The 112975-nt window shown below is 40.8% G+C and overlaps 5 protein-coding genes across 8 annotated transcripts; 3 read left to right on the forward strand and 2 right to left on the reverse strand.

The window, feature by feature from the left end:
- The first annotated feature begins 8878 nt into the window (after positions 1 to 8878).
- Positions 8879 to 34949, forward strand: C12H16orf87 (chromosome 12 C16orf87 homolog). 2 transcript variants are annotated; one of them, XM_068411171.1, is made up of 4 exons: positions 8879 to 9084; positions 13475 to 13571; positions 16216 to 16398; positions 34834 to 34949. In XM_068411171.1, the coding sequence occupies exons 1-4, from the start codon at positions 9019 to 9021 to the stop codon at positions 34947 to 34949; spliced, it is 462 nt and encodes a 153-aa protein (XP_068267272.1). In that variant the 5' UTR covers positions 8879 to 9018. The 2 variants fall into 2 exon arrangements, with proteins under 2 accessions (XP_068267272.1, XP_068267271.1); XM_068411170.1 differs by lacking the exon at positions 34834 to 34949 and adding an exon at positions 22329 to 22798 and having other exon boundaries at positions 8889 to 9084.
- Positions 34869 to 69646, forward strand: MYLK3 (myosin light chain kinase 3). 2 transcript variants are annotated; one of them, XM_068411167.1, is made up of 13 exons: positions 34869 to 34957; positions 51837 to 51927; positions 53301 to 53739; positions 55961 to 56532; positions 58365 to 58470; positions 59604 to 59697; positions 60018 to 60127; positions 61411 to 61552; positions 62603 to 62673; positions 64025 to 64153; positions 65238 to 65390; positions 67249 to 67381; positions 67885 to 69646. In XM_068411167.1, the coding sequence occupies exons 1-13, from the start codon at positions 34949 to 34951 to the stop codon at positions 67954 to 67956; spliced, it is 2121 nt and encodes a 706-aa protein (XP_068267268.1). In that variant the 5' UTR covers positions 34869 to 34948; the 3' UTR covers positions 67957 to 69646. The 2 variants fall into 2 exon arrangements, with proteins under 2 accessions (XP_068267268.1, XP_068267270.1); XM_068411169.1 differs by having other exon boundaries at positions 53535 to 53739.
- Positions 69647 to 70663: 1017 nt separating this feature from the next.
- Positions 70664 to 76615, reverse strand: ORC6 (origin recognition complex subunit 6). 2 transcript variants are annotated; one of them, XM_068411425.1, is made up of 8 exons: positions 76533 to 76615; positions 75718 to 75847; positions 74732 to 74895; positions 73541 to 73630; positions 73125 to 73237; positions 71755 to 71829; positions 71243 to 71356; positions 70664 to 70737 (listed from the first exon to the last, which is right to left on the reverse strand). In XM_068411425.1, exons 1-8 carry the CDS (start codon positions 76595 to 76597, stop codon positions 70679 to 70681), a joined length of 810 nt encoding a protein of 269 aa, XP_068267526.1. In that variant the 5' UTR covers positions 76598 to 76615; the 3' UTR covers positions 70664 to 70678. The 2 variants fall into 2 exon arrangements, with proteins under 2 accessions (XP_068267526.1, XP_068267525.1); XM_068411424.1 differs by having other exon boundaries at positions 70673 to 71356.
- A 144-nt stretch (positions 76616 to 76759) lies between these two features.
- VPS35 (VPS35 retromer complex component) lies at positions 76760 to 100888 on the forward strand. The gene is made up of 17 exons (XM_068411118.1): positions 76760 to 76837; positions 82734 to 82832; positions 84329 to 84425; positions 85185 to 85308; positions 86600 to 86782; positions 87101 to 87314; positions 88086 to 88169; positions 88625 to 88734; positions 91786 to 91882; positions 91971 to 92119; positions 92647 to 92854; positions 93377 to 93532; positions 95147 to 95269; positions 96241 to 96420; positions 97613 to 97852; positions 98576 to 98719; positions 99984 to 100888. The coding sequence occupies exons 1-17, from the start codon at positions 76835 to 76837 to the stop codon at positions 100161 to 100163; spliced, it is 2391 nt and encodes a 796-aa protein (XP_068267219.1). The 5' UTR covers positions 76760 to 76834; the 3' UTR covers positions 100164 to 100888.
- Positions 100889 to 103443: 2555 nt separating this feature from the next.
- On the reverse strand, positions 103444 to 107190 carry LOC137669490 (histamine H3 receptor-like). The gene is made up of 3 exons (XM_068411590.1): positions 106935 to 107190; positions 106690 to 106856; positions 103444 to 104331 (listed from the first exon to the last, which is right to left on the reverse strand). Exons 1-3 carry the CDS (start codon positions 107188 to 107190, stop codon positions 103444 to 103446), a joined length of 1311 nt encoding a protein of 436 aa, XP_068267691.1.
- Positions 107191 to 112975: the final 5785 nt, after the last annotated feature.

Raw genomic sequence — 112975 nt, forward strand, 5'->3', positions numbered from 1 at the left:
GCAGAAAACTCATTTGTTTTACTCAGGAATTAAATTTTGTGTATTTCCAGTCATTGTACTGATTGTACTGAAAGCTTTTTCTTGTTTACTGCTCGGCTTGTAAGGCTGAGTGGAGTGTGTCTGGCCCTGTTTATTCTCCCTCCAAAGTTCTGCTCACAAAATGACACAGTGGAGCACTATATGTTAGAAATTGAAGTTCCAAGAAGGTTGTTTTGTTTATTTGCAGCTTCAATAACTGTTTCAGGGCATTGCAGTCTTTATCTCCTTCAGACTGATTTTTTTTTCCGTATTTTAAACCTTTTTAACTTTTGAAATGTCAAGTTTTGCAGCCTGTGTATTTTGACACTTTTCTTTTAAAGTTGTCATCAGCCGTGTATCTGGAAAGCTGAGTGTTACCTAAATCTGGCTTTTTGACTGATAATTAACAAGCAGTGTCATAGTGCTTTTTTTCCAGGTTTGATAAAATGTAGTTCAGAAGAAAAGATTTCAAGCTGTGCTAAGACTTGTCAAGGTCAAATTCACCATAAAAACAAAACCAGAACTGATTTGGCAGTAAGCTTTAATCAGATCACCTGCAATGTTCAACTTATTTTAAATTCTAATATTTACATCCAGTGTATACAAGCAGACTTCCCAGACATCTTGATTTGAGTGTGAGTGTTTCAGGGTTCATTAGAAATCAAGGTTGAAATGCTACCCAGCCTATTAAAAATCGAAGTCCAATGGATTTGGAACCACTAATTTTGCGAGGGGAAGAACAGAAATTAACCTTTGCTCTTGGTCCACAAACTACTGTTCCACCCCCAATCCAGCCCCCAGAAAGAGCTGGCGTAGCAGAAAGTTTCCAGCCAGCACTGCCACAGTATCTCTGATGATCCCCCACGAGGGAAAGGTACAGGCTGCCTGACACCTCCATGTCTGCCTCTAGCTGACAGTCCAAGGAAGACCTCAGACCTTGTTTGCAAATTTTGTAATGCTGCTTGTTAGCACATAAGATAGCACAGCAGCATCGGAGTAAGGCTAACAATCTTAAAATGCATGTTGCACAAGCCAAAGCATATGTTTTTAGTAAAACATCTGAAGGAATATATGCAAACTTGAAATTCAATAGTCTGATTAATTTCCTAAGTTTAGAAATACACACGGGAAAAAAATAGGATGAGAAAAAGCTTTTCCATGTTTTATGTAATATGAACTGTTTGTGTTATAGAAAAAGTATCTGTTGCTTTAATTATGATAAATGTATCTCCAAATGTTATTTTAATACTGATACTTTCAGGAAAGCAAATAGCATGTGATAAACTTGCAATGTTGAGGCAAGGTTGTGCCTACCATCTTGCTTTTTGAAGTTAGCAGCAAAGCTCCTGACGGCTTCAGGAGAGTCAGCATTCCACTCCAATGTCAGCGTGGCTGTTTATGTGCATGCCACTTCGACTTGCTGTGGCTTGGCATATCTACATATAATATGAGGAAAAGAAAACTTACCTCATGAGCTGTGAAATTAGTTAATGAATGTTTGTAAAAATCTTGAGCAATGACCTATCAAGGATGAAGTATCTTTTTGTATTTACTTATGGAAATATTCCTTTTTCTCTCCCCACTGCCCCCTGAGTTGAATTGCAGATAGCATGCATATTTACAGGCTCATGCTATACCCTTCAGAGAAGACTTTAGCTTTTGCAGGTTGACCTGGGATATCAGTTGGCCTGATCAACAGGCAGTTTATGTATTCTATACAAATCATCTGAACACAAGTTTCAGACAAGCCAGACAAAGAAGGTGGCAAGTACTGCTTACCGAGGGCAGTTCCTTGGTCCCCACGTTGCATTCCATCTTTACTCATAAAGACATAGGATGATTTTCTTGCAGTCATAAGAAGCAAAAATAATGAATTTCATGTTGATGGTGAGGAGTTGGAGATACAGAACAAAAGGAAATGCATAAATACATAGAAAGGTAGATAGAGTTGGAGAAAAAACCTTGATAAACAGACTAACTGCTGCTGGCAGGCCTTCAGCAAGCTTTGTCATGAATAGTTGCGTGGTTTAAACCCCATGATTACAATAATGGCATGTGGTAACTGAGCATTAATTTTTCTTCTGCTGTTTCATTTAAATAAAGGCACTGGATAGAAAACTACTCTTAATAGCTTAAAATGGCAACATGTTATTTAGGAATCTTTGAGGGTGCCAAGTAAATGGAAACCACATTACAAAACTATGTTTTTTTAGGCAAAAAGAGCAAACCCTTTCTGTATTCTGTATTGTATAAGTATGGAGGATGGTTGTTTCCTGTGGAATACTGCTGATGGTAGCAGTTCAGATTATAAGGAGCATCTTCAGGGAAATTACTGTTCCTGCTGTTCTTAAAACTGAACACAAATCTTTAAGATCTGGTCCAAAGCTCAATGCAGTCAGTGGAAAAAGTGCCAGTTCAGTGACTTCATGTCTTAATGTTTACCAGCTCTCATTCTCTCATGATAAGCAAAAAAAAAAAAAAAAAAAAGCCTAACCCCCTACCCAAAAAACAAACTCAAAATGAAATGTGTAAAATAGTCTATTGAATTATCTTCATAAGAATTAATTGTAAAGGTTCTCTGTGCAAATAATGGAATTTTATTTTGTGAAGCATTTTTTATACACGCTACATTTAAAATAAAACTGCTCAGAAGGTTTTTGGTGAAAAGTGATGATTTTGTTGAAAACTGAACTGTCCTGACAACATGCGGATTTTAATAAAGTTTCCCTGATGTGTGAGAATAAAATGCTGGAAGCCCTTTTTAAGGAATGGTAGTTCCTACTGGCATTAAATAATTTAAATTGTTAATATTTTAATAAAAGCTTCTTTAAAAAATCTCATCTGAAGCTGACTTGCTTCACAAAGCAAATAAATCTTTCTTAAAAAACACTGTTGACCTGGGCCATAAGACTAATTTTGTAGGTTATGTAGATTTTTTTATGTAGGTTTTTAGCTTGACTAGAGAGGGATCATCCCACCCCTAGAGGGTTTCAGTGACATGTAGCTCATTGTTATAAATTATATGGACAAGGTCACTGTATTGGACATAATTTGCTTTAAGAATCAGGTAAAATCAAGCAGCTGAATGGAAAAGTTCAAGGATTTTTTTTCCCATTACTAATATAGCAACTTACTAAAATATAGGAGCTAGAAATTAAAATGTTTCTTTCTGATTACAAAAACAAGCACAGTAAAGGTATAGAAAAGATATGACTTCTTAAAAAAAGTAAAATGTTGTTTACTGAAGGGGGCTTCACTTTGATTAGACTCTATCGCCATGGATTGTGGTGGACAAGTGATGCTGACTTTCAGTCGCAGAGATGGGAAAGTGCTGCAGTGACTGTAAAGCAAGAGTGGGCCTTGATTACCTGGGAAGCTTGGTGATGCAGTAACGCTTTGAGCTGGCTCATAACTATGTCATAGTTGTCTGAAATAGCTAGCAGGTGCATTGTGTTGGCAGAAGCTGGCATACTTACACTGGTGGCATGGTCTTTTTTTTCAGGCAAGCTCTAATGTGCAAAACCTAAACTTGAGACAGGAAGTCAACCTGAATGTGGGCTTCCTGAAACCAAGAGACATCAATGCCTAACAACGTTTTGAAGAACAAAACGCTTTGTGATTGGGAAATGCTCAATATTTAGCTGTACTTGGAGAACAAAGCCAATATTTGTACCACTTAAATGTTGTTCTTGCCCAAGTTCAGAGTAATGGGATCTCGAAGGACTTGTTAGGCACAACTTTGATTTCTTAGGAAAGGACTCAGAGGGCACTCGGATTACAGCTACCCTGAAATCTGCTGATGAGAAGCATAGTAACAGTATTAACTATTGCAAACTGCTGTGATTACTGAAATTGCCAAAACCGGAATCATAGAAAATAGGATTAAAGCTTGTCTGCATAATGAACTGATTTTTATATAGTACTTTCCTCTTGCCAGTTGTATCCTGTAACATTACAACTTCAATTCATTCATGGTAACATTGCAAATATTATCATCTAGCTGTTCTTATTATTTGTAGTTTTCCTTTGATACATTCTGTTCTTGGTGTGAATACCCATGTATTTTAGATATAACTTAATAATTCTCTAAATAGTACTTTATCTGTGGAAAGAATAAAACCCCCACTGCATATAGCTGACTAATTAGGAGGTCGTTACTTAATCAGGATACATTTTATAACCTTTCTGGCAAAAGGTTGCATATCATTTTAGGAATTTTTCAATTTGCTGCATGTTGTCAGCTCTTAGGCAAGTCTGAGGCTGTCAGCCCTCACAGGAGGACTCACAAGGAACTCTGCTGCAGGAGAGCAGAATGCTTCCAAATTGTCTGTAGTGGTGAGCAGAAATGAAACATAGGAAGTGCTTCTCTCTCCAAATCTAATGTGGATTAGATATGTGAATTGTACCTACTTTGGGATTTTTTGTTTGTAAAATTATAGTTGCATGCCAAAATAGTGTGCAAGAAGCTGGTGTGGCAGGCATATACACTGCATTCCAGTAAAGGGGGGAGGAATCCTAAGATCTCAGACCATTCAGATCAGCTGGACTGTGGTGTGACAACAGCAAAGAAAAGAAGCCATAGGAACAGCCACTTAAAAAATCATGTGTAGCTTTTCATAAAGTAGAGAAATAGCACAACTTTCCTATTTTCTATTTTGAATTACTGTAAAGCATGTTTTAAATGAGGCTTGGTCTTGCAAAGTGCCACTCATTCATTGACTCTAAGAGAGGAGGTACCTGTACCCTAAAAAAGTATTTGTTGTTTTTTTTCTCATTGCTGGATTAAACCTCTAAAATGATGCAAAAAAAATAGTTTTGGACTTTCAGAACTCAAAATGAATGTGTTAATACATTAGAATAACAATAAAAATATATGTCTGCTTGGTAAATCTTAATAATCAGTTGTTTAGCTACAAATACTATCTTGTTTGCATTCAGTAAGGACAATATCTGTGTTTGTATTGGAATAGTTGAACAGCTGTCACTGACTAGTTTATTTGGTCTATAAAGAAAGGCAGGGTATTGTTAGATCTCTCTTAGTTCTCTTGTATATTCATTAACTTCTTTACTAGAGACTGTTACTATACACAGCAGAGCCCTCTGCTGTTATAAAGACCCTCTGAAATACCAAAAGAGTTTCTGTGTTTTGCTATGTCTGGACCTTCTCAGTTAAGACCAAAAAATAATCCAAAAGTAGTCTCAAGGTCCTGGTTGCATGGATTTGGTCTTGTTTCAGGAATGAATTCTGGATGTCCTGACTACATAGAACACATTTGTGCTTTTTGGCAACAGTTGCAGTTTATATAAAAAATAAACCTGTCTTGCCTTTGTGTATCTCTGGAGAAAGACTTCTGCTGGTAATGGGTTGCTATAGGCTGAAAACAATATGCAGAGAGAGAAGGGAAACAAAACCCACCCTCTGAGACATAACTTAAATACTAAGAAGAAAAGGAGAAGGGCAAATCAGCCAATTCAGTAACTCTGGACTCATGCAGAAACTACAGCACACACTTGGGGGAGCCCAAGATGCTCGCAAGTACGGAAGAGTATGTTCTCATGCCCTGCGTGGGAACTGGGCTCAAGACAGAGGCTCACGGAGGAGGAAGGACAGAAAAAAAATCAATAGGTTTTACTGTCACAGGAAAGGATATTGCAAATGATGTTTGATTCTTTATTCATCATACAATATCGGTAGTAAGGATGGAGAGGGCTGGCATGACAAACTGGGGATCTGAAGGATACTTTCTAGGGCATAAATGTAATTTACCTCTCAGAAATTCAGGCCTTGCTGAGACAGCAGAGGTCTAGTGCTTTTCCTGTTGCTTTGGGCCTGATAGTGGTATGGTAGTACGGTAGTAGCACACTGCTGTCAGACAGCACTGACTGTGGTCTTCAGGAAGAGAAATTTGTGTGTGAGACTGCAGTAAGGATGGTTTTACAGTTGAGGCATTGGGCATAGAGTCAGCAAAACTAGGTCTAACAAAACTGTATACCTGTATATCTTACATTTAGCTATAAGAGTCGAAGTTAATACTTACATATGCTCATTGTAACTTACAGCATCTGGATACTTACAGCATCTAGAAAACCCCTCAGAGTATATTCGTGTGGAGAAATGATAACCAGAGTTCAGTGATGTTCCCCCACTACCAATATTTAGGATTTAAAACACTTCTAATTACATTTTGACCATATGTACTTTATATTATTGGTTTATTTTTGTTTGCCTACAATTCATATATCCATTCCAGCATTGCTTTCATTCTGAGATAGTGTGCATGAAGCAAGCATTGCACTTAAAGTCTAACTACTATGTGTTCCAGTGGTGAAAATCTTAGTTGTAGAATAATTTAATAAGCATCCATCCTCTTTTGCTTTATGTGAGTAATTTAGAATCAAAATGTTGAAGTTATTTTTTTGTCTTTACTTTTTAACCCAGCAAAAATATAAAGCTATCTGGAGCAATTACCTCTACTGGCATTTGTTTTATCACCTGAAATCAAAATCCTTTGTGTTGCAATAATGTGAAAGCTTCCACTGCAGGCAGTTGTGACATGTAGGGCTTCCAGCAGAAAACAGGTAGAAAAACCATTTACCAAACAGATCCTTCTGGTCATTTTAATCTCACAACAATTTTACATTAAATCAATTCATTTAAGAAGAGTGCAAAACAACAAAAAAGAAATAGTACAGCTGGTCTATTACCAGAATAGATTTTTCAGTGTCTTTTATTAACTTGCGTATATTAGTGAATACACAAAGTTATAAATATTTATATGAAATACTTGTGAAATCAAGTACAGTGAAGTACAATGAGAAGTACAGTATTTGTACAAATAGGGATCATAATCTTCTTCACTTAGGGGCTGACTTCATGGATTCTCTGTCCATTAGATTTGTCCATTTTTACAGTCTGCATTTAAGGTATGCGCAGCAATCATGTTACTTAGAAATTTGGAATAAAAACATATTGCTTAGCTAGAGCATGTGTGGTCATTTATGAATCTGGAACTCCATTTTCAAGTTTCACAGAACCTGTAATAAATTAGCCTCAACAATTAAGCTGAATAAATCAAGCACTAGTGAGACTCCAGGCAAGATTACTTGGCAACTAGGATACTGTGAGCTGCCTGATCTGTAGGGAAGGTCAACAAGCCACAGGAGGATAAGACCACTGGGCCTTCAGCTCTAGGGAGAATTTTACTCTGTAAGAAACTATGACAAGTGCTAAGTCTTTTTCTGCCTGAAGGAAGAAGTGTCTTTTTAATTTGCCTGGCAGGGAAAAATTATTTGGGCTGTTCTGGCAGATGAATAAATACTCTCTCTAGATTCCTGTCTGCCAAGAACTGACCAAATGCATCAAAGTAACTCAGTATTGAGCTAGTAGATGGTATTAACATTTAAATAGCTGTAAAAGTCACTTTAAAAAAGTTTCCTCCAAACTGCTTTTAGGTTAATTTCACTGAAAGAGAAGTATAGACAAAAGTCTTATTAAAACTGCCTCTCCTCCAATGTTTTCTCAATACTTAGGTGCTGCAAACTGAGTTCAAGACTAAACTACAAACATAAAATAAAAATTCTGTCATATTGGGTGCAGAGCCAGCCTCACGGATGCACTCATTGCTACCCATGCGAAAGCATTACAGTTCCAGTACAGTTCTTTAATATTTGTTGGCAGCTGTACTTCAGGCTATTTTAAACAGTGATCTTCAAAAATAATTTTCTGTTGAGACTTTGCTGCCCTTTTCTCCTGCAAACATTTTATAGTACAAGAAAAAAGTAACCATCCACACTCCTGTCAATAGCAGTATTGTCATTATCACTTTCCTCTTTTTTTTTAACTCCAGAGGTAAATGATTCAGATATAAACATTTGGTAGGAATACAAAGCTTTTACGTGCTGATGTGAAGTTTCAGTCCAAGAGCTATAGTTTGACAGAATTTTGGAGTTGGAATGAGTATTTCCAGCTGCTGTATTTCTTTAAAAATGTATTTTACAAGAAACATAAAAGTGCCACTAGTTTACATTATGCTATTAATATTTTTAGGTGGAGGTGACAGGAAAATTAACACACTAATGTAAAAACATCAAATCTGCAAGCGTAACAACTTTGAGAGGCATGACTGAATACCCCAACTGTCGATCCACCAGGCTCCCAAAGATAAAGGAACAGCAGGTGATAACCCTCTCCCTCAACTGTAGTCTTTGCTTTTTCTGAATTGAGATGAAGACCAGAAAAACGGTATTTAACACTTCCTGACTGCGTGTGCGCTTCAGCCTAACTTCATCCTGCGAGTGCTGCTTATGGGAAGGCGATAAAGGAGCTGGCCTGTCACTTGCGACCTCGAATTAAACAGAAGCCCGTGGAAACATGAAACCCAAGAACCAGCCAGCTTCTGTGGAGCATCGCCCAGCTTTCGGCCGCGCCGCAGACGCCCGAGAGGGGCGATGGCGCCGGAGCCCCGGCAGCGCTCGGCGGCCCGAGGAGGTGACAGCGAGAGGTGAGGCTCGGGGCGGGCACCACAGCTCCGCGGTCCCCCGCCGCCGGCTCCCCCCGATCTCCCCCCAGCCCCGTGTCCCGGCCCCTGGCCCCTGGGACTGGTGACGGCCGGAGCCGTGACCGGCCCGCGTCAGCCCGCCCGTCACACGGCCCCCGACCCCTCCGCGCGCAGCCCCGCCGCTGCGGGGCCCGCAGCCAATCCGGCCGCGGAGCCGGCTCCTCGCGCACGCGCCCGCCCCAGCCCCAGCTCTGCCGTCGCCGCGGTGGGCAGGGCTTCTCCAGCAGCGGCGGCGCGGGGGAGCGGCTCTTTTGTCGGAGGGCCGCGCCGGCGGCGGGCGGGGCCCGCGGAGGCCGTGCTCGTTCCCACCCGCCCCTGCCGGCCGCGCGACCCCGGCTGGCGCCGCGCCCCTGCTCTCTCCTCCCGCCCTCCCTGGCTGCCGCGGGGCGGGGCGGCCGGCGCTCCGGCGGCGGCGGGAGCAGCAGCAGCAGCAGCAGCGAGCATGTCCTCGAGCAGGGCCAAGAAAGTGAAGATGGCCACCAAGTCCTGCCCGGAGTGCGACCAGCAGGTGAGGCGTCTGCCGGGCCCGCACGCTCGAGGGCCATCCCTGCCGGGGAAGCGGGATTAGTGGCCGCGGGGCTACAGCGGCGCCCCGTGAGCGGGAGGAGCCCTGGCCCCGCTGCCTCTGCCCATGCTGAGGTAGGGCGCAGAGCCCGCCCCGCCAGCCAGCGGCCCGCGGTCGGGGCTGGTTGGCCCTCACGGGCCGGCGGGCTGCCCTGGGGCGGTGGGGCTCGCCGGCCACCTCAGCGAGGACAGGTGCTGCTGGGGCTCTGGCTCAAGGGAGGGATGGGACCCGTGGGCGGTACCGGGGGAGGTGGGCTTCAGCCCCCGTCGGTGGGGTCCGAGCCCCGCGGCTGCGGTCGGTGGCGGGGCTGCGGGACCCGCTCCCTCAGCGCGGCTCTGGTGTTCACCGCCCTGAGCCTCGCTTCCTCCCTGGCAGCGCCTCGGGGACGAGCGCCGCTGCCGCCTCCGCGGTGGCTTGTCCTTACACGGCACGGTGGGTGTGCGCTGTCCCGCACCGACCCCTCGCCGAGCCGGGCGGGGCTCAGCGGCCGCTCGCAGCCGCCGTCCCGGTCCGGGGCGGCGGGCAGTGTGCCGTGCCCCGGCCCCGAGCGGCTCCCCGCCCCAGCATACACAGCCGGGCTTCCTGTTTTCTCTCCTCGCTGGGTCCGTTGTGGTTGCTGCTTGATACCCACCGCCGCGGATCGTGCGTTTGCAATAGCAGTGCGAGAAGCTGTCGGCTGAGCTGTTTGGTTGTGAGGGAGGAGGGGGGGAAACTAAACTGGCTCTGTGCCGCTGTGAAGCGATGTTTATATGAAGTAAATAACTGTTGCCTTTGCAATCTCTGCTTGGAATGTGGACTAAATATCGCGTTCCTCTTGTAGGGTAGTGTAATAGTTATAGTATGCTGAAGCGATGGTCAGAATTGTTTATGCACTAGTATTGTTTAGTAACTATGTAATTTATTAAAAATATAATCAACTCGGTAATTGATACAATGCAGTTTGTCCTTTGGGTGACTGATGCGCCTAAGGCTAGTCGGGAGAGCGTTCGATTGTGTTGTTTCTCATGCAGTAGTTTAGGAACAGCAAAATTGAGACCTTTGCTGCAATTTCTATCATGTAGTCCAAATGTATACGTGAACCGCTGCTTATGTTTCACTGCGGTTTTGTTATGTGTACAAAATGGAGTTGTTTACACTTAAACATTAGCAACAGCTGATTTGAACTGTTACTATATCACGAGCTTGTCCTCAATTATGCTTTTTACTGGTAATGATGTTACTATTAAAAATAGGCCAGTTTGTTACAGCAGTGCTCCTCTGCTGGAACAATAGCCCAGCGCTGCAGAAGGCTGCTGTGGGGCTCCGGGGAGGGGAGAGGCTTTTCCATGTAATCATGGGAAACACGTTTCTATTATTTGATCCTGAAACTTGACTGGTATATGCTATTGTAGTTATACTTGAAAAAAATCTCATGCCATTTTTCTTTACTTATAAAGATTTAAAAAAACCCTCATCTTACTTGTTCTGACTTGCATAGTTTTTGTAGTGCTTCTACTCATCCTGGAACAGTTTGGAATGTTAAGCTGGGGGGGCATCCTTTCATGTTTTAAGCAATAGAGGAACCCCTGCAGATGCTCACATGTTAAGCACGTTACTGAAGAGAAATTTTGAGAAAATTTTTTTCTGAGAAAATATTGTATGCCAATTTCTGGTTATTCAGTTGATGAAAGAAGAAATGAAAAGGAGTGAGAAATTGAATATGAGGGTGATGGTGGGGGTCTTTTTGGTTGTGTTTTTTTTAAATAAATGTAGTGAATGTCAAACCACCAACAATAGGAAGAACAAGTAAGCAAACATTATAGGCTTTTTAAGCTGATGCTGAAACTTTCACTTTGTTCTGCACTTTAAGACATGGTATGCATATGCCAACATAGATTTTCTGTTAGCAACTCTCCTGTGGCTAACATGGAATTAACGTGCATACGTGTCCTGCTCTGGCACAAGGATTGCTCGTAGGACCTTGTTTTCTGGTGCCAAATGTTTGAGAGAGGACAAGAAACTAAAATCTACAGTACAAGTTAGCCCTTTGCAGAGTGTGGGGAAGCTCTCTGTGACTCTTAAGTGGTTGCGTCCTGTACTAGCGCTTCTTAAGTTATTCCATAAACTAAGGGGTTTGCATTTGTTTCTGATTTCTTCACTGGAAGTGGCATGCATGGAAATATTTAGACAGCCACAAATATTGGAGCGCAATATTGAGTAACACTTTTTAGGCTTTTCAACTTTTTCTGTTGTAATTTAGATGATAAGTAATTGCCATTTAGACTTTTTTAAAATTAAAAAAGCTAAGGTTTTGGATGATATTTTCACAACCAAAGCACAGCCTCACTAAACTAGGGAGCCTGAAGTACTTGCAGTCAATCAGAAGAAATAATTATCACTTCTTAATTTAGCTTCAGGTACTTTCTTGTATGAGAAACTCAATTTCTTTTTTTCAGGAAAATGTTAAATGGGGTAAAATAGTGTTTATAGGACTATGTTGTTGTAATAATTATGTTACAGGATGTTATCAATGTAGGTCTTCAAAGGATAACTGATATCTTTCAGTGAATAAGCCCTTTCCCACCTAATCCCCCCCTCAAATGACACATACACCTACATGCCAAACCTGTAGCATGAGAACAATATTGCTCTGTTAACCACAGTAAAGTTCATTGAAAAATATCGGGTCTGCTTCAATCCCCTTCAGTGGTTTTCCCCACATTTTTGGGGGGCTGAGCCTGGAAACGTAATTATTGGAGAGACCAAGGGGTTAAAAAATGGGCTTAAATGGAACTCCTCTATCACCGTAACAATACAGACAAACTATCTGCTAGGTAGTGGGTTTTAGTACTCTTGGACTGACTTATGAACAAGGAGATATGTGTACACCCAAGTCTGCTAAATTTTGAACTTCGAGGTTCAATAAACCTTGGTTAGAATTGTTTTTATTATGCCAGTGTCTCCATAAAGGGAATTAAAAACTCTCCAGTTATATAAAACCTATATCGAAATTCTATCTGTAAGCTGTCCATAGGGTGAAGTACAGGAGTTAAGATGTGCTACAGAAAGCAAAATAATTTGTTTATTCTGAGTAGCAGTTAAGTTCCCCTTGACAAATTCATGTACTAATTTGGCAGTTTTTTCCTAGCCAGTAGAACATTGGAACTTGGTTCTTCTGCATGTCTGGTAAAACTGAGCAGGCAGTCATGGTTCTGTACTCCTGTTTGTTGCAGTGGACATCGGCAAACTTGTAGAGACCTGTCTTAAAGAAGTACATTTGAGAAATTACCTCCTGCTTTTTTTCTCCGCTGTTGTGCTTCAACATGACTTGACTTTAATGTGTGTTAATCTCTTCCAGATCTCTGTTTAAACTTGCTTTGATTTGTGTTTTCAGTCTTAAGCCTAATCAAAGCAATATTGTGTATTCCTTACTACTTCAAAAGATCTCGAAAGATCTTAGCTTTGAGTGAAGGTAATAAGGCTTGTAATTTATCAGCATCACTTTTTTTGTAATTGCTGAGAGTAAGATTTTTGTAATTTTTCATGTAAGTGTGACATTTCCAGATTTTCTCATCTTGTTTTAAATTGTGTTATGCTGGGGGAATGTGCTGCTCCTGACTGCTTAGCTGATGAGGAGCAGCACTACAGTCTCTCAAACTCTTCAGCCTGTGGTCAGCTTTTGACTGGCTGTGGTAGGTTATTTGCATTTTGAATTTACTAGGTTCTTCTGTAACCACCTGGCCTTGTCTACAACGGTGTTGTAGAATGAGGTACAGATGGATCCATTTTGCTTCCGGCTCTGTTGTGCCTCCTGTTTAAAGCTGCTCCTGCTCTCTAAAAGGAGTTGCTTTCAAATGCTTCTGAAAGTGAATGTATTCAGAATGTACTGACAGTTTTAACCCATACTTTGTCTTTAATATTTTTTTAAAGTAAATGAAGGAAGCAAAACTGGGAATGTGTGACTGATTTGACTGGGGATATTTGAGAGCTCTGAAGAGAAATTATATTTCTGTTCTAATTCACCCTTGCTATAGTGCTCTCCACTTTCCCCCACCCCCTTCCTGACAGTCTGGGGAAAAGGGTTTGTAGTACAAAGCGGTCACAACAGCTCTACATTTCAAGCTTGATTTGTACCAACTGCATAAAGAAAAGGCTTGGGTGATTCACACAGAACCTGGTTTTATTACATTTAAATACAATTGTATAATAGTACAGGCCATAGTTTGCAGTACAGATTGAATTTCAAGAGGTATCTCTGAGGTCAAAATGCAAGTTATTAGGTTTTTTTCTTCATTGGACAGGAATTTTGTCATAATTGGAAATGATCTGAAATATTTGTCTTTTGTTTTCCCAGGTTCCTGTTGCATGTAAATCATGTCCATGTGGCTACATATTTATTAGTCGAAAACTCTTGCATGCTAAACGTGCTGAGAGATCACCACCCATCACAGGTAATACTTAGAGATGGGAAGAAGGGGACAACAGTTCTTTCCCTTTATTTCTTGGAGGTAGACTTTTACTATGTTAATTTTTCTTGAATTTTGAGGGGGGAAAAGCTGGTCTTTTCAGTCTTACTTCCTTTGTACTTGTGACGTTGGCATTTATTCTGTGTATATTCTAGCTGCGCATATTGGTCATTATACAAAATAACTCCTTACAGAAAGCTTTCTGTTAATCCTATTTTGAAGCTAAATGTCCAGAGGTGCCAAAGGGATCAGGTTTCAGAGTACATGCTGATTGAAGATGGGTTTTCTGAAAGTAAAAATCCTCTTTGTTGTACTTATCCTGAGTTGTACTTATTCGTGAACACCTGAATTGCACTTCGTATAAAATTGGTCGTATGTTTAATCTAAAACCAGGTGGGTCTTGCACGTCTCGGCATGGTTAAATTAAAAAATAGTGTATTTTTTGTGTCTAACTTGTGTGTCTTTTGTTGTTGATGAGCACAGTAAGAAGTTGGTTGAATATGCATGATTAACATTCTCCTTGTGTTCTTCTAGTCCTGGCAGGAATTAGTCAGAACAAGCACCTGTCAGGGAAGATAGTGTTTTTGTTTTTGTTTTTAAAAAACCCACTATCTGATTTATAATGCCCACTTTTTAAAATTATCTCCCAGGCCTACAAAATGGAAACTAAGTATTTGATATTTTGTATCACTATTTTGAAGGATACTTCTAGTTTAACAGCTTGTGAGAATCATATGATGTTATGCTAGATAACTGAACTTTCAAGGTGGAAGAGGTTAAAACTTTCAAGGTGGAGGAGGTTAAGCAATGTCTGTGGTGCTGTTTGGAAATGTTCGTCAATTTTCTTTCCCCTTCCCCGATTGTCTTATTTGAAAGCTGATAAACTAATTACTAAATTAAGATGAAAGCCATAATCTGGTAGAGCAGAGTTCCTGTATAATTAAGCTTTGTACATAGGAAATGCACCAGGGGAGGAAGAATGCCATGGCCAAATATATGCTGGGGGCCACCCTGCTGGAAAGCAGCTTTGCAGGAAAGGATCTGGAGTCCTGGTGAACAGCAGATTGAACATGAGCCAGCACCGTGCAGCTGACGGTATTCTGGGCTGCATTAGGCAAAGTATTGCCAGCAGGTCAAGGGGATCCTTCCTCTCTACTCAGTGCTGGTGAGGCCACACCTGGAGTACTGTGTCAGGTTCTGAGCTCCCCAGCGCAAGAGGACATGGACATACTGGAGAGAGTCCAGTGAAGGGCCACAAAGATGATGAAGGGGACTGGAGCATCTCTTCTCTGAGGAAAGTCTGAGAGAGCTGGGACTGTTAAGCCTGGAGAAGAGAAGGCTCAGGAGAATCTTGTCAATGTATATAAATACCTGAAGGAAAGGTGTAAAGAAGATGGACAGGCTCTTTTCAGTGGTGCCCAGTGACAGGACAAGAGGCAATGGGTACAAAGTGAGACACAGGGTGTTGTGACGAACATCAGGAAACACGTTTTTACTGTGAGGGTGACCGAGCATAGCACAGGTTGCCCAGAGAGGTTGTGCAGTCTCCACCCTTGGAGATAGTCAAAAGCCATCTGGGTGTGGTCCTGGGCAGCTGGCTCTTCGTGGCCCTGCTTGAGCAGGGGGGTTGGACAGGTTGGTCTCCAGAGGTCCCTTGCTACTTCAACTGTTTTGTGATACTGTGAAATACAGCTTTTGCATTAACGTTAGTGACAAGTTACCTTGCTGTCCAGTTTGTACCCTGTGTCTATACAAGATTAATGGGACAACTGCAGCAAAAGGAAACCAGTTCCCCAGGAAGATGTAGTGGGAGATCGCGTATGTCTGTACTGTGCTCATAAGGTAACTGCAACTTCTTTTAGAAAACATTGTTCCAGTATTTTCAACAATATAGCTACTGCACAGTGGTGCTACAGCCTTGCAAATGTGCAGCTAGTCTGTGTTGAGTAGTGTGCTGTGGTGACTGTACTATTTTCAGTACCCAAGCTCGTTAGCCCATGCTTAACTTACAGGTAAAACTCATGTAAATACTCTTTTTTTGACTCTGGTGTGTAGGAAAGCAATACACCTGTTCAGCATTAAGTATTGGGAGGCCTTGTCATAGGCTAGACTTGGTGGGACATGTATGCTATGTAATGTGGCATTTACTGACGGCATTGTTGACTCAGCATCTCAGTTTGTGTGAGCAGGGGGAATGATTTCATTGTTAGTGTCAAAAGAAGATGAAGTACTTTGCTGTTTGCCTATATGATAAGCTGCTTTTTTTTGGCTAGTGGAAGCATGCAGTGGGCTGTCTTGATGGCTGTGATCTGTACATTTTTTTTCCATCTTATTATGGGAAACTGAACTTCTTGTGTACTGGTAAATGTCTCGTGTTGCAAAATGCATTTGAAGTAATTAAAGACTTGATCCTTATAATCAAGAAGTGAAGTGTCATTCTGGATCTGACACTTTAATTTCTGCATGGATTTTGTGCAGATGTAATTGTTTTTGTAAAGGTATAGACATCTGACCACTTTTGCTAAGAGATTTAAAGAAAAAAGGTGACTGGATGGGTAAGCACTGAGAGTAAATTAAGAAGAAAGGTGAAAGCAACCCTAGATCATACCATCTCTATTCGTTTGCACAGAAAACAAGAGTGAAGCCAAAAGGAGACGAACAGAGAGAGTTAAGCGAGAGAAGATAAATTCTGCGGTAAATAAAGACTTAGAAAACCGAAAAAGATCCCGGTCTAACAGCCATTCAGATCATAGCAGACGAGGAAGAGGAAGACCTAAGAGTGCCTCAGCCAAAAAGCATGAGGAAGAAAGAGGTATGAGAACTGGAGAAATATGTTCATTGGGTTTTCTTTTTGTATGAAGATTTGTTTAATCAATAAACCTTTATACCATTCAAACCATTTAAGTAACTAGACTAGTTCAGCCAGTACCCAATATCTTAATACAGGGAAGGGACTGTTTCACATCTGTAGAGACCTCTGGTTTTATGTTTCAGTGTCTCATTGGAACTAACTACAAAGAGCTAAGTCTGTATTTTTAGCCACCTGATCAAGTTTCAATGTGCAGGTTGAAAGCCATTGGACAGTAGTGCTTAGTAGGTTTTTTGGTTTGGTTTTGTTTATTCTTTTTGAGGTACCACTGCTTTATATCAGAAGGACAAACAATATAATGTTATCAGAGAGTGAGTGATTAGGATGACTGGATTGCTCAAAAAAGTTCCTTGAAACCTTTTTGAGGGCCAAAGTAAAAAGGGCATCTTGAGTCACTACTATGACCTGAATTTTTGTCCAATGTTTGTACAGAATAATACTCTAGAGGAAAGAATGCCTCCTTGCCTTATTAAGGTTCTTTGGTGACCTGCTGTTCTTAATCTTTGTACAGTAAAGAAACTGTTACACGCACTAATTTTGGAGCCCTTCAAGTATGTAACTGTCACTTAGGATTCCTATTTTTTTAAGAGCCTATTGACTCTGCATTTGCTGTCCGTGGTTTTGGAGATATTTATTTTAGGCATGAATAATTAATCCAAAACTTAGCATAGACTTAAAAAGGCTGGAAGGCAGATAGGAGAGGAAGAATAAGACTTGATATAAATATTCAGAAGATCTTGTTCTTAAAACTACTGAAACCATCAAGCATGTCTTGTGGCATAACTCAGAAATGCAATTGTTTTTTTTTCCTGCCACCTTGTTTGTTAACAAAAATGGGTGTTAATGCATGTTGCAAAGTGAGTTCCTTTAACTTCTAACTTTTCAAAACCAATTTTGTTGTCTCTGCTGTTTAATGTAAATCTGTTCATTCTTAGTTTCTTTTCTATAAGAACAAAGTATAAATTGGGATTTTGTTGTTGTTGTTTTAGTGCTTTGGCTGTGGAAAGAAGAGATGGAATTTGATTTCTGTATGTTTTTTGGATGGCAATTGCTTTACTGTAATAGGAATACACTTAAAATATCTAATCACTTCACTGTTGCATATGGCTTATTGATGTATGTAGCTTCACGGAATACAGAGCTTCCCTGTTTGTTATTGATCCAAGCTAGACTTTGTCTAGCACCTATAGGATCATTTATAGGTATTTTACTGCTAGTCTAGTTCACACACAGCTTTGGTTTGAAAATTCCTGCAAGCTTGTTGAGTTGCCCTATAAAAGTAAATCTTCTTTCCTGTCCTCTGAAAAAGAAGAAAGCAATCTAAGCAATCAGAAGAAGATATCCATTCTCTTGATGCATGTTTTATAGTCTCTGAAAAGAAAGAATTTGAAAGCATGAGGGATATTCAGAGAACATGTTTTCCTATCTAAAACTAGGCTGAATGTTTTTAGCCTCTTGCTGCTGCATACTCCAAAGCGTGACAATATGCCAGTGCTCTGAGGTAGAAAACTAGAAATATGGATGTAGTGAGATCTTCGCATAAGAGGGCATGTGCGGGGTGTTGTTTTCTTGGTGTTTGGTGTTGTGCTTTTTTAAAAGTTGAATCTCAGTTGAGAAGATTGCCTTCATCTTCTTGTCCTGTCCTACTATCCCCTTTACCTGGTACTGTGACTACTGCTACTGTTTCTTCCTCGACTTCTTTTGCAGAGCTGGTACAGAGCTTGGGTTCACACCCATTTGTAATTATCTTTGCTCCTCACCAGTGCAGCATACCTTATTGGTTAGGAATAAGTGGGTTTAGGATATGTTCTTACTTATTTCTGGTTATGTCAGACTGTAATGTGTGTAGACCATTGTGGTGATTATTGGGCAGATGTAAAAAACAAAAAGTTGATATATATATAGCTGTCACAGCTACAAAAATAAATTCAGCAGAGAACCCATAATTTTGTAAGTAGTTACTATAAAACAAGTTAACATTGACTTTTCCCTTTCTAAGTGGCTTATAAAATTGGCCTAACTACTATGTGTGGAGTAATTAGTGGGGAATTTTAGAAATATTCTTCCTTTACCAGACTTGCTCCGTAGTGTTTGTGTAAAAGCATATTAAGCAACTTTAATTCCTCTACTCCACTTAAGGTGATTTTTGTGTGACTCATTGCTAGTCCTTGTATCACTCTGCATAGTGTTGAAAGTCAGCTCTGGAGTGCAAAACGTTAGCTTAGTGTTAGACTTTCAGTGTATTATTTCTTTGCCTATTGTATGTTTCTAGGATATTTTGGGTACACATTAGTTGCCACTAGAGATTGTACTATTTTTCTTTCCCCAAAAAGACTTGAAAAGAGGCCACTGCTTGCAAAGCTGTTAAATATTTGGTGCCTCTTAGGCTTCTGTAATGCCTAATGCATTTGTAGGTAAAAAACAGGAGGACAGAGAACACCTGAAGTATAATAGTATGCAAGAGCAGATAATCTGTACATTTGAAGACCACCCAGATGTGAAAATTTTCTTCCTAAAGACACCCATGATCTGTAGCTTTGCTTCCTTGCTTGTATCGCGCTCTTTTCATACATAGCGTGCTTGTTCCCAGTTACGTCTGTGCCTTTGACTAGTTCTTTTGTATCTTTTGTGACTGGTTCACATTACTGCAGCAAATTGCTGCAGGATTCAACAGCAATTAAGAAGAACGGGAGAAGCAAAAGGGCTTTTTAAAATAAGCTATTTTTTCCTGCAGATTTAGTAAGAAAGAATGGAGGGGAGGAAAGAAGAAGCTGATGTAGATTGAGGGTATATGGCCGAGTGCTGGGACCCAGAGAATATTCCTATCACGTGTGTCAGAGCCATGTGATGACCCTGGAAAACAGGAACTTCTCACTGCAGGCTTGTCTTGTCAAAATTGTCACATAGTTTCTTTGTCAGAAATGCTACAGTGTATTTTGAAAATAGAAACTTCATAACAATGTGATTCTGATTTTTGTTTTGGTGGTGGTGGTACATTTTTTATTTTACTGTGTGGGACTGTGATACGCAGCTAGACAAGTTCTCAGGCTGCCTTGTGATCTACATAACAACCATGATTATATTAAAACAAACAAAAAAACCTTGGTATGCTGGAGGAAGTGGTATTAGTTATTCTGCTTCTGAAAGAGGTTACTCAATGAAGAGTGGCCTGGAGTCTTACTAACACGTACTTGATGCTTAACAAGGGTGAATATTTATAAAGATACATACATTTCAGTATCCTGATAAAACTTAAGCTGAATTAAATATCTTTTCCAGTAATTTCCAACTCTATTACTCATACGTTTGCTTGCCTAATGTGCACATTTGAAGTAGTTTACTATCTTGGATAGTGGATCTCAGAACTTTGGATTTTGAATCCATACAAAATCTGTGAGGGGGGAGGGTCTGTATTTGATATATACATAAATCACAATTATAAGGGCTGTGGGTGTAGTGGGTTGCAGGAGATCTGAGGGTGAGACACATGCTACAGAAAGACTGAATATTTTCACCTAAATAGCCCCTTAGTTGTGCATCAAAAGACTTGGTATTTTTAACATCTTACAAAAATGGTACTGTGATTCTGTAAGACAGTCTTTTGCTAATAATAGAGAAGTGAGTCAAAACTACTTTCAGATAAGACTGTGAAGTGGAAAGTTTTAATAGTGTCTGTAGAAACCTCGGTATCCTATGAGTAGCATACAATAAAATGTTAGGCAGGTGCAAGCTCTTCACCAGTTACTGACGAGAACTGGCATTCTCTTAAGAATGCAGAAAGCTTGCAAACCTGTGCTAATCCCTGATGCTGTTTAATATAAAGATTTCAGTTCTTTAAAGCTGAAGTCTCTCAGAGCAAGCCAGTACTTTGGAAGGACAAGGGGGAAGGGAAACTTGAGAAAGTTTTTTTTGCTAAGAAGTCTACAATCTGTTAACAGTAACCAGGGGCGAAAAAAAATAATTTGCTTGGTGCTAACATATTCAGGTGGTGGTTGGATTTGTTTGGATCGGGAAGTATGAAAAAAGGGGAGGGGTTTAGATATGAAAATAGAAACAGTTAATGTGGAGTAACCAGTGTGCGCAGTGTCTGTGCTCAGAACAACTCCCGGCATTGTTAATTTGTAAATGGTGGGAGGGAGGAAGTGGAGCAGCCCAGACTGAGCATACATATAGAAGCTGATTTGTCTTAAACTACAGGGTAGGACTTGCAGTGAAACTCAGTTTCTCAGCTTGCATTTCAAACTCAATACACTAGAGAATATTGTCTTGTGCAGCCAGGGAACAAGCAGAAATCATTTATATTCCACATATCAAACATTCTTTGATTTGTTTTACTTTGCAAAGGCAAGTTTCTTGTTTTCACACTAAAAACTAATGCATCTTTGTGTGTCCAGGCTCCTCACTAAGCAATTTTACTTGAAGGGAAAGGTGAGCTTATATGTGATTTAAATTGTCTCAGTCTTTAAGTAGAGGGTTTTGTTGCTTTGTGTCTCTATCAGTATTAAATCAGAACACAGTAGTAAAGGATTTTTCAGTTTCTCCCACTTAGCTGTTTAACACAAGCACTTGACTTCACAGGGAAGGTAGTCTGTTGGAATAGTGTCCATAGCTGCAACACAGACAATCCAGATGTGAAGCCAAATCTAAAAATGTTGTTAAGAATGTGGATCCATTGAAGGAATGACTGTGTGAATAGGTGGAGATGTGAGATGCTGGGATCTTTTTTCTACATGGCACTTTCCATTATTTTCCACTGCTGCTTTGACTTTCACCTGCCCATTGCTGAGGTGGGTGTTTTGATGGAGCTGTCTGCCAGTCTGGTGTGGTCAAAAACAGCGTGCACATGTGTATTAATGAGACAGAGGGGTCTGTCAAGTGAGGTTGTGTTGATTGTAAATTAGCCCAGGCCACTGTGGAACTTGGATTAGAGATGGAACTCCATTAGAGATGGAGTTCCACAGCTAGACACCATCCTTAAAGCTCTATATGTATTCCTTTCTTCTCTGTGTCTACAAGCTTGGTCTTTTGCTGACAAAGCTGTTTTTCGTTGAATTTTTTTTTTCCTTAATGAGTTGTGTCAGCTGCCTGTGGCTAGCTAAATTGGATTATAAATAGTCATGATCTGGAGTAAGTGGTATTTATGAAAGTACTATTCTATTAGTTTTGTCATATGCTATAGTGTAACTTAGTGTACTTGAGCACTGCAGTATGGAAACATCTTGATGGCTTGCTGTTGTGTATCTATAGGCTTGAAAGAAGCCAACATATCAGCAGAGGGAATTGAGAGGCTTTCCCTTGCTCACTGAGGTGTTAGCATTGTTTGATATCTGGGATAAGATTGAATGTCTGTAGTATAGAAAGTCCAGAAATGTTCATGGTGACAAATAGGGAACCTGACTTCTGCCATGTATCTGCTCTTTGGTCTTGGACACTGTAATTGAGCTCCAAGGTTTCTGTTACTTAAATGCAAAATAGGGGGACAAATGTTGTATTTAATGAGGATATGGCGAAACATCTTTGTTTTCTAGGATGGGAGGTTTTTATGTAAAAGCAAAAAATAAGTCCCCAAAACTGGAGGAACACTTGAATACTCTTTTGTGTCAGAAATTGATATAATGTGACTCATTCTTTCTTTGTCATTAAAGAACAGAAATTCAGTCATGCTTTTTGATGCCTAATTCTGTGACTCTTCTAGCACCTTTGTGTGCCTCCATTCCTTTCTCCTCTCTCTCAATCTGTCCCTGCATAGGAGCAGTCTAACTCATTTTCAGTTCCAGTACTCCATTCCACATAATTTATTAACTACTATGTAACGTGCATTAACTTTGGATAATGGAAAAAGCTTCTAATAGTGACTTTTTTTTCTTCTACAGAGAAACAAGAAAAAGAAGTTGACATGTATGCTAACCTTTCAGATGAAAAGGCCTTCGTATTTTCAGTGGCCTTGGCGGAAATAAACAGAAAAATTATCAATCAAAGACTTATTCTGTAACTTGTAAGCACAATCTGATGCATTTATATGCAGAATGGCTAGCATATTTCCAAGGTGTCGTGGACTCTCGGAAAGTGTGTTGTCTACACCAACAAGGACCATAGTATTGCCTGTTAAAATTCTGCTGCTGTTCTTGGAAGTCGAATTATGTCTCTACAAGTCAGAAAGAAAGTGTTCACAGGATTGTGCTATGAAAAAATCAGGAAGCAGATATGTTTTACACCTTGAAGACAAATGCTAGACAAATGCACAGAGAGACTGCACCCATTCCAGAGCACTTCTTTTAAATTTGCTGCCAGAAATGCAATATTTTAAATATTTTCAGAAATAAATGATTTTCCTTTAAAATTATATATTTCAGATTTTTCAGCTATATTGCAGTTTACATATGTACAGTTCACATAACTTTTTAATAAATTGATATTCCAATATTTTATTGAACTGGGAATGAAGTACATTTGTGGAACAGGGTGTGTTGGTTTTAATCCTCTTAGAAATCTGGTGTTCATCCTAGGGATGACTTTAGATTTGCCTTTTTTTAATAGGTGTGATATAAATCCAATAGGAAGAAAATTGAAGTGGTTTCGTTTTGAGGGATTATTCTGCTTGACAACTTCTTATTGTTTGTGAATTCTCTCTAGAAAATGATTCCCTGTTACATAGAGTTGTTTTTTTAAAAACCACATATACTTTTTGGGGTCAGACTCCTGAAGTTTGAGAGCTAAGTGCTTGTTTTGTAACCACTGTTTGCTGGGTGTCTTCCTTGTCCAGATGGTAAGTACTTCTCCCATATTCTTTCTTGGCCCATTGTTTAATGGAGAGAGAGAGAGAAGCAGGCATCAGAGATCTAAATCTGCAGCTAGTGTCTTCTTACTGGTATTACCAAAAGATGAGTATATGCTAGTTCCTTTTACTCTCATCAGCTTTTTTTGTCTGTTTTTTAAAAGTGTAATTCTTAGCAGTATTGTCTTCGGAGTGTTGACTGTAAATACGAAAGCAGAAGTGTACCTGAGTGTGCAAAAATGAGCTGTCTTTGTAGAAATAGGTTTGGGGAAAACATTGAACAAAGTTATCTTTGTTAAAGTGGTATAGTGCAATTTGAGCCAAAAGTCTTATGTTAGTAAATATATGGGGGTTTTGTCTTAGCAAAAAAAAAATATAGCTCAAGCCCTGTAAATTCCTGAGGGAGGAGGTGTAGGAGGCAATTGCATTCATAAAACCCAACATACTAGCTTTTTGTCACCTTTCATTCACTCTTTTCTAAGAAGGGAAATGCAACTAAATGTCTTGGTTTTTCTTCAGTATTACTCGTGCTTTTCAGTATCACATTACTTTAATAGTGAGAATTACCTAATGAGGTTCTGCTACAGAACTGATCTCTGTGTGGAAGCAGAGATATTTATTAATAAAGCTAGACTATCAAATACTGACTGTTTATTAGTTCCAGGAAGGTGCTTTGAGTTTTGAGTTAAGCCACAAGGAACTGATGAGATGCAAACTTTGTAAGCAGAAGCAGGCAACATGGGAAGTTATTTTTAATTCTTAACTCCTAAGGAGTAATTGGGGTCCTTTTTAACACTGGATGAGAGGGGTGGGTGTGGAAATGCACTTAAAACCACTAAACTACTTAAAAACTACATTTGTCTTTATTCCAGTAAATGAGGAATTGCGAACGCAAGACCTACTTCCCTACATCATATAGACTTCTGCTTTCCAGAACTGTAGTCTGTCACAGATACCAGTAGTAAGGACAGATGAATAACTCTTAAGGATAGAGCATATGTTTGCATGGTAAGTTACTAAAGTCAGAATGACAAAAGGGAAGTTCTAATTTTGAAAATTTAAGGTATGATCAGGCTTGTGTTGCTTCTGTTGCAAGAATGAGATCTACTGTGTTAAGAAGGGGCAAAAGCAACTACTAGTGCAGTCTGTTCAGCACTCTTAACCTGCGTTCCTACAGGTATCTATTGCTTTCTGCTCCTGTACATGCAATTAAAGTTATCTTCAGAGGACTGAAGTTAATGTTGTTAGATGTGATAAAATTTAACTTACAACTTTTACATTTAGATTGGCGCCTTCTCTGATAAGTACTGAAAAATATGTTCATACCTCTCAAAAGTGCAAGGCTGTTTTTTTCTCCTTAATTGGTAGAGACTCTCTGGAAACAGTGGTTGAGTTCTATTTCTGTACTTCTTCCCTTTGTCTTCCCCAGGTCTCTGCTGTCAGCTCTTTCCCACTTGTGGTCATGCTATTTTTCTTCCCCTGCTGGCTTCTAGTTTCTTCGAGAAAGCTATGATGGAAGCAGGTGGCCTTGAAAATGTCCTAGGGAGGGAGTGCCAGTGGATCTCGCAAAGCAAGAGTCCTGACTTTCTCTCCAACCAGAAACAAACCATTCTTTCCTATACAGACAGGACACTTTAGCATCTTCCAAAAGCCCTGGTAACTCTGTGGCTGTGGTATGCTAAGACATAGATTTCTTGGAACATATTCAGTGACTGAACTGGAAAGCATCTTCATTGTATGAAATAGGCATCAACATGATGGTATCCCAAGAGGTCTCTCTTTCTGTGTTAGAGGTGATCAGTGGATGAAACACTGTGGCAAATCATCGTAGATTATAGTTGTAAAATGTATTGCATCTTGGTCTATGAAACTAAAATAAAGGCAGTGACACCTAAATGATGCAAGTAAAATTCTATGTACTGCAGCTCTGACTTACTTGGAAACTGCGTAGTTTCTAAGAAGCAAGAATAAATATGTAACACTTCAGGAAGCTGCTTCTGCAAAATTTTTTTTTTTTTGTGACTCTCTAGTTCCAGTATAAGATTTTAGGCCCTGCCTTTGAATGTCTTTATGGTTCAGTCTAACTTAATTTGTTTCACTGCATTTTGTAGCATGAGACCTCACAGAAAAAAATAACCTTCTTTTAGAAAAGTAAATTAGGCTGCAGTTTTTTTTAATTAACTTGAAAGAAGACCAACTATATCACCACCACAAAAATAGCACTCTGCCTCTACATGTTGGCTTACCTGACTAGATAAACTTGATGTTGTGAACTGAATAGTTCAGGATTGTACTGGAGAACTGCCTGTTTATAAACCACCATCTAGCAAGCTCTGCTTTCTGCTGCTTCTTTTCCCTTTTTTTCTGAAGAACTATGTTTCCGGTGTCTATATATCTGTGTAATAGCATCTCAAACCATCAAGCAGGTTCACAGTTCAAATTCTGGCTTGAGATTTCTCTGCATTTACTCTATACTGCTACTAGATGGCAGCCTTATTCTAAAGACAGTTACTGTCTATTCAGGCATTCTTGCTGTTGTTACTAGGAAGAGCAGAGTATTCAGTTTTCAGTGAAAGTACACTGAAAGATTATTTTTCTTTAGAACATCACTCACTTGTATTTAACTTGGGAGCTTAAAATCCTGCTAATGGGTGTTACTGGCTATCTGCACTGAAAGTAGATGGCTTCATCAGTTGTGTGGGATGCTAGCTCTTGAGCTGTGAAAATTGGTAGAGGTGAATAATTTGTCAAGACCAAAGAACTCTGAACTTTCAATTGACAATTTAATAAAAAATGATTTAAGGAAACTCTTCTTCACCTCCCCTGGAAGTCCTATCTATGTAAGTTTTCTTTGGTCAGATTTTACAAACATCTCTAATTTTCCTGTTATTTCACTCTAATACTGTTATGATTGATTAAAAAAAGTTGAAAAGGGGGCAAGGTATTGGGGAATAGTTTGCAGATTATCATCACCCTGTGGCTGGGCAGCAGGATTTACAGAGAGGGAGACTAGAATTGAGATATTTGCTTCAAATATCCGGTCCTAAACAAGGTCTTTGGGTTGGTTTTACTTAGTGCTTTTAATTTTTTTTTTCCTAAGGTTTTTTTTTTTTAGAGTGAAACAGTGATTCAGGTAGGGTACTAGTAGCACGGTGTCTTCCTTGTATCTTGGGCTGTACTATCAAGGATACTTAGTATCTTATTGCCTAACAGGACATGGTGCTTGTCTTTTGTTCTTTAAGATACTGATAACCTTTCAGGTGTTGATAACCTGTGATTAAACAGTGTAACCAGAAAGCTGGATTAATCCACTGCTTAGTTTAAGCCTTTCTGAGTTGCTGTTCTCCAGAATACGATTCCTGTTCTCCAGAATACAATTCCTCTGCATGCGTGGACACGTGCAGATATTGCTGGTGTCCTGTTTTGTATCTCTAGGTGCATCTGTGCAAGTGTTTTTGTTTGGATTAGGAGTGTGTGTTTGAGGCAAATCTCATGATAGTCTCTACTTCAGCACTTATGTCTGCATCATGGAATGGTGTTGGGGAGCAGGAAGCAGATTCCTTTTACAAAAAATTGATCTTGAAGATGTCCTTCAACAGTTAGTGGGTGCTTGGTCTGCAGGGCCAGGTCTGCCTGTAGCAGATGTTGGGCTCTCTGCTAACTGTTTCACAGATTTCCTGTTGTGCCTCATTTCTTGCTTATTGTGAAAATACAGCAGAGCAAATGTTAACAAGTTTAACCAACACCTTCAGGTGAGTTGTTATCCTTCAAAGCATTAACAACATCATCAGTGTTTTGTAGTAGGCCTCCTACTTTTTTATTTCACTGTGAATTCTGACGAATATCCTCTAGCGAATCTAACTGTAGCATTTCAAGATGTTGCTTTCCCTAGTTGTTTGCCTACCCTTTTTGGAGGTTGCCACTTAGGCAGCAGTGATGGCAGGACAGCTCTCATAAGTAGTAGAATAATTTTTTTTCCCTCTCCTTTAGGCTGTCACTTTCAAAACTCACTAGTAATTATAGGAAGTCTGGCTGCCCTGAAGTTATATCTGATGAAGCAGTTTTTCTGTTGAGATCAAGATAATAAATTTTGCTGCCTTATGGTTGATCAGACACTGCAGAAATACACGGCATGATTTCAGTAGATACTGTGAATTCATAATTAACTGAAAGCATCTGTAAATTAATGTACTAGAGTGAGTTTTTTTCAACAGCTGCTAGCTGTTGAATGGGATGTGCAACCTAAGTAAAAGGCAAGAAATGGGTTAGACAGAAGGCAGTGGAAATGGATAAATCTGTGTATTTCTTTTTTTTCTCCAGAAGAAAACCCAAACCTGTTTTCACCGCAGTTGTTTAATTTCAAGCATGGTTCTCATGAATCATTTGGTGTCATCATGCAGCATGTCCCGCAGGAAAAAGTCAGGTACCCCTCCCTCATCTTCCCCCTATCCCCTACAAGCTGCTTCTTCGTGCTTCTTAGCTTTGTACGTAGAACCTGAACTCTATCTTATAAAAGTTGGTTTACTGCCTTTGGTCTCCACCTGTGCATTATTTCTCTCAGTCATAACTTAGTCTTTAATTTTATCATAATGGTTAAGAAATAAATACTATTTTTAATCATGGACAATGGTGAAGACCATAAAATGCTGTTAAAAACAGTGAGTGTTCCAGATACTAGGAGTACAAACATTAATAGTCTGGGAATTATCCATGTCTCGGTGGTTTTTGTTTTATCTTGGAATAAACAGCTTTTGAATACTTTATTGAAAATATCTCACTAATAAAGAAAAATCTTCAGATTGGGATCTGAGTTGCTTTATTTGGAGAAGTTGTGGAGCAGAATGTGTGCGTTTGTGTGTGCGTATGTGCACATGTGAGCACGCGTAATGATGAGATGTGTGGTTGGAGTCTGCTGTGTAGGTGGTCTGGGCCCCAGGTCCTGATGCTCAACAACAGCAAAGAAGCGTTTCATTTAAGGTCACTGAACCAGCTAGAGCAACTGGTGAACCAGGAGTTCTGGTTTTCAGTAAAATAAATAAATGATACTGAGTCCAAACACTGATTTTACTGGCACTGCATGGTAGTCTGCAATGTATTTGAAAGTAATGTTTATTGATGGAGTTTGCTTCTTTGGCAAATAAAATAATTCTGATGTATTAAAGGACATTTTTATTTAAGTAAAAGGATAGAGTTTATTAACAGCATAGTTCATGAATCTTTAGATCTAGTGTTGTCATAACATGCATAAGAGGTGCACTAGGTATTAAATCTGTCTTATGAAACTACACAGTGTGTCCTGAAGGTAGTACAGGTTTTGTCTTGAACACAAGACAGAAGTCAGAGAAAAGGCATGAGTGTAAAAGTCTTTAAAAGAATAACTGTTACTTTGCATGAGACTGTCAGCTGGAGGACTTCATTTAAACTATGAAATGTTGATGTGTAACTTCAAATGAATGAAGTTAGAAATGCAAGGCTCAATTTTTAAATTCACTAAGGAACCTATGTTACTGTAGAATGAGGGTTAAGGCATAATTGCTTTTTACTTCAGCTTTCTGAAACAGTGGAGGGTAATGATTGCCTCCTATCATCTTGAAAAAGTAACAAATCTCTCTGTTCTTTAAGACAGAGCAATTCCAAAGAAAGAAAAATAATACAGTAAGTTGAGATATGTAAGACATTGAGATATATTGAGTCTTGGCCAAGTACTGATTCGGAGCCTGATCCTGTTTTACTTCTTAATTCTGTAATTTTAAAACTTAAAAAATAATTGTACAATAAAATTCCCCACCAAACCGAGTGGAGAAATCCATCCTAGGACTTGAAGATGAGCGTTAGAATTTACTCTTAGGATTTTGTACAGCGACAGGTCTTGACATCCAATGGAAGGTTTTCAGGAAGGTACTTCTAAAACAAACTGTTTATTTAACTGAATGTTTAAAATGATGGAACGTCTTTCTAACACTTACATAGAGGAGCATTTTGAAAATAGTAGCTCAAGGCAGTGAATAGTGGGCTGAATGGAAATTGAGAAGGAAGCCTAATTTAGGTAAATGCTAATAGCTACATTCTGAAGAATAATCTGACTATCATGATAGGGAGGAAGTGTCCCACAGCGTGTAGGATTACTCATGAGTCTAGTCACTTCGCAGTGTGTTTTTCTTTCATTGTTGCTCAAGCCTGTTTTAAAAAGGTTTGAGAGTCTCATCCAAAATATTTAACTTACATTTCTTGGCACTGACCAAATTACGAACTTGGCAACTTGTATGATGTTGCTTACAACATTCACAGTGCTATCTACTGGCACACAGTTACTTAGCAACAGTGAAGCTCACGTTTACGTACAGCTCATGCGTATGCACCTAAATGTAGTTCTGGAAAAAAAAAGGTTAAAGGAGTACAGAGTTTGGAAGAGGAAACAGATACTTTAACTATTTTTACTGTTAAGCAATTTTGATTTTGAGACTGAGGGCAACAGTACATAGGCAAATGTCTTAAAATGTTTTGTCTTTTAAAATCTTTATTAGATTGTTAATGTATTACAAGAACTTGAAAACAAAATGAACAGAAACCTACTCCTACGAAATAGAGAAAGATCAAAAATAAAAATACAGCCAATGGAAGAGAGCAGGAGACACGTTCTATTTTGAATGCCTGCATTACAAATGCATTCCTGGGAAACAAGAAGATTAATTATTTGAACATGGGGAATGTGAGAAAGTCACAAAAAGTATATATAGATGTTTTGTGAGACTAACAAATGGGTTGAGATTATATTAGATTAATTGTATCCGAGATTGTTGTTTGCTGCTTGTCAATTTACTACTGCTGCTTTGCTGATCAAGCAAAGGGGTTTTTAACAGCTTGCACTCTTTATCACTGAAGTAATATTCAAAAGCACAATGACCCAAAAGGCAACTGGCAGACTGTTACTGGATGATGATTACATTAATCTCAATTTCTGGGATTTCAGGCATGCGATTCTCATTATTAGCCGGTGTTGTAATTGCAGTGGAGTTTCCTTATATAGCAAAGGGAAGAAGGTAATTGTGGCTCACTCCAGACATGAGAAGGAGGCAGGGACCAGAGTGACCAAGCTAGGAATGGTGAGGGTAGAAAAAAGAAAAGGTAGACCTAGCTAGAGAACAAAGAAGGGTATAATGACGAGGTTTAAAAATGTTAAGGCTGTTGGAAGAGAGACATGGAGACCTTCTGTAGGATACCACGGTGGTGAAAGCAATGCATCTGTTTCAGATTTCTGGAGATGTGAGGAGGAGCAGGGCAATTTGGAGAGCAAGGGAGAGGTGACTGTCTGCATTTGTAGGAGGAGTATGGATAGTGCTGCTCAAGCTGTTCTCAGAGTTGAGCAGTTCCTTTTTACCTAAAAATTCGGTGGTTTTAGAAATGAATTCTCTGGAGGCCATATTCCTTTTTTCTGTGTTGTTTGGGTTTCTCTGTCTGTATCCTTAGTTGTGAGTTTACTGGGCTTTTGTGGGAAACTGATTCAGATGTGATGTGGAAGATGAACGATGTTTCCAACCACTGCTGGGAATGGGATTGAGGGTATTAAGCCTTGCTTTTCAGAGCTGATACAAAATGAGGAAACATCTTGTAAAGAAGGTTTTTGAGGACTAGAATGAACCTAGTTAGAAGACACTGATTTAAAGAAAAAAAAAAAAAAGTCAGCAGTCCAGACTGCCAAAGTTAAAATACATCTAAAATACTTAGCTCTGATTTTCAAACTCAAATGTAAAGGATCCTATAAATCTGATTTCACCACATAACTTCATTGGACATATAATTTTGGTGCTGCATGTGTTCTTTATGGGGCTTACTGACAAAACTGATGTCAGAGATCAGAGATGATGGACAATTGAAATGAGAGGTGGTAATTAGCATATGCTTTGTGGCTGCCTCAGAGTGGGCAAGAGGGTAAGAGAATGTTGTGTCAGCCAATTCTTTATAAAAAGTACAGAATAGTGCTTGTGCAAAGTAGGAGCTTGATAAAATCTATCATCCAATGCAAGTGACAGCCTACTCATCCCATCTTAGTTTTGGGAAACAGGCTTGATCTCCACTTCTCACTAGTGTAGGTTTTTTTTTTTTGAAGGCAAGTGGACGAATGATGTGAAATTCTTTTGGTTTTAGGTTTTTGCAAACGGTTACTTCTCCACATTGAAAATGAACAGGTTGTTGAACAGTAAATCTGTGTTACAACAAATGCTTTGCAAAGGAGAATAAGGTAAAACTAGAACAATTCATCTTACGCTTCCCTTTTGCTGTTCATTCCTTCACTAGTGGAGACGAAGGGTGCAGGCACTGTCTGCCTCAGCATCCCAGACTTGTTTGTTGCTGCCTGTAGGGCTGACCTATGTAACAAGGCTCTGTGCAATACAGAAGGAAAAGATTACTACCCAAAGGTTCTCCCCCATCCTTACAGAGAAGGCTTGAATCTGTTCTCCTTTGGACCTTTTTTATGACCATCAAAGCCAGGTTTCCTATGTAATGAGGTATGCTTTGAATGCAAAATTATCCACCCATGCTTGCCAGGAGACAAAGTAGATAGAGTCACTTTGTCTCTTTTAATTTGTTTTTATGGTGATTGTAGCTATTTTCGAGATGTTCACTAGGTAAGTTGCCTTTTGTGAGTTTATTCAGCTGCAGATGTTATACCCACCTGCTTTGGCAGGTGGAACAAAAGCAGAATAATGAGAGCATGAAAATCTGCTGACAGTTGTGTTTGTGCTTAGCAGGCAGGATTTTTTGTAGTGCAGATCTTTGTGGGCTGAAGAAGTTAAAGCAGGGCTTGAGCTACTATTCTTTTAAACAAAAGCAGCCTGCCTAAAGCTATCTTTGCTAGTGTTTTCCTTCTGAAACAGTGAGAGTGAATACTGCAGGTTTAAAAGTGGAATATTATTTATGAGGCTTCTAGCCTTGGGGATGAGTCCTTGTGTAAATGGCATTTAAAATATGAAATGAATATTAATGAGGTGGGGAGGCTTTCAGACCTGGCCTTTAATACTAATCCATTGTGAGTGGAGCAGTGCTAGAAATGTGGTGATACTGGCACAGAGACAACCAGGAATTGACTGCTCTTAGAAAATGCCTCATCAGTCAAAGTCTTCACGGAGTACTGAATACTTGTCCTGATCAGATATGGAAGGGGACTTGAACATTTCTGGTATCAATACTCTCCCTGCTGATTCTGCGTGCATTTCCCTGGGAACACTCCTGTATGCTGGCATTCAGTTCTAGCTTGTTGCATGGATGGAAGCGTAATGAAAGGGTAAGTTATTGGTAGAGTTTGGAAATCCCTTTTGGAAGAGAACTGTGAACCTTCAATTAGATGTTTTGGGCATAGTCATGATGAGTTAAACTGGGTGGCATCAGTGTAGTAGCTCTCTGCCCCGATTATTAGTGTCAAAAAGGCTCTGAAATACTTAAGTAATTTAGTAACTATTAAGTGTGTGTGAAAGAAATGTGCCAAGGGACTAAGGGTTCTCCTTATTTATTTTGGGGAAGGAAGATACTCTGTGTTAACTGCCATGTTAACAGCTTCAGCTAAGGAATGTTATTTAGATTATAAATTCCCTGAAAATAGGATGTGTTTATAGAGCAGTGCACCTCCTCCTAATTCACAGAGGCTGATGCTGGGAGATGAGAGAGTTCACCTCAAAAATGCTGAGCCCCTTCATTTTACTCTGTAGTTAGTGCAGGAATTGGCATATCTCTCAAGAGCTGGCTGGGGAAGTTAGTAATAATTAATAGCCTCTTAACCTTTTTCCTTTTCTTGGTTTTCACTCCAAATGCACTGATCTAGCTGTTGGACACCTCTCGGTTTGAAAGAGGAGTTTTGGAGTCTAAATATAGCAGATTCAAAGAGTTACTCTAAAAGCTAAAGTACTAACCTTGATCTTGATTTCATTTGTTGGATGTTACTTGCATTATCTTTGGAAAAGCTTTGGATTTATTCTGTAAGTAAATGATATCTTGTGACGTCTACAAAGCCTATACTGGAATACCTATACTCAAAGTGAGTACTTTCCTTGTTTCTAGCTCTTAGTATTTTAGGGCAAGGCACCAAACTGTTTTTCCTTGTATGTAAAATCCAGTAGACTTTTCTGTAGTACTAAAGAAAATGTAGTCCTGTGTCCATTGCCTGTTTTCTATCCACAGCAATACATTTAACTTTGTGAAAAGTGGACTGCTTCCTTGTGGATTGGATGTTATATAGTCGCTACTGATTTGTTGCTTTTAATACTTTTCAGAAAACAGAGTCCAGAATTGGCATTGTAAGATCTGAAATGAAAATGGGGAAGAGAAAAGCTCCAAATTTATATTTTTCAGAAGCTAAAATGGAGAAAAAGCAAAGTCAGTGAAGCTCATCATCATAATAATTATATTCTTAGTATTAATTAATGAATATACTGCAGGAAGGTGTTGTTTTACACTACAGTTCTGTATTTAGATCTGCTAATGGAAGGTCCCAGGCTGAGCATTGCTTGTTCCGGACTGCTTGCCAAATTTCCTAAAGGATTCTCTTTGTCATGCAAGCTTTCCCCAGTGGCACGGCACTTACATGCTGTACATGCCTCTGCTGCCACATTAAGTAATAGCATCTCTTTATTAAGTCTGGAGTAACAACATGATTATTTGTGCTATTGGAATAAGTCACAAATGTATTAAAAATACTTTTTTTTTCCTCCCTTGGGTCTAGGGATCTCCTGACTCATCTATTAAGACCACATCTTTTGAATAGCTGTAGTATTTGTTGTTTTCTTATGATCTGGAATAGGAGTCTTTAATTCATGCAATCAGTTACATGTGAATAAAAAAACTTAAGGCCATGTTCAAGAGCTTGATGCGCATGTGGACAGTCTCCTCTCCCATTGAGAGTGGCTGGATAGAGTTCCTTGTGCAAATGCCAGGAATACTGCTGGAGGTGCTGCCACAAAGCCTGCAACGGTCTTACCCTGTCCAGGCAAAAGGGCTGAGCAGCAGTCTCACTGCTTACTGCTCAGAAGACACCGGTTTTTCTGTACCACTCTATAGAGCTAGCTGATGCATCTTAAATTTTGTGGGGCAGTTTTGACCTAGGATTTATGGGTTGGTTTTGCCTTTTAAAAGGGGGAATAGTAATAATAGATTCTAAAGCTCTGAAAATATTCTGTGAACTAGGAAGAATTTAATTCATTTTTACAGGTGGAAAAGACAAGGCACAGAGATTGAGTTAGAAGTTACGCAGGAGTCTGACAATTGAGACAGACTTCACATTTCTGGAGGTCTAAGTCCAGTGTCTCGGGCAGCCTCAGGTTGCCCATGTCCCTTTACCAGGATGTTAGACTATTAACATATAGTTCTCTTGGTAGAACTAGCTCACCTCTGTGAGCTGCAGTCAAATTGTCCTGTACCCCAGGCAACCCCTGGCCATTTCACTTGTTCATTGAATGGCCTGAAAAACATTCCCTGCCAGGCAGTAAAAAATACTTGCAGCGCAGCAAGCATGGCCATCTCCTCCCTGGCTTTGCCCCGTGAGAATTCCTCATTCACCTTAATACACTGGTTTTGTTTGTACTCACATTGGTTTTATTCTGTTTTTTTAACAGCATATTGGCTATCTTGCTGTGCAAACCCAAGTGGAAACGAAGCCCTTGTTTTTGCTGTGAGAGGGGTAACCAGATATATACCCACACCTCTGGACCTGACATCTCTTAGATCGTAATGATAAAGGTACAGTATCTTCATTTCTTGATTGATTATTTTAGGGGAGAGTGTACGTGCACTCATCCTATGGTAGAACACACTTCAATTTTGATTTAAGCAGTGAAGATGTGGCCCATGCTAAGCCCTGATACTGCTGTCTGAGATGCTTGTGGTCTGTTCAAAGGCCACTGGTCCATAGTGAGTAGCTGTCATTTTTTATACCCATGCCTGATGTGATTCAGGTTAATGTTAGATTACTTGTAGCTAGTAATCAAACAGAACTAATTCTACTGCAGCTTGTTGGCAGAGTGAGAAAGGAAGGCACAGCACAGATGAAAATTGAAAGTAGATTTGCTTGCTTCTGCTTCTCCAGAATTTACTTCTTAGGTCATCCAGCATCTTGGTATCTGTTGTCTTTGTATATTTGTACTCTGCTGACACAATCTTATAGGTAAGAACTCAGTAAAAAAAAAAAAGTGTGCTTTACACATTTTACACAGTGCAAAATAAAAAGGAATTCATTAGTTGAGGACCAAATGCGTGAGGAGGAACATCATTTGGATGCATTATGGATGCTTGTTAATCTGTGTAGGTAGAAAAAAAAAAAAAAGTATTCTAAATGTAGGGGTTCACAAATATGCCTATGTGCAGTTCATGGCAACATACACATGTGTGAGTAGTTTTGTTTGTAAGGAATTTTACAGACTGAAGTGAATGGCTCTGCGTGCATAGCATCAGACTGTAGAAACAATGCTTGAAGGTGTAAATAGGTGTGTGAATTCTGATGGAGGATGAATATTTGTCCTTTTTTGTCCATTTTTTTGTTCCCTCTGTTCCTATGTTATTGCTATTGGAAATAAAAGAAATGCCAATATGTATAATACGTTATGTTAAAGCAAATACTCCGCAGCAGTAATCAGTGTCACCGAAAAAGAACAGCAGTCAGATAAATGACAGTCTTGTCACTGCTTGGCTGAAGCAAACATGCTGTCCTTAAGTTACAGTTAAAGCAAAGTTAAACTGGGCAAAAATAAGCTAAGGAAAAGAGAAATGCGAAGAGGGGATTCTAGTGACTCAAGAGACTTGGCTGTCATCTTCTCTTGTTTCTGTGCCTTACAGTAGCTGTTATCAGTAATTCAGGAAGTGAGCTGCTGGGATACGGATAGAGCTTAGTCCTGCTGATAAGGAAGTGGAATGATTGAAATGCCTGGTGTAGTGTTAGATAAGAAGAAATGCCTAGTTTATCTCACAAGTAAAATTCTAGCAAAATCCAGGGAGGCTGTGCAGCATTATTCAGTAAAAGGCTTCAAGCTACCTGAGTGACCACCATACGAGCCAAACAGGATGGGAACTTTATATCAAGAATCTTCCCTGGACAGATCCCTTCGTTTGAGCATGGGAGGATTTTGTGTTTCTGATTACATAAAGAGATTTACGGTAAGGGACTCCTTAGTGTTTTATTGTGAGCCTAGTTTGAAAGCAAAAACTTTCTAGATGGCTCAGTATTGGTTTCTGTGCCTTTTGTGAAGTGTTATGTGTGTTTGACATTCTTGGCCAGGTTGTGCAGTCTGGCTTACAAAACACCTGCCGATGTCAAGGAGGTGTTTCTGAAATGAGTGCAGGCTCTGCCTTTGTAAATAAATTTATTTTTTGTGAGAGCCTTGGCACATTAAAACTTTTATTCTAAGTGGTATATTTGTAGTATAGATGCCACCCTGCCATTCAAATTATGTGGAGGTTGGTTGTTACAGCTTTTTGCTTTAGTTGTCATATGTTTGAGAGTTTTAAGACAATGAATCTGTTGGGCAGGCTCACACTGAGGCGATCTAATGAGGAGCCAAATCCTGTGCTGACTTCTGGTAAAAGCAATGCAATCAACTTGAACGCCAGGTGCTCAACACCTCAATTGTGTTCTCTGTGGCCGTTCTTAAAAGTTGTGAGATCAGAGCCCCAGTGTGCAAGGGTCTGAGGAAACAAAGTGAAAGAGATTCTGTCTGTGACAGCTTAACCACCGATCGACAAACCGCAAACCCTGCAAAAGGAGAGACATAGAGACGTCACTGGTGGAAGAGACAATAGGAATCTGCTTTTCTGCCATTATAAGCTATTCATCAAACTACACTGTTTTAGTGCTATCTGTGGAGTTAAGTTTCGGTTGCTACAGTGCTAGGAAGTCTAGGAAAATACTGTTTGTTTTCTTCAATTTGTTTGCATTTGCCTACTTTTTGAGTTGCTGAGAAGACCGTTACCGTCCAGACAGAAGCAGAAAATGGACTTAAGCAACCTTAGGAGAATGCCATGTACATATAATACAGTTCAAGTAATTAAAAAAAAAAAAAAAAAAAAAGTTGTAGGAGCTGCATTTTGAAGGAGAATGGATCAGATTGTTGTGGGGTTTTTTAGGACTGTTGTCTTTCAAAATTTTGAACAAAGGATTTCCTCCTGTATTTTGCTTAACGCTAGCTCTAATGGTCTTTCTTAAAGAGTTTATATTTGTAATCATTTAGTTCTTTAAAGAGCCAATGGAGTAAATGAACTAAATCAACAGTGATAAAGCAAATTCTGGCCCAGCTGAAGAAAATAAGATTTTTACTAATTTCAACAAGAAGTGTTGCAGTGGTTGCAGTGTGGAACCTCTTGTTTGCATGTTTGTTGACTGTAGTCTATTTCTGGCACAGTACTTGATGATCTGCCTGCTTGTACTCAAGGAAGTGGCTGGCTCAGCTGATCCTGGTGTTATGGAAGGACTCATAACACTAGGCAGCTCTGTAAGCAGTGGCCTGAGTGTGTTTACAGATTGCTTGGAAATTTGTGTTATTGCTCAGATGTACAGTGGAGGGTGTAGTCCATGCTGAAGCAGTAAGATGAGGCATTTTGTGTTTCCAAAATTAATCGGACTCTTTTGTTAGGAGAGGCAGTGATAGGAGTGTTCTAACATGTGCCTGAAGACCAAGTTACCTATACTTCCTTCAAACTTTTCCTTTCCATGGGATGAACAGCTTTGATGTTCAACTGCATCAATCCGTTTAACCTTGGTGGTGCTGCTGTCTTTCTTCTGCTGACTTGCTGGAGCGGACTCTTATTTTAGGACATGGCCACTTAATCTGAAGTCACCTACTCCTTCACAGAAGCTAATCTTGATGCTCCCCTCCTAACTCTTGTTTGTGGTAGGGGGTGTGCATTCCACACTCATTTTTTTGGGTAGCATTTTGCTGATTTTGCTACTCAAACTTATTTCTTCTGTGAGTCCTGTGTAGGGCTATCTGAAACTCCTCAGGTACTCTTGGTTCACATCTTGACCTTTGTGTATTTGTTTTTGAATGTCTTGCACTGCACAACAATTACCTTTGTTTTAATGTCTCTTTGAAGAGTTGTCTCCTGTTTTGTGTAGTTATTTGATGGTTGGATTACAGAGATGCTGGGATAGGTCTGATGGAGACCAGTCCTTGATACCTGCAGTTCAGGCTCCTGTTTACCTGGGGAGTCACTCCCCTACTCAGCAGACCAGATCTGGAATTCTAGGCTCTGGGGTAGTCTATGTACTACAGAGGCCTAAACTACAATCTTTGGGTGCAGAGTCTTGGCAGGCTACGTGCAGACTGCTATGGAGAGCTAGAAGAAAGGTGGACAGACTGAAAAAAAAAAATCAGTGGAAGTAGTAAGCCTTTTTGAAGGATTGGGACTTTTAGAAAAATACATGGTTGGAAAACTTCTGAGCATCTCAGTTGTTAACACTGTCTTCCCAGGCTTTGTAGGAACTCCAGAGGAAGATGCCATATGCTCCAATTTGAATTTTGCACCAGTGTATAGTGGTTTGCAGTCTAAATATATTCTATTGAGTATCCTTTCAGACAGTTCATATCCCAGAAACTAGAGTAGTAAACTATATATAGTCTCTGACATTACAAAACAGGTTTGTTTTCACCTTCTCCCATGGCTGAATTGAGATAGCAGAAGCTAGCAGGTCCTCTTGCTGTTGTCTTCTATATTTGTGGCCCACCTTTCACTCTCTCATTTGTGCCCTCGTTTTGGTGTCCAGGCTTGAGCAGTACATGTGCTTTCTGGCTCATCCAACTTATTTACACATGCCTCCAACTTCAGGTATGTACTGTCCAGAATGCTTCTGTAGAGACCTGATCCCTTCTAGCACTGTCACTGTATGCTTACTGGTATTGTGTGAGGCTGGGTAGAATTAAAAAGAAATGCCCTTTTTGTATAAAAAGCTCTGTTCTGGATATTTTCTTGGTGGGTTTCTGTTCCCAGTTTCAGCTGAAGTCCCCCAGAAGCCCAGTGTGGGGAGCTTCAGCTTCAGGGTCCTAGTTAATTCTCAGCACCTCTTTAGCAATTGGCACAGCTTTAATTTCATCTTCCTTGACCTCTCTTGCTATAAAAAGAAAATAGTTTGCTGCAAATTTGATGATTGACTGACCTTCTTGTTTCTGGATTGCTTTATACAGAATTATAAGTCTTAGGACCAGAAAACATTGGTACAAGTTATTAAATGGCTGACTGGATCACCCGGCTCTGCAAGACAGTTCTTACCATGGCTGTCAGTGATCGTTTGTCTTGGTAAGCCAGGTAGAAAGCTGTCAGTCATTGCTGTGGAGCATTGAGTTTGTTTCAGTGCACTTTCCACTGGGTTATGGTCAATGCAGAATTTCATAAGATCCACTCTTTGTTAGATTCAGTTTAAAGAAACTTTTGCAAAATCTTCATGTCCCTCCTTTTGTGGCTGAACAAGAGTCAGGGAGCTCTGTATTCCCCTATTTTCATGGACTGTATGTAGAGACTCTTGCTAGGTGTAACTTGCTGTCTCGGTGCTCACCTCTGCAGAGTATTACTGCAGTCTTTTCCAGCATCCTGCCCAGCATTTGAACTACTCTACTAATGTCTCACACTGAGAAGATCTTGATGTACTGTTACTAGATGTGTGGCTGGCACTGCTCTACTGCCCTTTAGTGACAGCTACTCCTGGTATCAACTAATATGAAATCCAAACCATTTATATCCTGGATCTTTTATCAACAGTGCTTTCCTCTGAGTGATTTTGCTTTAGGGTGCCAGCACTTGGTGCTGTTTTTTTAGTCTAATGCTGCTTATCAGTGTATCTGGGTTTACACAACAACTGTCTCTGCAATGCATCTGGAGATGAGTTTGTCACTGATCTAATAGCAGAATTGCAAAAATGATGGTTTAGTAGTTTTAATTCAGGAGCTTCTTACGAGTGCAGAGAACCTTGTATGTGGTTGCTTAAAATTAGTACTGTGGAGTCTGTTGGTTGTTGATTTAAGGTAGCAAGGTGGTTCAGAAGCAAAACTACCTGAATTCTGATAGAAGCACTAGGGGGAACTTATTGTTCTGGGAGTGAAAATGGATGCACCAAATATGCTGTGGATTTCTGTTTTTACTAGATATTTGTACTGAGATACCGACTTCAGATGGAAAAATGGATCACTGTGCTTATACTGTGATGCCCCCACATACTGGGGCCCTAATTCAAGGCTTCTAATTCACACCCAACTGTTCTTAAACTATCTGCTTTAGAGAGATAAACTTAAAAAAATTGTCTTCTCATTCCTTGTTCTGGAAAGTATGATGCCTGTTGCTAGCTGCTGTCTGCAATTCCACTGGCATGTGGTATAATTTTCTTTTGAACAATCTTTTCTGTAGCTGACATGCTTTTGTTTGTTTCCTCTATCTTTCTTCCAACTTGATGAAAGTCATTATAAATTCAGCTGGAGATCTTTTGCACATCTGAAATGGATGCAGCATTTTCTGTGTTTTTTTTTTTTCCAGATGTTTAAACATTCACCTAAAGGAGTGCAAGTAGCTTCTCTATGAGTATTTGATCGTTGAGAAGAGTTTGCAAAACCACCAGCTTTTGTCCCCAAACTCTCTTACTCTGAATCCTTTTTAAAGCAGAGTTTGTGTTCAGACTAAGCCCGAACTGATGAAGTTATTCCTGTGTTTGTGAATGACGTCAAAGCAAGATGTCAGAGACCTAAATCAGCAGGTGAATATAGCACATAACAGACTTCATTATAGGACAGATGACAATTTACTTGATCTAGAATTTCCTTAACATGGTATTCTAGTTATTAGTGGGGAATAGCAATGTCAAGGAGTGTTCTTACTTAAAAAAAATAAAAAATCCCCCCATTGTTAGGTTCTGTAAAGACCGCTATTAGCAGGGAGCACTGAGCACAGTACTTGGTGTTTGTTGTTCCACAATGGCAACTGTCAGATGGAAATGTGGGAGACAAAAAATCAATAACGGAGACTCCAGCTTGCACAAGGCCTGAAACGATGGCACTAACTGCTTTTGCAGGTGCTTGAGAAAAGTTTCCATAAGTGTGTGTCAGTAGCCAAGACACGCTCAAGTCCAGTCAAGTGGTTTGTGAGTGGCTGGAAGCTGCCCCTCGTGTGCCTATCCATGAACACTTCCTTCCTTAACTCCGGTGTGATCTGACACAATTTGAGGTGCTTGTGTGTTTTAGCTTTCAAACACTTAAACCAGTGCAATGTAAAATTGTGCTCGAGGTGATCATACTTCAGTCAGTAACTATGAAGGGCAGAAGGGTAGTTGGGGGAACAGTGTTCTTGCCTTTTAACTTTGGAAATATGAGGAGAGGAGCCAAGGAAATTCTTACTGAAATTGGCAGTCATGGTGTTTGAGAAAGGTGAAGTTGGAAACGATGGTTGAGAATTAGCAAGTTAGTACAGCTCTGTGTGTGCATTTTTGTGGTAATTTTTCAAACTTGAAGCTGAGGAGGTGTTCTGAAGTAGAAAGGGAACAGAGGACAACACAAAGCACAGTGCAATTTGATGATTTTCATCTTCTTGAACAAAAGCGTGTTGCTGGCAAAGCCAAGACTTTTCTGAGAGATTTGATTTGAAGCCAGTCAAATTTCAAGTCAGCTAGAACAATTGTGCTGGTTTCAGTGTGTTTTGGAGTGAACTCAGGATTATGTAAGGTTTTTTTCTGAGATGTTGACTGTCTAGAAATAACCCTTTCTTATGCAACAGACTGTTCCCTATTATATTTATACCGAGAGGCTTATCACATTGCTTCAGTGACAGGAATTTGCTTTTATTGGTTTTATTCCTATTGACATTACTGCACAGCCAAGGCTACTCTTCTACATTATGGTGGATCCCTACTGACTTACAATTACTTGTACCTGAGCAAACTGCCATAGACACAAGAGCTTTTGGCAGGTATAAAAGGTGCCTTAGGGTTCCCTGCTGAGCTCCTAGTAGTAGTGAGAAAACATCTTGCAAATGAGAGGCTTCTTGAATCAGAGGATAACTTTTGTGGCTCACTGTTAAAATCAGCAGGCTTTACAGGAACTGACTGCATTAGGAATTCAGGGAAAGCAGAACGAGCAATGTGACTTTTCTGTTCATTTTCCAGAGAAGAGCTCTCTGGAGGGTGTGGAGAAGTGGAAGGGTGAATCCTTACCACTACACCAAGGAAACATTACTGCTTACTACTCTTCTGGTCCAAGTGGGTAAAATAGTTTAGTAGCTGCTTGGGTTTTTTAAAAAAAAAAGAAAGAAAAAAGAAAAGTGTGAAAGAATGAAAATTTAAAGCAATGAGACAGCTTCTTAAAGTAGTTTCTGTGGGTAACAGATTTGGTGGTGAGAATAAGCTCTGGGATGAAGTGAGTGATTGTGGATGGGCAACAGGTGCTCTCTTTGCCTCCTGAGAGACAAAGTAACCTGGAGGAAGGACTTAAAGGTCCTTGTTAAGCCTTGTGGGCAAATGGTAAACAGTGTTATCTAGAAATCTCATCACTTTGATGTAAATGAAATGTCATAATTGATCTGTTCAGCTCTCTGCTGTCAGCTGCTCGACAGAGATGCATTACAATACTACACGTGGTCTCAGATTCATTAACCTGTCCTTGGCTGTGCCACTGCCTGGGAGCGTTATACTTAGACTTGGTTATTTGAAAAAGAACAAAATAGAAGTGGGGAAAGGAGTCAGGACTTGCAAGAGAGTGTTTCATAACCTACTGTGTTAACAGTTTTCTGTCATTAAATATATAGAAAAAGAAAAATAAAGAGTTTATATAGTGATTGTTAATATTTTGTTGATCTAGTACTACAGTAACGTTGTACTCTTGTGAGCTAGGCAATATTGAAATGTACCGTGCCAGGGTCACTTGGGGAGACTGATAGTGCTTTCTAGACTCTTTACTGTGCAGGTGGATTTCAACCAACTAGACAGACTTATCCAGACTGTATGGCATATCTTGCCCATGGAAGTTATTCCTCTAAATTACAGCCAATGCCCATTTCAGCGCTTGCTGTTTGTCATGACAAGTTGTCTCTTGCTGCACCATTACTCTGTGGACGTGATTTATTACCTTTCATGTGTCTAGGAAACATGCTGTTCATGAGAAATTACTTGCTGGTGTAGGGCTTAATTTTTCAAAAGTTTAGGTACCCTAAAAAAATGTAGTAACCCTTTCATTTACTGGGGGGAAAACTAAGAAGTGTATGTTAATGAGCTGCAGCAACTAGATGAGGATTAAGTAGATTTTCAGTGTAACTTGAAAAAGTTGACACTGGTTTCAAAATCTGTAAAGGAAATTTATTAGTATTTTTTTTTCCTGATTAGTGTTTATCAGAGGTAGCCAGATCGTTTTGAGCTTATCTGCTGTTTGGTTTTTTTCTTTTTGTAAGCTCCTGATGTTTTACCACATTGAATTCTTCATCTCCTTAGAACTCTGTTGCATTGAAACATTGCAAACTTCTCCCAAAGCCCCCAAGTTCTCTATAAAACTTTGGCTTTGTTTTGGTCTTTTAAAAGGTTATTTTTTTCATTTACCTACATATTTTCAGCCATCTCCAGTTTTACTATGTTGTTGGAAGCAATGCAATAATCTAATGAGATGATCTGTTTGAGCAGCTGGTTTTAACCTCTGTGACATTTCTTGTTTGGGATATAAGCCTCTGCTGTCACTTCAGTACATGCTGTAGATTTTTTTTATTTTTTTACTTTTTTTTCCCCTCTTCACTCATCTTTGTGTGTTTTCCTTCCTTTGGATTGGAGCTAGCAAGGAGGGATCATAACTGAATTGCCATATCATAGATTTTTTGTGTTGAATGTGACTTTTTCTCTTGTTTTCTGACATCTCTCTTTCACAACTGGGAGAGTGTGTGTGGGGTTGAAGCCAAAGAGGAATAAGCTGTCATGTCCCCCTTGAGAATACAAGTGTCTTTGGCATCGCATCTTCAGTTCAAGGTCACTTGCAGTTCTGGTTCTCCAGCATTTGTGTTCCTTTTCTCTGGCGCTTCTGAGATACTTGATAGCTTGGAGATATTTTACAGGTATACTAGAAATTCATTTCAGTTCAGCTCTTAGCGGAACGGAGGCAGTTGCCTACACACTCGAGATCACAGTGCTCGTTTTTTGTTACCTGGAAGAAGCAAGCAGAAATCCACAGGAGACCAATTATCATCAGAAACTTTATTCAAGTTACATCCAGACTATGATGGAGTCTTGGGGCTCACCAGTTTGTTTTGCCAATGACAATGCGGAGTGATTGAGCATAGCTCTGCAATCTACAGAGGTCCTGCAAGATTCACAGGTATTTGTTGCTTATACAACACTTCAAGTTCATCAGATGGAATTTGGAGAGTATTGAAGGTGAAGCAACGTGTGTTGCAGTATGTAAGTGCAAAATGCCAATATAAGCAATAACTCCTCACAAAGAAAAAGCGAGTTTAATAGGCTATAACATTTGTTACAGTAACTGTACTTTTTGGTGATGTTGAAGGATGGGTATACTATGATCTGTAGTATGGAGTCAGGCAATTTAGGGTTTTTCTCTTATTTTTTTTGGTAAGTATTGAAAGGCTTGAGACAGTCAGTGGAGCTGAATGTTCTCTTCAAGCTGCTCAAGCAAGATGCAAACATTGGGCACTAAATCAATGTTCTGAACAAAAATTGCCTTTTATTGTAATTCAAGACAAAAGGAATAAAAGATTTTTTTTGCCAGAATTTGAGCATATTATCATCCTGAAGACAAAACGATCAGTTAGATCCATTGGAGCCATTTTTTTCTTTTTGTGTGTTTACCAGAATTTTGAAAGAGGAGAGAGGGGAGAAGGAAATTAAAAGAAAAAAGAAAAGCTGACCTTAATAGCTTTGTGACAGATGTTTAAAACTTCTCACTATGGGCCAAATGATGTTTCCTTCTTCTCTATTTTGTAGTTGCTTATGGATGCACAGCATGATGTAAGTAGTGTTATAAGCGGAAGAGCTGTATCAGAGTAGGCAGGCAGCTTTGGCTGTATCTTCCCTGTATGTCCTTCAGACAACACTAGCAAGGAATATTTGCAGCGTGTAGCAAGAATTCTCCATAGTGCATTATCTTACACATCTCACAGCCCACTGTGTGAGTAGGTATTAGGTGGTGAAATGTGTTCTATATAGCTGGAATACACAGTGCATGTGGCTGAATCCGGAGGAGGAAGAGACAGTTTGTGCCCCTTGAATTGCAGTCAAGCAAGTCTGCTTGTGTAAACTAATATAAACTCAGAGATTTCTTTTTTGTTTTTTGTTTTTTTTTTTTAAGTCCCCTTTTTTGTTTTACACAGCATTTACTGTTGGAGTGCATTGTATGTGCGGAGGATTAAATAATGTTACATGAATAATAACAGCAGTAAATAACAATGGGGCAACATTAATGCTTTTGGCTCTCAATTGTTAAATAATTAAGAAGGCTCAAGATTTCAAAAGACTCCCATTTGCCCACAAACAAACACAGAGGCCAGTTGTGCACTTTTATTGTACTTGCATTGTTTCACGACCATGCATGCTGTGCCTGTAATAGCACACCGCTGGTGGCAACTTAAGTTCTAAGTACGCAACTGTGGATGACTTTCTGTGGCTAGGTTTCCTTACTGAAATATTTGCTGCAAGATGTCTCTAACTTTAAATATAACAATCAAATGACTCTACCTTTTTCTTTTTGTCCCTAAGAGGAAAACATTCAGCTGATGCTCTTGATTTTTAGTAAATATGTTGGCTGTTTTGGTTATTTGTCATCAAGCATGTTTGTAGGCTTGAAAGAATTAAATACTTAAAGGCATTCGGCTGAAAACTCTGATTCTTTAAATGCAGTAGTAGAGTTGCGAAGCTTTTACTGCCAATGTTTTATACTTTCAAGATAGAGCTGTATATTTTGCTGCATTGTATGCTTGATTATCAAAATAAGATTATATGAGGTATCATAAAACTTATGCCGTACTACCCCAGACCACTGTGAAAATACCAGTGACTTTAAAATATATTTTTGATCAGAAGTGACATGGCACGAAAAGCTGACTCCAGTCAGCTTTCACAGGCCAAGTTTTCATCTAAAGTAATTGCTTGGTATTCAAACTCTCCCTTGAAGGTGATGAACAGTCCAAGTATTAAAGCTTTTGGTATCTTTTGTAAAGCCAGTTATTGGCCTCTAAATGTCACAAAACCACCAGGATGGCTATAATTGTTTGGTGGCCTTGCTAGACATAACAAAATATATTTTTGTTGTAAAGGTAAAAAACTTTGTCTTACAGAAGTAGAAAAGACTTAACATCTTCTTGAGAGGGTAATTTTAATGCCAGTACTACTCTGTGGTGTGTAGAGGAGGGATTTTAATTTCTAGAACATCCTATCTCATACAGCAAATTCACTTTAAGATTTACACTTTATTCCCATATGCCCCTTCCAAAAAATGAGGAAGGGACTGGAGGCAAAGGGATGCTCAGTATCCCAAAGCTCATGGCATTGATGTGGTTCCATTGTTCTGTTGCACCAGGACTCCTGCGGCAGCAGGATTTCCCCACTGCTTTCTTCTCCTGCTCTATACGCACAGAGCAGCGATAAGGGACCTGGGAGAACTGGACGCAGTCGTTTAACACAATGTCATGTCTGGCATGGGACAAACTGCTTTCTCTCTTGATGCTGCAGTTCATCCTTTGTGGAAGAGGACTGACTTGTTCTGTGTTGTATTGCAAGGACACATTCATTAATGTTTCTAAAGAATTCAGAACTGTGGCAGTGGGGACCATGCAAGTATAAAGTGACTACCTTTTTGGTCTCTAGTGTCTGACGGTAGTTTTTGTAGTAGACATGCTGTGATTCAGAAGTGAAAGCAAATGCTTTAAATAAGATTTATGATTTAATAGTTCTGTTGCTAATAGTTGGACTAATTCTGCTATGCCTTTGTGAAGATTTTTTTTTTTTTTACTTGGTTCAGTTTCATAGCCTGGGAGAAGGATTTAATTTTAGAAGTTTCAGTTGACAAAGACATGCTGGTGCTAGATAGGTATTTCAGATCCTTGTCATTGTACTCTATTTTTAAATTCAAGTGCCAACCAACCTAAAGAGCATACCCTGTGTCTATGCTGGGTGCTCTGCATCTGTGCTACAAAGCTGAATTCTTCCAAGCCTTAGTACAAGGCCACCAAATTTACTTTTATATTTTTCCTATTTAATGAAGAGAAATGCTCTAGCAAGTTCTTTTCATTATCACAGAACTAAAACGTAGAAACAATCCTTCTCCCTCCAGAGGTCTGCTCAGGCATTGGCAATTGTTAAGATGCTTGCCTATCAACAGCCACTCGAGAAAGAATTTTAAATGGTTCTGTGACGTCAAGGAGGCCCAAGAAAATATAGTCTGGTGCCAAATTACCCCCATCATTGAAAGCACGCAGTAAGAAATAGATAACACGGAAATAAATCTTTTGTGCAGTAGCTATCTCATGATACGCTCCAGCGACTCCAATAAGTGAGGTTGTCTGGTATAGGAATAGCTAAAGAAGATGAACTTTCAGACCTTCATTTTCTAATTTATGATCAATGCATAGCCAGCCTAATCTATCTGACATCCTGCTGTCTGGACAGAATGTCTGCGGGTAGCTTGGACCTTGCAGAGGGAAATGCCCTGACCAAGTTACAGCCTACAAAAGTGAACAATTTAAGTATGATGGACAAAAAACTGAATCTCTTGAATGAAAAGATGGACAAACTGCTGCATTTCCAAGAAGATCTGACAGGCAAACTGCAGCGAGTTAACAAAGGCATTGATGATGTAGAAAAAGGCATTAACAAGCTAACAGTATCCCGAGTAGCTCCTGATGAGACAGATGCAATGAAAAAAGGCCTAAAGGTATCGGATGGTACTCACCAGACTGACATCCAGAGCATATGCTCAGAAGTGTTGAAATTGATGAAAGCTGCCCAGCTAGATGCCTCAAAGCATAAGGAGAGGCTGGCAAAGATAGAGAAAAGGGTTGATACACTGGATAAAGTTATTACATTTGTGGGAGAAGTATTAAAAAATTCTAAAGTAGTGGATTTTATTCTCAAAGGCATTGTGCCCTGGAAGAAGGGGAGTCTGCTGGAAGTCCTTGTTGAGGTTGGTTTTGCTTTACTATTCTTCATATTTTTCTTTATGACGTGGCAGGGCTTTAGGGTCTCCTGCTGATTTCTTGCATAACATATAATTCAGGTTTTCCTTTCAGTATTGCTGTTACAGGTTTCTGCTGTGACCTTTGAATTGCAAGCCTCTTGAGGCAGAGACCAAGGCTCAAAGCATGCCTTGCAGTCTTATGTCTGAGGTTCCCAAAGTGTGCCAGGCAATCCTCTAACAAGTGTGAGGAGCAGATACTACTGTTAAGGAAAATTCAGCTTCTACCAGTGCTCGAAGATCAGCAATGTCATTCAAATTAGCGAGTGAATTGAGGCCCCAGTGAAAAGTATGAGTAATGTACTGAAGGCATTTTTTAATTGCAAGAAGCTTCTGTTTTCTTGATTGAGCATGAATTCTGAACACAATGCCAGTTACTAAAACCTGTGCTGACTTATGGTCATATTACTGAGCAGATTGATATGTCCTTAGATGTCTAAGTTGTCTTCAGCTACATCTTTATGATGAACCTGTGACTTTATCAACTCCATTGACATGGTTCACTCCTCAAATCAAATAGCTCATGTGTTTGCAAGTTCCTAGACGTCAATTCTGATGCATTTCTTAATTGTTGAGAATGAGGGAGGAACAGGCAAGATGGGTATGTAGTTGATATGGTGATTTGGAATCAATTAACCTCAGTTTTGAAAGTTACAGGCATCTGGAATTAGTTTTAGCTAACAGTAGTTTTCAGTTTTCACTGTGGCTTGTATCCCACCGTGTGGGAAGAAGGAAGGGAAAACTGCAAGTGTTAGAATAGGTTTGTTCATTCCAAGAATCTCCTTGTATGTAGAGGTGTGATTACAGTAAGGAGAACTTGGGTCAAATGCAAATGTCCATTTGTATCTTAATCCAAATATTTTTCACCAAAACTGTAAAATGTTTTGGTCGAAGGTACACCTAAGCTTTTACAAGAACAGAGCAATGCTAGATGCTAGTGTACCTTTTCAGGCTTTCTGAGTGCTCTCCTGGTCTCCCTTTTCAAGTGCCAGAGGCTGACAAGTGAACTAGACTGTTAGGAGACAGAAGAATTTATAAAGTTTCCATTAGTGTTGAGAACAATAGATCATACATTAGGTATCAGTCTTTATTCTAGATAGAGATTAAGCTTGTATTTGCTTGCAGTTCCCATTTCAGGAACTGTAGAATTTTCAGTTCTACAGATTTTTGGAGAAATGGAAGTTTGATACGTTTTGGTTAAAGCTGCATTGTTACAAGTTACTGCCTGTGGTCACTGCAAAACGCCTGGAGACAGATAAAGTCCTTTGCAGGGTTTATACCTTGAACTGAACTGACAGTGCACAGTATGTCAGTGGCCAGCTGAAGATGAGTATAAAGATGATGAACTAATTTTGTTTCCAGATTGTCAGTTTCTAAGTGAGAAGAGCAGTAAGGAGGGATGTAAATAAAGGCAGGTGATGTGAGGGATACTGGAGGAATTGCTTCACATAGACTTATAGCATACTGTTGGGACTGGTTGTCAACTAGCTGCTATGCACTGCCTCCTCATCGGGGTTTGCAAAAGAGGAGACTGAAGGAGGCCAGAACTTCATCCAGGTTTTATGGATAGGCGGATAGAGACTGAGAGGTGAAATGACCTGCTCTTGGTGACCTGATGGACGAGGATGGGGCAGAGATCTCTGTCTCAGGCTCTAACCACTGCCTTGTTGTAGAACAGGCAACGTGTTTTGGGCAAGCAGAGAGTTTCATGACTAACCCCAGTTCTGCAATATGACCATCACTGTTCTCCTTTTTTCTTTCCGGTCATGAACAGTTTTTGTAATTGGAGCATAAGGTCAGTTATAAGACCTTAAGATATGCCTATACTTTGGTCACAGGCTGCTGAGTGATATTTGAACTAGGCTTGAATTAGGGAGGTAGCATATGTGCGTGACCTAGCTGGGGGAACGTGGAGCAAAACACAGTGAATTTAAAAACAAATTGAGTTGTGCTGAGCCATGTGCTAACTTTGGTCTAGTTTTTGCAGCCTGTTTTGTGATAGCAGCATAGACATGTCCAAAGAGCTCCACGGTTGCACACAAAAAGAATTTGCTACCAGCTTGTTTCTGTTTTCCAACCTTTGCTGTTTTGTAACAACGTGCTGCTTATCACAGAGCTGGCTTTAGCACAAGGTTACTCAGGATGGGGACGGGAGTAGGGAGGTCATGTTTTCATTTCTGGGTGAAGCTGTTTGATGGTACAACAGCGTTCCAGGGATGCCATGGGAATACTTGTGGAATAAGTTTTGTGGGGTTGGAGTCAAATTAATAGAAGACTATGAATTGAGCTTCACAGGATCCAAACCTCTAAACTCTTATTTAAAAAACAAACAGATGGAAAAACTCACCAGCAGTAAACCATCACTTATCCAAGGCTTTCTTTGCATGTAGGATTTTGCAAGAATAATGTTCCCCCTGGTCATTGTTGCAGGTTTGCTTAGAGCTGTAATAAAAATGGTAATGATTTTTTTTTACTATTTTTACTCTTTGGGTGTTTTGTTTTTTTGGGAAGGGAGGGTTGAGGGGGCTCTGTTGTGGCATCTATATGGTTGGAGCATGAAATCCTTAACCACTTTTACTAACAGATGAAGGGGCTGATTTACAGCAATCTTGTAATCAGAGTTATCTGCAGAAATATTTTAAATGTTGCTCATTTGCTTATACAAATAAGGATAGGAGGCTGCTTATATCAACCGAGAAATATGTTATGTCTTTTCCTATTTTTGTGTAATGCTTTTTGCTAAATATTAGTTACTTAGTTCTAATGTGATTTCAAATGTATTGTGTGAAGTGTTTAGTGGTGCTATTACAAAATATCCCTCCTCTGTGCTTTCTTAATTGGAGGAAGAAATCTGCCTAAAAATAAAAATCTGCTTCTGAAAGACCGTAAGTCTGTTTTTAACCACACCAAAGGTGACACGTGTAATGTCAAGTACATAGGCAAGAGTTACCATAAAGCTAGAGGCTCTTTTTTGGTATCACCTCTATCATAGCTCGAATCATGGATCTTTAGATGCCTTGAGACAAATATATTGACAATATCTTCAGAGATATAGCTTATCTTTCAGTCACCAGCCAAAAAGCAACAGAAATACAGTATAATTTCTTTTTCTAATCTCTCTCATGTTTCACATGTCATGGTTTTTAATCAGTATGAGTAAAGATGACAGGAGGCAAAATCTCTGACTGTCAAAATTTTGGAAAGCAATGAGCTAATATATTATTCTGTATCATCTTGTTTTAGAAGTATGTCTGTCTGCAGAAGTGGGGAGAGATTGGAAGAAGGGAGTAAACACAGCAGTAACTAAAAATTCAGAAGATCAGAGGTGTTGGTGTTCATTTTGCAGAGTCTGAATACCTACATAGTTAGAGTAACCTAGTGGGAAGGAAACACTCTTGGCTGTAACTGTTATTTTTGTGTACCCCTGTCATTTTTAGGCCAAAGATAAGCCTGAGGAGAGTGGTGCAAAACCTAAGCATGTGCTTAGTAACAGAGGAACCCAAACTGAAAGCAAGAAGCCTCTGGAAGGTATGTACCGCTCCAGGCATGCTGCAAGCTTTGACTCTAGAACGTGTTAGCAGACAAACTGGAAATTAATAGCCTGCTATTTCCCACTACCTGAATTACTCAAGTGTAACTGAGTAACTTTGTCCACCAGTACTGGAAAAATAGAGTTGTCCTCACCTCCTCCACAAGATGATCTGTCCCCTGGATCAAACCCCACAAAACGCTGGAAGGTTGAGAAACTAAAAGCAGCACATTTGGCTGCACGGTTTTTTTTTTGCTTTGGAATTACAGTGAACTGCCGGTGGCAGGGGTGTTGGAACTAGATCATCTTTAAGGTCCCTTCCAACCCAAACCATTCTATGATTCTATGATTCTGTGAATTAGGAGAGCAATACTTGTTCGGAGATGCCACGAAGGCAGTGGCAATATCACGTAACAAACCTAATAAATTCTTTTTGCTTTACTTATCTGAACCAGCCTTCCATCCTCCCCATCTCTGAAAAAGGGACATGTTGACATTGGGAATATCTTTTTTTGACCAGCAAGTTTCACTGCCATGTCAGGGCTAGGTTCCTATTTAGGATGCATCTGTCAGGGCATTGCCCTGTTGCATCCATTATTAATGCCTGTGGAGTTGCAACAGGGGTGAACGTGATGTTAAGCAAGCCCTGTCATGCTGTTGTCTTCGCAAATTGTCAGTGAATCCTTTAAATTATGGGTGATCCCCTTTTTAGCTTCATAATTTAGGAAGTGACAAAAATAAAGCAGGCGGTCACAATTCTGACTCAAAAGCTACACAGGGTTGTGAACTAACCTTGATTGCCTATACATGCTGAATCCTGAGAGAAGTTATCCTAGAAATTTCCACTGTTAATACTCACAACCATTGTCATGAGAAGGTGCTGAAGAACCTCCTTGTCCTTTTGTGGAAAATGGAAGAGGCACTGGCTCAAACCCCAGCATCCCTTGCAGTTGCTCAGTGCATCTCTGCCCCTCTAATCAGGTGGAGGGTGTATCAGGTTCAGGAGGGTCCTATATGGGTCTGCAGTGCCTGAACAACCTGTTATATTTGCCCACAGAGTGATTTCAGATTTTAGATGCAGTGAGCTTGACCCTTCCAGTTTTTTTGTTTGCTTTATGGAAACCCAAGTTCAATCCGTAACACCGCTGGAAAGACAGCAGAGCCGTTAAACCTCTGATTAAGCCATGAGCATTAATAATGGCTGTCTCAAGCCTGCTCGTGCAAGGATTTTAAACCTTGCGGAGGGTTTCTTGCTACCTTTTCAGATGTACGTAACTGCATAGGTTATTTTGAATGGTGGGTTACTTTATTCCCTCTCTGGTTTACTGTCACTTTTGTCAAGGATAGTTTATCAATGACTTATTTTATTCAGAGACAAAAAGTGGGAAAAAGCTGGATGAAAACAAGGGAGCATGTGAGAAGGTGAATGCTTCTAGTGCTGTAGCCCACAAGGCTGACTCCAAACCCCAAGTTAAAGAGAGGACAGCTCAGCAGCAAGCAGTAGAAGGTGCTGGCAAAACACACAGCTCTAAGAGCTGTCAACAGCAAAAGGACGTTGGTGTCAAAGCTTTGAATCACCACAACGGTCTTCCCTTCGTAATTCAAGATCATGTAGGCAACCAAAATGTTCCTGCTAAAGCGCACGATATGGACAGAGCCCCACGCCTAGATGAGTGCCAGAGGCAGCTTGTTCATCAGAAACTCAGAGTGAATGAAAACAAACCTCCATCGTTGACTGCGGCATCCCGGGAAGCTGTGCCCTCCACATCCCGGCCTATATCTGACACAGGGTGTGAAGTGACACATACCAGGTAATGGCCTTGTTGGTAGCTTTCTGTGTGATCTGAAACCATTTCATGTGTTAGAAGGGAAAAAAGGAAAGCCAGGTCATTAAAGGAGGCAGCTCCTGCTGAGGCATGATCCAGGGGAAAAACAGCCATGTAGGATAGGAGTGGTGAGACCTTATAAATGGTTAAGGCAAAAAACTCAAAGCAGCAAGGGCCCTGGGTAAAATTCTGTGAAGTCACGGCGTCAGGGGGCTAGATGTATGGGAGATTTTTTTACGATTGGGACTTCTGTGTATTAGAGATAGAAAGGTGACCGCCCTAGTATAGCTCAAGTAGTTGGACATTTATAAACCACTTGCTGCTTTCTAACTCCTCTGTTTCAATAACTGTGGTGGTGAAAGGAATTTGAGATGTTTACTTGTATATGACAAAATCAAACTACTAGTTTCATTTGCTGTCCTTGGTCTTTTTGTTGGGATTTTTTAATGCCTTGATCACCTAAAGATATGACCAGGTTGTTCATTTATCAGTCTCTATTGGCCTAATCTTTTCTTCATGTAGGTGTTTTGTAATATGTCTTTCATAATCCATTTCCTTTTGAATTATTTATTTAGGATTTGATTTTAATTCCATTTACTTAAATTAAAAAAAAAACACACAACAAAACCCAACAAAAACCCCTAGCAACCAAACCCCAACAGATGGAAATTCTGTGGCAAATTTAACTGCCGTGCCTTCTCTGTCTGGGCTGGTGGATATAAAGTTGTTTGTATGTGTGTATGGATGGGTGATAGGCACACTCACACATACATACATGCACACGTGTGTGTGTGTGTGTGTGTATATATATATATATATATATATGAACTTGGAGATGGGCAGCAGATTCTGAAGCAGCTGGTTGGTTTGGACAGGGGGGTGTCTGAGCCCCAAAGACTTTGGTTTGGGGAGGAGGGAGGCCAACAGATAACTGGAAGGCCGAACCTAGAGTAAACCCCAGGGAAAGCTGCAGCCTTCCTGGACAAGGTACCTATTACACTTCTGTGTGTGAAGTCACATGAGGGTGGTAAATGCCTCTCTAAAATGAATGCAACTTTTAATGAAGTCTGTAAGCCCACGCAGAAGCGTCAAAAGAACATTGTGTTCCCCTGCTTGGAGAAATGCCCAAGAGTCCTGCCGAGTTCAGGCTTGTCCAGATAGCAGTGGAAGTGTTTGCTCAGAGCTGTATTCAGCTGCTCTGATAGCTCACTTCGGTGCAGCTTAGATTCATAGCACAACACGAGGGTGTCAAAGGTGCTGAAAATAAGAATCTTCAGACTCCTGTTATGCAGCAGCAGAAATATTTTCTTTTACAGTATCCTTTGTAATAAGGTCGCTCCACTGAAAGACGCAATAACTTTTGTGAAAATTGGGTACGTTCTCTCCTAGATATCGGAAATTTGCTTTACTTGCTGTTGTATAAAATCTACTTTACAACTTCACAAGTTTCAATTCAGCTTCACTGAAATTAGACTCTGTGCTCGTGACAGTTGGAGCAGTAACAGTTGACTCAAAAATTACCACACGAATGTCTTTTATGGATTTTAAGAGCATAGAGAATTGGTTTTAACCCATATTCTTGTTAGACAACACGAGGAAAAAAATTTATTAAACTTTTCCAGTAGCCAGAATGCCAAGGAAAATAGTATTGATGGAATGAGAGAGTTGACAGAAGTTACATTTTTAACAGAAGGCTGTGGACAGAATGCTGTCCCATCAGAAGACACAAACACAGATGTTTGAGCGTGCAAGTCAGCCAGCTGGAAGAGGACTGGGATGGATGCAAACCTTTGGATTTGTAGAGCTGTATGAGCAGTCAGCCATTTAGATAATCAGCCTGTAATTTGTGAAGGCAATCACTACCCCATTTCTGCCCAGATGAGTGGTATTTTATTAGACCAACTGTAATAGTTGCAAAAAGTGAGTAAGCTTTCAAATGTGGCATTAACACTTTGCAGTGTGAGTCATTTTGTGTTCAGCAGAAGGCAGGCATATACACAGATTAGGACACAGAAAAAGCATCAGCACGCTTTTTTGGTGCTCTTCCCTTAGTGTTGTGAGTATTTCCTAAGAGGATTGATACGGTTAGTTTTCTTTAATACTGTAGAAATCTCTGATTTCAGAAGCTTATCGGTTTTTCTTCCCCCACAAAGTTACAAAGGCAAGGCTAGTCATCTGCATAAAATGTCAACTGTTTGCTCTGCAGGATATCCATTAACGTACATATGACTGAAATGAAAGAAAAGATTGAGATGACCAAGGAAGGAAACTTAAATGATCACAGAAGTAAAAGTCCCAAAGTAAAATCCCCGTCTTCCACACCAGCAGAAGTGAAAGGAGTTGAACAGCTGCCTGACAAACTAAAACTTCAACAGAGTCCTAAAAACACCCGCACTGAGACAAATCAAGAAGTGAAGGGGGACAATAAGCAAAATGAACTTGCACCTCAAACAGGGAAGCAACAGCCGTTACTGAGCAAGCCCAAACCAGGTAAAAAGGCTGAAGAGAAATCAGAATTAAAATACAAGCCTGTAACCTCACAGAATACCTCTGCAGAGGAGCCTACAAAAGGTCTGGGAGGAGAAGTGAAAATCCATCAAGAAACAGCAAAAGCAGAAGAATCCCCAATGGATCCCAGTTCTGAGAGGAGAGAATCTGAGTCTGCATCTTCAGGGGGAAGTGAAAATGATGCCCATCAGTGTATGGGAATGGCACCAGAGAAGGCTACGTCGTTGGAAGCTAGCAAAGAGCTTCCCACACAGGGCGAAATGATCATCGGTAAGTTGCTAACAGTTACTCTTGGAAACTTTACATTGAGATTTTTGTGCTACCTGTGTGTGCTATATACAATATACACTATATATAAAATATATACAATATATGCAATAATAGTTGGAGCAGTGCTTAGTAGACCACCTGTGTCTTACAGTTGAAGAGCATTTACCTAAATGCCATGCGTACCTTTGACTAGGTAAATAACAAGTGAATTAATGTCTATACAAATTCTTTTAATAGTAATTTTCCTTTTAAAATGTGTTTTGGGAAAAAAGTTCCTTTAAAATAAAATCGGGTGAAGTATATGTGTGATGAGAAGTATGAGTAATTTTGAAGAAATCCATTTTGTTTAGATTAAGCATTTATTCCTTAAGATGGAGTGTGCAAACCAGGTGTGCTTTAGCAGCTGTGGGAGAGCAGCAAAATATTGCAGGAAGAGTATATTGCTGTGGTGTTTGTTGTGTTATTTGCCATAGATCTCTTCTTGGTTACTGGGTGAACAGTTGATTGCGTCGTTTCAGGGAGTAATCTCTCCTGGCAGCATAGGTATGTGTGTGTCCCAGAATGTACATACATGGGTAGATGTCCTGACCTGGATCTGGCTTTCTTGGCAGTGGCTGGAGATGAGTGGAATACACATTAAATTGCAGCTTAAGATATCTGGAGATAAACTGTAAAATTGCTTTGAATGGGGGACACCAAAAGTGAGTTTATGGAAGCTTTACCCTAGAAAAATTTGGATGTTAAGTGAATCATGGTTAACTGATTTAGCTTCCCAGGAACTGATTAAATGTAATATTTGTAACGTTAATGTTTGCAGCTTTAACTTGCACATTGCCTGCAAAATTCTTGCTGCTAGGAGAAACTTCCTGATTTTACCAATAACTGTCATTGTTTATCAGTGCTGTGGATTTGTGCTGATCTTTCCAGCTGCCATATAATGATTAAAAGAAGATAAAGTATAATTTTTTCAAACTTCCAGGTATTTTTTTCAGGTGACTTCTTCTGTTAATGCATAAACTAAGATGTTGATCTTCTAAAGGTGTCCAGTGGGTTTACTGTATTAAAAAAACAGGGTTGAGATTCAGGAGGTGGGTTTCTATTCTCAGTTCTGGGCCTTCATTCCTCATCTGTAAAAGGGTGTTAGCAGTAAAAGTCCCTCACTTGGAGTAACAGATTTTGGATATTTTGAGCACCTTCCTTCTTATGGCTAGCTGCAAATGCACTGGTTATTTTGCTCGCATGCCACTCTAAAAATAGGGAAGGAATCGCATGCTTAATGTTATCCAGATACTTTGCTGCTTGTCTGAAATCCAGTAGAAGAAAAAATGATGGCATGGTAGAGGAACACGAAGCAAAGTGAAAAGATGGGCGAGAGGGCAGTGCACTTCATGCTAAAGTTCTGTTTTAAGAGTGTGCGTGAGCAGCTTATCAGCAGCAGTCTGAGGCTGGCTTGGCTGGGCGTTTGTGTTGGCTCCCGGTGTTTCTCCCTCAGAGCCCCGCAGCCACAGAAGCACTGAGGGCTGTGGTAGGGGAGGAGCTGTGTGCGTGTGCATTTGTGGTCCTGGCTCTGCGTCAGCAATGCCTGTCTGAGAAACTGGGATCATCCTTTGAGGAACAGTGATGCTGAAGGTGGGGAGAGCACAAGAGTGTGGTTTTGTGGAGCTGTGGATACTGGGAGCCCAGAAGGCAGTTGAGACTTCTTATTACACTTAGCAAACGCAACGAGGTGATGTGCATGTCCTGTGGATTGAAATCGTTGGTGTGAGGGAGGTGAAATGGAGTGCAGTGATGTGTGCAGAAACATCTCATTGACCAGCTTGTCTCCTCTTTAGATGACAGCCCTTCTCCTCCAGCTCCTTTTGAACATCGCATAGTGAGTGTCAAGCAAACAGAGCTGACAATGTGCTACTCAGTGTGTCATCACGAAGTACTGGGGGGGTAAGTCACCAGGTCCCTAAAGCTGTACTTCTGGTGGTGGCTAAGGCATGGAGAAATGCAGTTAGCTGGAGAGCTAGAGCTATCTTCTTCAGACGACTCCAAGGTGTGCGTGGGTGGGGTGTCTACAAGCTCGCTGCAGCCAGAGTGAGCAGGTTCATCCTTGAGACCTTTTGGGCTGTCATAGTTGGTGGGCTCCTTGTATCAACCTCCTGTCGATTTTTGGGGGGTGTGTGGGGTCATCACCTTAGATGACTGGTTTCTGCCCCAGTTCCATTTTCAGGTACCTGACTGTGATCTTGGATGACTGTTTTTTGCATTTGTTGTAATAATCCTGGCCACAGCTGGTGTCATGAGAAAAACCTGTAACCTTCAGGCAGTCAGATTCAGAGCATTTGAAGTCAGCAAAGCCCATTAGGTCAGGCAGCTTCCAAAATCTTTTTTCCGTGCTGAACTGCACGTTAAAGAAAATTAAGGGAGAAGTTATAATTATTTCGACCTTATGCTTAGTTTTCACTCATAGGAAGTCTGCAGCTGCTTCAGTCTTTGTATTCTCGTATCCTTACTTATCTGACAAGATGATTTGATTTACAGGCTGATCCAAGTACAAATATGGCTTAATAAGTATAAGCTTGATGATGCAATAGCAGAAAGATGGTGTTTAGAAATCATCCCAAGGGGCATTAACGTATCTGAGTAACATGGGGGAGAATTTACAACACGCAAGAAATGCAGTCTGTGGAGTAGCTACGGTTACTGGTCTTATAGTCATTTAAAAAGTTATGAGATCAGGACAGAAATATCCTTGTTAATATACCCACTAACGCATCACTGAAGGACAGCAAGCGGGTAGAGTTACAGAACCGAAAAAGAATATCATCAGGTCATCATACCGCAGTGAAATGTAGTAATACGAAGGGGGCATAATATTTTAATGTAAGGATTGAACAACTGTCTGGAAAGATAAAACTAATCCTTCATAAGCTGAGAGAAAGAGGAGATTCATGCTGCTGGCCACCTGATGCTGTTCACTTTGTACTGCGCTATTTTTAATCAACGATAAGAATAGTTGTATGAAAAGTTTCTGCGGTGAGCTGCGTTAAGCCGGTTTCCCATCTTTTGTTTGGTATCAACAGGGGCCGTTTCGGGCAAGTTCACAAGTGCACGGAACTGTCAACTGGTCTCAACCTGGCAGCCAAGATCATAAAAGTGAAAGGAGCAAAAGAGAGGGTAACTATGTTGCTGTGAACCCGAGTGAGCACACGCTAAACCTGGCCTTATTGCAAGCACCTTAACACCCCTTCCCTGAATCAGCCCGTAAGAGGCAACTTGTCGTTGGGTAGTATCAAAAACTGTAAAATTCGTCTTAGTAAGTAGCAGCTTGGACTTTATATGACTGTTTGTCATCTCCCATGTTTGTGATTAAACCTCCTGTCCCCGTGAGACCTGTGGCATAGCTGTTATTGGGTTTTACGAAAAATGGTATTTGAATAGATTGGAACTTAAAGAGCATATTTTGCTCATTTTTTGTTAATTTATTATTTTTTCAGGAGGAAGTAAAAAATGAAATTAACGTCATGAACCAATTGAATCATGTGAATCTGATCCAGCTTTATGATGCTTTTGAAGCCAAAAATAATATCACTCTGATCATGGAATAGTAAGTTTAAATGATCTCAGTTGTGAGGTGTTTGGGTTTTCTTACGTTGCTAAAGGAAATAGGGAATGATAATTCTGAGGTGTGAAAAAGACTTGGGTGGTTTCCCAGCCTAAAAGAGAGTTGATTTCACTTTCAGAAGGAAAAAAAAAGTGCTTTAAAGGTAATTTCTTCAGGTTAAAAATGATATATTTGGCAAGATTACAGTTTAAACAAATGGTAAAAAAGGCAGCTATCTTCAACAGTATGAACAAAATTACAAGATTGTTAATGAACAGAACTTCACTATCGTTCGTTTTTCATTTAAGTTTAACTCACAGGCCCCAACATTGTCCCTAGCTTACCAAATTACATTAAAGTGTTGTGGGGAAATAACATCTCATCTGAGGGAGAGAGTGAGGGCGAGAGACCCAGACAAGAGGAGGAATGAGGTGTTTTAAGTACAATTAGAAAAGACATGGAGAAGGTAGGAAGGTGATTAATTATATGCATGGTCTGCCTCTTTTGAATAATTTAAGGATTAATAAAAATGCTTCCCCATTTGCAGCTAAATAAGAATTTTGATATATATCAAATATGGAATTCGCAGAAGGGAGATTTCATGATGTACACCTGCTGCCTTTTCTGTGTACTGGCATATTGCTTTACAAAAATGTGAAGTGTTGTAACCTAAAAACTGAGTTTCTGCTACAGAGCTAATTGTTAATGACATGAAAGAAAAAAGAATACAAAATTAAATAGCAAATATAAATACGATAAGACATTTAAAATGTGTATATTGAAATTAATACCTGAAGTTTTTACCTTGCAGAACCTCACCAAAACTCTATGTCTGATGTAATTTTCTCTTAATTTCTGTGCAGAATTAAGTCCAATTGTCAGCTCATGTAAAATAACTTTTAGTTTGAGAAGTTTCATTTAGTAAATTTTATAGGTTGAAGACTTATTTTCTCTAGACTAATAAGATGAGCGAATAATAGATACTTTGGTACTCCCTGTAGGTTCTCCAGGTCCCCATCGGATCACCAGGTGGTGTGGGTTTGGGTTTGACATACATTCACTCCCTCAAATGTTAGCGACAACTTTTCCGTGTTTTAATTTAGATTGGTACTTAATTTCACACTCAGAAATGTCTCTTGAAGTCATTGAGACTACTGATACACTTTATATTGGATATGTTGTTAGGACTCTTGCTAAATTAGAGAGCCTAAGTTCCCAACTTGGAAATAAATGGAGCTAACGAGGAATTTTAGGGTTTTTAACACTTTTCTGTGTCAAAATTTTAGTCTTGATGGTGGTGAATTATTCGACCGTATCACAGATGAAAACTACAATCTAACTGAGTTGGACGCAATCCTATTTACCAAACAGATTTGTGAAGGAGTCCACTACTTGCACCAGCATTATATTCTCCATTTAGATCTGAAGGTCAGTAGTTCATACTCTTTGCCCTTTAGCGATGCTATGGTTTGGACCACCACAGGCTCTTGAGTTATTTCTCATTTCATGGACTTATGTCATAAAGAAATAGACTTACTTAATTCAATAGCCACAATGAACGGAGCTCTAGACATTCATGACTTTTTTTTCAATGTCTATTTGGTAGCTTGCTTAGAATAGTGAAATGAACAGGATTCTGTGCTTTGCCACTCTTAAATCAGAAGCTTTTCATTCTGTGTGGAATTAAACAATGCCCTTTTGTCATCAATGAAAAACACCCAAAACCCTCTTTGACTAGAAATGCCTCCAGTCTTCCCTCTGCTTCCCCCTGCCCCCTTGTAACTGTGTTCAAATACCTATTCGGTCATCTTCCTATTGTTTGTGCTTTTTACTGCCTGGAACTGAACTGCAATAAAATGACAATGTCATCCTCATGGCCCCTTAATAACTGATCTTTTTGAACAGAAATACCAACTGATTTTTTTTCTGCTTGTTTATACAGCACCTTACACAAATGATATTAGACCTGGTTGGCCTGTAGACAGTTCTGCAGTTGTAGTAAGTTTGGACACCATCATCCCCCTCATCCCCACCTTGAAAAACATTTTAATTGGAAAAAATAAATTTTTGCCTTCTTGGGCAAACCAAAGGATGCATTTACCTGTTTCTTGTGGCTTTTCATGGAGTTACTTTTATATTTAAGGAATAAATCCAGTGGGTAAGCCTTAACCATCAGACTGACTCTACTGTTTTACACAGGGGGGGCCTTTCCATTTCAAAATCTAGTTGTCATCTCCGGTGAAATATAGGAATATTGTTATACAGGAACAGAAGTTAAACTTCTTTATGAGAGGTCCAAAACCAAACCTTTCACTAACTCAGTATGCCAGTCAAATCCTTCTCTCCCGTGATAGGAATAGAAGAAGTATTATATTCAATATTATCATTAAAATCCCTGAGATTTTTATACTCTTTTGCTAGATCTCTCTCTCAAACAGTCATACATTTAACTCAAAATACCCTCTTCTCTTTTTATAGCCTGAAAATATACTATGTGTAAGTCGCACGGGAAACCAGATTAAAATTATTGATTTTGGATTAGCAAGGAGGTAAGAGAGTTCAGTTATGAATTTATTTTAAAAACCAAAACAAACCCACAAACTTCTAACGTGATTTTGGTTGTTCTTTGGGGGGTTTTAATGCATTTTGGTGGCTCTAAAGTAATTCTGCTCTGTGAATGAGCTAAGCAGTATGCTGCTGCAGGCATGAGTTTGCTGCTGTGTGCATTAATTATCTAATTACTTTTTCAAATAACATTTCTGTTCGATAAAGCTATACTGCTGTTCTAATTATCTCAAAATTATTCCCCATGTAGAGCTTTTACTCTAGGGACTCCATGCAGGCTCATAGAGACTTACTAACTGCTGGGTTTTATTGTGCAAGTTCTAGTTGTGGAAATTATCTGCTAAACTCTTTGTGTAGATAAGTTGATTGAAGAAAAAAAAAAAGCATGTTTGAGCCATCCCATGTGAAGCAGGAAACCCTCAGAGAAATATGGACTTTTCTCCATTCTTTTACTTTGCTCGCATGAGTTTGTTAAGGGAAAGCTGCAAGAGCATGAGTTAGGTCCCCTAGAAATAAAAAGGAATTACTCCTGTTAGTATGACAGGCAAGAATGTCAAAATTTGCGTATGTAAGTATCTGTCCAAGGACTTTTTTCTTTTAGAAGTACTTTATGAAAACAGAAATGGATATATTGAGGGTTTGTTTGGGTTTTTTTTAAATTGGGAGGGTAAAGATGCAAACTTCTACTAAAGCATTTTGAAAACAAGATCTTCCAGGAAACAGAGACGTAAAAGCAATGCTTTAATGGTTTGTTCTGTCGGTACACGTGTAACTCCAGCTGCCATCAGTGACAATTATTACTAGTTCAGTTCTGTAACCTTTCTCTTTGAAGCAACAGAACAGAATAATTTTCTCCCTCTCTGGGATCACTGTTTAACTTGTTACCAAGCCCAAATAATCCTATTCAGAGTCCCACCTTAGCAATCATATTGTGCTTATATCTGTTATACAGACCTTTATCCTGAGCTGTAGCAAATGTTCTCCAAACCCGTTTTAATGGAAGCTGCTTTATTTGTTTTATGCTGGACAACATCTGCCAGAAAGCATCCTGCGGAGCCTGGCAGAGAGTAAAGCTGCTATTGCTCTGTTGGGGAGGCCTTTGCAGGTTTTATTGCCCTTGGTCTTCCTTCTGGTTTTGCCCTGGCAAAGGAATAGCTGATGGTGTATTCACCTAAGTCACAGCAAAATTCAAAATTTTTTTTTGAAGACCTTAATGCTGTCCTGATTGCCTGGGTGAGTCTGCTATGTTCACTCTGCCATGCCTTGATTTTAACAAATGTGAGATGTGTTCCCCAGCTTGCTCTCAGCAGTGATGTCTCTCTCTTTCCTGTGAAGGTACAAACCTCGTGAGAAACTGAAGGTCAATTTTGGAACTCCAGAGTTCTTGGCTCCTGAAGTGGTCAACTATGACTTTGTTTCCTTCCCAACAGACATGTGGAGTGTAGGCGTCATCACGTATATGTTGTGAGTAACCCTGTGAGGGGTCGTGGTGATGGTGCCAAAGGCTCTTGCAAGAGCATGCCAGTGGAGGGTATCAGCTGAGCGGGGATGCAGCAACCACTGAGCCCACCTGGCTGTGATTCCTCCTAATTCGTTCTTTTAAAAAACCCAACCTTTAATGCAAAGGCACCTTGCTGTGCATACAAAGTCTCTAAACAACAAATAATCCTTTTGATAAATATGTAAATGTTGTTCTCCCTTACCACCTGATTTAGCAAGGTAAAATGGGTCAGGTCTTTTTTTTACTTGGAATAGTTGCCCAAAGCATGTCAGAATTTTCAATTTGATTGCATTCTTGAGGACTTGAATTAATTTTCAAATTTGTAATCTGATCATTTTAGTAGCTTGGACTTGGTGTGCATCTGCACAGAGGAATTAAATGTTGGGTGTTAGCCCATGGGTCTAAAAAATGTCATTTCACAAATAGGACTACAACTTTTCTGTGGTATCTGGATGGCGGCCATGGACAGCTTGTCTGTCCAAAGTGTCTGCCTTCTGATGAGCTGACTTAGCATCCCAGAATCTTTCACAGCTGCTTTCTGTGAACGTGATACATTTCTGATTTAAATTTGTGTTAGCCAAAACCCAACTGAATGAAGTAATAAATGACTGAAGCAATAAATCTGGGCTTAGAGACTAACTGAAAAAAAGTATGCTATTGTTCAGAATTCTGTTTAATTCAAGCCAAATATGGATATGGGCCTTGATTTAGGAAAGCTCTTGAGTCCCCCCTAGCTTTCCTAGCTGGGAAAGCACTGAAGTATGTACCTAGATCCCCACTGAATTAATTTCCTTGGGGATCTATTAACAGTGCTCCCTGCCGCAGCTGAGTGAACTGCTAGAGAGTAACACTAACATTACAATGCTTTATTGCTCCAAATTGTTGGCTTATCTTGGCAGGTGTTGAGAAAAGGAACCCTCCATAGCTGAGAGTCTTTCCTCTCCATAAGCTAAACAACACTTACAAAGCAGAGGATTCACAGAAGGAAAAATGCATCTTGCATATAATAACTACTCATCTCCCTTCCATTCTTTCTTTTTTTTTAAGGCTGAGTGGCCTGTCCCCATTCCTGGGAGAAACTGATGCTGAGACAATGAATTATGTAGTCAATTGCAGCTGGGATTTTGATGCAGAAGCATTTGAACAGCTGTCGGAGGAAGCTAAGGACTTTATTTCCAGACTACTTGTGAAGGAGAAAAGGTACCTCTTTCTCTGATCGTGAGGATGGTAGCACCTAATGACATTGATTTCCTCCTGTTTGGATTGCAGCCAACAATGAGAACTTAATACATGACATTTTTGTATGCTGTATCTGTGCTTGCTGGGCAGTTCATCAGTGATTCAAAATCCCCTATTTAACAAGAAAATGTCTGTGTACTGTGACTGAAGAAAGCTGCTTTTCATAGTAGCATCAATACAGGCAGAACAGGGGAAATCTGGAAGGATTTGCTGTGTAGGAATTGTCTTTAGTTTTCCTTTTCTGAGCAAAAGCTATTTCTATTGTTACTTTGGATTCTCACAAGCCCTGACACAAATTGTAAAAATGTCTCTTGAATGCCATGGAGGATAAATAGAAGCTGCAGCTGTGGAAATGTGCATTGTTCTCTTCTAAAGTGGTCTACATGCATTTGGTAGATATTAAGGAGCATTTGGGACTTAACTCTGCGTGTGGCTTCTCAGTCTCGGCTCCACTGAAATAAATAGTGACTGCACATATGAAACAACAGGAGAGAATGAGGATGATATTGATGTCACACCATGGCTGTGGGGTTGGGTATGTGAGTAGAGAATTCTTTCTCTTGCTGAGTAGTTTTACTAATCAAAACAGGAAATGATGCAGACAGTAAAACACAATGTGTGTTCGAGGGGAATTCAAAGGAGTGCTTAGAATATGAACAACTTCCAGATCATTACCTAAATCAGACAAATCAGTTCTTGTACTAATTACATTTTGAACAATAATTCATATGAAAAGCTAAGAATACACTGAACTTTAGCATACTGCCAGCAGGAGACAACAAAAGGTTTTTTCTCAGACTGTGATGATGATTTGCTGAGACTGTAAACTTTGCTTTGGAGTCTTCCATTTTTCTGTGCAATGGGGACTCCAGAGGGACACTATGCAAAGCCTGGATAGAAGCTGTGAATGAAATGACTATGCAAGAAGAGGGTGTTGTCAGTGAGATGCAAAGAGCAACGATTAGTTGGCCCAGTTGTTCACAAGGTATATGGACAGCCTCTGCTCTCCTACGGACTAGGCACCTTTGCCATGCTGGGACACTAGGTCTGGCCTTGTGCAAGATCTGTACCTACCTCCCTGACTACTGAAATTAGCTGTGAGCAGGCAGGAGTCGTCTTTTCATCATCATCTCAGTGATAGCTCAGACAAAGCTCAGGATTTAGGCATAGGCTTTTTTTTAAAAAAAAGGCAAATTAAATGTTTTTTCCCCAATGCCTCTCCCCCAAAATTTCTTCTATTACCATATATTTCTCAAAGCTTTTTGGATAGGCCTTCACATCTGGGCCCATTCTCGAATGTCAGGATATAATGTATGCTTGGCTTGATGCAAGTTTAGGGTGAATAGACAATTGTGCTTTTTAAATGTGAGGCACAGAATAAGCCTGCACTATCAAGACAGACAGATAATACCACAAACATTATTTTTCTGTAGGTACTGATTCTCTTATCTTAGTGAAGTTCTGCATTCACATAACAAAATGATGCATAAACTGATGAACTTGTACAGCTGCTTCTTCACAGAAAAACCACCCCATACCAAACCCTGAAAAGGGAAAATACAGTATTTAACCACATCTCGCTCAACCCACTGCAGACCCACCAGCAGCTTTTCACACCACTCACCTCTTACACTGAAGAGTGCAGGATGTCATTAGGATCCTGTGCAGTGGGATGAACAGCATCTCAAGAAGCATCTCCACTCACTTGTGTTGGTTCATTAAAAGCAGCTTCTTTATCAATAATATTGAGGAGCACAGGGCACTGAGAAAATGGCAATGAGGGCAGCTCGATTTACATGTCAAATTTCCTCTCCCGCAGCTGCCGAATGAGTGCCACGCAGTGTCTGAAGCACGAGTGGTTAAACAATCTACCCGCCAAAGCCAAGAAGTTCAAGCTTCGCCTGAAGTCCCAGTTGTTGCTGCAGAGTTATATGGCTCACAGAAAATGGAAGGTAAATAGACAAAGTCTGGAAAATCTACTTCCAGAGGGAAAATCAGCTCAACACAGGCAGAGCCGTTCCCTCCTTTTTTGTATGTTGGCTCACTTCTGCCCACAGGCTTCTTTCTTGTAAATATGAGTTTGGGCAGTCTATTTTCAGTTGTAAATTAAGCTTTTTCTCCTGCAGAATGATATTGTTCTATTTTTAACAAGTTTGGTTTCAATTTTTACTCCTTATGATTGGTGTTTAGAAGTGTTACCTTTTTTTTTTCTTTAAAAGTTCAGACTTCAGATGTTACTTAGCTTAGATTAAATGTTCTTTCTCTTCATATTGGAGAGATTTTTTCCATTGACAACAGTTGCATTGTTCTGTTGTCACTATGGAGTAGGGATACAACACAGAGCAGTTTTGTGCCTCCCATTGCAGAGAGAAGTGTGGGAGAGAGAAAAAATTATGGATTTACCAAGAAAAATCCATGTTGCACTCACACTTCAACTGTTCTGTTTTGTTCACAGAAACATTTTTATGTGGTGGCTGCTGCTAACAGGCTGAAGAGATTTCAGAGTATGTCTGTCAAGCTTGCATAAGCTTGTATGAAGCATCTACCACTCTTGGAGATGGACATGAAGCCACGGAAGAAGGACTCTTCAATAATTTCGATTCCTTTGTTTTATAACATAAGGTTTTGTGTCTGTCCTCCTTAAATATTATGTGTGTTAGTGCTAAGGTTCCAGGAGTGCGTCAAGGCAGAGGCACTGAAATAATTTCTAAAAGCAGAAGCTACCTTGTTTGTTTTTACAAGTTTTTAGTTGTTGTACATAGTGATGGAAAAACATGGCTGTTATTGGGGCTGACTTCTCGCTGAAGGCTTTGATTCTGGAGAGTATTGTTGGTGTGTTTACACAGGAAAACATCTTGTCAGTCTTCTGTTTTCTCACACCAAGCAAAGATCTCTGAAGACTTTCTTCACAACTGGTGTATGTAATCAGTTTTAGAGCACTGCCAGAACAGTGGCACAATTTTTCCCTCAGGTGTTTGTTACTTAGAACAAAAGATATCAGATACCCTTCTTTTCTTCTACAACTTTTCCAAGAAGATTAATTTTTTCCCCCCAAACATGATGATGATTCAGTGCAACTACTCAGAGTTGAATGGTTTTGGTTTGTCGGTTTTTGGTTTTTTTTTTAATTCTACTCTGTCCTTTAAAAAAATAGTCCCTGCATAATTAGGAAATATGAGGAATCCTGGTTTGAAGCAACTTAAGTCAGTTGGTCCATTGCTGCTTTTTCGTATGGTGAATTGAATTGAGCTGATTGATTGAACTTTTGGAAGGAGACAAGTGCAACTGCCACAAATAAAAATCACCTAATGACCATTGGGTCTATGCAAAAAGATCTCATTTTGTCCAGAAGAGATTTCCAGACATTGTTTTATATGTATTTAAAACTTGTAAGTGCTTCTCAGCACTGTGACTGCAGTGTGACTGCAGCCCTTAATTTTGTAAGTTTTTTTTGTGAGGATTTTTTTGTCTCTCTGACAATTTTAATGAAGTCTGAGAAGTTGATATGGTGTGATAATGCAAAATAGGCTTTACTGCTGTTCAGTGGCAGGGAAACTGTGTACTGCCAGACTGCCTTTAGCCCAGTTATGAGGTTGAAGCCCTTTTTTCCCCCACTTTTCTCTTTAACATTAAACATTTTCTTCACAGTACTAACTTATTTCGGATTTTAAACTTTTTCCTGATGTATAAAGAGTTGGAGCCACTTACAATCTCTCAGCTAAAAGCATAACATTATTTATTAAACCTGTGGTTTCCTTCATTCCTCTTCTAGATTCTGCAAAACTCAGTGTGAGCTGAATGGGCTCTTAGGAAAAATAGAAACTAATACTACTAAAACTAGCTTTCAAGCAAAGGCATCAAACTACTGTAAAGCTCCCTTTAACTTTATGGATTTTCACGTCCACTGAATTAGCAAAAGTGTTGGTTGCTAATAAAGAAGTTTGTAAGACTGGCTTACCGTAGTCTAGTTATCTTTTCTACTCTAGTGCTTCTCACTTTGCATAGTCCTGAATTCTGGACTTCTCCAGCATTTCCAGAATTGAGACAGAGAAGAATTGTTAAAATCAAGTGAAATAATCTTGATAATGTATCACCTTCTGTGAAGGCCCACTTTTGTTCATGTTTTCCTTCCACAGTGGTTCTGCATGCTAAACGTGATTATATTCATTGGTCTGTATATTTCTGAATTAATAATAAATTCCATTAAAGCGGAACAAGCCTATTCCTTAGTTTTGGTTTAAACTCCCCCACCAATCAAACCTGAAAGCATCTTTAAGCAGGTCTTAGCAACAGAATGCTAATGTAGGAGGTTGGATTCTCTCCCAATCTGAGGACCCTCTGCTACATATTGGATCAGACTTTAAATGGCAGACATTTTCTTATTAATTATCCAATATTTTCTCCGCACATCAGGCATATGTTTGGAGTCTGTTCTCCAACAGTTACTATTACATTTCAGAACTCTCATCTGGAATGAAATTAGCTCTTGCTCATTAACGTTGGCTTCAAGTGATTTCCTTTTTTACGCATTAGGAAGAGAAGTGAAAGGAAAACAGGCAGTAAGTTTTAACACATGGATGCTTTCCGCTGTCTTGTACATATTTACTCTCCATTTTCTACAAAGAGAAGGTGCATCTGGCCAGCAGGAATACCATTTTGTCCCTAATAGAACGAAATCCCTTTAGATTCAGCAGCCACCCCACAGTTCCGCAGTACAGTCAAATCCACCTCTGCAGCCTTATGGGTCCTGTGCAACTTGCTTTGGGGTCTACAGAAAGCTAAAAGGATGAACTACAGGGGAGCTGTGAGTCACTGGAACAGGAAGCATGACAAAAAGAACTGGCCCCATACACTGATATCTAAAGCAGTTAATGATATCAACTATCATAGTCCTAGTGCCATCAGTGTCACTGAGGTAAGCAGGGAGCATGCACAGCAGCGAGGCATTTGGCAAGCCATTAAAATACCATTGAGAAGAAGCTCAGGTGGGGACACGGTTTCAAATCCAAGTGCTCAGATATGAGAAGTTGCCTCTAAGACATACAGGGCAGGGCACTCTCCTTCCCTAAATTTATGACTGCGATCTGCAAAAAGCGTGTATTGCCCAGACAAGATCCTTGTCCCCTGGACATCTTCCTTCTTAAAGCACAGACAGCTCCTGTATGTCTTTTATTTTGCATTCTAAGGGTTTTATGAGACAAGTGCCAAGAACCTGATGTTGTAATACAAAGCTTTTCCTTCAAGTATTTTTATTGTTTCTTGAAATATTTGGGACCCCTTACAAACACAAGAGACTTCAGTCCCATACATGTCATAAAAATAAGTCAAATTCAGTGACTAAACAATATTTCTTCAACAGTAAAAAAAAAAAAAAAAAAAAAAATTTCAGTCTTAATTCCTCTGCTGGTTTTGCAGTTTAACAAGGCCCCATTAGTCCCCTCCCTCTTTTTTCACTGACTACTTCCAGCCAGGGGCCCTGGGGCATATAACTTACTACTTATTTACACTTAACACAGCATTAGAGTGTTACCTGCTTCTTGCAGCAAGAGAATGAAGCTATTCCACCACTTAATCCCAGAGCTGCTCAGGTACCAGCCTGGTGAGTAGTCAGGCTTCTTGTAAAATTACCTCAATTCTGGTGTCATTTACTAAAAATAACATTATTAAAAACTAGCTAATAAATAAATCAGCTGGCTACCAGGTAGCCATCACTCATATGCTACTGGAACTCTCGTTAGAACAGAGGAAGAGTTAAAATTATGAGCAAGCAGCAGTTATATTACTAGTTGGCACTACAGAGACAGTAGTCCTACTTGTCTCTTGTGCCTTAGTAGCGTTTTCCAGGATTTTCTTTTTCCATTCTTCATAGTCTTGCTTTGTTTCAGTCTTTGGCCATTTACATGGTACCTCCTCATCATCTTCAGATCCTATGAGAGAAGGAGAAAGTCCGTTGACAGGCCACCATGGGCAATGTGTTGCTGGGAATAACCATGGCAGTGAGCAAATGTAGAGACACAAGCACAGGGTCTGTCACTGTGTTGTCTAATCCTGTGATTTGCTGCTCCCCTCACCTGCTGGAACAGTCACCTCTTCACCTTTGTGTCTGAATGGAGCAGTTGTCCTTAGTTCTACTAGGACTACTCAGTATAAACACCACTGTCCTGCTAGTTCTCTTTGTCCTTTCATTAGCCATTTCACTGCAGAATGGAGTAAGCTGCTGTGAACTAAGTATTGTGGCATATTACACAACTGAAATATTAAGCAGCAATAAAGCTCAGAACTGCTCTGGTGAGGTGATTTTAGTTCGTAGCTAAACACAACTTACCATCTTCCTTCTCACAGTGCTCCAGGTTGGTCTGCAAGCTTTCGGGTGTCTCTGCAGCCAGTGGAATATCTTCTTCTAAAAAAATAGTAAGTTGCTTTACTTCTGAACGGTGTTTGGGGCCCCGAGGGTGGTGTTCTACATGCAATTCTTTGACAGCAGTGCCACCTTCCAAAAGTATTGTCTCCCATTCAGAGCACTTCCCTGGTCCAGACTGATGCACAAGCTGTACATGCAGAGGCACCAGCACACTTCAAGGGTTATGCAGACTGGTTGGCTGCTTTAACTAGCGCTGCTGCTGCTGCATTTGCAACCACAAGGATCCACCATGTTCACACCCCAAAAAACACGCTGCTACCTTTCCTGATTACTCAGGCAGGATTATCAGTTAGTTCTTCCCCTTCTATCCCATTTCCACACTTTGTATTATAGATGCCCACATCATGTGGGGGGCTGTCCATGTATAGAAATGCACACTCTTCCCTGAACTGATACAGAAACTCCCAGCTGCCTTTAGCTGCTTTAGTGGTGGGGTGAGGTTTTGATTTTTTTATAGGGCACTGCACTATGGGAAGGTCCATGCCTAGGGCGAGAGCAGCAGCTTTTGGTTTGGGTTCAGGCAGCACATTCCAGAAAACTTCATGATATGAAGCGTGAAGACAGGGTGAAGCAGTGGTACTGTCAGTGGGAAAGTAAGAATGAATGCCTGTGAAAGGAAAAAGGAGGTAAGTAGGAAGGAGCAGAGATATAAGGACAGGAAGGCGTGTATTGTATTTCAATCTTCCTCCTCCACAAAAAGGAATGGAGAGAGCTGCAGGTTCAACAACGGGCGAGAAAGATTCCTTATGTCTGCCCACTGTATGTGGAGGGATGGTGGCAGGTAATGGCTGAATTACGACCAGAAGAGCAAGGCTTAGGCTTGTTAATCCAGCAGTGGGGAAAGCAAAACAGAAGTGAGTCAGTCAGAGCAAGAGAGGTAGCAAGATATTTATGTTAATTTGCGTGTCATGTTGCCATGTTAACGGAGTACAGAAAGCGAGCAAGAAGGAGGAATCCAAGATAGGTCAGGTAGTATGGGAGAAGCAGGGAATAAATTGCAGCAGCAGAGAATGCAAGGAGCAGCGAGCTTTCAAAAAGAAAGGAAAAATATTTATTTTTGGCCTTGCCACATGCCAAGCTGTTGCGACTTCCCCAGAAGCAATGACTGTGACTGGGAACAGGGCTGCAGGAAACATGTTGGAATGGATGGGCAGGTTTGGCTGGAAGGGGACAGCTGAAAGTGATCAGAATGAAATCACCAGTGGAAAAGGATGGGGCACTGTGAGGCCAGGTGATGTGTATGGTATCTTACAGGGATAAAGCCAAAAACTTACTGCTGAGTTGCTGGCTCATCTTCTGCAGCTGATTGCATAGCCGGTCAAATATTGCTTTTTTCACCCCAGATGTAGCCAACATTTTAGTTTTGTCCACTTTTAGCTTCAAACATCTAAAAGAGAAAGTTAAGTTTCTGTACAAAGCAACACTCCAGCAACTATCACTCAGGTAAAGTGACATTTACTGTACCAACACTGCCTGTGAGAATGAGAAAGGTATGCCTGAGGTTTTGTCCTATCTAATCCTTGTCTTACTCAAACAAATTTGCTTTAAAAATAGACTCCTACACTACTCAGACAATACAGCTCAGGAATTGAAACTCAGAGTTAGTTCAAGTTACACAAGGAAATTCTATTAGGAAAAGGTGTCTCACTAGGCATTCAAGCCCGTAAAAGATCCCTCAAGCTATACTCACCTGCACGCAGTGAATAGTGCAGCTGTTATAAAAAGTGGTTTTGAAAAATCAAGGTCCATTTGCTGTGCTTCAGAGAGGCTGGATTCATACCTAAAGAACAATAGTAAAAGTGATAACTGTATAGTGCATTTGCCTCAAATGAAGCTGTTGAAATGAATTGTCATATGGTATTCAGCAATTGAACAGGTCTCCTGTTGGATTGCTTGGTCCTTTGCAACCCAGTCAAACAAAAACAGCTGCTACTGGCTGAGAAGAGCAAAAGAGACTAGGGAAAAGAAGGGGATTGGGAGCACCTCCTGTTTTTGAATTAAAGGTATTTTAAATTAGGGATCTGGATCAAGGCATGTCAGTAAAAATCTATTTCTTGTGCTCCCCATGCACACAGCACTTTTATCTCTACATTACATCTGAAAGTGACAATGAGATGCTTTGCATAAATCCACACTATAAGAGGGTCAAATTATAGTTTCTTTGATTCCTCTAATATGTATATTACACAGATGAAGGCTTAAATATGGAAAATGACATGGTGGATGGGCAGCACTGAAGAATTTAATTTTTATTGTCTGTCTGTCCCCAGGCTATTTTTTTAGTTTGTATTAAGCACCGACAAGCATGCACAGCCTTTGTTTACTCATCTAACAGCATTTAAACATGTGCTATCAGGGTGACAGCACTCCAGAACAGAGCTCTTCAGTGACTGCTCTTGTTAAAGTAGATGTTACAGAGTGCAAAATTTTAGTTAAATCTGTTGAATCTCCATTGAAGTGCTCTACCTGTTGTTTTACAGGTAGAGTAATGTGCATTTTAAGAGCTCTGCTTCTCCAGAAGGGATGATTTGTTTCTACTAAGCGTTACTTCTGAACTGTGACATGATTAGCAGTTAAATGGAAGACAGTGTGATGCTATGGACAAATACATGGACTAAGAGTCCTGTATTTTTTTACACTATTCCCAGTTGCAGAACTGGGACTCAGAAAATGATTTAGTAAGATTCACAAGCTAAGTCTTTCTAACATGTATTCTAAAAAGCAGCCTAGATAAATGGCTGGATTGTCAGTGCTGAGAACTCACCTCACGCCTCCAGTCAGTGGGAGATACCTGGCCCTTCCAGCCATCAAGCTCTTTACACATCTAACAAACAAAGAATCTTACTAGGGGTTACCACTGTGCTCACAAGAGCTTCCTCACCTCTGTAGTATTTTTGAAGCGGTGTTCACTGCCTCTGTGCAGCAGAATTGCACAGCCAAATCTCGCATTCCCAGTCTGGGGTTCACCTCTAGCAAACACTCCAAAGACTTCATGGAGCTCTGGTAGGTAGTCTTGTTCAAACCGGAGAGTTTAACAAAATAGCTCTTTCAAGAGGACAAAGACAAACCCCAAGAATTAGCAAGATTCCTTCCTGACATCTTATTCAGGCAACTAAAATAGATCAGGGAAACTACACAACACCATAAAATAAAGTTCAACTGCTATATTAAACAAATTTGTGCAATGAATCATGTAAGTTTTGACTGCACACAGAAGGATTGACCACCTAGGAATGCCACACCTTTTAATGCAGTGTTATTTTTAGACCATTTCAGTGGAAGTAAGGTTTGTCTTTTCCATACAATATGACATAGCCCTTTTATCACAAGGTGGTTAAAAACAAAGGTAACCAAGATCTGGGCAACTTGAAGAGATAAGCAATACTTTCATGCTACTCCTCATGGGGTCAGGTCCAATTAAAGTCTCCTCTGTCTGTGAATGGATAATCATGAACTTCTTGCACCAGACATTATTTTGGCAGCTCAGTGCCATTTACCCAGCAGGTCTGTAGATGGAGGTTTACAGGTACCACTATAGAGAGGGATTCCTTGGAGCCACTGCTTCTCTCCCACAGTAAAAGGGACAGATCTTAAATTTAACGTCCTTGCTGGTAGTTTATTTACTTAAAAAGCTGAAATTGTAGCAAAGCAAGCTCAGCTTATGAAGTGACTAGGACACTGATCTCAATTTGCCGTTTCAAACCCTTGAGCAGTGAAAACACTGTGTCTGGCAGCATGCTACTGGGTCTAGGGTAATGTCAGTTATTACTATCCCTTTCCTGCTCCCAACATACAGTACACAGAACAATGATTTTAGTGGCCTTATAGAGACTGCACCAGCCAGCCGAGTCATGCACTGTATCTTACTTTGTCAACTGGTTGTTTCATGAAACTAGCTGCTAGGTCTAGGCACATCACAGCACTGCTTGTCGCTGTCATCTGAGCCATTAATCCCGTGCATTTCACTTGGGATAGCCGCAGATACTCTTCAGCTTTTCTGCAAAACACCCAGCATACAACACCCTCGTTAACAAAACCACAGTTACAAGACAGTAAAGATGGCAGGACAGGAACTGATCCAAGGCCCATGCAGCCCAGCACCCCGGCTCCAGCAGTGGCTGCAGCACATGCTCAGGGAAAGGGGTGCGAAACAGGATGGCGAACACGGGACTATGCTGCCCTTTCGCTAATAATTTGCAGCGGTAGCTCTGCGTTTCCCAGCCTACGATGGCTCTTTCATTAACCGCGTATACCTTAAGGAACCGTAACTTTTTTCACATCGACCAGAACCAAAGAAGGAAACCGCTGGCGGGCTGCCCCTGCAGGGAGGGGAGGCAGCCCTCGGCCTGGGCCGGGAGAGCTACCGGGGCCCGCCAGTGCCTCAGGGAGGAGCCTGGGCAGGCCCGGCGGCACAGCACGGTCATGCGGCTGCAGGGGAGCGGGCCGGAGCAGCACCGCACGGCTGGATCCGCTTCTCCGGACGGAAATAACGTTCCCGAGAGCGGGGCCGCCGGCCGGAGCCGGTGCGCGGTGACCAGGGGCGCTGCGTGTCCCGCAGCCTCTCCTGCAGCGAGAGGGGACGGCACCCACCCCCCGCCCCGCAATAACGGCCGCCGGAGGAACACACCGCTCTCGGGGCTCTACCGGAGCCGGGCCGCCCGAGGGCAGCCGCCGCGCGGTACCTGACGACGCCGGGCTCGGTGAGGCCCAGCCGGGCGGCGAGGCGCCGCACCGCCCCGCGCTCCATCCCGCCGCTCCCGCCCGCCCCCCTGCAGCGCGCGGCCACCTGACGCGCAGCCACGTTCGGCAGCGGACTGGCCGGCCCCGCCGCCAATCATCACCCTCTACGCCAATCGGCCTGGAGGGGACCGCTTCCTCGGAACGGACCAATGGGAAGGCGGCGGGGCGGGCGGCGCTGTCACATGACGGTGCGCGGCGCTGTGAGGTGGTGCTGGTGGGGGCGGCTTGTGGCGGCGGCGCGACCATGGTGAGGGGCGGCCGGGCCGGGCCGGGCCGGGCCGGGCCGGGCCGTGGCGGGGGGGGGCGGGCGCTGTGGGGTGCGGCCCGCGGGAGCCGGCGCCGGCCTCGGCCTCGCCGTTGCCGTATGTGCAGGTGGGAGGGGTCTGGCCCGCACCCGCTGGTGGCCGCGGGGCAGGCCCGGCCGTGTGGGGCCGGTCTGGGTCTGGGGGCTCCTGCTCGCGGCCGCCCCTCGGGAGCGCCGTCAGCGGCCGTACTCGGCCAGCGGTGGGGGTGGGCCTGGCGGGGCGGGGGGGGCTTGAGCCGGGCCCGGAGGCCGCCACCCGACGCGACCCGACCCGATTCGGCCCAGGCGGGGCTGAGGTGAGGGCCGGGCCCCTTGTGCCCGCGGTAACGGTTCGCGCCGTGGTGAGCGCTGCCCGAGGCCGCTGCGGCGGGTCATGCGAGTCCCTGGGTTCAGCCGAGTTTGCTGGTAGGGGCGCAGGGGAAGTGGGTGTTTTTATTAGGGAACGGCTGCCGCGCCCGCGGTCGGAGTTTAAGTGTGTTTTAACGCGCTGCTCCTGTCACAGACCCGAGGTTGTGGCATTTCTAGCGCGGTGCGTGCGTGCTCTGCTTGCCCACGCTGCAGTCTGCCGGTCAGTCACTCCTGACCCTCCAGGACTGCTGCTTCAGACTTTGCCAGGGAACCTCCTTTCTCTTCCTCCTGAAAAGGTGGTTTTGCCCTGGTGGGCCCAGCGCGATAGAGCTGGTTTGGAACAAATGTTGGTGCTTATTAGAGCGGCAAACCTGAAATTTCAGCGTGGAAGTAGCTCTTATTGAGAAATGCTTTTCAGTTTTCAATAAAAATAAGGGGACAATCAAGTTTCCTAGTAAAAGTGAACAGTGTACATGTCTAATGTGTCTTCTGTGGTATTTACTATTCAATAAAATTTTAAACAGCACTTGTTATAACCATCACATTGTGCTGATTAGCCTGACTGTGGAGTAGAAAAAATACTAACAGTATCTAGACAGTGACGCAAAAACTAGCAGAATGCTTTATAAAGCAGGGATTGCACAGTTCCTAGGCTTTTGGGACAGACTTTCTTTTTCAAGTTATGTGTATGTTGATATAAGTTTAATACCATATCCTCTAGAGGGGTGTGTGTGGGGGCAAAACCTGTAACGTTATTTGAAAGAAGAATGGAAAATACTTAATTGGGTGATGAGATGCTAACTCTACCTAGATAGCAGTCTCTGTTCCCCACATAAATACATTGTGGTAGTCATTAACTCAAGAATGACACAACTTTCCTCTGCCAGTCACTTCCATGGGAACTAATATTAGGTGATTCAGAAAAAATAAATTTATAGGTGTTAAATATGGGATAATCCCCTCTACCAGATTAGGCTCTGCTGCCATTTCCTGTGGCCAAGCTTGGTTTACATCTTGAAGCTGAATGTTTAAGTACCTTTAATAAGACTGATTTTGAGAGGACTCTGGCTGTTCTTGATCATCTCCTGAATAAAAAGTCCAACCCCTTAGTTCTTGTTAATGTCTTGTGGCTTCTGGCGGCAGTAAGTACCAGTTCAGACCTGTGAAAAATGTTTTCTTCTCTCTGGTTCTTCCTTGAGCTCCTGTACTGTGAGATATAGTAGAAGTTCTGAAGTTGCCTTCAGTATTGCAGAGTAATGCTTCTTACATGGTACAAAATGCTTATGCATTTTTTGTTAGTTCTGAGCAGCTCAATGACTCTTAGAGCAATGCATTGTGTGCACCCAGGCTTCATCTGTAGGCTGGCAGTTGTCCTGATCCACTGCTGTAGCTAACCCATCTTCTGTCTTGGGTAGCATTCATTTTACATGTCTCAGTGGTGGCTGGTTTGTAGGTAGTCCTAATAAAATCCAAGTAGGAGGAGACAGAAAAACCTCCTTGGGTAAATCTCATTCATTGTGGTACTTTAACAGATTTTTAAGTAGAATGAGAATCTTAGCTAGTCAACACGTTTACCCAAAATAATAACCATCTCCAGAGTGCAGCTAAGTCTCAAGTATGAAACTAAGTATGAATCTTAGGAAGTCTTCCCATGGAGATGAGTGTTGGAAAATAAGTACATTGTACACAATAGGTGCAATGTTCACTTTGTATGTTCAAGAATAGTTGCTAGTATGAGGATAGACATGGTCCAGAATAACGTTTGCTGCTGCAATAATACACTTTTCTAATTGTTGTCTGCAGAATAACCTGTATTACTCACTCTGGTAAGCCAGGCAGTAGACTTTTTCCAAGCTAGTTCGGGATATAAAAAAATTTCTTGTTTTCCAAGGCAACTTACAGTTCACTAGCCTTTATTTAAAAAAACAAAGAAACAAAACCTGAAACAAAGACACCCACACCAAAATCCAGCTCTCGTCACCCCCCTACCGAATTCAGCTGCTGTGTGTTGTGACTTCTGTAACTTGCTTGTGGTAACTTATGATAGTCCTTTCTTCAAAGCTAGAAAAAGGCCATGGTGTCTTGTACAGAAACTGATAGTGCAGCTGCAAGAGGCAGTTCCCTGTCCCTTCTCCACTGCTCACTTGCTTCCTTGGGGCTTCAGAGGAAAAAAAGGTTAGGGAACAAGTAAAGCAGAGAACTGTGTTCACATTAACTCTCCTTTTTTCTTCAGCATTTGCAGCGTATCTAATGGGGGTAAGGCTCAGGCATTTCTAAAGTCTAAATGGCTGCATAATTGCTGTAAATTGCTTATCTTGTGTTTATGCAGGAGTTCATACCTTATTGTACATGCTGTTGACAAGGCAGGACATTCTGTGCCTTGATTACAGAGTGTGCTGCTTTTCTCCAGTGTCAAAGTATCTTCCACTTCAAAAGCTTATGTTAAACATTCTTGTTTGTAGATTGGCATAGAACTCCACAGCGCAGTTGCATTTTTTGATAACACTTGAAAATACCATCTTGTGTTATTAGGTTCCTAATTTGAAGTGGAAGATACAGAGCATAAACAGCTTTATTCAGCATTGTATCTGACAGAACTGGTTTCTGACTTGGTGTGTGCCCTGCTGACTGTCATTGGTAGGCTTCTGCTGTATGTTCTCTTTACTTCAGTTGCTTTTTGCTACGCCTTCTTCAAACTTCAGGTATATCTATCAGGATATGTGTATCTTGATGGGATCTTGTGTATCGCTTGATAATAAGCAGGTGATGTGTGGAAACCTGTATAGTCCTGAAGCTGAAAGTAGCTTGCTTTCTCAAGTAGAAAGAAAAGGGTAAGCTGAAAATATTTGGACTTTGAAAACTGAAAAGTAAGAAAGATTTGGAACTTATTCAATGGTGCTGCTGTTAAGATGTTTTCTCTTCAAGCAGGAGTAAAGCTGCTACAAACACCACCTCAGGGTGCTTCCATTGTGTGCTTGTGACAGTCAGCGGTGGGTTATCTCACTACCTGCTTGACTAAAATGCTGAGATTGTCTTTTCTTTAGACGTGAAGTGCAGTACCCTTGTAGTAAAGACATCTTTGTTTAGACCAATTACCTTCTCAGTCTTCAAATCAGAACAGATATGAATGTAATTTTACTCTTACTCTTGAAGAGATACAGAAGGAAAAAACTGAATCTCTTACCATAACATGGAGGTGCTTCTGTCGATGAATTCAGTCATGTACTTAGTACAGTCCCAGTGTTGAATATAGTGTGAGGCCTTGCTGCTCAAATTTAGAGCAGAAATGGAAATACTGTCAATGTCTTCTGTTGATGCAGACAGAATTTGATATAAAGCTGACTGGTTCATTATAAATGGGAAAGCCAGGTCTGACAGAGCAAGGCTCTGAAATGCCATCATTTCCCCAACTGTTGATAAAAGACAGTGGTTAAAGTTGCATAAGAAAGTGTATACCTTCAGTTAGGTATTTCTGATGAGATCATTATTGATATCATGTAAAGCATAGTCTCAAACTCATAGTAGGCATTATGCTTTAACCAGTGGTTTTCACACCAAAAGTAAGGAAACTGATGCACATGCACTCTGCCAACCACTTCTTGGGGCTGTAGCAAATATTATGTGTTTCAATAAATGCATTAACTTAGTGTTGTTGTCAAAAGGCTGCCTTTTCACAGCCCGACTTGAAAGGTTTTATGTGGTTACAGGCCGAACTAGATGCATGGTAAACTGTTAATCAGCTGGACTAGTCTTCTAGCTTACTTAATGCTTCACAACCTCAACAGCTCTCCCAGCACTACATGGCCCTGTGAACAACTGAGGGTGGAAGAGCAGGACTGGTAGCTGTGGGAGCTTAATGCCCGTTAGGAGAAGGGGGCTTAGGAAGTTTTGGATAGTGTTAACGTTACTGCGGTGTTTCTAGCTGTGCTGTAATATGGAGAGATCTGTGTTTAGAGCATATGGCACTCAGCTCAGTGGTGATGTATCTTCTCTAAAGCGCTAGTGTGGGTTCAGGGGACTGTAGAGCGTGACAAACGTCTGGCATAGACATAATTCAGCAAGTCTGTTACGTGATGTTTTGATATTGATTGCACACTAGTCACAGCACTCTCGTTTTCTGTTCCTTGAAAGTCTAATCTGTCATGGAATAAATAAAGCTTAGCAATTACAGCAAAGTTTTGCTGGCAGAATGTACTTGCTTCACAGATGGAGTTTTTCTAGAATTTGTAGCTGTTGAATTGCCTGGGAAATAGGGTCATCTAGCCATGAATACTACTTTTGCCTTATGCTTAAATCTTTTTTTGTAGGACCTGCACTTTGTGATTAATTATATAGAGAGCTTTGTAAGAGGTGCAGTCACTCCAATTAGCAGAGGTTTTTTTTTTTCTGTTGACTAAATAGACTTGTTAGTTATTGTGCATCACAACATCAGTGCTTTTATCTCTGTCAGTATTGCAGAGAGGCCATCTGAAAACTCCAAGACTGGGAGAGGCTGGGAGGCTCTAATGAGGTGTTGAAGACTGGGCCTAAGCAATAGGTGCATGGTGGTGTTTCCTTGTAAGGCGTTAGGAGGAAGCCTGGTTGCAGGTGGTGAGAGCATTAGAGGTTCTGATTAAGTAGATTTGGACATCTTAGAGGATAACTTAAAGATGCTCATAGAAACTAATCTCATCAATCTGGTAGAGGGCAGGGAGCAGTAGGAGAAGGCCTTTTATAGCAGGGTTTGGGGAGGATCTAAGGCTGTAAGCAATGGATTTGATTAATATTGTAAGAAAATGCAGTATGATCCTTGGAAAGGCGAAAGATGTTGGAAGTTTAAGTTGAAGTCCTGGAATGTGCCTCTTTGAGGAGAGGTAAGAGGAAGAGGGTCACTGGGACAAGTAGGGGACATGAAGAGTTGTTGCTTATCTTCAGTTTTCTGTTGCCTTTTGTGAGTCGCTTCTACCTTCCAGGAAGCACTTGCTGTACTTTATCCTTTACTTATCTGAAACTTGTCCTTAACAGAGTTGTGTGGCTCAGATAGCAGTTAATTGAGAACTTGGGCCTTGTGAGTACAGGAAAGCATCTGTACAGTTGCAGTGTGTGCAGTCTGGGCATTGCTTTGAAGCTCTCTGAAAAGAAGTAACAATGCTTCCTCTCAGCATATTGATGTCTTTGCATTCTCTGGAAGCTTTTTCTTGCCAGATGCTTGCACTGGATTCTTGACCTGTAAAAGTTAGAAGGGAAAAGTTGACCCTGTTCTGTCCCCATGGCTTTGCACTCCAAGAAGCAACGGTGCTCACAGGTTGCCCATAACCTATCTCTTCCCTGCCCTTGGTTTTTGCAGAGCACTGGGACTTTATCCCTTAAATATCATGCAGCTGTTTCTGACAACTCTTGAGTGGTCACACTGCTGTGTCATTTGTGCTGTGTTCTAAACTATGGGCACCCAGTTTGAATCAAGTTATAAACAGCTTCATAAACTAATTAAGTTATATTTTTTTTCTTCCAGCCAACAACACAGCAGTCTCCTCAGGATGAACAGGAAAAACTCCTGGATGAAGCCATTCAGGCTGTGAAGGTGCAGTCTTTCCAGATGAAGAGATGCTTGGTAAGAATGTGACTTTTTAAAATGCAATGAAGCTTCTTGTCTGCTAGGAGTAAAATAATAAATCAATATTAATCTCTAGTGCTGTGAGGAAACTTAACCCTTTATGTCTCTTTCTGGCAGAGGCTTTGCAAATAAATGAGGCAGCTACTGAATGAGAATGTGCCTCGCGTATTCTTTGAATGTGTCTTCCTGATTTTACACCAGTATTTGACAAGATAAATTGTAAAGATGCACCTTTATAATTTATGTGCTTGCATTTAAGTAAGCCTAAACTGAGAATAAGCCTGCCACTTTACATCAGAAAGTTATTGCTCAAATTCATTTTATATTGAGCTATATGATGAGAAACTAGTCTTGCCTATATTCAACATACTGTTGCTTTTTGTGTGTAGCCTTCTAGGCATGAACCACAGATCGTGATGCTAATAATGAATTACCTGCTGCAGAGGATAAATTTTGTATTGATTAATTGCAGACTGATGCATGAATTCTTCTGTGACTGGGAAACACCATTGGCTAGGGTTGTACTGAGATCTTAGTCTTGAAACTGTAGCCAGTGCGGGCTCATGATGTCATCATGTGTAGCTTTCTTGGGTTTGAGAAACTGTTTTTATTCGGAGAAACTGCTTAAAGCTGCAATGAAAACTTAAATATTCCCATATATTTCCATGTGTCTGGCCAAGCTAACTTGGTTTGCAGCCAAATGACAGTAGCAGGGAAGGTAACACCTTTTCCAGTTTTATACTCTGTGGAATGTTTTTGAAATCTCTGAAGTAGATGAACCTGAGCTTTTCACTGCTATCTCTGACTGAGTGACAATACACTTAAGTGGATGACCCTCGCTATTCCTTCCATTCTCCCCCAAAACTTCATGCTGCTGCTTAAGTTGGGTTGAACAAGTATGTATAGGTGGTAGATAAGAAGTTTGTCTTGTATCCTGTGATGCAAGGTGATCATATGCAGCATAAGTATAAGTTATATGCAGCCTAATAAACTGTGGCTTTCAGTAAGGTGGTGTTCTTGGGTGAGAAGTAGGGGAAGAGGAATCTAATTCCAACAGTGGTCTGCTGGCTGTGTGTATCCTCTGTCTGCTAGAGGTTTCTTTGTGAGATCTGAGCAAAACAACAGACCACATTGGGGAAGGTGGCGGGGAGAAATCCATTCTATTTTGCTTGCTGCAATGGTGGGTGGGGATTTCTGCATAAGCAAAATTTTCTTTTATTTTTTTTGTACCATTAGTATTATGACTTATTACTGCGGCTCTGTCTTCAGATAAGTCTTTTTACCACCTTCAGGTATAATGTTCCACTTACTTAGGATGGGCAATATAGTACAAGCTAGATAGTAAATCACTTGATTTAATTAGAATTATCACTTTCCTGATGTTTACTTTATCTTTGCGTGCTTTTTTAAAAAGCTAAAAGTGTAGCTTTCTAAAATACTGCAGTTGCCTAGTAGTATTTCTTACAGGGTATTCTCTCTTGCTTCCACTAAAGGACAAAAACAAGCTCATGGATGCTCTGAAACATGCTTCCAACATGCTTGGTGAGCTGCGGACTTCTATGTTATCTCCAAAGAGCTATTATGAACTCTGTATCCTTTGAAGAGGAAATGAATGGTTGAAATGCTGAATTTGGAATGAAATATCTGCTTTTTTTGATACAATGACATCTCATCGGTCTCAGATACTTACTGTCACTTTTCTCCTCAATATTCATTTATCTGTGTATATTGTAGGAGAATACATGCTTATTTGCTCACTGTCTAAGTTCATCTTTTCCCTTTGATATAAAGCAGGTCTTTAATGTCTTTCATATATTCCTTTGAGAGCTTTCAGGAGTCTAGTTCTATAAAAATACCAGCTCTGTAAACAACTCTGCTTGCAGTTACCCCAAAATGTGTAAAACCAACTTACGTTTTGCCCTTCATTACTATCTTAGCTTCTAGCCGTAAGTCAGTGCCTCGAAGTATTTACTTGTGCCTATTGTGATAGAATATTCCTATTGGGAATAGAATGTGAATATATCCAAATACTGCTTCCTCCATGTGTGGATGATATTCTTGTGTGATGCATAGTATGCCTTTAGTTTAGGTACTGTGTTCAATCACATTCATTTGCTCACTATTTTGATTTAGTTTTTTTCCCTTTTCTGATATTGGAAAAATGACAATTGAATGCTTGGAGTTAATTTTGCACATTTATCCCAATAGTGATTATTGTTTCAGAAGTACTGCGTACTTGGGCACAATTCTATTTGGTACAGCATCTTTCCTCCTTGGTGTGAAGGAACAAATTACTACGTAAATCTGTTGTAGACGTTCTAACTTAAAATCCTTAACTGAGAGAAAAAGACATGGCAATTTCTGATGAGCTACACTACTTGGAAGTCTACCTGACAGATGAATTTGCCAAAGGAAGGAAAGTGGCAGACCTTTATGAGCTAGTACAGTATGCTGGAAATATTATTCCAAGACTGTAAGTGTGTATATGTTAGTTTTTGGTGGTGTTTTTTTTTTTTTTTTTTTAAACTGGTGAATTAGTGGTCAGGCTCTGGGTTCAGATAATAAATGACTGCATTCTTGCTTGACAGCAAGAATTCAGTTTGCGATGGTGAATAGTATTTCTGTGTATCTTAAGAGTGGATTACTACGAGGCTGCTGAGATTTAGGCCAAGAGTGCAGCTGCAGAAGGTCAGTTCTTCCTGCTAGTGTGTTGGTTTTGCACATGACCAAGATGAAAGCACTTTTATCTGGAGTAAAGTTGGCTTTTGGGTAAAGAGCTGGTCAGTGGAAGATTAACCAAGTACCACACTCTGATCAGTGAGATTGACTGCACATTTACTAACTTTTTCCATTATCTGTTAATGAATTTGAACCTGAGGATCTAGATCTTAGATCCTCAAACACAGTAGGTGCTTTGTAAGCATCTGTCTCTTCGAAGTGCAAGAAGTGTGAGAGAAGGAAGCTGAAAATTTCTCTAGCTCAATTCTTAAAAGCTTTGTGTTTCTGAATATGTTTTTTTTGGCTATGTGTTAGCATACTAGAGAAGATACTGGAAAGTTTATCTTTAAATATGTGACTATTGGGTTCTTCTGTATATTCAGACTTGGGACTCAGATTTTGCTTGGTACTGCAGTTTTTAATTCCTGACCTCTAGGAAGAGGCTTTGGGGACACCAGGCTGCATCCTCATGCAGTTTCTGGGGTTTGGCTGATGACTACCACAATGTCTTTACCCCTTTGCATAATCATTTGAGCTGTCTTCGTGCCTGCTTGATGTAGACTCTGGTTCTCTGTGATGAACACTTCTGGTACTTTCATGGGAGTTCTGTCACATCGAGGCAGAGAATATGCAGAGAGGGCGGAGGCCTCTAAACCAAATATGTGGAGGTTCTGAGCATTTTGTTTTTTCTCTTAAGCTGAAAGGGAGTCCAGGTATACTGAAGCACCAGCCCTTTGCATCTTGCATGTTCCTTCTACCTGTTGCTTAATACAGAGATGCTGAAGGAATGAGTACAGGCCTGGGGATTTCCAAGGAGCATAACGCCTATCCCGCTAGATTACAGTGTGGGAGAGGCTTAACTGCTTCTGTAGCAGAGGGGAATAGAAGTTGAAAGCTGACTACATATCCGAAATTATGGGACCTAGATAATATTTTATTGCTTTCTGTGCTTTGGTAATACTGTCAGGATGAAAGAAGGGAAATGTTGCATTTAAGTGTGGTATTGCTCCTTTACAATTTATTGTTTGATTCTGTGCCTTTTGCAGGTATCTCCTGATAACAGTAGGTGTTGTCTATGTCAAGTCATTTCCACAGTCCAGGAAAGATATTTTGAAAGACCTGGTGGAGATGTGCCGTGGAGTACAGCATCCTCTTAGAGGCCTTTTTCTTAGAAACTATCTACTGCAGTGTACCAGGAATATCTTACCGGATGAAGGCGAGCAAGCAGAGTAAGAAAGATGGGCTATAACTTTAAAAAATTGTTTAACAAAACATATTTAAATTTTCTGTATGACTTTCTTCAGGTTTGAGAGAAGTCAATGTGTTAAAACTTAGAACTTTATAGGCTTGACAGGTGTTTCGTCCATTAACTTTAAGAATTCCCTTCCAAGAACTAAGATTTCTCACAAGTTAGGATAAGAACCCAGATATCCCATCACAAACTTCCCTACCCTCCTACCTACTTAAAAATTGGGTATTCACCAGTGGATGGAAAGATGAATACCTCTGACAAGCTTTTCCTGTTCCTAACCTCTTCTCAATTGCAGTGAAGAAACCACTGGAGACATCAGTGATTCGATGGATTTTGTGCTACTGAACTTTGCTGAGATGAACAAACTCTGGGTGCGAATGCAACACCAGGGCCATAGTCGGGACAGAGAGAAAAGGGAGCGAGAAAGGCAGGAACTGAGAATCCTAGTAGGAACAAACCTGGTTCGCCTCAGTCAGTTGGAAGGTGTTAATGTGGAGCGATATAAGCAGGTGGGGTGTCTGTCCGTCCTTTCTGACTTCTGTTACTTTTTCTAAATGAAACCAGTTTGGACTTGCAGATGAGCAGCTTGAAGTGCTACAGCTCTGCTAAAAGTTCAATAATCCTGATGCTTCTTGAACTCTTCACCTGAGGAAAAGTTCTGAATGCTAATGAAGCTGTATAATGTGTTGTGAGGCTAAGGACGTGACTCATGCATTTTTCCTGTAAGCTTGTCTGTAATGTTGACAATAAATTTTAAAACTTTCCTTCCTGATTCCCATTTTATTTGTAGAATAATGAATTGGTTTAAGGGATATGTATACATACAGCGTTCTGTGATAGACTTTACAAGTTAAATGAAGCTATGCTTCCCAAAGCATTCAAGAGAACTGTTATTGCGTGAAATGATAGTCAAGCAAATACATTATTTAGAAGTCTGTCCCTTGTAAGTTCTACAATATAGCTGCTGAAAGCGATTTTGAGCAGTGCTGCTGAGACCGTGAGTAGTGGTACATGCTAGCAAAGCTTGTAGCACTGACTTAATAAATCAAAGCTTGCAGGTTGTATAACGTATGAAAGGGACAGATGTCTGAGACCAGTAGATTTTTTTTGTGAAGGATGGAACTGCTGGAAATTGGGACTTCTTATCACAAAGCCTTTTATGTAAAGAATAAGCTGAGAAATGTTAGAAATACTGCTCTGCTCGGATTAAATGCATATGTGTGAATATAAACTTAGAAAGTAATTATAAAATCACTGCAAGACTTTTTTTCCTATTCCAGATTGTTCTGCCTGGAATATTGGAGCAAGTTGTAAACTGTAGAGATGCTTTAGCTCAGGAGTACCTCATGGAGTGCATCATACAGGTGAGCTGCTTAAATTCCATTGCAGTGATGGGACACAGGGACACTTACTCCTATACTTTTAGTCAGATTCAGGATACTTTCGCCTCTTCCTCATGAACCGGAAAACGACATCACTGGGACTCTTATATAGTGGCTTGTCCCATATTTTTTACCAGATGGGCAGAGTGGAGTTGAATCCAATTTTGTGCTCCTTCTGTTGCAGAAGCTTGTGAGCAGCAGTGCCTGCAGTATGAATTGTAATAGATATCTGGGCCCTCAGGTTATCCATTTGTCTTGAATCTCTTGCTTCATGCGTTTACTCAGTCAAGATCAGCCTGGGGAACCCTAAAGCATTCATAGGCCAAACCGTATTTACTGTGTGGCTGTCTGCTTTAGAATTACTCTGTTGTTTTACAGCTGTGTAACAATGGGCAAATTCAGTTTATAACTTGATGACTGTTGATCTCAAACTTCAGGTTTTCCCAGATGAATTTCATCTCCAAACCCTGAACCCATTTCTCAGAGCCTGTGCTGAGCTGCACCAAAATGTGAATGTGAAAAATATAATTATTGCTTTAATTGACAGGTGAGTGACCAAGGTGGGGTGGAAATTAGCTCAAAATTAAGTTTGTGTTGTGCACATGCAGATGATAATTCTTCCTGCATTTGAAAGCTTTGAATTTTTGATACTTCACTGCTTCTGTGTCTGTCTATCAGCTGTAATTAAGGCTGTGAAGAATATTATTTCTATAGCTTCTGCTCTCTGGACTCTGCTTTTACAGATTGCAATGAAACCTGCTTTAAGGACTGATTAAAGCTTGTAAACAGATTAAACCAGGAATCGACCAATTTCATGTTTCTGAACTAAAGTGGCAGCAGTGTTCTGCTTTGACAGTGGTATTGGTCATAGGTACCTCTTGAAAACTTGAAGATCCTAATGGTTAAATCCTATATCAAGGATACTTAACCTTGCCTCTTCAGAAAAGAGCTAGTAGGAAATGGAACTACCTTCTTAATTCTTAGTTTACCACTAGCTTCCTGCCTGTTCTCCCAAGAGTGTTTTTCCTGTGGAGGTACTGCTTAGAACTGCTTGCACTGAATTCAGATATGGGGAAGAAATCGGAACTGAAGTTTTGGTTTGTATCCTGAAAGGAAACAACACAGATTATCAGTGAATACCTGTACTCTCTTACTGCAGAAAGGAATTGCACTTACATGGCTTTTTGAAGCCTCAAAAAAGCCTTGTCCTCGCATTTGCACACAAACATTATGTACCTTTGTATATCTGGTCCATGTACCAATGTATGGCCTTCAGTTGCCATAGGGATCTTGAGTCCAACTGGCATTCAGCAATGAGTAGCACTGTTGTGGCTTTGTTTCTTTCTCTAATGCCTGGAGATGGAGTGTGTATATTATGCATGACTGGTATAACTTAGGATCTTGAATTTTGTTACTTAACAAATCTGTAGTTTGTTTTCTTTGGGTTACATCAGATCTGTTTTTCAGGACTTTGGTCTTATTGGAGTGTCTTTCAGTATTTGTGCATTTGGCATAGAAGCAGCTCTGCCTTCATCCAGAGATGTTCACAGGAATTCATTGGTTTCCTACATTTTGCTGCCGTGGCTGAGATTTTTCATAATTTTGTTAGCTTTAAACAAACAAACAAACAACCCCCCCCCCCAAAAAACAAAACCAAAACACACAAAAAACCCCAAAAACCAACCAACCAAAAAAAAAAACCAAAAAAAACCAAACAAAAAACAAAAAAATCCCAAAACCCACTAAAACCCCAAATCCCAAGAAGCATTGCCTATAACAATCTAATTTCTGAGGCTGTCTTGAGACTACTTTTAACAGAGGTCACAGGATCTTTTGCTAGGTTCTTACATTACTGTATAGCAATGTAATTCTTGCAAGAAAGCTTTCCTCATGTAGCTTTTACTGTCATGCCTACTTAGAGGACTTAAACAGCTTTGGTATTATCTTCTCAGTAATTATTCTTACTGTTACAAACATCAGTAAGTAACTGACTAGCAGTGAATCTGCTGCCCTCCTAGACTTATCACTACTGTGTTTTGTTGGGCCACTAATAGTGTCTTCTAGAGCCTTCTCATTTGGCTATAGGACAAGGGTAGAAAGGTGGTGATGTGATGATTATCTTCTCTATAGTATGGCAACTTGTGCTTTTGGCTGTAATGTTACTGCAAGTGTTGGAGGATATGAGCAGGTCTGTTCTTGAAATCCATGCATGTAGGGAAGATGTTGCTCCTGTGTTAGAATTGGAGTTGTTAGGAACAATTGTTATGCGTTTCACTGTTGTGTAGTTGTGAATCTGCCCCATACAGGTAGTGCCTGTTGGCATTTCTCATCTTTATATCAGCTGGCATGGAATAATTGAAACTGACCAGCAGTGACTGCCGGGGAAGCTTGTGAAGCTTTAGTCCCTATTCCCACGGGGCTTTCCTGTTAAAGGAATCTTTCTGAAAATAGTCTTGCTGCTTTGGGATCTTTCTTGCCTTGCTAAAATATTCATAGCTTTTAATTATGCTGCCGTCTGCCTGCAACTTGATCATATTTTGTAGCATGCTGGCCTTACGCTCTGAGCTGTTGCCAAGAAAAGCTGCCTTGTCCCTTTGAGAAAAGGCGGTGATTGTTCCTGGCTTTTGAAAGTCTGCTAGTTATTTCATTAGGATGGTATAATAGTAATTCAATGTCTATTTTTCCTGGCAGTGAAGTTTTTTGGCACCTCAACCTTTTCTTACCTGCCTCTTTGTTTCAGACCCAAAGTTCATTCAGAATCAAACTTCAGAAACCTTGTAAGAAGTAACTTAAAAATTGTGATCAGGTGCCTTTTTCTAAATATTTTTGTAGGTCTTTCTCTAATTCAGAATAGAATAATCCCTTAACTATTAGAAAGTAAAGACAGCAATGCTGAGCTTTTTAAGCTGCAGCTTTGGTAAGGTGATAGCCTTCCTGTAGTGATTCTTCTTATCTTGTATCCAATTTCTGCAGAAATGGTGGCTGGCATGACTTTTTCCTGTTACAGATAGCTCTACAACATCTTTTTGGATGCTTGCTGGTTAGCAGTCTCTTGCTTTGTTTTTTTCCCAAAAAGTATTCTTCTCCACTTGAAATTCAGTTTGTATTTTGCTCTTTGCAAACAGTGGAAGTCCCAAACATGTTGGTCTGTCTTTGGAGACAAAGCATATAGTTAAGTCAGCATGTTTCTTCTGTTTTTTTTCTCTGGAGACTGTTTTGCAGAGAATGCTACTAGATGTCTAACTTCAGTAATATCACTGAATGGATGCAGGATGCTTGGTCTTCCATCAGCCTACTCTGTACCTCTTTCTCTTTTGGAAAGAACAGAACACTTGCTGCTAGATGAACATGGATTATGAAATGTCCTCCTTGTTCTTTCTTCATCTTGCAATCTCTGTCAGCGCTCTTTTCCAGGGCTGATATTTACCAGGCTCAGTTGCTCTTAAGGCCTCTGACTTCCATTAATTTCCTTTTTGCTTGTAATAGAGCTTGCAAATATACCTAAAGGATTTGCCTTTTCTGCCAGTATCGTTCTGGCCTTTATCTGAGGAGTGGAAGAACTATGCTGACCAAGCTGCTTTCCTTTATCTGTTACCAGGTTAGCTTTATTTGCACATCGTGAAGATGGACCTGGTATCCCAGCCGATATCAAACTGTTTGACATCTTTTCACAGCAGGTCGCTACTGTTATACAGGTATGCTGGGTACTCTTGCATGCAGTTTTGGGGTGTTTTTTTTGCGAAGTTATGTGCTTTATCAACTCAGTGCTGTCTTAAATTTCAGTCTCGCCAGGACATGCCCTCAGAGGATGTGGTATCTTTGCAAGTTTCTCTCATTAACTTGGCTATGAAATGCTACCCAGACCGTGTTGACTATGTTGATAAGGTGTTGGAGACAACTGTGGAAATATTCAATAAACTTAATCTGGAACAGTAAGTAAACATCTCTTGCATTCTCTATGGAGTGGCAATTAATACTCTAAAATCTTGACTTCTGCATTTCACCACATGTGACAAGATAGCAAAAAGACATGCTTTGGATGTGTAAGATTACTGCTTTTGGGCCAAGCTATAGAGGTTCATGATAAACTACTGACTGACAAGGACTTGCTCACCTGTGCATAAATCCTACTGCGTAGCTGTACGGCTACACAATGTGTAAACCAAGCTGTGTGTAGCCATTATCTGTTCATCCCTTACAGCACTCCAGAGTTCTCCTCTTGCTGAATTTGCAGCCACGGTCTCTGCTTCTGCTATCAGCAACTTAAAACATGCAGTTTACAGTGTACATCCTAAAGAGCAAGATATGACTTGTTTTGATACTTTATTTCCTATCTCCCTAGCAGCAAGTTGCTTAGATGTTGTGGTATACGTCAGAATTGGTATTGAGGCAGACTTTACATCTGTCTACATGTGTGAACTATTGATTAATTGTGGGTTTTGTATATGTTTTCTTTTAGTATTGCAACAAGCAGTGCCGTTTCAAAGGAGCTGACTAGACTTTTGAAAATCCCTGTTGATACTTACAACAATATCCTGACAGTTCTGAAACTAAAACATTTTCACCCACTCTTTGAATACTTTGATTACGAGTCCAGGAAGAGCATGAGTTGTTACGTGCTTAGCAATGTATTGGATTATAACACAGAAATTGTGTCCCAAGAACAGGTATGACATAAGTTAACTTGAAATTCTAGGTATTTAAACTACTGTTTGAAGACTTGAAAACCAATACTAAGTGACTTCATGCAGGGCATGCTTTGTTTCCTGGCCTTCATGCCCCTGCCTCCCCATCTTAGTAGTGCAGGCTTTATCCCACTTGATAATTCTTCCACCATGTTCTTAAATATCTTGTCTTTGCACATCTTACCTAACCTCATCCTAGAGACTACTTCTGTCAGATTTGAATAATGACCCTGAATCCCCTTAAAACTAGGCCCATTACCTGAATAAGGCTGGATAGTGCTTTTTGGAATCTGAATTTCCTCTGTACTGCTATGCTGTTCCACTTGTGCTAAGAGGGACCCTTCTTCAGGGAGTAAGGCAAATATGTCCTAAAGCATCACCAACTAATAGACTTTCTTAGTGCTTTGTCAGCACTATGAATGGCTGTAAAGATGTTCCCCGTTGCTGTCAACTTATGCTTACAGACTACTCCAGTTTAAACAGAGCTTATATTGCCTTTAACAGGTTGATGCTATCATGAATTTGGTATCCACGCTGATCCAGGATCAACCGGATCAGCCTGCTGAAGATCCTGACCCTGAGGACTTTGCTGATGAACAGAGTCTTGTGGGAAGATTTATTCATCTTTTGCGTTCAGATGACCCTGACCAACAGTATCTGGTATGGCAATTGGTGCTTCTGAATGCTTGTGCTCTCTGAACTGTCAGTTCTTGCATTATTTAGTATACAAGAGTTTAGTGTAGCTGGGATCTGGGGCATTGCTGCTCTGGCACTACAAACTCAGTAGAAAACATTATGTGTACAACACCTTTAATGGTAGTATGAAATGTTATTTATTTGGAAAAAGCAGGCTTGAAATGTAGACCTTTGCTGCAACTTCTGTAATGGGGAGAAGCATAGCTTCTAGAGATGTTGAAGCTGTTTTTGCAAAGCTTCTGAATGTCAGGCTGTCTTCTTTCTTATCCAGCAATGCTTAGCTTTAATCAGATTGACCACCTTTAAATGCCATCATAGGGCTTGTCAAATTACCTTTTGGATAGAATTCTGTAAGCTACTTAACACCTTTTAGTAAAAATGCTTAATAACTTCTTGATGAGCATCACAAATGCTTGTATCAAATTTTCTTACATTACAGAAACAGTGGGGAAAAAAATCCAAGACTATGGGATTTTCACAGCTTTTTCACAGTATCTCATTTTAAATTATGCATTTTGTATGGAAGAGATCTGAAATGCAAATTCAAACACCTTAGTGCATTACAAGCTAAAGTGGCTAATACAGTGTATAATGGGTAATGACAGATTTCTATTTATTCATGTTATTTACATGAATTCTGGATGTAATCTAAAAATGTATGTATGTAAAACGTAAAAATGTATGTAGAAGATAGCTTCAGCACGTCTGAGTTTTGTCCTGTTTGAAAAGGGAGTCAGGTTATTACAAACAACAAATGTAATGTAATGTTTAGCTTGCTTGGAAGAGATTAATTTATTTTCTGATACCTGGAGTTCTTGCTATTCCCGAGAATTCTGGTTATGTGAATACATGACTAACTATATCAATAGACAGAAATAATCCCAAAATAAGGGGAAGGGGAGAAGCTAACAGTACAAACAAGTAGAGCTCCTTAGTCCCTCTCCACAGGTTTAGAACAAGGGTGATAGGCAGAAAAGTATCACGTTCATGTTGTGTGTGCAGCTTGTGCTCAAAACTGAGAAAGGCAATAAAAGAAGCTGTCATTAAAGAGCATAATGAAAAACTAAAACCAGGGAAAAATGGCAAAAGTTGCAGGTGTGGCTACCAGAATGTGGCACTGTAGTCTTTCAGAGTATGAGAAGCCTTATTGACTTATGTGTTCAGTTTCATGAAACTTGTTTTCTTTTACTTTTACAAAAAGGATAGTCCTTTTTGTAGCTTCCATTGAGTGGACAGAATGTATCCGATGTCACTATTAAATGCAAGCTCAGGCAATTTCCATCTCACTGCACAATTCAAAATGTATCTGCAGCTAATAGAGTACAAGTGCTGCCTAACACTTATTAAGCAGCTGTAGGAAAAGTTTGGGTGGATACCACATAAAAAGCTACAGAGACTGCACAAATTTAATTCAAGTAAAGCAATTTTTATGTAGTTCCCCCCAAATACTGTAATTTATCTGATGCTAACACCATGTCTTTCCGATGCTCTTGTTCGGTAAGAGTGCAGATTAAGTTATAGATGCAAATAAAATACCTCTTTCAAGAACTCTCTAAACTTACAGTGCTTCTGTTTTAGATCCTAAACACTGCCCGGAAACACTTTGGTGCAGGTGGGAACCAACGTATTCGTTTTACACTGCCACCATTGGTTTTTGCTGCATACCAGCTTGCTTTTCGCTACAAAGAGAACTCCAAAGTGGTAAGTTGCCCTCTAGATAACTCTTGTATACTTGCTTCTTTTTTGGCTTGCTTAAAAATGCATTTTGTCTGGCTACAGTATGCTAAGACTCGCTACAGAATGCTAGCGTTTTTTTTTTTTGCTTAAGGCAGACTTTTACTTGAGGTGTGAATGCTTTCTAATTTAAGGAGGGTTTTTATCAATTCATATCAAATTATCTCAGCATTTGAGGAATGGTGAAGCAGAAATTGGCTAGTTGTGTTTATTCATGAAGGTGACTGAGTATGTGTTTTTACATGGAGACCAGAGAACTACAACACTGCAAATGATGGCATGAAACTGATTTAAATCTGGATACTGAAATTCATCAACTTCTAAATCTGTTGCTATACTATGTTAATGTTTCTGAAAGTAAGTGCTTCTTTGGAGGTTAACTTATACAGTAGTTGCAAAAGTGCACACTAAAACAATCACTGATCCATTTTGGCCCTTTAATGCTTTCTGATTTGAGATAGTTAGCTTAAATATGTGTTTTTCCTTATTGTGGGGGATATATTGTGAGGAACGAAGTTAAAATGCTGTTTGTTAAAACACTCCTCAAAATGAATGCTTTAAAAATCTGTTCCGGTTCTGATTGATGCTCCAGACTGAATAGAATTTTTCTCCACTTAGCTGATTAGGCTTTTGCTCAGTTATGTTCTAAGTGTAGCTGTGGTAGCTGCAATTCAGTGTAGACTTCTGAGGAAGGTTTTTGTGAGCTGGTAAGAAAAACGGCTGTGAACTTTTTGTAAATGGAAAAGATACTTTGTGAAGACCTGCTGAGGTCAACACAGTGCTGCTAGGGCACTCACTATTACTTCAGTAAATTAGTGGCTGGAGTGGCATGCGGAAGACAACAGACTGGAGCACTTAACAGATCTTATTACAATTTAGGTTCTCTTTTCCTTATAGCAATAGTCTTGTTCAAGCTCTGACTTGTTTCACTTCTCTAGGATGACAAATGGGAAAAGAAGTGCCAGAAAATCTTCTCGTTTGCTCATCAGACCATCAGTGCTCTGATCAAAGCAGAACTGGCAGAGCTGCCTCTTCGTCTCTTCCTACAAGGAGCACTGGCTGCAGGAGAGATTGGCTTTGAGAATCATGAAACTGTGGCCTATGAATTCATGTCCCAGGTGAGTGTCCAACTATTACAGTCGATGACCTGTGCTACCTTAAATTTGGCTTGGGTAGATTTCCTGAACATTGAATGATCCAGTGTGATTAAAACATCTGAAACAATTGACAGCTAATGCTATTAGAAACTCTGTCTTCATTCTTGCTTCCCAGGCTCCTGTGGAATTAAGCTCCATTGCTACACATTTGAATACTCACTCTGACAACACGTGGTATCTTGCAATGCTGCCTCCTACTCGCATAGTTGGTTCACTGGAGGAGTGTAGCTTTCTCAACATAAAATGCTCCTTCATTGAGCTTTTAAGACTGTCTCCCAGCTCCTGTTATCTAGCTGGTGTTGCCCTGACCACAAGCACTCTTTGGAAGTTCTCTAAAATTTGCAGTGTTCGCAACTACCATGCTGGGCTTTGCTAATTAAAATCCTTGTATTGAAACCTATTATAAACTGCTCTGAAAATCCTCTTAAACCTGTTACTTGGTCTTAAGCCTTACTTGTTGCAACAACTTTCCCATCAGGTAAAGAATCAATTTATTTAACGTTATCCACATTGCAAGCTTTGTCCTAATCTTTCCTCTAATACTGCTACTAATGCATGTTCTTAAACTTGAATTGCTGATAACCTCAGCCTTTCCTCACTGTCTTGTATCAGTTGCCATCATAGCACAACTCTGAATATGAGAGCAGCATGACAATTGTGTACCCTCTATTAGAGATATTGTTCAGGATTTTTAGTCTTTTGTGTTCCCTCAAGGCTCTTCATCCATGTAGCAGCTGTGCAAACACTTTTCTTAACTACTCTGTGGTCACTGACCTACCACTCAACTTCTGCTCTACTGTTTTGGGTGTTTCAAAGAACCAAATCCTCTTCAGGGACTATTTCTGCTACTGAAGTTCTGTATTTCAACAGATGCTTGAAATGAGGAAATACTCAAATCTTCAGATTATAAGTAGGATCACATTTGTTTACTATGACCACTTCAGTAAGAAGTATTTCTTGCAAGACTTATTTCCAGTCTGTGGATTTAACTTGATTTTTGACACTCTCAAAGAAAGATCTTTTTTCCTGCCCGAAGCTTTTAACAAATGTAAAACTGGACACTTTCCTGCTGTGTCACTGGCAGGTGTGTGTTTTTTTTTTTTCCTGATGTGTTCTAAAGTAGCGAGTAAGTCTTGCTTTCTCCCTTGACTAGGCCTTCTCTTTATATGAAGATGAAATCAGTGATTCAAAAGCACAGCTGGCTGCAATCACCTTGATAATTGGGACATTTGAGAGAATGAAGTGCTTCAGTGAGGAGAACCATGAGCCTTTGAGGACTCAGTGTGCACTGGCAGCCTCTAAGCTCCTTAAGAAGCCCGACCAGTGTCGGGCTGTGAGCACTTGTGCCCATCTGTTTTGGTCTGGCCGAAATACTGACAAGAATGGAGAGGAGGTAAGAGATAAGCAACAGCAACTTGACACGTCCTGCCTCAGTAACATAGTTTTGCCTTTCTGCTAAAGGCATTTCTAAAGTAGATAGATCACTTAGTGGTGTAGATTTGGTTGGAATGTATTCTAATATATGAAGTTTCAAGATCTCACTGTAGTGTAAGCTGCATAAATACAAAAATGGAGAAAACTCAAATTTAAGGGTGGAAGTACCATGGAAGCTTTTGAGCGTCAGCTAGTTTAAGACTGGCTGTGAAAGTACAGTCTGCATTTTGCATATGTTTATTGTAGTAGCTGTGTTTGCACGTGAACTGCTAAGCTTCCAAATTAAAGATACAAGTTGTTGAAGTTAAAGGTAAAAAAAAAAAAAAAAATTGTGTGTTCTTCAGGGCTTGTCACATAAGCTGTTGTAATTAGAAAGAGCAGTGTTTGAAATCTGTTTCTCAAAGTATGTGTTAGTGTACATATTACAAAATCGAGTTCATTGATCTCATAATGAAGGCTTTCAATAACTGTTTTATGTTGTTGCCTGATTTAATAAAACTTCAAATTAGTGGCAGTCAGGCGAGCTAAGCTTTCAATGACAGCCTGTTCTGCACCGTTTGTGTAGTTTTGTGTTCCTGTGGCAGACCACCAGGAAATGCCATGTATGTGCCAAGGGAAGAGATACTGGAGCTCCCTAATATTCTTTTTCTTTTCTTGTAACTTCTGGTTTTTTACCCTCTAGCTTCATGGAGGAAAAAGAGTGATGGAATGCCTAAAGAAGGCTCTGAAGATAGCAAATCAGTGCATGGACCCTTCTCTGCAAGTCCAACTTTTCATAGAAATTCTGAATAGATATATCTATTTTTATGAAAAGGAAAATGAGGCGGTGAGTGGAAATGCATTCTCTCAATTGCATCTTTTTTTAAAGAGCATTTCTTTAAGCTCTTCATTCACACTTATACCCCAAATCATGTCTCTTCAGCTTGCTCTGCAGCCTCTCACGAGAGGCACAAGTTCTGGTCATAACAGAGTAGTCAGTTCTTGATATAGTAGTAAAATTGTGGATAAAACTTCATTCTTCTTATATGGAGGAAAACACCAAACATTTGCAGTTTAGTTATGAACTTAAATATTGTGAGACTTGGATACCTAAAATATTTATTAGATCAAAGCTTACTAGGACTTAGAATCTTACTACTTTCTCATCTGACTTTAGAGGTACCTAACTTACTATGTACATAAGGGAAAGAAAATTCTTACAGCTTACAGATCACTGCTGAGTGTGCCACAAATGGTTGGTGTAAGCTTTGATTTCAAGACATAGATATGACATCTCATGTACCAGCTTAAATTCTGCATCTGAAGTCCCGAGATAGTTACCTCATATGTTTTCTGTTAGCAGATAACTAGTAAATTTACACAGTTTGAAAAAGCTGCTTGGCCAAGCAGAGATCAACATCCCATCTGATGTCATCATTTGGTCAAAAGCAGATGTTAATGAATACCCTGTAGTTCTGAGAGAATGTCTGAAGAGATTTTAGGGAATTGCTGACTTGCCAGCAACTGAACTGGCTTCCCGCTGTAGTAGTGGTCGTGTAGGAAATGCTTTATCTGATGGAGATGAAAATAAAACTTTGAATTTCAAAGCACTTGGCAGATGTAAAAATAGTCTCTGGATACAGGGGTGTCTGCAGTGCACTTTGTGCTGTGCTGTTCTGTGTAGTGCTGGACTAAGCATCATAGGCAGCTGTACTTTCCTAGGTAATGACTTGGTCACTAAGAATAAATAAATCTGCTATTACCATCCTGACTGACTTCTACAAGAAACAGATTATGTTAGAGTGCAGACAACCTGATTATATGCTTTATTTGTTTAAAGCTTTTTAAATTTGTATTGAATAAACTGGAAGGAAATGCTGTGGTAAAAGTTACAAATCTATCAGATTAATGTCTTAAGTTCTTCACATTTGCTGGGATGGGGGGAATTTCCACAAAACTCTTGAAATGCAAATGGTACTATGAGGAGCAAGAGAAGGCAGTCTCCAATAGTTTGTCTGCGTTCAGTCTTATCAATATTTCTAAGAACTGTCCAAATACTAACAGTTTATAGAGACAAGTCTGTTAAAACTAATGTCTGTGTTCTCCTGTAGGTGACAATTCAGGTTTTGAATCAGCTTATACAGAAGATAAGAGAAGATCTCCCAAACCTTGAGTCTACTGAAGAAACAGAACAAATTAACAAACACTTTCACAACACACTGGAGCACTTGCGTCTGAGGAGGGAATCACCAGAATCTGAGGGGCCAATTTATGAAGGTCTTGTTCTTTAGGAAGATATACACTGTACTCATTTCTTTTCATTTACATACCGTATGTTTTTTTTTTAAGATAGATTCATAGGTTGTGCCTTTCAGAAATGTCAAGTTAAGTTAACGTTCGTGTGTTCAGTCTGGCACTTCAAACACTTGTGTTGAGTACTCTTAACAAATTTGAAAGGTTGGACCAGCAACTACAGGTTTCATCAGTTAGCATGGCTGAAACTTTCTTTGAAATCCATGTGACATGGTAGGGCTCTTCCGGTTCCGATTTCTCTTCGGTTTGTTCACTGTTGCTTCTGTAGCACCAGAGTTCTAAACTGGCAGTGACTGTCATCTGAAACTGTGTCTGATCCTTACAGAGCATCAGATTTTTGGGATTATTGTATGTCAGATTCTGCTTGTGCTTTTCTTTTAATGCAAGTTAAGACTAAGTGTAATATTTTTCCCTTAAAACTAGAATATATTAATGCATGTTTGGAGAGTTTTAAAGTACCATGTTCAAAAACAGAAGTTATATTTTGCATATTAAGGCTCTGTGACATTCAGTGAGGGCCAGTACTGTGCACAGGGCATATTTATCAAAACAATTTTGTTCCAAATAGTATAAAAATAGAGAAATTGCAATCTATATAGATATGTATAACCTTCATTACTGTAAATTTAGGGGAAAATGCATTACACAAGTTTATTCAGTATCTTGATTTTGCACCAGTGAAACAATAAAGTTGCTATTAACACCTGTTGTTTCATGTCTCTTCAGAGCCCACTGTTGAACCCAATGATAATCTTGAACCTTCTGATAAAAGCAAAGAAACTTCTGTTTTGTAGGGACAGAAAAATCAAGGCATAGTTAAACTGGACAAGCTGGGAGGCTGCTAGCATTTCTCATGTAGAATTTTATAATTCAAAACCAGTATTTTTCTAGGTGATGCTGAGACAATGTGTGTTCATATTTCAGAATGCTTTTATGATGTATCTTGAGAGAGTGGTGCAGAATCCTACTGGGTTCTGGGTCTTTGCTAGAAATGAGTGGCAATTAAATGACAAAGCTGTAGGAAATTGAGCAGTAGAGCAACCACCGATGGCAATTCCTGTGAAGACTGGTCTAGTCTGTAGGTTAATGCCAGTTGCTGAAAACTTTGAAATGTCTGTTTTACCTTAGCTGAATGTAGTGTTCTAAAGCTGACTAAACTTCCTTACTCGAGTTGACGACTGTTGTGAAAATTGTCCTGGCTTGATTGGATAGTGAATGAGACCTTGGTGGGAGCATCCAACAATGTAGTGCAGCCTGTTTTCTGAAAAAAGCAAATATGATCTTGATGATCTTAAAGGGTTTTTCCCACCAAAATCATTTTGTGATGCTAGGAAACAAGAATTACGGAGTAGACAACAATTAGATCGTTGATCTACTAATGTATAAGTCTGGCTTGGAGGGGAGGAGGAATGGGGAGATAATCTAATGGCTTTACTTGGCCAGAGGTATAATTAATGCTATTCAAAAATGTTAATGTTGCTCTGTATCTGTTGATGCTGTTCCTTTTAAGAGAACTGTTAAGCTGATTGGTTATAAAACATCCATAGCAGAACATGATGATCATGTTCGTGTAGATTCATTCATATAGTAGGGATATGCCTGCCTAGTTTACCATATTTGCTAGCCATGTTTGTTTAATCCTTAAGGCCAGTCCTTATAACTTAGGAATTGTCTTTGGATAATAGTTTTGTGGTTTCAACTGCAGTTACCCAAATGTTGTAGGCTAGTGCTTTTTCCCATGTACCACTTGTTAAGGCTACAAAGTTATGACTCTTACGCAGTTCTAATTACTTTTATTGAAATTTTTACAAAGTAAATAATTTCAAAATACTGTCTGTAAACTTTAAGATCAATTGTATTAACATGCATTTTGGCTGTGGCAATGGACAACTATGGCTGTTCAACAGCTATCACATCAGTAAAGGAAAGCGCCTGTTAAGCTACGTAGAAAATGCTGATGATGGTGGAAACAAACTTGTATCACTAGTGATGTTCAAATCGATACCTCTTGTGGGACAAATCTAGTCAAAACTTAGGATCTAGCTGTGTGAGCTTGTCTTGTGGCAGAGGCAGAATGGCAGAAACAGTATGTAATTGTTTGTTCTTGATTTTCACACTCATGGTCTATAGCAAGGCTGTAAACCTTTAACAGACTTTTTTGACTCATGCTATTCATGACATGACTTGAAAAATGTCTAAACACTTCCAAGTAATACTTTTTTTTTTTGACCACTGATGGATGGATAGATCCAATGGGTGGGGCAGGGGAAAACATTTTTTTTCCTTTCAGAACTAGCCAGAACTAGTAAAAGTCTAATTGGAAATGTTTTAAAAATTACTCCAAGGTAAGTTTACCTAAAGCTCTGTCTATAGCAAGATTTGTCTGTCATAGATCTCATAGACTAACTATGCTTACTCCATACTTACACCAAAAGATAGAAGCGTACTACCTGTCAGTCCTCTAAGGAGTGTAGAGGTTTGACTTGAGTCGATTCCTGCCCGTGCAGGAGCTGAGGGAGGAAACACATGATGAAACTCTTCCAGTGTATAAACTCTCAATTCTCCTATCTCCTATTACAAAGCTCAAAACCCTTTAATATTCTTGCCCCTGAACTTGGTTCTACTAAAAATTCTACTCTCTTATTTCTCAATCACCTTTTCCTGCTACAATTGCTCAGCTTCTCTGGTAACCTGACTGATCTAGTGCCTCTTTGTCCGTTGCTTTTCCTGGACACCAGTATTTAGTTTTTTTGCATTGATCACGATCTTGTCTGGCTTGCCACTAAGTGGGGGGGAAAAAGCATACTACATTTAACAGCTGAGACCCTTGGCATCTTAGAGTGGGTTTAGAGGTAAAATGTAACAGGTCCAAGGTTAACACTTTATGAAACTCCTTATCAGCAATATTTACAGTTATTGAAAATGAGAGAGCCTGAACTCTAATTATTGGCCATGAATGTTGTATTCCCTTTTCAGCACTTGAACACTAGTGCACCATTACCAGAAAATATACTGTTGGCGTAATTTCCCAAAGAGCTTTGAGAAATTACCATTCTTTTCATTGCTGTTATTTCTCCAGCCACATGGATGACTGTATTTCTATGCGTTCATAAATATCTACACTTGCACCTACTTATCAGTATTCAATAAACTACCCCAGTGCACATTGCAGTTCATACTTGGAGGTGAATATTAGTCAGTTCATGCTCCCACTGAAAGCAAGATGTACTAATTGTCAGTATTCACACCTTCTTCTTTTCACATAAAAATATGAGGATGAATTTTGGATTTTCCTGGACACAGGAGTTTTATAAAAGCTTTCCTAAAGCTCATGTGACACAGTGGGTATAGAACAGGGTTAATGGCTGAATTCACCCACAGAAGCCAAAATGAAGTCTCATAGAGTGAATACTGCACACAGTGCCCATGGCAAGCTGCTCTGATGATCATCAAAAGTGTGTATGGAGCCCAGCACAAACCAAACACACAGACAATAATTGCTAAAGACTTTGCTACTCTTTTATCCCGGGAAAGTCTAAATCTATTTGCCATAGTGTTAGCAATGTCCGCTCTGGTGGTGGCGTTGCATATGCTTTCTGTAGTTTTGTAGAAACCATTTCTATGAGGCTTGGTCTCGACTTCCACCTGAAGTGGTGGAAGATCTTGATTGACATGCAAATTTAATGACTGATTGTCAAGCTTATGTAGGCTGAGCCTTGAAGCCTTTTTTGGGGGAGAAAGGCTGCTTGCTCGCTTCTTCTCATGTTTGTGTCTGTTAGCAGGTTTTACAAAAAATATAGCATGTTCCTGTTTTTCTCCCTGGAAACTCATTGCACAGTCCTCTTGACCAGGTGATAGGTTTTTGTTTCTGAGGGATGTCCGTTTCCTGATGTTGAGGTAAATACTTAAGTTAAAGTATGTAACAGTGATGAAAGGTGTAAAGAATTCAATAGTAGAGGCAATCATTAGGAAATACCAGTTGTAGAAGAATTCTGCATGACATTCTCCTTCCGGGAGAATGCTCTTTTGGGCAATATGCTCCCAACTGAGAATGGCTGGACCATAGAGAAGAAAAGCAGCAATCCATACAGTGATCATCTTCAGTATTGCATTTCTGGTCATCCCTTTCTGAGCCCTGTAACTGACCTGAGAGAGAGAAAAGTTGTCACATACATTACTAGTATCTCAAACAGTTAGGTGGCTACCTTGGAATATGGCCCTCTCTGTCAGTTGGTGGGAGGGTTGATAATATATTGATTGAGGGATGAGGGCTATACCAAACGTACCGGTACCACAGAAAAGCTATTTCTGAAATATCCATTCCAACAAACATTATCAGGGTGACTGGATATGTTCTGAGAATGTGCATCAGATCTTAAAAGCTAGAAAACCAAGGCTTTTCCAAAGCAAATAACCACTGCTCTTTCTAAAATTGGTTGTCATCAGTTGCTTACATATTCAATTGCATTAGTGTGCCACCAGTTTACAGAATGTCTAAAAATATGGCCATTCAAAATTCACTTATTTAGATTTTTTAAAATCATTTAATTTAAAATACATAAAAGGAGCTGAATTCATAGAACACTCATGCAAGTTCTTTGTGCTTTGTAGAGAGAGTGCCTTTTTTTTTTCCTTAATGTGAAAAATCACATCAAAAAAATTTAATGGATAACAGCTTTTACTTCTGTTTGGTATCCTTCATTTCATTCTTTCATGAAGTACTTGCAGAACTTTTATCTGCAATTAAGATGTATAGGTGGAGTGTTGTGGTCTGCAAAGTGCTTTACAGGAAGAGTAACTAATTTCCCTTATTTAGAAAATACAGAAGCTAAGGTGCAAAAAAAAAAATAGTATGTCAGTAATACTTGAGTCAGTAAACCATATCAGCAATAGAATTCAGTAGAATCTTAAAATCAAGATCTGCTTCTCAATATTTTAATTCCCTGTTGTACTGCACAATATTCATATAGTGAACTGGAATTCAATCTTCACATCTCTACAGTGGCCACACACAGTGTTTTGGAATACAAAATCCTCAAGCTTGAGTTCTCAGTAGGATTCATGTTTACTGCCCCAGTCTGTGGATCTTGATCTCCAAAGCCAGTGCTGTTCTGGTAGAACATCCACACAGCTGAGGAATCCTGAGTTGTTCTGAATCGGGTCTGATGTTGTAATCCTTGACAAAGCTACTAATGATTTCAGGAGCAGTCTTGTAGGAAGATTACAGTTTTCATTGAGACAGAGGATAATTTAGAATTTCATATATTCTTATTCATATGTTATACTGCCCTAACCCAACAGGCAGATTCTGTACTTGGAATTTTTATATGGAGGATTAATTTGAAGTATTTTGAAGTGGCTGATTTCTTTCATTTATTATGACCAGTTTCCCTGTCTGTTTCTGAAACCATCCAGTCTATATATTTATACTATGTATATGTCATGAGAGTTTGGTTTATGAAAGCAAAATTCATGGCTAATTTGGAACCTAGAAAATAAAGAAACTGTAAGTGTTGACTGTTTAAGAATTAATCTGTTCATTTCTCCCTCTTCAAAAAAGTTGGTAAACCACTAAGTTGCATACAAACTGTTAAAGTGATCTTGCAGCCTCTTCTTATACTGTTTGCCAAAAAGAGTATCGTTGCCTCTTAGCGTGATTTAGAATGAGCAATGAAGCTAAATTGATGTTTTAAGGCAATGTGGGTGGAAGAGGGGGCTGAAGAATAACCAAGAGTGTGTAGAAGAGTGAAACCCATTAACAGGTAAAATGCTTTCTTTTGGCACCATCCAAAATACTTCAAGGCAGTATAGTCTAGGTGAAAATGAAGTTAGCTTTTGATTTTGCAAAGTCTAGCCTCCTCCTTTTTTGGTAACCAACATGATGCATGACTGAGGCAAGGCTCTAGCTATTTCTGTGGCTGTTATGTGGAAATAGTATTTGCATCCTTTGAAAGATGTTAATTTATATTCTGCCACTTTTGAACCATACACAGTTGTATACATCTAATTCTCCCTGGGAGTTTGGTACCCATTGCAAGAAGATCTGTCTCTGCCTTGTGCTGCAGCTGGGATGCAGCTAGGCTGGCTTGGGCTATCTATCACTTGTTAACAGATGCGTTGCCATGTTCTGAGGGAGATGCTCTTCTTCAGCTGGGTAATACTTTTTAGGCTTATCCAGGGTGTGGCTGGGGAGGAAATAAGTGCACCTTGTTCTCTCTGCCTTTCTAGCCACAACAGCAGCATATACAAACTGTGCCTGTCTCTCTAAAACAGTACCTCTTCCAGTGTAAAAGTGAGAAGCAAGTGTCCTTTCTGCCAAAGCTGATCCCTCCCAGAACTGTTTCCAGGACCGAGAGGAACTGCCTCTATCCTCCCTGTCTCCTGTGGTGTTTGAGGGAGGTGCAGTGGGGTTGAGAGCCAGGTGCCCTAAGCAAACCATCCTGCCTGAACAGGCAGCCTCGGAGCCCTGCAGCCCACGCTCCAGACCACCTTCCCAGCCCTTACCGCTCTGGTGACAGAGATGAACCTGTCGAAGCTGATGAGGACGATGTTGAAGACGGAGGCGGTGCACACCAGGTAGTCTACCACCAGCCACAGCTTACACAAGCCCCTGCCGAGTCGCCACTCGCCCGTCAGCACGTAGGGGATGTAGAGGGGGATGCAGAAGCCGCCTGCGGACAGAGCTCGGCGGTGACACATGCAGCGCCGCGGAGCGCAGCCCTCCGCCCGCCCGGCGCCCCGGAACTCACCCACGAGGAGGTCCGCGATGGCCAGGTTGAGGAAGAAGAAGTTGCCCTGCGTGCGGAGGCTGCGGTCTACCACGAACGCCAGAATGACCAGGGCATTGCCCAGCACCGTGGCCAGCACCAGCAGCCCCATGAGCGCCGCCAGCAGCGCGCCCGTGGCGGCGGCGAAGGGCCCGCCGCGCTGCCCGCCCGCCGCACAGGCACCGCCCGCCGCCCGCGGGCTGCCGGAGTGGTTGAGCCACGGCAAGTCCTGGCCCATGGCTGCCGGCAGAGAGCCCGCAGACCTGCCCGCGCTCCGCCGCTGCCCAGCCCGGCTCTGGCCCTCGCGCCGCGCTGCCGTTGGCACCGCCCCTGCCCCGCCTCAGCCGGGGCCGGGCGCGGGGCGGCTGAGGGGCGGCTCAGCGCTGCCCGCCCGCTGCTGGGGCGGCGCCGGAGTGGCAGGGCGCCGCGGAGTCCCGCTGCGACGCTGTGAGGGCTGCGGGCGGGAGAGCCCCGTTCGCGCTCCCGCTCCCGCAGGCTGGCTCCCTCACGAGCCCGCTCTGCGAAGCGCCGGGCCGTGACGCTCCCAAGGCCGCCCGCCCGCGCTTCCAGCGGCTCCCCGGCGGCTCTCCCAGTTCCCGCCTCACGCTGTCGCTGGCGGGGCAGTCGCTGTTGCCTGCCGTGTTTTTATGGCTCATGCCCTACACCGTACCTGCAGCAATTTCCTATGGCCCGTAGGCTCCTCAAACGGTCGTTGCTTTCTGCCGTGTCTAGTAGCCTTTCTGCCGCCTCTCACCTGCGCAGCTGGGCGGCCCAGCAGAGGCAGCGGTGTGGCGACGCACTGAGCGGCCATCTTGCGCCTCGTGGGGTGGACAAGCTGCGGCTGCCTCAGCCTTTCCATCTGTGGGACCACTAAGAAGTTTGCACTGCTGTGCCTGGCAACTTGTTTTCACAAAACTTGCAGGAACGCGGTATTTCTGAGGCCTCTCTTTCCAAAACTGGCAGTGGATTTGGACAGTATTTTAGAGTGCGTTGTGACAATGATGTTGGAGAGCCAATTTAATCACAAAAGGCACATCTATTCCAGAAACCAAACACGTGAGCAGCCAGGAAAGGCCTAAGACTTCCTGCAGCTTCTGGCAAGATGGCTGACCTGGCGCTGAGGAGGAGGAGTGGGACACAGTGACCGCTGAATGAGCTGCAGAGGCTGCTGAAGTCTGTCAAAACTGAAGGGTAATGTAAGAGAGAAAATGCGGCCTATCTCTGCCTTAATGATTTGGCCCACTGGATCATCAGCTGCCTTAAAACACATGGCCATTGATGGGCTTTACCTTCCTTTCTGTGAGGGCTTCCTATGGACTGTAAGCAGTTTGGGACTTGCTGCCTTCGGTATGGCCCCTTTGTCATTAAAAGAAAACAGAACTTGCTCAAAAACAATCATTGGATGCGCATAATCTTCACTTAATTCAGTCAGTGTTTCACATGTGGTAAATTCCTCTTTTGTAAAAGATTTGTATAAATCTGCAGTTTGAAATAACAAATTTAGAAGCAGTTACAGCAGCTTTCTAAAGACAGAGCTATTCAAACAGACAGCAGGTAAGACAAGCAAGAACAGCTTGATAACTTGTCTGTTATTTGTCTGAGTTTGAGCATGTATTCTCAGGGTAATGGTAAACTGGCCTTTTCCCCAGAAGGAAGCATCAAGCCTTTGTCAATGTTGGAAGTACAAATTCCAGGCCAGGTAATCCCTATAAATCAGTAGCTCCACAGAGGAGATTTTGCAATTTACACTACTTATGATACGACCTCTCTATTTATGTCAGTCCAGAGGCAGCAATGGCAGCTGCATGTCTAATATGTCTGTGCAAAATACTCTTTTTACATGCCCTCATATCATTATCTCCCTCAAGCAGATAACTAAAGCCACACAAAGCAAAAGTGACAGGAACACTGAAGCCGTACCTTATGACCACAGTGATTATTATTATTCCCTAATCTGGGGACTCATTTTCACTTCCCTTTGAGCTCAATTGGCAGTTTTCCATTCACTTCAGTTTGGGCAGGATCAAGCTTGTTGATAATTACTGCTATCTGATTGTGCTGTGGAATATAAAAGAGGCAGCCCAGAGATACAATGAAGAAAAAAATAAATATTTCAATCATCAGGAAAACATGGGAGAATTAATTTCTTCTTTTATGAATAATTACTATATTCTGCCACTCCTCTAATGGAGGGTAAGCAGCTCAGTGAGTTTGCAGCATGTACACTTGTGTGCTATATTTTAAGTAGCTTTTGTAGTGTATTACCTACTGGCAGATTTTGAGATTCTCAGTAAGTGCCATAATAACCACCTTTACTCTCTTCTGATGCTCCTTTATTACTGCTGCTTTGGCAAGGCATGATAACTGCAACTCTTAACAAAATTCTGTTCCTAAAAGGATGAGTCATCAGTCCATAACTTGCAGACAGCAAATCCAAGTGTGCACTAGGTGGCCAGCACTCTCAGAACAGCAGGTTTTACAATTCCAGACTTCAAGCATTTTCTTTTTCCCTGAAAAAGGATTTTTTCATGTCCTGTGTTACTGTCTTTTTAACTGAGCTATGTTGATTTAAGAACATTAATACCTGGGAGAAGAGCTTCACTTTACTTCAAAATATATGTATACACCCATCCCCCTGGGGTGAAATCAGGGGGTGAATCTGGGATGAAATCGGTGTGCCCAGCTCGCTCCCTGAAATGCCTGTACACCAATGCACGCAGCATGGGGAATAAACAGGAGGAGTTAGAAATCCGTGTTCGGTCGGGGGGCTATGATCTAGTGGCAATTACAGAGACTTGGTGGGACGCCTCGCATGACTGGAATGTGGTCATGGGTGGCTATGTCCTGTTCAGGAAAGACAGGCCGCTAAGGAGAGGTGGTGGAGTTGCTCTTTATGTGAGTGAGCAGCTAGAATGTATTGAGTTCTGTCCAGAGGCAGATCAGGAGCGAGTTGAGAGTTTGTGGGTGCGAATTAAGGGGCAGGCTGGCAGGGGTGATACTGTTGTGGGTGTCTATTACAGGCCACCGGATCAGGATGAGGACGGTGATGAGGCCTTCTACAGGCAGCTGAGAGCAGTCTCGCAATTACAGGGCCTGGTTGTTGTGGGGGATTTCAACTACCCTGATATTTGCTGGGAGGCCTACTCAGCCAGCCATCCTCAGTCCAGGAGGTTCCTCCAGTGCATTGATGATAACTTTCGGATGCAAATGGTGGATGAGCCAACTAGGAGAGGAGCGCTGCTGGATCTGATCCTCACTAACAAGGAGGGTCTGGTTGAAGAGGTGAAGGTTGAGGGCAGCCTTGGTTGTAGCGACCATGAGATGGTAGAGTTCAGGATCTCATGTGGCAGGAACAGAATAGCTAGCAGAATCACAACCCTGAACTTCAGGAGGGCCAACTTTGGCTTTTTCAAGCAATTGCTAGGGGAAATCCCATGGGACAGGGTACTAGAAGGTAAGGGGGCCCAAGATAGTTGGTTAGCGTTCAAGGACTGCGTCTTCCGAGCTCAAGATCAGAGCATCCCAACAAGTAGGAAGTCAAGGAAGGGGACCAAGAGACCTGCATGGTTGAACAGGGAACTGCTGGGCAAACTCAAGTGGAAGAAGAAGGTGTACAGATCGTGGAAGGAGGGGCTGGCCACTTGGGAGGAATATAAGTCTGTTGTCAGAGGATGTAGGGAGGCAACTAGGAAAGCTAAGGCCTCCTTGGAATTAAACCTTGCAAGAGAGGTCAAGGACAACACAAAGGGCTTCTTCAAATACATTGCAGGTAAAGCCAACACTAGAGGCAATGTAGGCCCACTGATGAATGAGGTGGGGGTCCTGGAGACAGAGGATAAAAAGAAGGCGGAGTTACTGAATGCCTTCTTTGCCTCTGTCTATACTGTTGGAGGCTGTCCTGAGGAGTCCTGGACCCCTGCGGCCTCAGAAGAAGTCAAGATAGAGGAGGAATCTGTCTTGGTTGATGAGGGCTGGGTCAGGGACCAATTAAGCAACCTGGACGTCCATAAATCCATGGGCCCTGATGGGATGCACCCGCGGGTGCTGAGGGAGCTGGCGGAAGTCATTGCTAGGCCACTCTCCATCATCTTTGCTAAGTCGTGGGCAACGGGAGAGGTGCCTGAGGACTGGAGGAAAGCGAATGTCACTGCAGTCTTCAAAAAGGGCAGGAAGGAGGACCCGCGTAACTATAGACCGGTCAGCCTCACCTCCATCCCCGGAAAGGTGATGGAGCAACTTGTCCTTGGTGCTGTCTCTAGGCACATCAAGGATAGGGGGATCATTAGGGGCACTCAGCATGGCTTCACCAACGGGAAGTCTTGCTCAACCAACTTGATAGCCTTTTATGAGGATGTTACCCGGTGGATAGATGATGGTAAAGCTGTGGATGTGGTCTATCTCGATTTCAGTAAAGCGTTTGACACGGTCTCCCACAGCATCCTTGCAGCTAAACTGGGGAAGTGTGGTCTGGATGATCGGGTAGTGAGGTGGATTGTAAACTGGCTGAAGGAAAGAAGCCAGAGAGTAGTGGTCAGCGGGACAGAGTCCAGTTGGAGGTCTGTGTCTAGCGGAGTTCCGCAAGGGTCGGTTCTGGGACCAGTTCTATTCAATATATTCATTAATGACTTGATGAGGGATTAGAGTGCGCTGTCAGCAAGTTCGCTGATGACACAAAACTGGGAGGAGTGGCTGACACACCGGAAGGCTGCGCAGCCCTTCAGAGAGACCTGGACAGGCTGGAGAGTTGGGCGGGGAGAAATTTAATGAAATATAACAAGGGCAAGTGTAGAGTCCTGCATCTGGGCAAGAACAACCCCATGTACCAGTACAAGTTGGGGACAGAGCTGTTGGAGACCAGCGTAGGGGAAAGGGACCTGGGGGTCCTAGTGGACAACAGGATGACCATGAGCCAGCAGTGTGCCCTTGTGGCCAAGAAGGCCAATGGCATCCTGGGGTGTATTAGAAGGGGTGTGGTCAGCAGGTCGAGAGAGGTTCTCCTCCCCCTCTACTCTGCCCTGGTGAGGCCGCATCTGGAGTATTGTGTCCAGTTCTGGGCCCCTCAGTTCAAGAAGGACAGGGAACTGCTAGAGAGAGTCCAGCGCAGAGCCACGAAGATGATTAAGGGAGTGGAACATCTCCCTTATGAGGAGAGGCTGAGGGAGCTGGGTCTCTTTAGCTTAGAGAAGAGGAGACTGAGGGGTGACCTCATTAATGTTTATAAATATGTAAAGGGCAAGTGTCAAGAGGATGGAGCCAGGCTCTTCTCAGTGACATCCCTTGACAGGACAAGGGGCAATGGGTGCAAGCTGGAGCACAGGAGGTTCCACTTAAATTTGAGGAAAAACTTCTTTACTGTAAGGGTGACTGAACACTGGAACAGGCTGCCCAGAGAGGTTGTGGAGTCTCCTTCTCTGGAGACATTCAAAACCCGCCTGGACGCGTTCCTGTGTGATATGGTCTAGGCAATCCTGCTCCGGCAGGGGGATTGGACTAGATGATCTTTTGAGGTCCCTTCCAATCCCTAACATTCTGTGATTCTGTGATTCTGTGATATGTAATGGTGGTATAGATATATGCACACACTGGGGGAAAAAAATCTTAAAAACGAGCACGGGAAAGAGAAGAGAGCTACACCTCATTGCTCCATTGTCTGAGCAATCTGTCCTGGAGGGAGAACACTCTAATTAATGAATCCTGGTAGGAAGAAGTAAGAGTAGATGAAGAACTCTTTATGAAATGTCTTTGTGTAAGACTGGATCACAGACTTCTGAAAACATATTTTGTTCCTGATTGTTATCTAATCCTTAGAGCAAGAGACATAATTGATTAGAATTGGTAAAGAGAAATGCCAATAGCCCAAGAAAATAATGAAAAATGCAATGTTTTCCAAGGCATATCAATACTGACGTGTTCTGAAATTTTAGATTTTTCTTCCCTGTGATTTCTTTAGTGATAATTGTTTTCATTTCCATAAGGCTTCCTTCAGTGATTTTTGAAATTGGGGGCTGTCTGAATCATGCAGT

This window comes from Nyctibius grandis, chromosome 12 (genome assembly GCF_013368605.1).
Source record: "Nyctibius grandis isolate bNycGra1 chromosome 12, bNycGra1.pri, whole genome shotgun sequence".
NCBI classification, from domain to species: domain Eukaryota; kingdom Metazoa; phylum Chordata; class Aves; order Nyctibiiformes; family Nyctibiidae; genus Nyctibius; species Nyctibius grandis.

Coding starts and splice junctions, on each gene's coding strand:
- C12H16orf87 (XM_068411170.1), top strand. CDS start 9,019: ATGTCCTCGAGCAGGGCCAAGAAAGTGAAGATGGCCACCAAGTCCTGC. Junction 13,572..16,215: donor GAGATCACCACCCATCACAG/GTAATACTTAGA, acceptor TCGTTTGCACAG/AAAACAAGAGTGAAGCCAAA. Junction 16,399..22,328: donor AAAGCATGAGGAAGAAAGAG/GTATGAGAACTG, acceptor TTTCTTCTACAG/AGAAACAAGAAAAAGAAGTT.
- MYLK3 (XM_068411167.1), top strand. Junction 60,128..61,410: donor ATCACTCTGATCATGGAATA/GTAAGTTTAAAT, acceptor TCAAAATTTTAG/TCTTGATGGTGGTGAATTAT. Junction 65,391..67,248: donor CTACTTGTGAAGGAGAAAAG/GTACCTCTTTCT, acceptor CCTCTCCCGCAG/CTGCCGAATGAGTGCCACGC.
- ORC6 (XM_068411425.1), bottom strand. CDS start 76,597: ATGGAGCGCGGGGCGGTGCGGCGCCTCGCCGCCCGGCTGGGCCTCACC. Junction 73,631..74,731: donor GCTTCAAAAATACTACAGAG/GTGAGGAAGCTC, acceptor ATTGTTCTTTAG/GTATGAATCCAGCCTCTCTG. Junction 71,357..71,754: donor GCACTGTGAGAAGGAAGATG/GTAAGTTGTGTT, acceptor CTTCTCTCATAG/GATCTGAAGATGATGAGGAG.
- VPS35 (XM_068411118.1), top strand. Junction 88,170..88,624: donor TCATGGAGTGCATCATACAG/GTGAGCTGCTTA, acceptor CTCAAACTTCAG/GTTTTCCCAGATGAATTTCA. Junction 91,883..91,970: donor AGGTCGCTACTGTTATACAG/GTATGCTGGGTA, acceptor CTTAAATTTCAG/TCTCGCCAGGACATGCCCTC.
- LOC137669490 (XM_068411590.1), bottom strand. CDS start 107,190: ATGGGCCAGGACTTGCCGTGGCTCAACCACTCCGGCAGCCCGCGGGCG. Junction 106,857..106,934: donor CATCGCGGACCTCCTCGTGG/GTGAGTTCCGGG, acceptor CTCTGTCCGCAG/GCGGCTTCTGCATCCCCCTC. Junction 104,332..106,689: donor TCATCTCTGTCACCAGAGCG/GTAAGGGCTGGG, acceptor TCTCTCTCTCAG/GTCAGTTACAGGGCTCAGAA.